Source organism: Akebia trifoliata, chromosome 13, assembly GCF_017979445.1.
Source record: "Akebia trifoliata isolate Shusen 1 chromosome 13, ASM1797944v1, whole genome shotgun sequence".
Classification (NCBI taxonomy): Eukaryota; Viridiplantae; Streptophyta; class Magnoliopsida; order Ranunculales; family Lardizabalaceae; genus Akebia; species Akebia trifoliata.
In genome coordinates this window covers 25,733,327-25,877,505 of record NC_141387.1, presented here as the reverse complement: position 1 = coordinate 25,877,505, position 144,179 = coordinate 25,733,327, and the positions used below count along the sequence as shown (strand labels likewise).

Sequence of the window (144,179 nt, the reverse complement as noted above, 5' to 3'; positions counted from 1 at the left end):
GTTCAACTAACGGTGAGGTCGACCGTTTGACGACTACAGACTAATAGTGATCACTAACTAGCCCAGGAGACCCCTCGCGTCGAAGCCTATCAAGAGGCAATGCATGTGAACCCCGCCTATCTCTACACTATACAGAGACCGCCTTTACACACAACGTTCCCCAGAAAATAAGTAGGAGAAATTCCCGGATTTCATAAGCTGTAATATGCTCTAAGGTATCCCATACTACCGAAGAGCATATGACATCTAGTGTTATCCTAGATTGACTCGCCGCTTCCGGATACACAGCAACGCGTCACTCTTTATGGGTTTTCTACAAACCTTTACTGGTAAACAAAATAATTTATTTTGTATATAATATATCATTTCTTTTTAATCGAAAATACAAACAAAGTCTGGTAGTGCCCTCCAGTGACAGTTATCTGTCATATCCATCCATCAACCATCTCATCCCTCTATCTATCTATCACGTTTTACGTGGCATGGCCACTACGTAGAACTGGAGGCACTGTCCCATCAATCAGTCGAGAACATACGTTCTCTCTATCCATCCATCGATTAAATCGATCAATCTATCATCTAATTTCCTACATATCTATTAAAGTAATTTTACTTTTAAAGTAATTCGAAATCCATAAAGCATCAACCAATTCCATTCGATGGTTTTGGTTGAGTCGAGAGACTCGAAAACAAAGATAAAACCATAAGACATAAAAGCTGAAATCTATGAAAATTTAACTAAGTGTTGAAAAAATAATTTTTTCAAAGTCGAAATTGAAAACGAACTATTTATTTATTTATTAAAGAACTTAAAGTAATACTTAATTGTTTTTAATGAAATAAATGTAGGAAATGGGTATACATACTATATGGAAGCAACACAAAACAAATTAGAACCAAACTCAACATTCGGATACTTTTCCGAATTGCTGATTTTTCGTCGAAACTCGACCAAAATCGATCCAAATATCATATTAACTATAAAATGATTATATTACATCAAATGAACTAAAACCAATCATAAATAAGCATGCAAACATGATTCAAATCGTTCAAATATGTATAAACTTAATGAAATAATCGATTTATCAACAATCATATGGATTTTCTATGAAATTATCGCATAACTAGAAGGTAGAAGGGAAGGCAACCTACCTCAAGCTATTTTCAACGGTTGAACGAACTTTAAAATCGCCTCTGGCCAATCTCTAAAATTTTCTTCCGGCGAAAATCGGATTTCTTTGCGTCCACGCGTAACCCTCGGCGAGAGGAACAACTTTCCTTCTTGCGCCTAAGCTCGGATCGTTCTCGTTTAGTGTAGATCTGAGTTTCAAATATTGAAGGAAAAGGGTTGAGATTTGTTTGGAGAGGAGAATAAGAAAAATCTGATTTTTCTAATAGAATTTAGATATTTATATCACTTAAGTTGGGACATACTTGTCATTTTGGGAATTATTTTTCCCGAATGCCGAATTGGACAAACTTATACTCTATTTCGGATGATTTTTCGACACGAATCTAATGGTATGATCGGTTTCCTCAAATTACGTCTCTAAGGTGTCGTTTACCTATTGGGAAAATATCAAATGCGAAACTCGAGGATTTGATAACTTTTAAATCAATGCACGGATCTAAAATTCTTTCCTCGAGATACATTTTAGGATTTCAGGTCATTACAACAATAGCTATTATATCAACCTTGATAATAGTCCAAACCTTATGGAAGAAGATGGCAGTATAGCCATCTGGCCCAGGGGCCTTGTCTCCATCCATAGAGAATAGAGCCAGCTTGATCTTCTCCTCCTCAACAGGGAGACTAACTAAGCTTGTTGGCTTCAGTAGTTTCTAACTTCATAAGGTGCATTTCTTGCTCCATGATATCAGTCCTAGTGCTTGTTCCATACAGCTTCCTATAGAACCCCAGGATTTCATTTTCGAGGTCTTCTTCCTTGCTTAGCTAGGCTCCATTGTTGTTTTGAAGGGAGGTAAACCTATTGTGGAAAAATGGGGTGTTGGAGTTCCCAAGCTTCAACCAATTAATTCTCGACTATTTTGTGGAGGCTTCTTGTCTCCTAACAACCTCATGGTATTCATTTGCAATTCTCTTTTCCTTAGTAGCAAGGTTCCTATTGAGGGGTTGCTCTTGGATGGCTCGTTGAATTTCTTCCAGTTGTTGAAAAGTGTGTTTGCTCTTCCTTTTGTCCTCTCCAAAGTGTTACACACTCCAAGCTCTCAAGGTGATTTTGAGTCTTTTAAACTTCAAGAAAACCTTGTACATTGGATTTCCTCTTAATAGTTCATTCCAGTTGGTCTCCACCAAGTCTAGGAACCTCTTATCAGCTGTCCAAAAATTGAAGAACCTAAAAGGCCTCAATTTTCTATTGTTGTCCTCACCTGTGGTCAGAAATCCCCTAAGGATGAAATTCAGCTTTGGAGAAATTAAAGGTCTCTAGCCAACAGAAGTTGGATAGAACTCTTATCACGTTTGGATAGGATTCTTCTGTCATCCTGTTGATTGCACCAAGTAAGATAGCATCCTCTAGCCTTTAGGTCCGTGAGACTTGCCTTTTATAAGCTTTCCATTAGGTTTTTGACATCAACATTAGTTACTCTTTTTCCTCCCACCTTCTCACCAGCCTTAGTTATGGCATTGAAATTTCCCATCACTAGCCAAAGAATATTGGTGTTGGTAGCTATACATTTCATCTCCATCCAAGCTCTTTTTCTTTCCTACCTCTCGTTGAGCCCATAGATGATGGTCAACAAGAATTTAGGACCTCCTGTGAAATTCCCTTGCATGGTTATCAACAGGTCAGATTTGGCCACAAGGTCCATATTGACTCAGTTTCTGTTTCATTCCACCCAAATCCTGCTCCTCAAAACATAGTTGTAGTTATCCTCCATCTCCTAATCAGGCCACACATGCATAGCTATCCCATACTTGTTAAATTCTCTAACTCAGTCTCCATAATGCCCATGATGTCAATGTGGTTCTTATTGATGAATCTTATGACCTCATGTTGCTTGAAAGAGTCATTCAACCCCTTGATGTTCCAGGATGCGCACTCCATTGGGAAAAGTGATGTCCACCTCTTCCTTCCATTCTTCCTCCTTTAGAACCTCTGAATGCCTATCCTGTTCCTGAACAACTCTCATTTCTCGCTTGATATGTTAGAGAGTAGGAAGGTTTTTGGTGTGCTTCATGGCAATTTCATCCACTTTTAAGTTGTTGAAGTCCTTATCTCCCCATTTCTGCATTTTGACACTTTTATTGTCTTCTTCATCTTGGAGAGCTTGGAATCTATTTCTGTAAGGGGTGTGGTTGTTTACTGGGGGGTTGTCTCTGATGGGAATGGTCCCCCTTCCTTCCGAGTTGGGCTTCTCAATTTGGGGTTCCTTGCCTTTGTCCCTTGGTGCAATTGTCCTCTTATTGGATTCACATACTTCCTTGGTAATTCTTTCACCATTGGTTGGCTCCTCTCATTATGTTCTTTGCTGGTAAGATTTGGAGTCCCCATCAGTTGGCTGTTGTTTTTCCTTTCTTCTTCTTGTCTGTTTTTTGTTACTTGGACCTTTATGTTAGGTATTATTGGTGGGTTTATAGGCGACCAAGGTCCATTCTACTTCATCTCTCCGGTTCCCCTCTTTCTCCCTTATGTTGTTATGTATTTGACTTTGTTCATAGTCATCCTCCTTAGTCTTGTTGTCCTGTGGGAGGCAATTCCCTTTAGGGTGCCCAAAGGTACAACAGGTTGAGCATCTTGGGGGCATCCAATCATACTCAACAGATACCTCCGCATGAGCTCCCTTTTCCACTTCGATGAAGAGCTTGTTTAGGGGTCCCTTGAGGCATCTATTTCCACACAGACTTTAGCATAAGACATTCTACGAAGTTCTTCCGTGGCATTATCCATGAACAAAGGTCTGCCTATTGAGCTAGTTATGAAGCCCAGAGTTTCTGGATGCCAAAATTGATTTGGGAGGTCATGAAGTTTGATTCAGATGCGAATGGTTGTTGTTTCCAACTTTTTTAGTTCAATTTTTGCCTTTCATTCGTTTAGAACCATTAGTCTTCTTGTTATGTGCCATGGGCCTTCTTGCAAAACTTTCCTTCTATCCTCTTCGTCCCCGAACTTGAAGAAGTATAACTTGTTTCCTTTGGAGAAGATTTCGAAGCTACCTTTAGGTCTCCATAGTCTTTCAATTGCTTTCTTGACTACTACATAACTGAATTGGTGCCCTAGGAAGTGGCCCACTAGGCTTCCTTCCTATTTTTCCTCTCCATTCTTAATCATTTCCTTCAGGCAAACGATGTATTTATTGTTTCCTTCTAGAACATGTGGATGAAAAGCCAGTTTGCCTTGTCCCCTTGCAGAGGCTTTGCTATTGGCCATCACCAAAGCTGCCCAATAGTAGGTGTTAGTTACTGAATCAGTTGCTTTTGCCCTTGCCTCCACATCTCTCTTGTAGTGCTCTATGTGGGCCCCTTCGGTCCCCCTATCCACAATCTTCAAGGTGACCCTTGTGTTGGAACTTCCCTTTGCTGTCTATGTGGGTGTTCCTGTCTCCTACCTATTGGTATCCATTGTCCCCTTCCCTTGTCTCGTTCCTATTCTCCCATTCTGTTGTAGGGATGGGATTATCTTGTGGTTCTACATCAATATGAGTTGGCATGGTGGAATTATTACTTATGTCCGACTCATCAACGTCAGTTAAGAGTCTCTTTCGTTCTGGCATTTCATCAAATATCCTATGAGACATCCTTGTCATAGCAGCAAGCCCCTCTTCAATAGGGGTGAAAATTTTCCTCCTCTCGAGGAGGTCCATTGGGCTACTAGGCAATAACATGCCCCCTCCCCCTCGGTTGCAGGTTAATTCCTTTAAAGCTTGTCCACCTTTGCCCATAATCCCTTGGTCCAGCTTCCTCTTCCGTTCCTAATAAACTTCTGTCATAGCGTTGTTCCGTTGCCTTCTCTAACTGATTCCGTTTGCTAAGGCCTCCCATCTTTGTCACTCACTGTTTCAGAGAACTAAATTTGATGCAGGCATTCATACCTTTGTTCAAGTCAAGTTTGTTTTAGTTATATATAACTTAAGAAAAATGACTACTTACATTGTGAGATATAACTTGTACAATAAGTACATTTATTATGTCATTAATAAATGTATTTATTATGTTGGCATTGATGGCCAAAGCATTTACTACAACAAAGACATTTAATTTAAAATACTTAAATGCTTATAGCATTTAATATGTAAACAAGTATTTATTGTATAAAAAACTAACATAACCTTGCCTTTATCATTAAAAGACAAAAACGAAGAATTAGACATTAGCATTCCCCTTATCTAAAAGGTTATTTGTAATTTAAAAATTAATTAAATGATGATTTTAAAGATTACACAGATGAATTCATAATTTCCAAAACTAAATAATATGATCTAGGGACATATGATTGCAATTTTTAGGTTTTTTTTTTTTTTTTAATACCAAAATACCGGTTATATTAAATATAAATGTTAAAGTGAAGGCAATTTTGGTGTCGAACCACCATTTACTCTACCTTCTTCCATTATAATAGTAAAGATAATGAGAGAACGTGGAGTAGAAGTGGTCTGACGACAAAATTTGAGTGATCTTAAATGCCTTCATTTATATATTTAAATTTAAATTAATCAAGGTTATTTTAAGCAAAATCCGGAAAATTGGAACTCACAACCCTAGAATTACATAGCTTGATTTTCAAAATTACAAAAATATAATTTTTTTCCTACCTAATCTATGAAAACCCTTGAATCAATATTTTAATTTACAAATAAACCCGTTTGATACATGCCCATTGCACATGCCACCTTCTATTTTTTCTTTAATAAAAAATGGAAAATGTTGAAGTAACATTACAACTGACATTGATTCGCACATTGTTGACGTGGATGTATGTACGGAATCATAGATACTTTTCGTCAAGATACAAGTGAAAAAAATCTATGGCTATGTGTGCACCTCCACACAGCAATGTGAGGATGAATGTCAATTGTAGTGTGAGCATGGCTCAAAAAATTATAATCAACTCAAGGGCATAGAAGTAAAATCATCAAATTCTCCATGCAACAACCCATTGCTTTTGTAATTTCCCTATTGACAAATGTTATTAAAAGTAGGGGTTTCAAAGGGTAGGTTCCAGTTTGATTCTTACCATATTTAGAATCAGGATCATTATATTTTTTTGATTATGGTTGTTGGTTCTGGTTCTAATTTAAAAATAAGTGGAACCAGAACCACCAAGAAATACGTGTACCTGTCAATTTTGGTTTTAAAGAATTAAATGAGAAAAAAAAAAAATCTTTTGAATAATTGTGAAATTTTTATCCTTTCAAAAAATTTAATATATATCTAAAAAAATATTAACTTAATTATAATTTGTTCTATTAAAGATAGGAGTTAATGATTTTTTTTCAAAACTTAAAAGTTGATCTTCTTTATAAGTAATAAACTTTTTGGAAGAAATGACCCATTTTAAGTTATAATGCATAGATGCTATGGAAAATTAATTACTTTTACGTAAAATGTATTAATTTTAAAATATTAGCAAACCTTAAATATCTATGATATAAAAATAGATGATCGGAAAAAAAAAATGTTCTGAATACATGATAGTACCCATCGGATGGAACATAACGGTTCTAGTACTTATCGGCTCGGTTCCATTTTAGATTGGATTATACTTAGTTCCAATAAAAAAAAGAACCGTAATCAGGAGAAATTAAGGGGACTTTAGAAGACATAAGATGCATTAAATAGTTTTTCCTTATTTAAGATTGTAGAACCAAGCTTTATTGGATAGACATACTGATTGGTAATGCATTCCACACACCCCCATAGTAATGGAATTATAAGTCTCAGAAGACTTTTGATAAGATCGAGGAGTTGTTACATGAATCCGGAAAAGGGAATAACACTCGACTTTGAGCAGAAATACACAATAATACAAAAACTACATGACTTTGACCTTAGTATATGGAAAGCGGATACTTTTTGTCTTCCACTCCTTCCCAAATTTGACATTCACCCACATTACACATAACTTTATCAAAGGTCCAGCCATCACAAATTACCTAGACGCACATCAAGTCCAAAAGGTCATAGACAAGACAAGGTTTCTTGTGCCCAATGAATCCTACAATTGTAATCATTATTTCAATTATTCATTCATAAACTTACATGTACCATACAATGATTTTCATAGAATTTACGGGAAATTAATCGTTAATCTAACCATGAATGAATCCAATATCTATTAATGATTGGTTGCTATTAACAAACATATAAGTGTTAGAGATTTATGTGTAATCGTTACGTACTTGAATTAGTAGCCATAGCCATTAATGTGATTAGAATGACCCAAAATAGTGATTGTAATGACATAAAATAAATTCTTAACCATAATAACCGGGGAAGGAAAATTTATGGGTAGTTGACAGGAGATAAGCACCCTCGTTAACTTATCAGACCGAATACACTTGGTAAAAAGACGTGAGTGAGATGGCAATCTAACACTTATAACGTGTTAACTTATAACGTCAACTGATAATTTCCTAAATTGGCGGATGATTTCGAATTTGTAGGGATTGATGGATTGAGGGAAAAGGTACACAATTTTTTATTACCAATCCTGTTACTCTACTGGATTGGTTACTGTCTTTGGCATTGGAGAAATTTCTTGACAGTGTGTCTAGAACACTCAAGATTTACTCAAATTTATTCTGTTGAATTCTCATACTCCCTTGTGAAAATCAGTGAAAGAATGCATGGCTAGACGCAGAGCGAGAACATTAAAGATCTGAGACAATAACAACACCAATGATTCCCCTCAAGGGAGCCATGCATAAGAGAGAAATTCCTTGAGAGGGGAAACCCACCTCCTACAATGAACCAACATGCGAATGGAGTTAATCCGCTCCCTAAAATAGATTTGCAAACATTACATCGACAATTGAAACAAATGAGGATTGACGCAGATAGGAGGGATAAAGAACGAAGAGATTTAATGTAAATGCTTTTAAAAGAAAACCAAAACACACTAAAATCAAGTGGAGGAATCCTTGAGGGGGGCCAACACTGTTCCCAATGAATAAAATCAGAGGTGAGGAACAACTAGTCTCATGTTAATAACTACCAGAATCTTAATGAGATGATACATATGATATCTCAAATAAAGGGAGGGAGGTAGTCATGAAATTAGCAAATCGAGAGGCTAAAGGCGTACTTTACTCATAATAAATTTAACCCCATTTAAATGATTCGACTCCCTTAACTTCGTGGACTAAAATGATTCAACTCGGTATTGTTTGGAGGATATACCAGATTTAAAAATGAAAAATAGCATCTCATGTGCAGTTCATAACTCTTACTCCACCTGCCCATTAGTATTTTTGGGAAAAAAAAAAACAACTACAATTCTATATATTATCGGTTTCTTTAATTTTTCTTGCGATGAAAGAGTGGAGCGGACGTCATCTTCAATTTTGTTTTCTATATTGTTTTGGACTGACAACATGACATGATTTTCAAAACCTTAATAGAATTTTGACATGAAAATTAAACTAAATTGCTCTGAGCAATAATAAATCCTATTTACCAAACTAACTCTACCCTTATGGAAAATATCTTTTACACTGTGTTTGGATTGAGAGAAATGGAGAGAAGATAAGAGAAGAGAAGAGAAGAAAAAATAAATGAGTTTTTCTCCATTTCTCTTGTTTGGATTGTCAAGCGGGGATAGAAGAGAGAAAAATAGGTGAGTTTTTCTCTCTCCAAAAGAGGAGAGAAATAGAGAGAGAGCCTTTTAAAATATTTTAGAATTCCAACTCTTCCCCTAGATCTCTTTTAAGATATTTTAAAATTCCAAAGTTTTCGTAAGTTCTCTTCAGTCAATCCAAACATGGTGGAGAGAAATTGAATTTCTCTCCTCTTATCTTCTCTTCCCTTCTTTTCTCTTCTCTTCTCCTAATGAGTTTCTCTTCTCTTCACTTCTCTCAATCTAAACACAACCTTAAGGTTGAACGCATTCCATAGTGATTCTATTGAATCCCCGACCATTGTCTTTAAGTAATACGCCCCTGCTTGTTTGAGCTTATCTATTACGTACGGTCCTTCACAATTCTCTCCGAACTTTCCACTATTTAGCACTTGCATGTTCTGGAAGACTTTCCTCAACACAAGATCTCCCAGCCTAAACACCCTCCTCCACATCTTCCGATCATAGGAACTCTTCAACTCTTGGTGATACCTTCCAAGCCTTTATAGTATTCTCTTTTTTGTTTCATCCATCCAGTCCAAGTTTCGAGCCCACAGTTCCTCATTTACTATGTCCCCAACTACCCGAGTTCAACCATTATGTACTTGAACCTCTATTGGGATCATTGCTTCAGTCCTATAAGTCAAAGTGAATGGGGACGCTTTCATACCTCTTCACGCCGTAGTTCGATATGCCATAGCACACTATGTAATTCGTTCGTCCACCAGTTTTTTCTGTTCATCCGACCTCTTCTTCAAGTTCTCGAGTATTGTTTTATTGGATGTCTCTGCTCGCCCGTTCCCCTGGGGATATCTCGGAGTCAAATTTAATATTTGAATTTCCTACTCTTGATAGTTAGCTAGGGCATGCTTACCCTTGAACTACTTCCCATTGTTAGTTATGACAACATATGGTATTTCGAACCTGGTTATGATGTACTCCCAAAGGAATTTTACCACTTCTTCCTGAATTCGAGCTAATGGGATAGCTTCTATCCATTTGGTGAAATAATGTGTTTCAACAAGCAAGAATTCCCTTCTCCCAATCGCTTGGGGAAACGGTCTCATGATATCCAGTCCCCATATGGCAAAAGGCCAGGGACTTTGGATCGAGTAGAGCTCTTCTAAGGGTTTTCGTATCATTTGAGCATGTCTTTGGCACTTCTCACATTTTTTAATATACTACTTAGAATTCTCTTATATGTAGGGCCAGTAATATCTCTGTGAAAGAGCCTTATGAGCCAACGATCTTCCTCCTGAGTGGTTTTCACAGACCTCTTCGTATATTTCTCTGAGAATTAATTGCACTTCTTTTGAACTCAAACACTTTAAGTATGGGCTCTACAGGACATCTGAAAGAGCTCCCCCTCTATGATAATGCATTGTTCCGACTTCCTTTTCAATTTCCAAGCTATTTTTTTGTCTTTCGATAGCACTCCCGACTCAAGATAACTTATTATTTCATCTTTCCAACTTGGACCTAAATCTACTTGCATGCACTCTTCTCCCTTATCAGGATCAATGCTCGCTCGAGTCTAAAATTCTACGAGAATGGTTCAGACCTCCGTATCTCCGAGCATTGAGGCTACGTACGCTAATGAGTCTGCATGGCGACTATTGTCTCTGAATATCCTCAACGTTTTCAACTTTTCGAGTTTAGCCATTTCTTCTCGGATAAGCTCCACGTACTTGGCCATCTTCCCGTCATTTGTTTGGTATTTTCCTCTGTCCTGTCCAACAACGAGTCGAGAATCTGAGTAGACCTGTAACTCCTGAATATTTAATTCCTAAGTCATCCTTAATCCACCAAGCACTGCCTCATATTCGACTTTGATATTTGATGCCCCAAAACCAAGTTTTACTATCGTTTAAAGGTGATCGTTGCTAGGAACCAATACCATGCCTGCACTCGACCCATGGAAATTAGCCAACCCATCTGCAAATAGCCTCTAGCCTATTTCAGGGCTCATTGGGTCGGGTATATCTTCTTCTAGTTGGTCCACCTCTTCCTCTTCCTCTCAGTAGGGGTCTTTTACAAGGAAATCCGCCAGAAGATTAACAACTACTTAACCCATTTGCACATTTCTTGACTCAAAAATGAGGTCAAGCTCCCCCAGTATGACTGCCCATTTTGTTATCCTCAAGGATTTTTCGACTCTGTACAATATTTCTCTTGGTGGATAGTCTGTAATGACTCTGACCTTGTGAGCTTCGAAATATGATCTGAGCTTCTAAGTTGAATACACCAGAGCGAGCCCGATTTTTTTTTGTTCGATTGTACCTCGTTTTCGAGGTTCCTAACATTTTGCTTACGAAATAGACAAGTAACTCATTTTTCTCTTTCGTCCTAAACAAGATGGATCTAATCGTCGTTGGGGTAGCTACCAAGTAGATGCCCAAAGTTTCCTTGTCCACTGGTGTACTCGAAATGGGGGGTGTTCCAAGATATGCCTTTAGATTCAAGAATGCTTTCTCACATTCTTCCTACCATATGAGTCACGTTCCCTTCTTCATCAAAGTAAACAAGAGTCAGAACTTATTTGAAGACCTCAACACGAATCTGTTGAGTGCGGTTACCCAACCTATCAACTTCTGCACTTGCTCACACTGGTTGGTGAAGGCATTTCTGTGAACACCCTTATCTAGTCTGGATTGGCTTATATTCCCCTTCTTACCACCATGTACCCCAAGAACTTTCTCAAGGATACCCCGAATGTACACTTCTTAGGGTTGAGACGCATCTTGTATTCCATCAACCGAACGAAAGTGTTTTCCTGGTAGGTCATATGATCTCCCGATCGTTTACTCTTTACTAGCATGTCGTCGATGTATACCTCCATAGTATCCCCGACCTTATCTTCAAACATCTTCGTGACCAACATTTGGTACGTGTCCCCTATGTTATTTAATCTGAACGGTGTCACTGTATAGTAAAAAAAGGCATTATTTTGTGATGAAAACGGTTTTCCCCTGATTTTCGGGAGTCAATGAGATCTGGTTATAACCCGAATACCCATCCATGAAGGAGAGCCTTTCATGCCTTGTCGTAGCATCAACCAATCGATCGATCCTAGGAAGAGGGAATCCGTCCTTTGGGCATGCTCGGTTGACGTTGGTGAAATCAATTCTAACTCGAACCTGACCATCCTTCTTCGGTACAACCACAATGTTCGCTATCCATGTTGGAAACTGTATTTTTCTTATCAATCCAACCTTCAATAACTTGGCCATTTTTTTTATTAACTACCTGTCTTAACCTTAGTGCCAGTTTTCGAGGCTTCTGCTGAACAGGTTAGAACGTGGGATCCACGTGCAGTTGATGGCTTGTTACTTGAGGATAGATGTCAAACATATCTTCTAATGACAAGGCAAAAACGTCTTTGTTTTAACTCAAGAATTAGACCATCTTATCTAACTCCTCTTTACCCATTTTCGACCCTATGAAGGTTTGGTATATGTTCTCTTTTCCTAAATCCACCCATTCTACTACTGACACTTGGCCTAGTAGTGAAACGTCCAGTAAGTGTTATTGTTTTATCGCACCGAAAGGGTTGGTCCTTACTTCCTTGATTTTCCCTTGATGTTCCATTTTTTTCTCTCATTCATCGTACAGGAAAAATATTGTTGAGCCACTGCTTGATCCCCTCTTATCTCCATGGGACCTTGTTGGGTTGGGAAACACATGATCCAATGGAATGTCGAGGGCACAACTTACATAGAATGGATCCACCTGTTTCCCAGAATGGCGTTATTATACATTTGGGTGTGACCTTTTCTTCTATTTATAGAGTAGGAGTTTCAACCTTCCACGTTTCTAATCTTATCTCCTTCTATTTTTGCATAAGAAGCGTGGGAATCCTTGAGACTAGAACATTTCCTAGCATATCACCCTGAAAGCCCAAGACTCTAGGGATCTGCGCGCCTCTTTTTCCAGGATTTCCTTTTCCTTAATCGTTTCTCGAGCTATGATGACTAGATGGGAACTTGAATTACCCGAGCAATATATTTCATAGGTCAAAACTAAAAATCGGATAATGCTTCTAATAGTTTACTGACCCATGTAGTTACTTTTGTGGCTTGCGAATTTATTCCAATCTTTCTCGCGATGGTCTTCATTTTAGAAAACTAAAATAGAGAGATAGATCCGATCGAAGTATCCAAATCTTTGTGCAAAACAAGAAATCTCAAATTCTTTACCAACAACGATAAATAAAAATAGAAAAGAGGAAGAAAGAAAAAAAGAGGTAAAAGAAGCGTACACCTCTTGCAAAAAAAAAAAAAATTTCCCACAGTGGTCTTCATGCTAGAGATTTGACACAAAGATGGCACAAAAACAAAGTCTTGGCTTTCTTTTATAAGTTGAGGAAGTCAAAATAGTGAAGTATTCCATCTCCTAGATTTGTAAATTTCATCAGGATTAAGAGACCTAATCTAACCAGATTTTTTGCTTGACAAACCAACGAACCAAAAAGGGTTTTCTTCTTGAAAAAGGATATTTTCGTGAAATTCCAACAAAAAATCAACTCGGTCTTCAATGACCAACAACACCACCACTTAAGTAATCCTCTCTTTCTCATTCTCTTTTGTATCGTGTTTGCCGCCCGTAGGAGTCAATAGTCAAGCTAGCTTGAATAATATAATAAGATTTGAAATCTTATTAAGAGTCATTGGGTCTCACATTAAGGTAGCAACCTGGGCAGGCTAGCCTGAATTCAACCTGATTGATGGGCGAGCCTAAGTTGAGTTATGTAGAAAATGAGTTGAGCCTAGGTTAGAAGATCTCAACTTGACCTCAATTCAAGTTGAGGTTTGGGCAACCCGAACCCGAAGCTCCATACTAATATATATATAAATTATATTAGTTATATAATTTATTTACTTTTTAAAGTAGTTTTTAATTATTTCTTCTTATAACTAAGGGATTTTTCTATTTGAGTCCATTGCGATATATAGAACATATAAATTTCTTGAAGATGAAAAATAATTTAATTAATGGTATTGACATTTAAGACTAAGAGAGGGAAGCATCATCCTAAAATTCTCAAAATTACCTAACTCGAGCTAACCGAGTTCAAGCCGATTTTAGAAGTTCAAACTTGAATTGAGTTTGGGTTGAGGGTTTTGTCACTTGGGTTGAGCCCAAGTTTACCCTCCAACCCGTCCAAGTTGCAGCCTTATCCCAAATGGATTACACATTGACAATCCAATGCCACAGCTCTTTAGATTTCATGAAAAAAAAAAAAAGTTGAGTAAGGAAAAAAATCTGTTTTTTGACTTCTCAATATATTGAATATGGACGATCACCAAACTCTTCAATCTAAAATTAAAATTTTGGAAACTAACATCTTTTAGATGTTTCTTTTTTTCAAATTTAATAGAATTTTGTCCTCTACTTCATGTTGCATTGGATCACGTTTTGTATGCCATAAGGTTATGTGATCAACAAACTTTCCTCAATAAGTTAGGAAAATGTTTTTAAAAAAAATGGTGTAAATATATTTTTATAAAATACTTCATTAGAAAAAACAATCCAGAAAACATTTTTATTAAGAAGAAGTTTTCCCAAAAATTCTTCAAAAAGAAAATAAGCTTTTGGAAAACATGTTCAAATAAGTTTTCTCGTAATTTAAAAAAAATAAAAAATTTGAATTAAGAAAAGATGTTTTTGAAAATATTGTAAAATATAAATAAAATCCTCACATCAATGAGCTCAATGACACGTTTCATCACATGCACTCTTGATAACATGTCATTGATGGGAGGATTTGTAAGAACGAAAGAAATTACATTGATCCCTAAACTTGCTCAAAATTACAAATAATCTATTATTTTCATATAAACAAAAAAAAATTTCCTTTGGGCCCATTTGTTAAAATAGTCTTTTATGGCATGGATTTGGATTTTCGCAGATGAAATCTAATGGTCATTGCTTTTCCGGGTGATAAATATCAAGTCCTGGTTTTATACATCCATAGCTCAGGTTAACCCATGATCAAGCCATCAAAACCCACCAAATGAGTTGGTGAAACCACTAAGCAACTTGATCTTAGGCCCTATTATAAACACTCCAATTTGATCAGGCCCCACTCGAAAATAGTTCAAAAAAGATGAATTTTATCAAAAAAATCATCAATGGGTCTAAGGGCCTAAATTTTCAAAATTCAATTATTTTTGTTTAAATCAAAAGCCTTAGGACTTCCAATAGTCCAATGACCCATCGTAAGATTGATTCATCATTTAAATCCTACCACTTTCTCAATCCCCATCATCTTCTTAAACTGTTACCCCTCTAACCCCGAATCGTTTATCAAGTCTCGAGCCTATTTCTAAGCTCATTTAGAGTCCATCAATCCTGCACATACCCTAAACTAATCAAATTCAACCCAATTCTAAGCCCAAGTCCCCTACTCAAGCCTAATGTCATACCATGATCACCACCAGTTACGACAAAGATCAATGATTATCAAAATGTGACATTTGTCATCACCACCACTCACCTCCCAAATCCTTCTACTCAACCTCATCATCATTTTCAAAAAGTTAACCAACACATACCTCAACCCACACCCAAGTCATAACCTACCCCCATCATTCTCTCCAAAACAAACCAACCTACACTCCTCCTTAATCAACTCACTTAACACACACCTCGTACCCCTTCAGACACTTTTCACCATATCTTCTACCCACCCAAACTATCCACAACTACCCTCTTATATAATTATTCTTCTAACCAACTCCCACACCCCTTAACCTCACTTAACACACAACCCATATGGGTTGAAAAACCAAACCCACTTGGACAAAAAATAAAATGCCCCATTTACACTACTTTCCACATATACCCCTCCCCAACATCAAAATAACAAAAATCTCATGCCTAAATCTCATGTCATTCTCCATTAATCTTCTATTTTGACATTTCTAACTCTAAAAATCATCATCAAAACCTAGAAAAACCATTCTCCCTTTCAAAAAAGTCATACTTGAATATCCCCCACCCCTCAAGTCATTTCTCTCAACTTTCTCATCACTCAACTCTCATCTCTCTCAATTTCAAAAAAGGAACTCCTCAATTCACTACCTCAACCCACTCGACTTTCAACATAAAAAATCCATCAACTTTCAAGTTTTATTCTGTAAGCTACTCAGGTCAAGACAAAAAAAAATTATTCCAAAAATACAAAGAAGAATAAATAAATAAAAAAATAAGGAAGAATAAGGTAAAGTAATAACAAAAAAGGAAAGGAATTAATCCACGTTCTCCCCCTTCCATTTTCCCTTCTTCTACCCCTCCCCTTTCCTCTTTTATTTTGTTTTTAAAATAATCTTAGGATGAAGTGAACACCCTCATCCACACCAAGTAGATTGGACTTTGACTCGGTCAAAAGAGTAGGAGTTGAAAACTATTTTAAAAAACCTTCTTAAAAAATTCCTACACAATTTGCACCTACCACAAAACATTTTCAAGACTAAGGCATTGGACCCCTTTCTTATGAAAGTTGACTCTTGATTGATAAGTCCACAAGTTTTTAAAATGAACAAAGGTATGGATCATAGAAGGGTCCCTTTGTCAATAAGGAAGCCCTCAATGTTTTAAATCGAAATTGAAGTCTCTCACACTCGAGGGCACAAACCGATTTGTTTCCGACTTTTACTTTCATTTTCCAAAAATGACCGAACCTAAAGTTGCCACCTATGACGAAGGGAATAGTATGCCTAATACCTTCCATATTCCCTAACATGGGCCCCTTACCTAGATCTTAGGTGGACCAACATATCTTATCCGTACGAGTTACTACAAACAAAAATAATTTTTCAAAACTATTTTTTAGATATCCATTCATACCATTTTCTAAAAAAAATGGTGACAACTCTAAATCCTAGTAGTAAAGATCTATGGACTAAAAAAATCTCATAGCTGCACCTATAATAAAAAAAGATCAGCTAAACCCATTAATAAGTTTCTATAACTACGTAAATTGAAAAAATATTGTTTTGACTTTAGACCAAGTTACTAAAGTCCTTTAAGTTGGGGGTAAAATTGAAAAATTGCTCTAACCTAATTCTATAAATATCAAAACTAAGTTAATCAGAAAATGCCTAAATCATTTTATTCAAAGAAGGTAACTTGAAATCACTTGCTCCCAAAGAAAAAAAACAGATCATTTTCTCTAAAAAAAGAAGTTCTCTTTCCAGAGAAGAAGAAGCTCACAAATCCCCCTTTAGAAAAATAACAAAGATTTATAAGAATTGGACTCTAGCATTTAGAGAAGATCAAGTTTGAAGTCCTTCTCCAAAGATAAAAATCATCATTTTCAACCAATAAAGCACGAAGGCCAGAGAGAAGAAAATCACACATCATCTTCAAAGATCTAAATGTTAATCAGAGAAAAACTCTCTATTTAACGAGTATACTAAGAATTGCATCACATCTTTTTCATCAAATTAATCAAATCATTTGTTCATCTCTTATTTTGTGCATTTCGAGGAAAGATTATGAAATTTGTTTTCAACAATATATATATATATATAGTTATCGAAAACTTCTAGCCCATAAAAGACAAAACATGTTGGCTATGTTATTTGATCTTGAACCTAACCTATATATAGGATCAGGTTCAATAGCCAATAACATAGCCAATTTGTTTTGTCCTATATGCGTTAGAAGTTTTAGAATGGATTTATTTTTTGTGAAGATAATCTCTATGGTTAGGAGATCGTCCTCACATAAAATAATCCAATTTTTGAAATTTCTAATGCCATTCTGAAACTTCTAACTCCCTTAACCCCTAAGAGGATGCCTATGTCGACATTCACGGGAAAAATCTAATATATATATAACAAAAAAAAAAAAAAAAAAACACAACAATGGACCCCATCCCTTTATCCCCCACATATAAAATGGATTGGGAGATAATTTTGTAATGAAACTCGAGGAAATTTTTTAACTTTATTATTCTCCTCCCCCCTTTTTGAAGAATACCCATATTTCTTATTGTCTTTCCTCTACTACTCCTCTAACTTTATTAGCTTTCCTTTTCTACCCCTTAACCCCAAAAAGGATGCCCTTATGATAAGAATAGGTAAAATCTAGTTTATATAAAATAAATTAAATTAATGAAAAGTGGAATGAAATTTTTTTTACGTCCACCAGAGATAATGATATTCTCACACCTCCAAAATCTAACACTAATCCCCATTATTTTGTGTTTATTTTCAAGGCATGAGACACACATCCCAATATATGAAATATGATATTATATAAATAGAATGATAACATAATATAAACTCCAACTAAACAATTAATCAATAACAACATCTCATATAAACTAAAATCACTATCTACGTAAAGTGACATTGAAACTGAATACATATATATATATATATATATATATATTCCGTTTGGCACCCAACAATTTGCCCAACATGTCTTGTCCTACATGGGCTAGAAGTTTTTGAATTGGCTGATTTTTGGTGAGGATGATCTCCTCACCATCACAAATGGTTTACAAAAAATGGACGGTCCACGATTTTTCAACTTGTAAACATGGGGTTAGAAGTTTTGAAATGTGATTTTTATTGAGGATGATTTTCTAACCGTAGAGATAATCCTCACCAAAAATCAGCCCATTCCAAAACTTCTAACCCATGTAGGACAGAACATGTTGGGCAAATTGTTGGGTAAATGGTTGGGTGCTGAATATTTCCCATATATATATATATATATAGAAAACTACACAAGTTGAAATAAACATATCACTTAAAACTGTGTATAGACTCCTGACTCACTACTCTCAAACATCAAGATTTATAAGCATGTCCCCTTACTCATCGACAACATCTACATACTCCATTGTCCTAGGTTTGCCTGCAAATATGTTTGTGTGGTAAGGTGAGTAACAAGGAGTTACCTAGTAGATAACAAACATTTCTAATAAATACTCATAGTATGAAATGAGAAATCACATTAAAACAGTTTAATCATGTAGGTTAATAAGAAAATTTCAAACATAACGATAGATAATACAAATAGTGATAGTATAGACGATAAGAGCATTGAGGAATAACAATTGATCTTATTGCCTCAGTTATGGCAAGTGAATGTCCCAATACTTGTGGAATCCCATCGATATATCTGGATTTTTTGGCTAGGCTAACAAACTACGCTTGGGTGACTATTTTTTCTATTCAAGTTGGCCTAGTGACCAAAGCCTTAAGACATGGTCCATTATTTATAGTGATCAATCGTTCGACGATTGAAGAATATCTAATGCGCACTAAATAATCTATAAGTAGTACCTCTAGAGCCTATATACAAGTGATCCTCAAAAATCTGTAGTTTTCCACAACAACTACTTTTACAATACAATTGTTTGCTATTAAAGATAGAAAAGAATATCTCTGATTTTAGGAAGGACACTGATTTTAGGGCATCACATACTACCAAGGAGATTATAAATCTCTACAATTATCCTAAATAACTTGCCACTCTAACAAAAAATTTCAAACAAACAATCAATCGCAAAACTAAAATTAAAAAAAAATCAAATCAAATTAGAATTAAATCCCAAAACCATATCTATACTTTGGTTTAAAACTTATCAAATTTCTATTTTTTTTCTTGTTCCAACTAAACTTCATACTTGATACTCAACATTTATAAAAATAAAAAATAAAAAATAAAATAAAAAAAAGATTATGGATGAATTTTGGAACTAATATAACTAGAAATAAATTATACAATTTAAAAAAAAAAAAATTTGAAGGAAAAAAAAGAACAAAACAAAACTCAAATATTCTTGTTATTCAAAAGAAGTGTAAACTATCTACCTGGAATGGCTTCAAGTTTCTATAATTCTCTTAAGACCTTGCAGAAGGTAATCTTCATAATGTATTCTTTCTTTTTCTGTGTCTTCTAGCTTTCTTCACAAATAACCTCCCAAGTTATTTTTTTTTCCATTAACTCTTGAAATTCGGACTTTATGCCAAGTCTTAACTTATGGAAAATGAAGTTCTCCAAGTTGACTTCTCCACTTAAGATTTGAACTAATAAAAAGATACAAAGTGAGGTTGAAAACAATTGGATAGTAAAGTTGAAGGTTAAAGAAAAAGAATTTGATTTGAAGAAGATTGAAGTAAGTCTAAAATGAAGATCTACCTTATAAAATTGATGTTGGTTTTCCTTCTCTAAAACCCACTAGAGTTGAAACTACACTTAAACAATTTCTCAACCAATGTATACGTTCCCTCTACTTCTTGATATATATAGATATTTTTCTGTATTAACATGTCCTCAAACTTTCACTCCATGGTTTAAAATTCAGTTATTGATGGTTGGTTCGGGTTGTAAAAAGTTGAAGATAGAAGTGAATATGGTGGAGATTTTCTTACTTGAAGAGGTTGAAGAAGGTGAAGATATGAGTTCTCATATGGGAGGGTTGAAGACAATGGGCCTGGGATTTTGTTTGGAAGACTTGAAATCAAAAGAATGTTATTAGTTTAATTTTTTTCTTAGACTTGTGTTACTAATCTTAACATCAATTCATTTTACATTCATACAAGGAGCTCTCACAAAAGAAGTTTACATGCACCAACCACCTAGTTTTGTTGATCCTCATCGTCCTCATCATTTTTCTTGGTAACATAAAGTAGTATATGTCATCATTATTTCTCCTTGAGTTTGGCTTTTCGTGTAGTCATTTTGATAGTTCCATGTTTATTCGTCGTAGTTCTTGGGTATGATTATTCAACTTCTTTTTGTTGATAACATTATAATTATTGAGGATTTTGCTACTAATACTACTTCACTTATTCTCAGATTAGGTCTAGTTTTGACATGAAAAACTTGGGTGATTTACATTTCTGCTTGGCACAAAGGTGTCTCATCATGATAAAATTTTTGGAGCATACGCAACCAAAATATACTCTTGACCTTTTATATCGCACAACTATTTGAGGCTAAGCCTCTTTTTGCCTCTGTCACTTTTGGCTCCAAATTATTATCTTACGAGGGAAAATCGATTCTTGATATTCATGAGTATCGGAGTATAGTTGGCGTTCTCTAATATTTTACAATGACTCGTCCAGACATTATGTACGCAATCGATTAAGCTTGACAATCCATCTATGCTTCCACTCCTCATGTTGCGGTTAAACGAATCTTACAATACCTTTAAAGCTTTTTAGGACATGGCTTTCGCTTCTCCTCATCTCCCAATTATTCTATTAATACGTACATCTTATGTTGATTGGATTTGTTGCTCTTATGATAGGCACTCTATCTAGTTCGTGCATTTTTATTAGTCTTAATTAGAGTTGGAACTCGGACGAGGTTGGGTCGGGTTGGGGATCAACCTGTGTCCGACCCACACTTGACAAACATCAACTAGTGCCCGTGCCCAACCTGACCTCAAGTGTAAAATGCTCAACCCAAGCCCAACCCAAGTCAGATTGATCGGGTAGGTCAAGTTCATTCATTCCTCATTAATACTAGATAACTTAAAAGATAAGTAGTATGGTAAAAAAATATAAAATTTACAATTATTTGTCCTAAAAAGATGATGATAATTAACTAAAGTTTGAATCGTGAATGAGAAAGAAACAAAGATATATAAAAATACTTTTAAATTATAACCATATTAAGTTTGGGTATGGACAAATCGGGCAAAATTCAGGATTGGACAATCTGTGACTATGCCGAAATCCAACCAGATTTCATTGAGTCAAATTTCTTTTTTACCCGTACCCAACCTAAGTATGCCCAATCTTGACCCAAGGTCGGGTTGAACCCATCGGATTTAGGTTTGGCCCACCCAAGTTGTAGTTCAAGTCTTAATCCCATTTCATAATATTCAAGAAGCAACCAACTATCTCTATGTCTAGTGTAGAAACTGAATAAAATGCTTGACATTATTGTTGAATTAACTTTAATTTAACATCTTTTTCATGTTCAAGGTATCTCTTCTCGCTTTCCTTTAGTTTTTTATTGTGACAATGTTAGTGTCACATATGTTGCCTTCAATCCGATTTTCCATGCTTGCACCAAGCATTTAGAAATTGATAAATACATTATACATGGACAAGTTGCTTGCGGCTCTTTCATGTTCTATTTGTCCCAAGCCATGGCCAACTTGGTGATCTATTCACCAAAGGCCTAGCACGTGGCGTTTCTTTCTTTTTTTTTTTTTTTTTGGGGGGGGGGGGGGGGGGGGGGCAAGATATTCATTTGCATGTCTTTATAAAGAGAAATATAAAAGCCTTAGTTGTGTAAGAGAGGGACCAATTCTTCAAACTTCTTCAACATTAAATATCACTCAAAGATATATTTTATGGTTCACAAAGCAATATAAGCCCTTATTTTCTCTTTTATGTTCAGCTAATAGATTCATTATGACTTTCATATATAAAATACAAATAAGAGAAAAAATTGAATGATTCAAAACGAAGAAAAGAGAATACAATAATCATACATAAAAGATACTAAGAAGCTCAAATTATCTATATATAAAAAAACCTCAAAATTTGATGTGTTAATAATTAACAACCTATATATATGGATCACAATATATTACCTTAAACAATGACCTTACCTTTGTTTGAAATGAGTAAGTGAACCCATACACCCCCTCCTCCACATACACACCATATGCCCCTTGACGTGGCATGTGTTAGAAGAATAGATTATTTTCCTCGGGATACAGAACTGCACACATTTATGGGGATGTATACTTTGTGTATCCCAAGGGGAAAAATCCATGGTTCTAACCCATGCCAAGTCAAGGGGCATGTGTCAGAAGAGGGCCCTGATCTAAGATCAAAACAATATGAGATTAATTTTTGTTTTGCAAATTTTTTTACTTCTCTTTTCAAATGAGGGTGGTTGATGATGACGAGATTTGTGGAAAAAAAAATTGGGTTTTGATTGTTTCTTACCTTGAATACAACATCCATTATTTATGTTATTCAATATCCTTTTAAAATGGGCAAATATCTCTTTCTAAAATACTAGTCTCCAATCTAGTTGCATGACCTGTGAAGTATTTGTACCTTTCAAAAATGGGTGATTTATGTCTCTAAAATGATGGCATGCTCCTTGACCTTGGTCTACTTTAAAAGATTAATAATAAAATAATTGAAACACCCACAACTTTCAAACCTTAAGAACAAAATATGATTTTTTTTTTTGTTTTGTTTGATAAATGAAGATCTTTTATTAAGAAGAGGGCATGGTTTGGGATGACAAACAAATATATAAAGAAAGAAAAATATAAAATTAAACAAGCCCAAGCCTAATACAAAGATAATTACATGAAAATATTAATACCCAATCTATAGGTGCTAACTAGCTTAGTCAGTAAAGACTTTGGGTTATGATATCAGAGACTTAGTTCATATCCTGCCAACACCGAATTATTGAATTCTATAAAAATATGTTTATCGATAAAAAAATAAATCCCATTTTCAAAGAAGTCTTCAAAGGAAATCTCTTTTGACTCCTACAATTTTTGGTTTTGAAGAAAGACAAGTCCAAAGATTGAAAAGAAAATCTCTTAAAATAAACTTTCCTTGCCTTCAAATATTCAAGCATTTCTTTCTTTATAAATCTCCCCAACGAATAGCAAGGTTAAGAGGTTGTAAAATTTTCAATTAGTGCTCATAAACCATAATCAAGTAGGGGCCATCTCCCAAGCAACCCACAAATGGAGGGAATGCATTGCGAGATGCCATATGACTTTTGGAGGAGTAAAAGATGATCGAATCTCGGGTAGAATTTGTACTTGTTTAAATTGAAATTGAAAATGAGAGATTGAAAATGACTTGCTTTTCAAAGAATAATCATGGGTTTTCGTCTAGAAGTTGAAGATTACAGCATTTAGGTCATTTTAATAAGTCTATAATAAAGACTTACGTCAAGGAAGTATGTCATCAATTGGAAAAGCAAAGGCGGGTATTTCAAATATTCACCAAAACATGAAGGTGTCTATCTAAATCACCCATTTTTAAGTTTTATTTTCTTTTCTAACTTGTTAGAAGCAGTCCATAGTTTTGAGTCTTTTGACCCCTTTCTCTTGTATTTTTAGTCGTTTCGAATTTCGATTGTCTTCGAAATTGGTTCCATTTTTTTTTAAAATACCGAAAACCCAAATCTTGTTTTCGACTTTGCGGTTCAAAAGCTGCAATTTTCCCGATCGGTTCAAGGATTGGTTCTAGTTTCTGTTTATAAAAAGGTAAATTTTTGTACCATTTATGCTACTTCTCTTTTTTGGTCTGATTAATTTCCCATTCCTGTCATCACTCCATTGAAAATGTTAATGCTGCTTTGATGCTTTTGGTCGATTAATTTTTATCTGTATGTGTTATATCATGAGGTTGATTTTGAGTAATTTCCCATTTCAGTTTAATCATGGATAATTGCTAATCACTTCATTTAAATGTTTATGCTGTTTTGGTAGGGTAGATTAATTTTAATCTTCATGTGTTACAAGATGTTTGGATTCTTATTCTGTTTTTATATATTTATCATGATTAAGTGAAGGGTCGATTTTGACTGATTTTCCATTCCAGTTTAATCACTCCATTCAAATATTAATGCCTGTTTGGGATTCCGGGTGGACTAATTTTATTTTCATGATGTTTGAATTTTTATTCCATATTTAATATACATCATGTATGTGTGAGGGGCTGATTTTGACTAATTTCTTGTTCCAGTTTTATTATCGATAATCACCGATCAAGCTATTCAAATATTAATGCATGCTTGATATCTGGGTGTGGATTAATTTTTTATCTGCGTGCATTAAGTGATGTTAGGATTTTGTTCTATGTTTATATATTTTTTCATTTATATTTGAAGTGTTAATCACACCATTCAAATGTTATGCCTGTCTGGATTAAAATATGTGAGAGATTTTTCTTGGTAAACTAAAAGAATATCTTTTCTTTCAGACACAAAATGATGATCCTAATCTTTGATGTGTTTATACTTGTCTGAAACGGAGTAAGAGGAAAAAAAAAAAGTGATATTGCATTTATCATGTTCTCATCTCTAAGTTTATGTTACAGCCCACTATGTAGCGCATTACATTTCTTATTTATAATATAATGAGTCGTGCTTGAGTGACCTCAATTCACACTTTGCTGATGTGGAGGTGTGTATGGAACCATGGACGCTTTTCATCGAGTTACATGAGTGACAAGCATCTATGGTTATGTGCACACCTCCACATCGGCAAAGTGTGAATTGAGGTCACTCCAGCATTATTCTAACATAAACACCCAGTTATAACCTTGTTATTATCTAACATAAATATTAGTTTGCTATATTAAGTTATAATCTCTACCGTCTGTTTTGTGTCATTAATGCAGGTTCCAAGTAGACTTAGATTGGTCTTTTGTAATAAACAGAACCAATTATTAGATTACCAAATGGAAATATAAGGTAAATTTGCAAGGAAAGTACTCCTCAAAGGCTTTATCCTATCTTAGATGGGCTTAAAGCACTGGCAGAGTCTCTGGGTTTTAAGACAAGCTTTAATGGAATCAGACCTCTTAGTGGGCTTAAAAGTCTTACTAGAAATGAGTCTTATAAGTCTCAAACTTGGATCTTAAATACTTATGGCCCTCAAGTCATGTGGAACTTGAGACTTCTAGATAGATGGGTCATACCTGCCTCTTCAAGGTGTTTGGATTACCATGCCTAAGTAAGGAGGCCTCATGTGTCTTTATGCATTTAAACCTTATAGGACTTTGGATCTTAGGTCATGTGGATCTAAGAGTCGTCCTCATCACATGTGGACCTTATTGATCTTTGTTGAGTACTTGAATAAATAGGCCTCTAGGCCTTTAAGTGTATGGCTCTGACACATGTTGCTAATTGTTAGAATGGTGCTTTAGATTAGGCATTTATGTAAATGTACTATATTTGTCAGATTTATAATAGGATGCGATTTTTTATTTTTCGACATTGTTTGGGGATTGGTTAAGGATTAAAGATTTGAAATTGAGTTAGGATAGAGTAAACCCAAAAGGTAAGATGAAAATTTTATTTCACTTATTGTAGGATAGAGAAAAGGGTTGAAGCTTTGTAGGTCTCAAGAATCAAGGATCAAGAATCAAGAATCAAGAAAAGAGTTTCCGGAATCCAAGACTTCAAGATTTCTTTAAAAAAATCAAGAAAACAAAATTTATGGGTTGGGTTCTTGAAAGGATTAAAGGTTTCTTGATCTCTCACAAATAATAATAAATAAAAAAATAGAAAAAGATGGATTTAAGAAGAGATAGGGGATAAAAAGAAAATTAAATAAATAAAAAAAATGATATTTAACTTGGAATCACTCCCAATGATTTTCATGACAACAACCATGTTGAATGCACAAACATTCAAAGAAAACAAAAACTTCTTATTTATTCCATTCATTCTCCATAAATAAACCCTAATACAATCTATAAATAAAAAAATAAACCAAGAGTCCTAATAAAACTAAAATACCTAATTTTCATCACTTTCTCTCTCCTAATTTTCTAACCGTAATAAACTTAAATAAAAGATAAAGTAAAGTTATTAAAGTGACCATAAATATTATATTAAGACCATGGGCTAATAAAACAAGAAAATAAGCCCTAAAAACATAACATAAATATCCTAAAACAAACATCTAAATAAGGACTAGAATATACTCTTCAAGAGTTAATGTCCCCATCAATCTGAGGTAAGAATGTCACTTGTGGTGAAATGGTCATCCTCGGTCAAAAAATATGTGATGAACAATTTCCAATATGGATAGAAGGCTTAGCTGAAACTTTAATCACATGACACAAGAAGGAACCTTTGCATGAAAGCAAATTAAATCTATCTGAACCATTGGCGCTTAAAAACCCAAATGATTTTAAGGAAGTAGAAACACTATTAAAATGTATTGGGTTTGAACTTTTTTATTTATTTTATGGAAAATTATGCAGGATAACTGTGTCCCACAACTGATGGCACATGGAGGGGTCTCCAAAATTGAAAGTCAAAAATAGAAAACTAACATAGCACATTAACAACTTGAACTTAAGAAGTAGGAATTTCACAAAAATCACTCCTTGGAGAGTCCACCTATGGGGTTTGCAGAGTACGAATTGATCAACAACTTATCAATGGAATTTCGGCCGTTTAAATAGGTTGGCCATGGGTCTTCAAAAGGCATGTAGTTGAACTGGAAAACACTCTAGGCTTTCCAGGTTAACTTTTTTTTTTATCTTACCTAGTTGCTCCATGAAGAGCATTTTGATGGGAAACTTGTGGATTGTCCAATCCGTTTAAACACCAATTGATTACTCATTAATCCATTTACACTTACCTCTTGTGATTTCTACTTAACAAGTCAATTACTTCGATTGACATTAAGCCATATACCTTCATTTTGTGGTTTATGTTTAACATGTAGTATCTGGGCCAACAACCATTAAAGACGATTAGTGGTGATTTACTTTTCCATTACTGAGGGAACCCTTTTATTACTCTGTTCTTTAAACAGGTTTAATGGAGATATCATTGTTAAAGGCTTTCCTCGACAATCTCTCTCAGTTCAACCAGCCATCTTCCTGCAACAACATAAAATTTGAACCAATTCAGAAGTATTATGAAAAGATAGATGAGATATTAAAGCTATTGAGGCCGATGCTTGAAGCAGTTTTTGAGTCACAGTTAGCTCCAAATGAACAACTTAACAAAGAGCTCGAAGAACTGGACGGGCTTTTTAGTCAAGCCAGGAAGCTTATTGAAGGCTGGCATCCAATCACAAGTAAATTTTATTTTGTATGTTACACAATTTACATTTGCAGTGATGTTTTATCTTCTTTAAATGACATGTAAATGTTTTGTTTGCTGGAATTATGTTTTTTATAACTTATGTCACACGAAAAGATTTTTGAATTCATTTTTTTAATAGAAAAAATGGAAGCTTTTCGACAAGTCAATAATATGCCATTTTTGCACTTTACCTGTCAAAAATAAAATAAAATAATGGTATTGCCTGTCCAAGGAAACAACAGTACATCTTTTTGGCCTTTTACCTATCAAAAATGAAAATAATAATAATGATTCACTTGTCCAAAAAAATCCTATGAAATTCTTAAGATCATATCATGAGAGTGATTTGGGGATACTCCTATCAAAATGATGATCCTTTAATTGGAAGATCTTAATCTGTATCTTTTGGGTTGGATGGCAGTATAGAATTCAGTACTGCTTTTTTGCATGAAACTGGGCTCATTCTTTTCTTGCAGTGCATAGGGCTATATTTATTATATTTTATAAAATGTGCTCCGACGTGTTGGGACATGCTAAGACACAAATGCTATTCAGTTTTGGTTAAACATTAATTTTCTTACTACTTTAAATCATGGATTAATTGTAGAACAGTAGAAGGTTTATCATCTCAGGTGATTCTCTTATGATAATTCATTTAAGTTCACCCCCCCCCCCTGTTTTTAACTTTATTTTCCATTTTTCTGATGCTGGACAGGCATTAGGGAAATTAAAAGAAGAAAAAACACGTTACAAATATAATGTGAAGCATCATAGCATATCACCATGCAATTGAACATCACATTTAGTTGTTTTGTTTTCTCTCTATGCTTTTTTTTTTTTTTTGCTTTCTTTTTGGGTCTTGGCCTTTGTTTCCTTTTGAGCACTCCTTGTCCTCCCATTAATAAGATCTTTGATTATAAAAAATAATAAAGAAGAACCATTCTTCTTTTGAAAAAGAAGAAAAAACTCGACTTTTAATGGTCATGTTGTTTCCTCTTACACATATATTCAAGATTTTATTGGATTTATTTTCCATATTTTAGAGTTTTCCAAAGACCTATAAAAAAAAAGAAGTTTTCCAAAGACTCCCCTAACATTATTCCCACTACGTGGAAGATGCTCCTATTTCCCTTCTTAATATCATCCTATATGACAGGCCTTCCCTTTTATCCTTTCTTTCTCTTTGGTGATATGATTCAATAACAACCCCTTAAAATTTATAAGATGCATAGTAAGAGATTGAACAATCAAGACCAAACCTTGATCATCTTTAGTTGATGAGGTGTCTATATGGGTAGTTTGGACATTGCAAATAACAGTGGGCAGCTGTATTAATTGGGATATCTAATTATTATTTTCCATTGTATTTGTTTTCTTTCTCTTTTATACTCGGGGTATTTTTGATTCACATGACAATAGTAGGGTTGGAGTGTGGGACACTATAACTATTATTTTGATCCCATACCTTTCATTGATATAAGATGCTTTATTGTCTCCAACTATAAGGTCCCCTGTGTTGGTGAATCTATCTTATGATAGTAAGTGTGACCCACATAGGATGCACTTATCTTTGAGGCGTTCTTTTTAACACATCATTTTAAACTGGAGATTCTTTTAAAAAGTTGTGAGCCTTGTGTATTTGAGGGCCTCAACTGAAACCCTACTCTTTTAAGTCTTAGAGTTAAAAGAGTTCAATGTGTTCCTGCTTCATTACGGGAATTTTTGGATACAACTAGGATGAGCTCATGAATTGAGTCTTACTGGATTGGGTCAGTCTCATATTGAAAAGTATAGATAGTAGTACCATGTCCATGATATGTGTTATTTAAAATATCTTCTATGTATCTTAAAAATGCATGATAATGATTCTGAGGCTTACCCTGTACACCTGTGAATCCCCTTACCCCACTCTTACATATTTTAAGACATTACCCAACAATATGAAGTTATGCTTACCATGATAGATTTCCTTCGTCATTCCTATTCTATGGTAAGATTCTTGTTAACCAACCAACTATTCCAAAAGACCAATCTGTTGGAGAAGGGGAGAACTATGACTATTAGAGGGTCACGGGGCTTAGCTGGGGTATGACACACCTGAGATTTGAGGAAAATATACACTCAACACCCCCCCTCACACCTAAGGGTGGAAAAATTTGAACCCATGACCTATACGAATCTAGTGTTCTAATGCCATGTTAACAACCAATCACTCCAAAAGACCGATCTATTGGAGAAGTGCAGAACTTTGAATAAAAGAGGGTCACGGTGCTTAACTGGGGTATGACACACCCGGGAGTGGAGGAAAATATACACTCAATAATTCTATATTCCTTTCGTGAAAGTTCTTTGATGCTCATGATAGTAGCTTATGTATTATTGCTTCATATAATGGGGTTTCTTGCTTTTCCTGAGATATATTGGATGTGCAATTTGAGAAGTTTTAATAATCGGACATGTACTGCAGATAGCACTCTTTTCGTTTCAAGATGAGTTCCTAACTCCATTTGACATTATGACTAGGTTATGCAAATTGAATCATTTATAACAAGGATTCAAGCATCCTGCCTGGATGTTTTCCGGCTACTGGCCACTTGGCATCAGTCTCTCTCTGCTGATTTGAATTCATCTGTTGAGGTACAAAAAGAAGTTGTTGAAGTATTTATCTAAAGTCTGTTTAACATGGAAAAAACTTGCATCTGCCATTCAGTCGATGCTTCATCTTCGTTTTAACCGTCCATCACTAACCATGTTTTTCTGAAGATTCTAACCATTTTGGACTATTTGGCTTGATATGATGGCTACCGATTGAATGTCGTAAGCTGAATTGTTAAATAGCTTTCCTTTCTGACATTAGGCCGTTTTACATGATCAACTGCAGCTATATACACAGAAACTTCAATATATCAAAAACGAGCAAACATCATCCATCATCAAAGAAGCTATAAGAGATCAAATTGAGAATTCCATACCAAGTTTGGAGAGCATGGCGAAGATTGCAGACTCCCTTAGCTTGACTTCTAACCTAGAAGTTCTAATGGAGGTTGTGGCCCTTGAAACGGTTAAATTGCACGCCGAGCAAGACGAGAAGGATGGAGAAGTCAAGTACATTGACCACATAATTGATTTTGTCACCCATATGCATGACCTCCTTGTTAAAATTAAAGAATCACAGATCACAACCGCGCGCCCAATTCCAGATGATTTCTGTTGCCCTCTCTCTCTAGAGCTAATGAGCGATCCGGTAATAGTTGCGTCTGGGAAAACTTATGAGCGGGCTTTCATAAGAAAATGGCTTGATCTTGGTTTCTCGACTTGCCCTAAAACCCATCAATTTCTGGGCCACAAACATCTAATCCCTAATTACACTATCAAAGCTCTAATAGCAAACTGGTGTGAGTCGAACAATGTGAAGATTCCTGATCCTTTGAAGCCTATGAACTTTAACCACACCTCAGCTCTTCTTACCCATTGTTCCAGCCATTCTCCTACTATAACCAATTTTCCAAGGTCTCCTGAGTCCACTACGTCTAAATGTTCACCATATAAGAGGTTATCGTCTAGTGGAAACCACAAAGAGAAAATGTCTCTTTCTTATGCTCTTTCGGTCTCAGATGGTGCAGAAGGAATTTCTAATGCTAGAGGGGCTGATGAACAGTTTCAGGGCCATAATCAAAGCACTTCTGTTTCCAATATTGATCATCTCAAAGGAACACCGGGAGATGTGAATGTGGTCTCACAGGTGTCGAGCGGATTAACCCACTATAGCAGCGATGCTTCAGGTGAAGTGACTTCAGAGCCTCCCATTTTGGCTTCTGACACCCCACATAGAGAATCCGAGTTTCCATCTCAATTGGTCGAAGCACGGTCTAGAAGCCATACCATCTGGCACCACCCAACTGAGAGGTTTGTCCCAAGGATAGTTTCTTCTTCGGCTATTGACATGCAGGCAGGTCTTTTTGGTATTGAAAGCCGAGTTCGGAAGTTAGTCGAGGACTTGCAAAGTACTTCGATGGATTTACAAAGAACTTCCACTGCTGAACTCCGCCTACTCGCCAAGCACAACATGGATAATAGGGTTGCAATAGCAAACTGTGGGGCCATAAGTTTGTTGGTCGGTTTGCTTCACTCGACAGACACAAAGATCCAAGAAAATGCTGTCACATCACTTCTCAATTTATCAATGAATGATAACAACAAGTTTGTGATTGCAAATGCTGATGCTATTGAACCCCTCATTCACGTTCTTGAGACAGGGAGTGCTGCTGCAAGGGAGAACTCTGCAGCAACTCTTTTTAGCCTATCAATTATTGAGGAGAACAATGTCAGGATTGGGAGGTCTGGGGTAATCAAGCCTCTTGTAGAGTTATTGGGCAACGGGACGACTCAGGGAAGGACAGAGGCAACAATGGCTTTGTTTAATTTGTCTATGTTTCAAGAGAATAAAACCCGAATTGTGCAGGCTGGTGCTGTGAAATACCTTGTCAAGCTAATGGACCCATTGATTGGAATGGTTGATAAAGCAGTTGCGGTTTTGGCGAACCTTGCAACAATAGCTGAGGGATGGCATGCAATTGGTCAGGGTGGAGGGATTCCCATTCTTGTTAAGGTTGTTGAATTGGGTTCAGCGAGGGGGAAGGAAAATGCAGCTGATGTGCTTCTACAACTTTGCACAAACAGCAGTAGATTCTGTAGTATTGTGCTTCTAGAAGGAGTTGTCCCTCCATTGGTGGCACTTTCACAGTCAGGGACCCCACGAGCTAAAGAAAAGGTATGTTCCTTATAACAAGGTGTGCAACTTGGTTTGATTTACGGCCAAATTGGAACCAAACCGACATAAGTTGGTTCCATTAAATAAGAACCTGAACCGAACCAAAATGCCAATAGAACCTAACCAAACTGTACTAAGGTCGGTTTTGTTCGGTTCTATGGGTTGCCAACATCCTATCAACCTCCTTGGAAGGAATATATTTTTAATGAAAAAAAAAAACAAATAAATAATAATCAATATATCATTAATCTATCCATAAAAAAGTCATTTATCTATGTCCTTACTCCTAAAAATAATTCATAATAAGTTTTTATATATATGGGTAGCGTTCGGCAGCCAACGATGATCTCTATGGTGAGGAGATCATCCTCACAAAAAATCAGCCCAATTTGAAACTTCTAATCCCATCAAAAGTGGTCTACAAATTAACAGTAAAAAATCGACGATCCACATTTCTCAACCACTTTTGATAGGGTTAGAAGTTTTAGATTGGGATGATTTTTTGTGAGGATGATCTCCTCACAAAAAATCAGTCCATTGCGAAACTTCTAACCCATATAGGACAAAGGCATTGGCTCCCTAACTTTGGTTGCCGAACGTCAAACTCAAAAACAGAATTAAAACCGATGCAAAAGAGCCATTGGATGTCGAGCGGTTAGACGGCTAAATCGTGTTTAAAACATTAAACATGCGAGACAGCTATTTTCACGTTTCACTGTTGAATTTCATTTTTAAGTTTGGGAGTTATGTGGAAGTTCGGTAGGCATGCATTTCCGAAACCTTGGATCTAGGTCAATTTTTTTCACTGTAATTATCCAATGAATGAGTATTGAATCTGAAGAACAATTTGAACCAGTCAAGACAACTCAATCCAGCTGATTGTGTATGTTTTTAATATATATTAATTAATTAATTTATTTATTTTATCAATGATAGTGATTTTCTTATAAAAAAGAACCAGATGCCTACCAATTTCATCGGAGAGAACACAAACGCTAACTCTCTAGCCTTATACATTTAACTCCCACCTAAACCCAAAAAAATAAAAAAAATCCTCAAAGAAAGGGAGTGTTTCCTAATTCTATATGTGGGTTGTTCCGAACTTAGCATAATTTTGTTTTCTGTTATAGAGTGTTGAGGAATCTAATCAACTTAGCAGTTTGTTGGAGAATTTGGAAAGAGAATAAATAGAGTGTTTTCAAAGATAGTATAAACATTTTAGCTCTCATTTTCTTTTGGCATATGCCTCTCAAGGAATTTAAGGCTTTTTTTTTTTTTAGGATTGTTTTTGTTTTTTTATTGTTTTTGGGGTCAGTAGGGAGAAGAAATCTTTGTTTTTGTTCTATTTCTACTCTCTTTCTCTACAGGAGGAAAAAAGACAGTTTTTGTTTCTTCTTATATAATCTCATAGGATCTGCCAATCCAAGCTCTAAAATCTTAGATTAGGTACTTACAACCTAATTTGTTTATTTTTATCATTATTTAGGACCTAAAGTTTAGAAACTCCTTCCTTGTAGGCACTAGCACTTCTTAGCTACTTCAGAAACCAGCGACATGGTAACGCTGGAAGGCAGTGATCTTGACCATACAATCCATCTAAGTGTTCAGAAACTAGGGGTGGTGAGCCAACATTCGAAGGTAAGTTTTAAAATAGTTTGTGAATTTCCAATGACACATTTATGTATTGATGGATACCGTTGAGGTGTTGCATTTTTGTAAAAGAACAAAAAATGAAAAACAAACAATACAAAACAAAAGAATAAAGAATAAAGAATAAAAGAAAAGAAAAACAAATATCTGATTTGTAGATGGGATGATTGGGGTCCACTCAGATTTGTATGCATCCAAACGACACTTGGGTATTAGGCTGATTTCATAGTGAAGGAACCTTTGGGCACTGGCATCTAGACGACCTTGTCCTTTTCAGTGACATCAAGGTTCAGAGATCTGATCTAGTCCCACATTCCCCCCAAGCTGGTGGCAAGGTGCAGTGGAAGATTCCAAGTGTTTTGCCTTATTAGGTCACTCGCTTTAGCCTCTCTATGAAGTCTTGACTCGAGGTTAACTTCTTGATACAAGTTGTTCAACAGAACTCCTTTAGGTGTCTGTGAGTCATGCCATTTATGGGAGTCTCTTCTATCTCGAATTTTGTGGATCACGAGATGTTGGATAGTTCTCTTGGCTTGAAGGATCTTCCACATCCAAGAGGCATTTTTGGGGTTTGGATTGTCCAAAAATGGCCTCCCTTTATCTTATTGTTTTGGATCCAATTGACCCAAGACACTAAGTCCTAAACTTGTCTTGCAATGCCAGCTCTATTCTGGATTTTCAGGTCTCTTATCCCCAAACCTCCTTCCTTCCTGTCTTTAGCAATTCTGCCTCAATTGATGCAATGCATCTTTTTCCCTATATCTGGGCCTGCCCATAGGAACTTTGCACAGATGTTTTGGATCACTTTTAACACTTTTCTAGGAAGCATAATAACACTTGTCTGAAAGTTTTGCATGCTGCTAAGGACTGATTTGATCAGCTCCATCCCCCCAGCTATAGATAAGAATCTTTTCTTCCATGATTGGATCTTGTTGGTGAGTTTGGTAATGAGAATCTGACAATCTACAAATTTCAGTCGAGATGAGAAGTGTGATTCGCAGGTATCTTATAGGTAGAACTACTTCAGTTATGTGCAAGATTCTGAAAATATTCCTTTTTTCGTTGTCTTTAATCCCTAAGCAGTAAATGTTGCTTTTTCTAACATTCATTTAAAGCCTTCTGACCCTTTCAAACCAATCCAGAGCTCCTTTAACAGCTTCGACAGAAGTTTGGTTTCCTTTATAAAAAATTATGAGGTCATCAACAAACACCAGGTGGTTGATTTGGGGATTATTGCAGTTAGACATCAGGTCCAGTTTTCCCTCCTTGGTGAGCTCCATGAGCTTAGTAGATAACAATTCCATGGCTAGCACGAGCAAGTAGGGAGAGATAGGGTCTCCTTGGCGGATACCTCTTCTGCCAGCAAAATATCCCTTGAGGCTTCCATTAATGGAGATGGAGTACATTGGAGAGAAAATGCAGCCTCATACCCAAGCAATGAAGGTTTTCGAAAAATTCATATTTTCCATGCAATAAGCAATGGCTTCCCAAGATATGGAGTCATACGCCTTTCTATGGTCTATCTTAGCAATGCATTTGGGAGGACCTCTATCTCTGTGGAAGTTTCTCACTAGCTCATGGGACAACATGATGTTTTCCCTAATGGATTTACCTTTGATGAAGGCTGATTGGAAGGGGTTGATTAGAAGGTTTAAGGTGTCCTTTTGCCTGTTGGCTAAGATCTTCAAGATACACTTATAGAGAACATTGCAGCAAGCTATGAGTCTATCTGTTTTGGGGATAATGGTAATGGTAATGGCATTAATCTCCTTGACCACCTTTCCTTTCTGAAAGTAGTACTTGACAACAACTACTATATCAGCCTTCATAATAGTCCAAGCCTTCTTGAAGAAGGTGGCAGCATAGCCATCTGGCCCAAGGGCCTTGTCTCCATCCATAGAGAATAGAGCCAGCCTGATCTCCTCCTCCTCAACATGGAGACTAAGCTTGTTGGCTTCAGTAGCTTATAACTCCTTGAGGTGCATTTCTTTCTCCATGATATTAGTCCTAGTGCTTGTTCCATACAGCTTCCTATAGAACCTCAGGATTTCATTTTCGATCTTTTTCCTTGTCTAGCCAGGCTTCATTGCTGTTTTAAAGGGAGGTAATCCTATTCCTTGCTCTTCTAGCAATCAAGGACCTGTGAAAAAAACAGGGTGTTGGAGTACCCAAGCTTCAACCAGTTAATTCTCGACTGCTGTCTCGTGGAGGCTTCTTGTTTCCTAGCTACTCTGTGTTATTTATGAGCAATTCTTTTTTCCTCAGTAGTAAGGTTCCTATTCAGGGGTTGCTCTTGGATGGCTCGTTGAATTTCTTCCAGCTGTTGAAAGGCGTGTTTCGTGTTTGGCCTTCATCTTGTCCTCTTCAAAGTGCTGCACACTCCAAGCTCTCAAAGTGGTTTTGAGTCTTTTAAGCTTTAGGACAACCTTGTACATTGGATTTCCTCTTAGTAGTTCATTCCAGTTGGTCTTCACCAGTTCTAGGAACCTCTTATCAGCTGCCCAAAAATTGAAGAACCTAAAAGGCAATCTACTATTGTTGTCCTCACCCAGGGTGACAGGCATGGGACTGTGGTCAGAAATCCCTTGAGGATGGAATTTAGCTTTGGAGCAATTAGAGGTCTCTAGACAATAGATGTTGCTTAAAACTCTATCAAGTTTGGATAGGATTCTTCTGTCATCTTCTTGATTGCACCAAGTGAGATGGTATCCTCTAGCTTTTAGGTCCATGAGACTCGCCTTCTCTAAGCTTTCCACTAGATCTTTGACATCAACATTAGTTACTCTTCTTCCTCCCACCTTTTCACCAATTTTAGTTGTGGCATTGAAATCTCCCATCACTAGCCAAAGAATGTTAGTGTTGGCAGCAATACATTCCATCTCCATCCAAGCTCTTTTTCTTTATTGCCTCTCATTAAGCCCATAGATGATGGTCAATAAGAATTTAGGACCTCTTGTGAAATTCCCTTGCATGGTTATCAACTCGTCAGATTTGGCCACAAAGTCCATATTGACTTGGTTTCTGTTCCATCCCACCCAAATCCTGCTCCTTAAAACATAGTTATACTTATCCTCCATCTCCCAATCAGGTCACACATGCTTAGCTATCCCATATTTGTTAACTTCTCTAACTCTAGTCTCCATAATGCCCATGATGTCAATGTGGTTCTTATTGATGAATCTTCTAACCTCATGTTGCTTGAGAGGGTCATTCAACCCCCTGATGTTACAGGCTGCACACTTCATTGGGAAACATTAATGCCCCCTCTTCTTCCCCCTTGCCTTCCTCTAGAACCTTTGATGCCTATCTTGCTCTTGCATAGCTCTCATTGCCAACTTGATATGTTGGAGACTAGGAAGGTGGTTGGTGTGCTTCATGGCAACTTCATCCACTCTTAAGTTGTTGAAGTCATTGTCTCCCTATTTGTGAATTTCGACACTTTTATTATCTTCTTCATCTTGGAGAGTTTGGAATCATTTCTGTAGGGTGTGGTTGTTTACTAGGGGGTTGTCTCTGCAGGGAATGGTCCCCCTTCCTTTCGAGTTGGGCTTCTTAATTTGGGGGTCCTTACCTTTATCCCTTGGTGCAGTTGTCTTCTTACTGGATTCACTTACTTCCTTGGTAATTCTCTCACCATTGGTTGGATCCTCCCATTCCATTCTTTGTTAGTGAGATCTAGAGTCTCCATCGGTTGGTTGTCGTTTTTCTTTTATTCTTCCTGTCTGTTTTAGATTACTTGGACCTCTATGTTGGGTATTGTTGGTGAGTTTATAGGACCAAGGTCCAATCTGCTCCATCTCTCTAATACCCCTTTTTCTCCTTTGTGTTGTTATGTCTTTGGCTTTGTTCACAGTCATCCTCCTTAGTGTTATTGTCCTGTGGGAGGCAGTTCCCATTAGGGTGCCCAAAGGTATAACAGGCTGAGCATCTTTGGGGCATCTAGTCATACTCAACTGACACCTCTGCATGAGCTCATTTTTTCATTTTGATGAAGAGCTTGTTTGGGGGGCTCCTTGAGGCGTTTATTTCCACGCAGACTCTGGCATAAGACATTCTACGAAGTTCTTCCGTGGAACTATCCATGAACAAAGGTCTACCTATTGAGCTAGTTATGAAGCCCAAAGCTTCTGGATGCCAAAACCAATTGGGGAGGTCATGGAGTTTGATCCAGATAGGAATGGCTGCTGTTTCCTGCTTTTCTAGTTCATTTTTTGCCTTTCACTCCTTTAGAACCATTAGACTTTCTGTTATGTGCCTTGAGCACAAAGCTTTCCTTCTATCCTCTTTGTCCCGGAACTTGAAGAAGTATAACTTGTTTCCTTTGGAGAAGATTTCGAAGCTACCTTTAGGTCTCTTAGTCTTTCAACTACTTTCTTGACCACTGCATAGCTGAATTAGTGCCATAGGAATTGGCCCACTAGGCTTCCTTGCCCTTCTTCCTCCCCCTTCTTAATTATTTCCTTCGGGCAGGCAATGTATTTATTGTTTCCTTCCAAAACAACTGGATGAAAAGCTAGCTTGCCTTGTCCCCTTGCAGAGGCTTCGGTATTGGCCCCACCAAAGTTGCCCAAGAGTGGGTGTTGGTTACTAAGTCAGTAGCTTTTTCCCTTGCCCCCACATCTCTCTTGTATTGTTCTATGTAGGCCCCTTGGGGTCCCCCTATCCACAATCTTCATGGTGGCCTTTGTGTTGGGGCTTCCCTTTGTTGTCTCTGTAGGTACTCCTATCTCCTGCCTATTGGTATCCATTGTTCCCTTAGGCCCTTCCCTTGTCTCTTTCCTATTCTCATCCCCCCTTTCTGTCGTAGGGATGGGATTATCTTGTGCTTCTACATCAATATGAGTTGGTATGGTGGAGTTATTGCTTCTGTCCGAGTACTCAACGTCAGTTAAGAGTCTCTGTCGTTCTGGCATTTCATCAAAATATCATACGCGACATTCCTGTCATAGCAGCAGGCCCCTCTCCAGTAGGGGTGAAAAAGTTCCTCCTCTCGAGGAGGTCCATTAGGCTACCAAGCGATAACATACCCCTTTCCCCTCTGCTCCCATAAGTACCCCTGCCACGATAGGTCACTATCCCCCCCCCCCCCCCCCCCCCCCCCCCCCCTCTCCTTCCTCCTCCTCAATCACAGGCTAATTCTTTCAAAGCTTGTCCACCTTTGCCCATAATCCCCTGGTCTAGCTTCCTCTTCCGTTCCTAATAAACTTAAGTCATAGCCTTGCCCCTCTACCTTCTCTAACTGATTCAGTTTGCTAAGCTCCCCCATCTTCGTCACTCACTGTTTCAGAGAACTAAATTTGGTACAGGCATTCATCCCTTTCTTCAAGTCAAGTTTGCTTAGTTGTATATAACTCAACTTAATAAAAAGGACAGCTTGCATTGTGAGATATAACTTGCACAATAAGTACATTTATTATCTTTTTTGAAACTTGGAGAGGGTACTGTCAGACACAATTGTTTTCTCTCTTAGAATCACTGTTTTCCATGATCTCACAATTTTAAATGTATTTATTATGTTGGCATTGATTGCCAAATCATTTATTACAACAAAGATATTTAATTTAAAATACTTAAATGCTCATAGCATTTATTATGTAAACAAGCATTTATTGTATAAAAGACTAACACAATCTTATCTTTTTCATTAAAAGACAAAACGATGATGGATATTATTGAAAAAAAAAGTGTTGGACAATGCTAACATCCCCATAAAGTATTTGGACAATAGCATTCCCTTTATCTAAAAAGCTTATTTGTAATTTAAAAATTAATAAAATGATGATTTTGAAGATTATATAGATGTATTCGTAATTTCGAAAACTAAATAATATGATCTAGGGACATATGATTGTAATTTCTAGGTTTTTTTTTATAACCAAAATACCGTTATATTAAGTTTAAACGTCAAAGTGAAGGCAATTTTGGAATCTAAATTTTGGTGTCGAACCACCATCTACTCCTCGTTATAATAGTAAAGATAATGAGAGAACACAGAGTAGAAATGGTCCGACAACAAAATTTGAGTGATCTTAAATGCCCCAACTGATATATTTTAATTTTAATTTAAATTAATGAAGGTTATTTTAAGCAAAATCTGGAAAATTGGAACTCACAACCCTAGAATTACGTTGCTTGGTTTTCAAAATTACAAAAATATCATTTTTTTACAAACTGATCTATGAAAACCTTGAATCAATATTTTAATTTACAAATAAGCCCATTTGATACATGTCTGCTTGCGCATGCCACCTAGTTTACCTTTAATAAAATGTTGAAGCAACATTAAAATTGATATTGATTCTCACATTGCTGATGTAGATGTATGTACAGAGCCACAGATACTTTTCATCCAGATACAAGTGAAAAAAAACTTTGGCTATGTGTGCACATCCACATCAGCAATGTGAGAATCAATGTCAATGTTAGTGTTACTTGAGCACGACTCATAAAAAACTGTAATAAACTTAAGGGCATAGAAGTAAAATCATCAAATTCCCCATGCAACGACACCTTGCTTTTGTAATTTCCCCATGACAATGTTATTAAAAGTAGGGGTGTCAATGGGTAGGTTTTAGTTCGATTCTTAAGATATTTAGAATCAGGATCATTATATTTTTTTAATTGTGGTAGTTGTCGGTTCCGGTTCTAATTCAAAAATAAGTGAAACCAGAACCACCAAGAAATGTGTGTACCTATCAGTTTTGATTTTCAAGAATTAAATGAGAAAAAAAATCTTTCAAACAATTGTGAAGCTTTTATCATTACAAAAAATTTAATATATATCTAAAAAAAATATTAACTTAGTTACAATTTGTTCTATTAAAGGTAGGAGTTAATGATTTTTTTTTTCAAAAATTAAAGTTCATCTTCTTTATAAGTAATAACTTTTTTAGAAGAAATGACCCATTTTAGACCGGATAGAACATAATGGTTCTTGTACTTATCGGTTCGGTTCCATTTTAAATTGGATTATAATTGGTTCCAATAAAAAAAGAACCAGAATCAAGATTTTTCATTTCGGTTCTGATTAAATTGGTACCCATTAACACTCCTAGTTAAAAGGGAAAATTACTTAATGGACACAACGGGAGGGACATGTTTCTAAATGTGCTATAAGTTTTTAGTGTCGTATTTTAATAACTCAGTTCGTATACTCTTTCTTTCTTATGCTTTCTCACCCCAGTAAAATGGCAAACTCTAATAATTGAAATTGATGATTCAAATCAGTCAGATTGACATTCAAATTGTCTAGTGGCAACTCAAGAAGCTCCTCAAGAAGTGTAGGTCAAGTGTTCAAAACCCCACGAAGCAATGAATTCCTTTGGGCCACCCTCTAGGGTCTGAGTGATCGTCTACTCAACTAGTTGCACAAGACTTTCAAAGGGGGTGGTGCATGTGACCATGGGATTAGTCTCACCTGAAAGGGTGGGGATACAAATGATAAACAAAAAATAAAAAATAAAAATAATCTCGACGATTCATTTTGAAACATTGAGATTGACAATTGTAACAAAGTCAATCTTAACAATTCGAATGTTGATCTCAATGATTCATGCTCAAACATCAAGGGCGATTGAAAGAGAGGTCAATCTCAATGATTTGGATTGTCAAACTCATGAGACATTAAGAAAGAAAAAGTTCACTAATTGGACCATCGAGTCAGTTCGGAAAAATTAAGGGAACTTTGAAAGATATAAGATGCATTAAATAATTTTTCCTTATTCAAGATCGTAGAACCATTCATTTTTTATAGACATACAGATTGGTAATGCATTCCACACACCCCTATAGTAATGGAATCATAAGTCTCAGAAGACCTTTGATAAGATCGAGGAGTTGTTACATGAATCCGGAAAAGGGAATAACACTCGACCTTGAGCAGAAATACACAATAATACAAAAACTACATGACTTTGACCTTAGTATATGGAAAGCGGATACTTTTTGTCTTCCACTCCTTCCCAAATTTGACATTCACCCACATTACACATAACTTTATCAAAGGTCGAGCCATCACAAATTACCTAGACGCACATCAAACCCAAAAGGTCATAGACAAGACAAGGTTTCTTATGCCCAATGAATCCTACAATTGTAATCATTATTTCAATTATTCATTCATAAACTTACATGTCCATACAATGATTTTCATAGAATTTAAGCGGGAATTAATCGTTGATCTAACTATGAATGAATCCGAGATCTATTAATGATTGATTGCTATTAACAAACATATAAGTGTTAGAGATTTATGTGTAATCGTTACGTACTTGAAATAGTAGCCATAGCCATTAATGTGATTGGAATGACCCAAAATATGATTGTAATGACATAAAATAAATTCTCAACCATAACAGCCAGGGAAGGAAAATTTATGGGTAGTTGACAGGAGATAAGCACCCTCGTTAACAATACAATTGGTAAAAAGACGTGAGTGGAGATGACAATCTAAATTGGGAAGGATGTAAGCCAACGTGTCAAGATAAGAAAGGATCCCTCTCATTTAGGTAAGAAGATCGTCAACTGATAATTTCCTAAATTTATGGACGATTTCGAATCTGTTGGGATTGAGAGGTCAAAGCCTATAAATATAGGATCTCAGTGGAGGGAAAAGGTACACAATTTTTTATTACCAGTCTTGTTACTCTACTGGATTGGTTATTGTCTTGGGCATCAGAGAAATTAGAACACTCTAAGATTGACTCAAATTTATTTTGTGGAATCCTCATACCCCCTTGTGAAAATCGGTGAAAGAAGCATGGCAAGACGCAGAGCGAGAACATTAAAGATCTAAGACAATAACAACACCAATGATTTCCCTCAGGGGAGCCATGCATAAGAGAGAAATTCCCAGAGAGGGGAAACCCACCTCCTACAATGAACCAACATGCGAATGGAGTTAATCCGCTCCCTAAAATAGATTTGCAAACATTACATCGACAATTGAAACAAACGAGGATTGACGCAGATAGGAGGGATAAAGAACGAAGAGATTTAATGTAAATGCTTTTAAAAGAAAACCAAATACACTAAAATCAAGTGGAGTAATCCTTGAGGGGGGCCAACAGTGTTCCCAACGAATAAAATCTGAGGTGGGAGGAACAGTTAGTCTAATGTTAATAACTACCAGCATCTTAGTGAGATGATACATATGATATCCCAAATAAAGGGAGGGAGGTTGTCATGAAATTAGCAAATCGAGAGGGTAAAGGTGTACTTTACCCATAATAAATTGAACCCCATTTAAATGATTTGACTCCCTTGATTGAGTGGACTCAAACGACTCAATTCGGTTTCATTTGGAGGATATACCAGATTTAAAAATGAAAAATAGCATCTCATGTGCAGTTCATAACTCTTACTCCACCAACCCATTAATATTTTTGAAAAAAAAAACAACTACAATTCTATATATTATTGATTTCTTTAATTTTTCTTGCGATGAAAGACTGGAGCGGAAGTCATCTTCAATTTTGTTTTTTATGTTGTTTGCTGACAACATGACATGATTTTCAAAACCTTAATAGAATTTTGACATGGAAATTAAACTAAATTGCTCTAAGCGATAATAAATTCTATTTACCAAACTAACTTTACTCCTATTGAAAATATCTTTTACACTGTGTTTGGATTGAGAGAAATGGAGAGAAGAGAAAATAAATGAGTTTCTCTCCATTTTTCCTATTTGAATTGTTAAGTGGGGAGAGAAGAGAGAAAAATAGGTGAGTTTTTCTCTCTCCAAAAGAGGAGAGAAATGGAGAGAGAGCTTTTTAAAATATTTTATAATTCCAACTCTTCCCCTAGATCTCTTTAAGATATTTTAAAATTCCAAAGTTATCCTAAATTCTCTCTAGTCAATCCAAACATGGTGGAGAGAAATTGAGTTTCTCTTCTCTTCTCTTCTCCTAATGAGTTTCTCTTCTCTCCACTTCTCTCAATCCAAACACAACCTTAAGGTTGAATGCATTCCATGGTGATTCTATTGAATCCCAGGCTATTGTCTTTAAGTAATACGCCCTTGCTTATCCGAGCTTATCTATTATGTACGGTCCTTCCCAATTCTCTCCGAACTTTCCATTGTTTAGCACTTGCATGTTCTGGAAGACTTTCCTAGCACATGATCTCCCAATCTAAACACGCTCCTGCGCATCTTCCGATCATAGGAACCCTTCATCTCCTGGTGATACCTTCCAAGCCTTTATAGTATTCTCTATTTTGTTTTATCCATCCAGTCCAAGTTTTGAGCCAACAGTTCCTCATTTGTTATGTCCCCAACTACCCGAGTTCGACCAGTATGTACTTGAACCTCTATTGGAATCACAGCCTCAGTCCTGTAAGTCAAAGCGAATGGGGATGCTCCCATACCTCTTCACATCGTAGTTCGATATGCCATAGCACACTATGTAATTCGTCCATCCACCAGTTTTTCTATTCACCAAACCTCTTCTTCAAGTTGTCGAGTATTGTTTTATTGGATGCCTCTGCTCGCCCATTCCCCGGGGGATATCTCGAAGTCGAATTTAATCTTCGAATTTCGTACTCTTGATATTAAGCGAGGGCATGCTTACCCTTGAACTGCTTCCCATTGTTAGTATTGACGGCGTATGGTATTTCGAACCTGGTTATGATGTACTCCCAAAGGAATTTTACCACTTCTTCCTCAATTCAAGCTAACATGATAGCTTCTATCCACTTGATGAAATAATGTGTTTCAACAAGCAAGAATTTCCTTCTCCCAATCGCTTGGGGAAACGGTCTCATGATATCCAGTCCCCAAATGGCGTAAGGCCAGGGACTTTGGATCTGGTAAGCTCTTTCAAGGGTTTTCGTATCATTTGAGCATGTCTTTAGCACTTCTCACATTTTTTTAACGTACTTCTTAGCATCCTCTTACATGTAGGGCCAATAATATCCCTATGAAAGAGCCTTGTGAGCCAACAACCTTCCTCCTAAATGGTTTTCACAGACCTCTTAGTGTATTTCTCTAAGAATTAATTGCGCTTCTTCTGAACTCAAACACTTTAAGTGTAGGCTCTATAGGACATCCGGAAGAACTCCCCCTCTATGATAATGTATTGTTTCCGACTTCCTTTTCAATTTTCAAGCTATTTTTTTTCTTCCGATAGCACTTCCAACTCAAGATAACTTATTATTTCATATTTCCAACTTGGACCTGAAACTACTTGCATGCATTCTTCTCCCTTATCAGGATTAATGCTCGCTCGAGCCTAAAATTCTACAAGAATGGTTCAGACCTTCGTATCTCCGAGTATTGAGGCTATGTACGTCAATGAGTCTGCGTGGCGATTATCGTCTCTAAATATCCTCAATATTTTCACCTTTTCGAGTTTAGCCATTTCTTCTCGGATAAGCTCCACGTACTTGGCCATCCTCCCATCATTTGCTTGGTATTTCCTCCGTACTGTCCAACAACGAATCGAGAGTCTAAGTAAACCTGCAACTCTCGAATATTTAGTTCCTAGGTCATCCTTTATCCACCAAGCACTGCATCATATTCTGCTTTGTTATTTGATGCCCCGAAACCAAGTTTTACTATCTTTTATAGGCGATCGTTGCTAGGAATAACCAATACCATGACTGCACTCAATCCATCTACAAATAGCTTCCAGCCTATTTTAGGGCTCATAGGGTCGGGTATATCTTCTTCTGGTGGGTCCACCTCTTCCTCTCAGTAGGGGTCTTTTACAAGGAAGTCCGCCAGAAGATTAACAACTACATGACCCATTTGAGCATTTCTTGACTCAAAAATGAGGTCGAACTCCCCCAGTGTGACTACCCATTTTGCCATCCTCTAGGATTTTTCAACTCTGTACAATATTTCTCTTAGTGGATAGTCTGTAATTACTCTGACCTTGTGAGCTTCAAGATATGGTATGAGCTTTTGAGTTGAATGCACCAGAGCGAGCCCGATTTTTTTATTCGATTGTACCTCGCTTTCGATGTTCCCAATGTTTGGCTTACGAAATAGACAAGTAGCTCATTTTTCTCTTCTGTCCTAAACAAGATAGAACTAATCGTCATTGGGGTAGCTACCAAGCAGATGCCGAAAGTTTTCTCGTCCACTTGTTTACTCAAATGGGGATGTTCTAAGATATGCCTTTAATTCAGGAATGCTTTCTCACAGTCTTCCAACCATATGAATCACATTCCCTTCTTCATCAAAGTAAACAAGGGTCGGAACTTATCTGAAAGACCTCAACTCGAACCTGTTGAATGCGGTTATTCGACCTACCAACTTCTTCACTTGCTCACACTAGTTGGTGAAGGCATTTATGTCAACGCCCTTATCTGGTCTAAATTGGTTTCTATTCCCTTCTTATCACCATGTACCTCAGGAACTTTCCTGAGTATACCCCGAATGTGTACTTCTTAGGGTTGAGGCGCATCTTGTATTCCATCAACCAAACAAAAATGTCTTCCAAGTAGGTCATATGTTTAAGGAATTCAACCCGAAATTCCCTAATTGTGAGAAACAAAAATAGAGAAAAAACACACGTCAAAAAAAGAAAATAATCACACGCACAAGACAATATTTACGTGGTTCGACAATTTGCCTATGTCCACGGAGTTGCAAGGATTTCACTATATCAAGAAGAATTACAGAGTGCGGCTCAAGTCCCATAAACCACAATCAAAACCTTGAAAAAACCCTAATCACCGAAATAGTTTTTATATACTACGCACAGGATTCACAATGGGTTACAAAACGGGCCCAAAGCCTTTACTCCCTGGACCAAGCCTCAGAAAATATCCCATCAAAATACCATGCAAACATTATTCGGGTCAGGTCAGATCGTCAACAGGATCAAACATAACTAGGCTTCACAAAGCCCAACAATGTGATCTCCCGATCATTTGATCTTTACCAACATGTTGTCAATGTATACCTTCATAATATCTCCAAGCTTATCTTCAACATCTTCGTGACCAACCTTTGGTATGTGTCCCCTGCGTTCTTTAATCCAAACAACATCACTGTGTAGTAGAAAATGTAGTATTTTGTGATGAAAACGGTTTTCCCTTGGTCTTCAGGAGCCAATGAGATCTGTTATAACCCGAATACCCATCCGTGAAAGAGAGCCTTTCATGCCCGGTCATATCATCAACTAATCGATCGATCCTAGGAAGAGGGAAACTGTCATTTGGGCGCACTCAGGTTGAGGTTGGTGAAATCAATACAGACTCAAACCCGACCATCCTTCGATACAACCACAATATTTGCTATCCATGTTGGAAACTATACTTCTCTTATAAATCCAACCTTCAGTAACTTGGCCACTTCTTTATTTACTACCTCTTTTAACCTTAGTGACAACCTCCAAGGCTTCTACTGAACAGGTCAGAACGTAGGATCCACATGCAGTTGATAGCTCGTTACTTGAGGATCGATGTCGAGCATATCTTCTAATGACAAGGCAAAAACATCTTTGTTTTTCCTCAAGAACTAGACCATCTTATCTAACTCTTCTCTGCCCATTTTCGACCCTATGAAGGTTCAGTGTATGCTCTCTTATCCTAAACCCACCTCTACCACCCATCCTACAACTAGCATTCGGCCTAGCAATGGTACGTCCTATAATTGTTATTGTTACATAGCATCGAAAAGGTTAGTCCTTACTTCCTCGATTTTCCCATGATGTTCATTTTTTCTTCTCTCACTCATTGCATAGGAAAAATACTGCCGAGCCACTGCTTGATCCCCTCTTATCTTTACGGGACCTTGTCTGGTTGGGAAACACACAATCTAATGGAACGTCAAGGGCACGACTTACATAGAATGGATCCACTTTTTTCCCAAAATGGAATTATATGTTGAGTTTGCATTAACCACAAAGAACCTCAAGACCTGCTACCACTGGCAAGGTGATCTCTCTTGCGGGTGCTACTGGACTTCCGTTAAACCTATAGATGCTGGCATCTAATCGTTCTAACCCCCCGAGCACACCCATACGCTCGACAGTTGATAGAAACAAGATGTCCACTACACTTCCAGCGTCAATAAATATCCTTCATAGATCTATCGGGCTTACCTCCAAGGTAACAACAAGAACATTGTTATGGGGGCTGGACACCCCTGTCATGTCCTAGGGAATGAAAATCGTCACCTTGCTCCCCCAAACTAACTCCGGTACTCGAGCCACTACTACTTCTTCTGTGACCTGATAGACTGCTCTTTCATGCTGCGACTTCCTGACCTTAGCGTGGTGTGAGACCCCAAACACTTTATTAGATCCTAATTTAGCGATGATCGTGTTTACCACTTTTTGACTTCTACCCTCTTGAACTAGAAGGTCTCATGGGGGTAGAGGTGGCAAGTCCCATCTCCTTGGCTCTTTTATCGTGGATGCCACATATCTCCTAAGCTTGCTTGATCAATCATATCCTGAATGACATGCTTCAATCTCCAACAGTTATTTTTTGGGTAGTCATTTGCTTTGTGATAATCATATTAGGGCATCCCTTGCCGTCCCCTATAGTTTGGTGGGGCTTGCTGGAAGCTTGGATCGTTTTTGATATGTTTCAATATCTCGGAAGGTCTTTCAGTCAACGGTGTAAAGATTCTCTTCGAATTCTAAGAACCCCAACTTACTGTCTCCTTTGTCATTTTTCCTGTCTGACCCCTTGCCCACTTCCTTTCTCTTGCTCCCTGGACTTGCACTACTCGGGACAGCAATGTTCACCATAAACACCCTTTCCCGGGACCTACTCTTCAAAGTTTCTTCTAAGGTAATAAACTTTTTAACTACCAAGTAAAAGTCCTCTATTCTTTCTATAGGATTTGTCATCAGCCCTTCATGTAGTCTACTACATGGTATGATCGCGTTGACGTATGCCAGAATCACCAGGCCATCATTCAGATTTTCGATCGAGAGTAGTTGTGATCGGAAACGAGACGTGAAATCTCTGATACTCTCATTTTCCTCCGGTTCCAGATAAAACAAGACATTGACTCTGACCTTCCTCCGCCTATTATGGATGTACTGGGCCACAAACAACTTTTCTAACTATTGGAAATTTTCGACCGACCCTGTCGAAAGACCCTTGAACCAAGAAAGGGCTACTGATTTAAGGGTGGACAGAAATAGCTTGCAAATCAGCGCGTCATCTCTTTGGTACAAGATCATCATGTCTCGATAGTGCATGACGTGCTCTACATGATCTTTTATTTCATTAAAGGAGTCAAACTTTAACATGTGGAACTTCTTTAGTGGCTTCGCATTCCGAAATCCTGTAGTGAACGGAGAGGTCCTCAAATCTCTGATGACCGATCGTACAAGTTGGCCAACCAAACCACCTTCGGTAGCATTTTCCTCCCTTCACCTCTCCACCACCCTTATAGTGAGGGGATTCAACGGCACATACTGCTCTGTGCTGGCTCGATTTCCTTCATCCTTCCCTCGAGGTCATGATTTTTAGAATGTTGACCTCCATCTCAATCAGTTACTCCCCAATTCTCCAATTCTTCTCATCTTTGCTGCCTCAAAAGCTCGTTTTCCCTCGTAAGTGTTCCAATTTCTTTCAACTGATACTCCAAGTTTCATTGCAGATCTGTTCTAATTTGTGCCAATAAATATTGAATGCCCAAAATAAGTTGGTTCACTTTCTTGCCTTGGGATACTTGGGCTTGCCCCTCTACTGCTGCTCCTACTGCTTCCGCTCATGCTACGATCCTCCGACCAATATTCCTGGTATTTTCCATGTGTATGTCATATTTTTTCTGTTTAGGTTCCCACGGACAGTGCCAATTGTAGAGGTCGATTTTATGAGCACCTCGAAATCTCCGTTCACTCATATGCAAAATCTTCTTTAGATTGTCCTTATTCCCTGATACACAGAGCCTCCTAAGTTAGATTCCACAAAAAAATTTGACAAAGCTTTTGTAAGTCAAAATTACATACCTTTGGGTGTGACATTCTCTTTTATTTATAGAGTAAGACTTTCTACCTTCCACGTTTCTAATCTTATCTCCTTCTAATTTTGGATAAGAAGCGTGGGAATTTTTGAGACTAGAACATTTCCTAGCATATCGCCCTGAAATCCCAAGAAAAAAAAAAAGGTAAAAGAAGCGTACACCTCTTGCAAAAAAAAATTTTATTTTCCCACAGTGGTCTTCATGTTAGAGATTTGACATAGAAATAGCACAAGAACAAAGTCTTGGCTTTCTTTTATAAGTTGAGGAAGTCAAAATAGTGAAGTGTTCCATCTCCTAGATTTGTAAATTTCATCAGGATTAAGAGACCTAGTGTAACTAGATTCTTTGCTTGACAAAACCACCAAACCAAAAGGGGTTTTCTTCTTGAAAAAGGATATTTCCGTGAAATTCCAACAAAAAATCAACTCGGTCTTCAACGACCAACGACACCACCACTTAAGTAATCCTCTCTTTCTCACTCTCTTTTGTATCGTGTTTGCCGCCCGTAGGAGTCAATAGTCAAGCTACTTTGAATAATATAGTAAGATTTGAAATCTTATTAAGACTCATTGGGTCCCACATTAAGGTTGAAACCTAGGCAAGCTAGCCTGAATTCAACCTAATTGATGGGCGAGCCTAAGTTGAGTTATGTAGAAAATGAGTTGAGCCTAGGTTAGAAGATCTCAACTTAACTTCAATTCAAGTTGAGGATTTGGGCAACCTGAACCAGAAGCTCCATACTAATATACATAAAAAATTATATTAGTTATATATTTTATTTATTTTTTTAAAGTAGTTTTAAATTATTTCTTCTTATAACTAAGTGATTTTTTTTATATACTTTTCTTTCTATTTGAGTCCATTGTGATATATAGAACATATAAATTTCTTGAAGATGAAAAGTAATTTAATTAATAGTACTGACATTAAAGACTAAGAAAGGGAAGCATCATCCTAAAATTCTCAAAATTACCTAACTCGAGCTAACCCGTGCTCAAGTCGATTTTAGAAGCTCAAACTGGAATTGAATTTGGGTTGAGGGTTTTGTCACTTGGGTTGAGCTCAGGTTTACCCTCCAACCCGTCCAGGTTGTAGCCTTATCCCAAATGGATTATACATTGACAATCCAATGTCACAACTCTTTAGATTTCATGAGAAAATTTTAATAGAATTTTGTCCTCTACTTCATGTTGCATTGGATCACGTTTTGGATGCCATAAGGTTATGTGATCAACAAACTTTCCTCAATAAGTTGGGAAAATGTTTTTAAAAAAAATGTTGGAAATATATTTTTATAAAATACTTCATTAGAAAAAAAAAATCCAGAAAACATTTTTATTACAAAGATGTTTTCCCAAAAATTCTTAAAAAAGAAAATAAGCTTTTGGAAAGCATGTTCAAATAAGTTTTCTCATAATTAAAAAAATAAAGTATTTGAATTAAGAAAATATGTTATTGAAAACATTCTAAAATACAAATAAAATCCTCACATCAATGAGTTCAATGACACGTTTCATCACATGCACTCTTGATAACTTGTCATTGATGGGAGGATTTGCAGGAACAAAAAAAATTACATTGATCCCTAAACTTGCTCAAAATTACAAATAATCTATTATCTTTATATAAACAAAAAAAAAAAAAAGGCTATGTTGGGCCCATTTGTTAAAATAGTCTTTTATGGCATGGATTTGGATTTTCGCAGATGAAATCTAATGGTCATTGCTTTTCCGAGTAATAGATATTTAGTCCTATGTTCATACACATCCATAGCTCGAGTTAATCCACGATCAAGCCATCAAAACAACCAAATGGGTTGGTGAAACCACTAGGCAACTTTATCTTAAGCCTTATTATAGACACTTCAATTTGATCAGACCCACTCAAAAAGAGCATAAAAAACATGTATTTTATCAAAAAATCACCAATGGGTCTAAGGGCCCAAAATTTTAAAATTCGATTATCTTTATTCAAATCAAAAGCCTTAGGACTTCCAATAATCCAGTGGCCCATCGTAGGACTAATTCATCATCTAAATCCTACCACTTACTCAATCCCCATCAACTTCTTAAACCCTCACCCCTCTAATCCCGAATCGTCTATCAAGTCTCGAGTCCATTTCTAAGCTCCTCTAGAGTCCACCAATCTTGCACATGCCCTAAACTAATCAAATCCAATCCAATCCTAAGTCCAAGTCCCCTACTCAAGCCTAATGTCATACCCATGATAACCACAAATCACCACAAAGACCAATAATTATCAAAATACGACACTTGTCATCACCATTACTCACCTCCCAAATCCTTCTACTCAACCCATCATCATTTTCAAAAAGTTAACCAACCCATACCTCAACCCACACCCAAGTCATAACCTACCCCCATCATTCCTTCCAAAACAAACCAACATATACTCCTTCTCCTTAATCAACTCACCTAACATACTCCCTCGTACTCCTTTGGACACTTTTCACCATATCTTCTACCCTCCCAAACTATCCACAACTACACCCTTACATAATTATTCTTCTAACCAACACCCACACCCCTAAATCGCACCTAACATTCAACCCATATGGGTTGAAAAACCCAACCCACTTGGATAAAAAATACCCCATTTACACTACTTTCCACATATACCCCTTCCCAACATCAAAATAACAAAATCTCATGCCTAAATCTCATGTCATTCTCCTTTAATCTTTTATTTTGAGATTTCTAACCCCAAAAGTCATCGTCAAAACCTACAAAAACCCTTCTCCCTTTCAAAAAACTCATATTTAATATCCCCCAACCCTCAAGTCATTTCTCTCTACTCTCTCATCACTCAACTCTCATATCTCCCAATTTCAAAAAAGGAACTCCTCACTACCACAACCCACTTAACTTTCAACATAAAAAGTCCATCAACCTTCAAGGTCTACACTATAAGCTACTCAAGTCAAGACAAAGAAAAATACTCCAAAAATACAACGACGAATAAGGTAGAGTAATAACAAAAAAGGAAAGGAATTAATACACATTCTCTCCTTTCCATCTTCCCTCCTTCTACTCCTCCTCTTTCTTTTTTTATTTTGTTTTTAGAATAATCTTAGGATGTAGTGAACACCCTCATCCACACCCAGTAGATTGGGCTTCGACTCGATCAATAGAGTAAGTGTTGAAAATTATTTTCAAAAACCTTCTTAAAAAACTCCTACACAATTTACACCTACCACAAAATATTTTCAAGACTAAGGCATTAGGCCCCTTTCTAATGAAATATGGCTCTTGATTGATAAAACCACAAGTTTTTAAAATAAACAAACGTATGGATCATAGAAGGGCCCCTTCTGTCAATAAGGAAGCCCTCAATGTTTTAAATCAAAATCGAAGTCCCTCGCACTCGAGGGCACAAACCGATTTGTTTTCGACTTTTATCTTAATTTTTCAAAAATGATCGAACCTAAAGTTGCCACCTATGACGAAGGGAATAGTATGCCTAACACCTTTCCTATTTCCTAACATGGGCTTCTTACCTAGATCTTAAGTAGACCAACATATCTTATCCGTACGAGAGTCACTACGAAATAAAATGATTTTTCAAAACTATTTTTTGGATATCCATTCATACCCTATTCTAAAAAGATGGTGACAACTCCAAATCCAAATAGTAAAGATCTTTGAAGTTAAAAATCTCATGTCCACACCTATAATAAAAAAGATGGGCTAAACCCATTAATAAGTTTCTATAACTATGTAAATTAGAAAGATACCGTTTTGACCTTAAACCAATTTACTAAAGTCCTTTAAGTTGGGGGTAAAATTGAAAAATTACTCTAACATAATTCTATAAATACAAAAAATTAGATAATCAGAAAAGGCCTAGATCATTTTCTTCAAAGAAGGTAACTTGAATCATTTGTTCCCAAGAAGAAAAGTAGATCATCTTTTCTCAAAAAAGAAATTTCCTTTCCAGAGAAGAAGAAACTCACAAGTCCTCATTTAGAAAAATAACAAAGATCCATAAGAATTGGACTTTAATATTTATAGAAGATCAAGTTTGAAGTCCTTCTTCAAAGATAAAAATCATCATTTTCAAACAATAAAACACAAAGGTCGGAGAGAAGAAAATCACACTTAATCTTAAAGATTCGATTGTTAATAAATAAAATAAAAAACTCTCTATCTAGCAAGTGTACTAAGAATTGCAACACCATCATTTTCATCAAATTAATCAAATCATTATGTCATATCTTATTTTGTGCATCTCGAGGAATGATTATGAAATTTGTTTTCAATAATATATATATATCAAAAACTTCTAGCCCATATAAGACAAAACACGTTGGCTATGTTATTAGATCTTGAACCTGACCTATATATAGGATCAGGTTCAATAGCCAATATTATAGCCAATTTGTATTGTCCTATATGGGTTAGAAGTTTTAGAATGGGTTGATTTTTTGTAAGGATAATCTCTATGGTTAGGAGATTGGCCTCACATAAAATAATCCCATTTTTGAAATTTCTAATGCCATTCTAAAACTTCTAACTCCCTTGACCCCAAATTGGATGCCTATGTTGACATTCACTGGCAAAATCTAATATATATATTAAAAAAAAACACAACAATGGACCCCATCCATTTATCCCCCATATATAAAAGGGATTGAGAGATAATTTTGTTATCGAATAAATTTTTAACTTTATTATTCTCCTACCCCCTTTTCCAAGAATACACTTATCCCTTATTGTCTTTCCTCTACTACTCCTTCAACTTTATTATCTTTCCTTTTTTACCCCCTTAACCCCAAAAGGGATGCCCTTACGGTAGGCATAGGTAAAATCTAGTTTATATAAAATAAATCAAATTAATGAAAAATGGAATAGAAAATTTCTTACGCCCATCAGAGATAATGATATTCTCATGCCCCCAAAATCTAACACTAATCCCCATTATTTTGTGTTAGTTTTCAAGGCATGAGACACACATTCCAATATATGAAATTTGATATTATATAAATGGAATGACAACAGAATATAAACTCCAACTAAACAATTAATCAATAATAGTATCTCCTATAAACTAAAATCACTATCTATGTAAAGTGACATTGACACTGAATATATATATATATATATATATAGGAAACTAAACATATCACTTAAAACAGTGCATGGATTCCTGACTCACTACTCTCAGACATCAGGATTCATAAGCGATCTCCCCTTACTCATCGACAACATCTACATACTCCATTGTCGTAGATTTGCTTACAAATATTTTGTTTGGTAAGGTGAGTAACAGGGAGTTACCTAGTAGATAACAAACATTTCTAATAAATACTCATAGTATGAAAAGAGAAATCACATTAAAACAACTTAATCATGCAAGTTTATAAGAAAATTTAGAATATAACGATAGATAATACAAATAGTGATAATGTAAAATCCCAAGTTTTATATTCGTATCTCGAGAAAAAATAAATAGTGAAATTTTGAGAAAATTGTAAAAGGACTAAGGATAAAATTATAGAATTTTATTCTTATCATTTTTAATGAAATCTGACCTCACCATTGGATTTAAAATGATCGAAAAACATACTTTAGCCTGTAAGCACGCTCAAATGCAAGTCCGAACAGAAAAGTTGTAAAATCATCGATTATCGAGTCGGACCAGGTTAAAATAATGACTTTTTGATAGAGCAAGAATTTTTAAGATTTGATCATACCATTGGATTCGTAACAAAAAATTATAGAAAATGGACTATTTACACTACAAAATATGAGGTATGTAGAGGCGGTTTTAAACTGCCTCCAATTTTGACTTAACTGCCTCCAATATATATAAAGGCAGTTTAGTAAAAATACCCTCTATAGTGGCGTCGCTAATTACCTGTAGTGGCCAACTAAGGATGGTTTTAAAATTGCCTCTAAATGTGATTTAAGGACAGTTTTTATATTTTTAGAGATTGTTTTAAAACCACCTCTAATAATAATAATTTAAAGGTAGTTTAAAAACCGCCTCTAAAGAATATAATTTAAGGGCGATTTTTATATTATTAGTGGCTAATTGAAAATCACCTCTAATAATAATACTTTCAGGGCAGTTTTAAAACCACCTCTAAATAATGTTATTTAAAGGCGGTTTTTATATTTTAGAGACAATTTGAAAATTGCCCCTAATAACAAATTTAGTTTTTTTTTTTTTTTATAAAACATTAGAGGTAGTTCAAAATCGCCTCTAATGTTGTAAAAAAAATTAATAAAAATATTCATTCCAAAATAAAACCTACAATTATATAAAGAAAAATAGTTGTTATTGGCACCCCACATTTCACTTATCTCATGTTTATAAAAAGATGCCACAACCTGTAAATGTTGTGTGGAGGTCTACACTACATAAACTACAATCTACCAAACATGCATCTGTGAAATCCAAAAACAAAGTATGCAGTCACTAATATTTTCATTGTGAAAAAAGAGGCAACTGTATGAATTATAAACAAAATAACTAACTCAAACATTGATCGATAGTATTTTAAAACCTAAAATTTGTACATGAATATCATCTCTTATAGTTCATCCTTTATACCTTTGCTCCATTTCAAGTTGTTAAGTGGATTGTTCATGCTTTAAAGAGTACTCAGTGAAAATTCATTAATACATTACCTATAGTCATAAAAACAAATTTGGTAACGGTAATTTAATTTTTTTAAGAAAAAAAAAAAAATTGCAGGTTACCTTGTAGATTTGCACTCTGAATATTAGCTCCAGCTAAATTCACTCCACGAAGATTTACACCAGTAAATTCACACCTTCCCTAAGTAAGAAACAAATATTAAGGAAAAACAAAATCCATAACGGGTATAACCTTACAAGTTACAACATAGAACAAACAATGGTACCACAAAGAAATTCACCCTGAAAACCACAACAATTGATGAACCCATGTGCCAAAATTTGATAATTCCTTACTATTAGCAAAGCACAAGGTACTAGCTAATGGTGAAGAAATAATATTCAGTTAGAACTCGTTAAGAAATAATATTCATTAAGGTCTATAATCTTAATATACATACACATAAACTAACCACCGCATCAGCTAAGCATTTGGCTTCCTTTTCATTCAAAAAGAAGGATAATTTTGTCAAAGGGAAACAACAAAAATTACTAGGGAAAATAACAATGAGAGAAATTCATTGAAAAAACAAAGCCAAACAATGTTGCAAACCATGAAGTTATCATTTAAAAAGGAAAACAAAGTATATTATGGGAGGTTGAAACAATGAGTACTTCTCTTCCCTTCTCCAGAAAAATACAGCAGTTGTCCTAGCTAGGGCTGGCATGGTGTAGACACCCCATTTTTGCATCCGCCTGATTAATCAAGTCGTCGACCCGATCGCAAAGGTTCCCAATGATGGATGTCTATTCCAATGCTTTATTTTGTTACCAGATATGTTTCAGAAATCCAGATGAGGTATCTCGAACTGACAAAACTTAGAAACCACGCTACGCTAGGAAAATACGACCCCAGAAACATAGAAATCATCATCTTGCAAATAAAAAAAGAAGCTTCACGATAAAAATCACTAAATTATCAAAATACCCCTAACATCAAAACAACTCTAGAGCCTGCATTACGCTTAGGAAAACCCACTCAAACACATAAAACAATAAATCGAAACCAAGTAAACCACTTGGCCAATTTTCACAAAATTTGACAAAATTACGAAAATACCCCTCATAAAGTTCACGATCATTTCATACAAAAAACTTCATAAATGACAAAAACCAACATTCCCATTGAATTCCTTACGAAAAACTGATTCCAAAACATCTTGGAACATTGAAAAACGACTTAAAACGTAAAAAATCCTCTCCGAGGGCAAAACGGTAATTTCACAATTTTCATAATTAAAAAATTCGAAATTAATAAATAAAACATTAAATAATTAAAGTGAAACATTAATGAAATTAATTTAAAAAGTTGAACCTAAAAAATCGATTAATTGGACTCTCAGGCAAAATTGTTGAGGGTTCGTGGGATATTTCTTTAAGGACCCCTCCATTTGGGGGTCCAAAGAATTAAAGATATAATAGAAAGGGGTTCTCCAAAAATTTAAAATCAATCAAGCAAGACTAAAGTCAAGATATTAAAGTCAATCAAATAAGACCAAAGTCAAAATAAAAGTAAATCAAGCAAGACTGAAGTCAAGGTCAATCAAGTGAGACTGAAGTCAAAATTAAAGTCAATCAAGCAAGACTGAAGTCAAAATTAAAGTCAATCTCATAAGACTAAAGTCAAAACCCTAAATTAAAACCCTAATCTAAACTAATCAAGTCAATCTCATAAGACTAAGGTCAAAACCCTAAATCCTAACCCTAATCTAAAACTAATCAAGTCAATCTCATAAGACTAAAGTCAAAACCCTAAAACCCTAAAGACTAAGTCAAAACCCAAATTGAAACCCTAAAAGAAACCCTAATCAAACCCTAATGCTTCTAAAAACTTTATAAATAGGAGCCTCCACACCCTATTTTCGTATCAAAGAAAAAACCCTAGGAAAAGTAGGTAAAGAAGCCTCTATAGCCTCCCCAAAACCCTAATTTTGGAGCCCCAACTCCTTCCCTAACATCCCTACTCCGATTTTAGCCTAAAAAACACTCAAAAATCTCTCAAAAACATCTTTAAAATCCACAAAAAATTCGAAGTACCCAGATCCAAGAAGGAGATACCTTACCTCGGAGATCAAGAATCAAATCCGGAGATAGAACGAAGTAAGGAATACGGTACAAGGAGCCATTCTCACAAGATCTGAGGGAATAACACTTTTGCAGATCAAAGGTAAATTTTTTTTTATTTTTTTTTAATCTAGGTTTATCATTAGCAATGTAGATCTATTTGGGATAAGTAGAGACCGGCATTGGCCGGGCGGGGTTGGTGCCTAACACCTTCCAACCCCGTAACATGATCCCCGGATTCAGATTTCTGTAGTAGATTAGTTCTTTTTATCCATTGTAGGGTCAATTTGGTTCCTAGACCGTAATAACTAGGTGGCGACTCCCAAACCTCAAGGGTCAAAAGCGGATCCGCGCACCCCGCGGATCGAGGGCGCTTTCACATGGCATCTACATTCCTTTACAGATTTTCAATTTATGACACCTAATGCAATCAACTTGAACATAACTAAAAGTTTGAAACTTTTTCAAGCTAATACAATGATTTCTCTTCTGTTAGGTTCTCAAAGTTGTGTATCACTTTCAATAGATATGTTTGATAGCCTAAGCAACTTAAGATAAAATAAGAAAGGCGAATCTAAACTAACTCTATTCCATAATTTCTAATAAAGCTAATATAATTAGAACTCCCAAACTAAATTGTAATTTCAATTAATATTCTAACATTGTTAATATTTTTTACTTAGACAAGTATGATAGGTTTTTTTTTTCCCGATATCGTCTGTATGACTATGAAGGAAGTGCTTATAGAACTTCTAATCAAGGACCTTGACAAAGGGTGCAAGGCAGCTTGTGGTGCAAGATGCATTGCTAATGATGGGCTCATTGGGGCTGTAAGTATGGTTGAGATGATCCAAAGAGTGGTGGATCATAGGTTCATGGTTCCATCACTGTTTAATTATCTTATACGGAGTATAATTCTCTCATGCACGTTTATGACACTTGAAACATACCAGGTGTGGTAGTAGTAGCATACATTGGTGTCAAATTACACAATTAATAAGCTTAGCTTGGTAGATGAAGAGATTTGCAGGGAGAAGTAGTAAAGAAAGAGGAAAATGCCAACAGTCAATGAACAAATTCAATTATCAAATTAAATTAATATGAATATGTAACATTTTGTGGAAGTAGTACTATAACTATAACTTTATATAAAAGACAGTCAAAGTAGTGAACAAACTCACTGTAGAGGTAGAGGTCTGGAAGGCAATGATAGATTGGAAATCATTGGAGATTTTTCTGGACAAGGAATTTTTTGCAAATTGGTTAATGATCAAACAATGATATTAAATATGTTGCATGTAACATTAATGGGACAATAGGAAAAATAATAAATTTCTAAGTTGTAGGCAGGGAAGGAAAAAAAAATTAAGGTAGATACAATAGCTATACACGTAGGAAATTCTTTCTCCATGTCCTCAAGACTCCCTGGATTCAGAAATCTTGGATTATTGATCTTCATCTTCATATTCTGCCAAATAATTTCAAATTTTCATGTACAACTGAGAACAACACTAGTAAGAAGAAGCGTGCAGCTTAAAGGTTCTAAAACAGATAATGCAAGCAAAATGAATGTTGGCTGTAGTATTGGAAGATGTGATGATACTTGCATTAATGGAAGATATGGATTTCGATGAAAAGAAAAAAAAAATGAAAGAACAAGAGGCATGGTTGCAATTTTTTAAAAATCAGAGGACAATAGTTGAAATTGGTGACAGATACCTTCAGATTAAAATTGTAAGCAACAGAGGTTCAATCTTAGCAATTATACAGAATATGGATGCAAAACAGATGAAGGGCAATGCTCCAACAAAATCTTATATAAAGGCCACCTTTGCCTCTTTTCCTTATTTAAGTTTAATAAAATTTTATACTTAACAATAAATAAATAAGATGCCCCAACAAAAATCCATAAACAGCCAAAGTATTGTGTACGAACATGGTACTCTGATACCATGTGAACCAACCAACTACTCCAAAAGTCCAATCTATTGGAGAGGTGGAGAACCATGAATATAAGAGGGTGATGGGGCTTAACTGGGGTATGGCACACCTACAAGTGGAAGAAAATAATATACACCCAACACATAGACTATACTAACTTGTTACAAATAAAGCTGGGGAAAGCACACTCCCACCAAGTTTAACTCTTCCACTATTGTCTTCCAAAACAACGTGATCATCAGGATGCATGAAATTATGAGGTTTCACAATAGGAACAACATATCTCTACAAGAACAGAAAAATAAATTAATAAATACTTTACTTAACCATGTCGAATTTTAATTTTGGCAAATAACTCTTTGCTTAATGATCTAATTACCTCCTTAGAGTACTCATCAAGAATACAAGGCTTGAGCTTCATGGGTTTGTATAGTGTTCCAACAATTATGCACTATTTGCCTTCTTCAAGCTCCAAAACAGTACAAATTGCAAGAACAATAAAAATCATAAAGTATTCAATAAGACTCAAAACAAGTGGTTTTGTAAAGATATCAGCAAGTTGTGCATGAGAGGGTACAGATCGAGTAATTAAAGCCCCCAGAACAACTTTTTCTTGCACAAAATGATAATTCAGTTCAATATGTTTAGTTCGTGCATCAAAGACTAGATTAATGGATAAATAGAGTGCGTTAATATTATCACAAAACAATGTAGGTGGAGAAGATAAGTAAGGGGAAATCCAAGTGATTTCAGCAGTAGCAGAAATACCGCGTCACCATTAAGTATTGTAAAGCTCCAACTATAATACCTTTGGCATGCTTTGATTGAGGTAAAAATAGTCCTCCTTGAAGAGACTTTACCTTAATTCCTAAGATGAAGTGAATAAGACCAAGATCTTTTAATGCAAACTCTGAACTGAATTGTTGAATTAAGCGAAGAAGAAAAGTTTCATCATTACTAGTAAAAATTATATCAACATAAATAAGTAATAAGATAACCATTCTAGAATAATGAAGAACAAATAGTGACGAATCAGCCCTACTACACAAAAATCCCAACTTTGCTTCTCATGTACTCTATTTGTGACATATCAAATAGTTCATATGTTAATAACAATGCTCAGCCACACAACACAAACCAATATATGCACAAGTCATAAAGCATAATCTCCTAAAAAACTAATCTTTATAATTGTATCATTGCAGAGCCCCCCATACAATAAGAAAATCCTACTCCACATAATAGAGACTTCACAATCTTTTTCTTGTAATTTTGGCATTGGAGAGTGTCTAAAAAATTGAGATAGGGATATCTTTACTCTGGAAATGAAATAAGAATGTTTCAATCAAAATGGAAGAAAGTGAGAAGAAAAAGCAACTGTCCAAGTTGCTGGGTTGAATTCTCTTGGAGAGAATCTAATCAGGCTGCAGATTTTCTTACAAAGAGAGGAGCAAGTTCAGAGAGAATCTAGTTCATAGATGACCCCATGAATTGAATCTAATCCTTACAAAGGATTTTTTATCGATCTACACTTACTAATTGTTAACTTCGAATGGACATAACCTGAAATGAAACCCAAAAGAAACACCAAATTTGTAGATGCTACAATACTTAGTCTCTATCCAAATATTCATTAGAAAGAAATAAATTCCAATTTCAATGTCAATCATCCATATGCATTCAATTTCAAACATCCAACACAACTAGTTTAACTTGGTATTGATCTAATAAGAATTTAATTAGAACTGGACCCTATTGGACCTGTTGCCACACTAAGTTTTGGATCCAATGCAATTTCAATTATCCATATGGATTCAATTTCAAACATCCAACATTATTAATTTAACTTGCTATCGACCCAATAATAACTTAATTAGATCTGGGCCCTATTGAACTTATTGCCACATTAAATTTTGGATCCAACGCAATCTGATCCATAAAGTACTATTAAATTATTCATAAAACCAACTTGCAAGTAAAACGTTGACATGTGACACAGGTGCTATATGTCTTAATGTCCAAATGTAAGACAATACAACCGCTAAACATGGCTTCCTAAAAGTAGCATGAGCACAGATTGCAAACATTAATTGAATGTCTCAAACACACTAGCTATCTTATCTGCAATATCAATTAAATTGATACAACAAGCATGCATCACAAGCAATTCAAAACTTTTCAAAATGTGTTAAATAAAGTCATCATACCTTCCCATATAGGTTCTTTTTAAAATGTGAGGTCTTCGCATCGCAAGATACCAAAATCAATAACACAGGTATACTCATTAGATAACTTACCATTTTATGGGTAGCCTTCATATGAACTAACTTTCCTTCATCCGTAACAGACCACGAGAGTAGACTCAATATGCAATAATTCATATGAATGAACTTGTGTAGATTGCCATCCGTGAACAAATGGTCTTTTGTTTGTCTCATGATGCATTGATGCACCATTGGATCAAAAAATCCAATTGGCCTTCTGAAGATGTATGGGCAATAATTCTTCGATTAAGTAGCTACAAGCAAGACATCACGGAACTAACAGTTATGAAAAATCCCAATTGCTTTCAACATTCTCCCCTTCATGCAATGATGGTTAATGCCAAAGTATCAGGGTTGCATTTTTTTCCTCCATTTCTACCACATTAACATTAGAACCCGATGTGATCGATGTGAAGTTAACAACATCCAAAAAATGATCATTTTTCAATTTAATTTCTTTCAACAATTCATACCCTTTGCCTACCTCATTAACTCTACACAATCCACTAATAAGACTATTATAGGTAACGATGGAATCTTATTTGACAGGGGAATTCAACTAGAAAATGATAAGTGTTGAACAAATGATTTATCTAACATTGTAATCTACTAAATTCAAAGAATTTCAAAGTCAATTTCAGATTTTTCAAGTAATGACCTCAAAAGCAAACGAAGGATACAAATTCTTACTTAAATAATTAGAACAAGTAGTGAAAGATTGTGAATGAACATAGAAAGTACAAATAACGTTAACAATCCAAACATTAGGCTTTTAATTACCACAAATTCTTTCTAGCTCACACGTGTGTTGAGCAAAAATTCTTCAAAAAAGTGACAAATTTCTTTTCAGAAGCCCAACTTAGGTCACAAATTCAATTAGAAACTCTAATTAGAAGAAAAAAACAATTCTCTAATTTACCCTAAAATCCATCAAACAATTACAAAATCATTGGAAATAGAAACTACAAACAACTAGATATTATTATTTCCAAATCAGGAGAGAAAACCTAGAATGATAAACAAAGATGACAAGAGAAATAAAAGATAAAAAAAAAACCCTAGAAAAGAATCCAGACAACAAAACAAGATTGAACAAATCAAGGAATCAAATAAAAGACTATGGAGAGAAAAAATCACCAGAAAAATTCTCTTATTCTCTCAGAAGGCTTTGTTTGACGAGCGAAGTGAAAACAAGCCCCCCTATTATTATAGAAGATCGGATAAATACTTTGGAGGGAGATGTGACCCGATTGGGAACCTTTGAGGTTTGAAACATCCAATCCAAAACTAAAACTAAAAACTCTAAAAACAAAATAAGAGAAAAATCAAAGATGTTTCAGAAAAATACTTGTAGTCATTAATCATATTTAAAGATTTAAAGAAAAATCCAAGAATAGGAGAAGAGGGACTTACAGGAAAGATAATTAAAGGGTTGGAGAGGGAAATGGGTTGAAAAAAAAAGAGTGAGAGAGAGAACATGAGACAGAGGAAGATAAGGAGATTCACCCAAGAAAATAGCGCCAAAATATATCAAGAGTGGCTGGCATTTTAGAAAAATCCCGCTACTATATGCATCCATTTGGAGGGTTTTTTCTCACAATCGTCGTTGCTTGTGTCTCTTTGGAGGCGTATTTAAAAAAATGACGTTGTTTGAAACTCTATAGTGACCCTTTTTTTAAAGGCACCCCTAATACTGTTTTATCGTCGACAGTTCACAAAACTGTCGAATAAAATCACCTTAAAAGCCTATTATTTTTGTAGTGTTACATGTCATCTTTGGAGTCCAAAAAATTGAATTATCGTCAAAAATGAAAATAATGTCAATTTTAGGGTCCCACTAGGTAAAAAAAAAAAAAAATTTTACTAGAGACAAAATTTATAGAAATTGACCATACCATTATATCCAAAACAAAAAATTAGATAAAATAGAGTATTCACTCGTTACTTTTGAAGCCTGGACGGTCAAGTTATCGTCAAACAAAACAATAGGCAAAATACCGAAATTATTCCAAAATTTTATATAAATAAATTTTTAAAAAAATTTTACTATTCATTTTCATTTTAAATAACCCAAAACCAGCCAAGACGTTTTTTTTTTTTTAAATCTTTTTTTCTCTGATTTTCAAACTCAGATCTGTCGCGAAGAGATCGTTGTTAACTTTCGTTGTAGAAGGGAAAAAGGTTCGTAGCCTTGACATCTACAAACCCACCTAACTTCTTTTCATTCCATCTTCTCTTTCACCTCGTATCATCAAAAATAAGCCGTATATATATACGAGGGTTTCATAATTTCGACCTTAGATTTCATCTATTTTAGGGTCAAACCGTCCTCCATTGTAGAAGAAAGAAAGGACGACGGCATCGAGATCTTTGAAATCACCGAGCCAGACTCAAAAATTAGCCATCTCAAAATTCAATCCGTCTTAATTTTCGTGTCAATCATCTCGATTTCCATGCACGTGCTTCTATTATCTAGTATAGAGATAGTAAGGAACTCTCAATTTCTATTCATAATCGTAGATTGTGAAAATTGCATTTAGGATTTTATCAAAAACTTGTGATATGTTTTCAAAAATTTAGAATTTAATTGGTTATTTTAAATTCGCGTCAGAACTTGCATCTTTGATATGTTTAATTATATTTTACAATAAATTATATGTGGGTAGGATATTTCACTAGGTTATTTTCGTTTGTTTGGTCCTGTGCACCATTCAGACCCTGTTTTGATCTAAATTTTATACTTTTTTAATGTTATTGATAAAAATGAATTTCATATTTGGAAAATGATTTAATATTCAATAAACTCATATTGAGTTGATGAATATCAGAAATTGGATATTTTGTTTTAGATATTAAAAACTGTAAAAATCATAAAAAATATATGAAACGGTAAAATGTTAGAGTCACACCCGAGGGGTGATGTCTACATTTTACATTGTTGTGTTGTGTAGGTTAGTGAACGGATATCCAGGGATAATGTTACTGGTTGCATGTTTATTTACTTTCTATTAACGCGAGGCGCTGTTTACTTTTCTATTCTATTATTTATTTTAGGCCGGGTGGACACAATTGCATGGTAGGAAACTGGATATCCATTCTCAACTTTGTATTGTTAATTTCTCTTTTATTTTCAAATGAAAGTAATATATATATATATATATATATATATATATATATATATATATATATATATATGTAGTTATTTTGTGAGCTGTTAAAGAGTTTGTGAATGCTTGAAGAGATAGTACGTCATATCATCCGAAGTGGTGTACTATCCTGGGATGTACGGTAATGACAATCAAACTCATACGTGGTACAGAAAGTGTATGATAGTGAAGTCACAACTAGAATCCAGGTTTATTCCTCTCTATCTTTACTAGTGAACTTGTAATGTAAAGGTGGTTGTATATGAATGGTTTATATATTTTGGAATCATATGCACGCCTGATAGGCATAGACGAAGATGATTAGTCAATGATCACTAACAATCTATAGTAGTCAAACATTTTAACACATCGAAAAGAGACTCATTGCTTACGGTCACGTCAAACGGCCAACTTGAGACGGATATATAACTCCACAAGTGTGATAAATAGCGACCAACCACAAAATCAGGAACTACTACTTTATTATAAAACATCATGTCCCTACTAGGAGCGATCCAATCGTGAATTCTAACTCTCTAATTCCACTACTTCACTATTGTGTATTATGTATCTGTTACCTTATTTTAATATATAAAATAAAATGCATGTTTAATGTTTTCATTTGATCAATTAGATTTGTATAAAAAGAGAATGTTATAGTAAGTAATACTGATCAATATAATGTGAGTTTTAAAATGTTTAGTTGCTCATCCCTTACTATATGTATCAGTTAATCGTAGTTTCTTCTGTAAAATTTTACATATTTTAAAAGAATTCAGTATGTTTATTCGTTCATATTAGGAGAGGTTATTGGCAGAAATTGTTTACTTCCCTACTTGGTAACCATTGTTACTCACCCTTTCCTTCTCTATTTTTTTTGTTTCAGATCCAGAACTTTGCGAGGTAGGTGTAGAACACGAATGAGGACTATCTGGTAGGTCAAATACATGACCAAGTCCCTTACTTGGTAAGTATTGGGGTTATACCCCTCTAGTGGTGTTAATTTGTATAGGTAGTATTATGGATTTTGTACTGAGCGTTAGGACTTTTGTTAGAGTGAGGAGTTTTGTAAAATCTTGTGTTTTAGTTATCCTTCCGCACTCTCATCTATCGTACGTTATTAGATGTATTTAGGCTTACGCTAGTTATTATATTTTGTATGTATATACAGAATAATATATGTCGTCTATCAAATGCAGGTTGATTGCCTTGGAGTGATAACATAAACAGAGGAGACCATGCAGAAATTTCGAGGCGCCACCTTATGCCTCGAGATCTGACATGGGATTTTGTGTTAGCATTTGGAGGGGCGCCACAAATAGTATAAACGATAAGAGCATTGAGGAATAACAATTAATCTTATTGCCTCAGTTATGGCAAGTGAATGTCCCAATACTTGTGGAATCCCACCGATATATCCAAATTTTTTGGCTAGGCTAATAAGCTATACTGGGGTGACTATTTTTACTATTCAGGTTGGTTTAGTGACCAAAGCCTTAAGACATGGTCCATTATTTATGGTGATCAATCGTTCGACGATTGAAGAATATCTAATGCCCACTAAATAATCTATAAGTAGTACCTCTCGAGCATATATACCACTTTGGTAATCAAGTGATCCTCAAACATCTATAGTCTTTCACAACAACTACTATTGCAATACAATTGTTTGCTATTAAATATAGAAAAGAATATCTCTGATTTCAGGAAGGACACTGATTTCAGGGCATCACATACTACCAAGGAGATCGTAAATCTCTAAAATTATCCAAAATAACTTGTCACTCCAACAAAAATTTTCAAACCAACAATCAGTCGCAAAACTAGAATAATAAAAAAAAATCAAATTAGAATTAAATTCCAAAGCCAGATTTATACTTTGGTTTAAAACTTATCAAATTTCTATTTTTTTTCTTGTTCCAACTAAACTTCATACTTGATACTCAACATTCATAAATAAAAAATACAAAATAAAAGATTATGGATGAATTTTGGAACTAATATAACTAGAAATAAATTAGACAATTAAAAAAAAATTGAAGGAAAAAAAAAAAAAAAAACTCAAATATTCTTGTTATTCAAAAGAAATGTAAACTGTCTATCTAGAATGACTACAAGTTTCTATAATTCTCTTAAGACCTTGCAGAAGGTAATCTTCATAATGTATTCTTTCTTTTTTTTTTGTCTTCTAGCTTTCTTCACAAATAACCTCCAAAGTTATTTTTTTCATTAACTCTCGAAATTTGGACTTTATTCCAAGTCTTAACTTATGGAAAATTTCCAAATTGACTTCTCTACTTAAGATTTGAACTAATAAAAAGATACAAAGTGAGTTTGAAAACAATTGGATTGAAGGTTAAAGAAAATGAATTTGATTTGAAAAAGATTGAAGTAAGTCCAAAATGAAGATCTACCTTATAAAATTGATGTTGGTTTTCCTTCTCTAAAAGCCTTTGCAATTGAAACTACACTTAACCAATTTCTCAACCAATGTATACGTTCCCTCTTCTTCTTGATATATATATATATCTTTTCTGTGTTAACATGTCTCAAACTTTCACTCCATTGTTTAAAATTTAGCTACCAATGGTTGGTTCAGGTTGTAAAAAGTTGAAGATAGAGGTGAATATGGTAGAGATTTTCTTCAGTGAAGAGGTTGAAGAAAGTGAAGATATGAGTTCTTATATGGGAGGGTTGAAGAAAATGTGTTTGGGATTTTGTTTGGAAGACTTGAAATCAAAAGAGTGTTATGATTTTATTTTTTTTCTTAGATTTGTGTTACTAATCTTAACATCAATTCATTTTACATTCATACAAGGAGCTCTCATAGAAGAAGGTTGCATGCACCAACCACCTAGTTTTGTTGATCCTCATTGTCCTTATCATTTGTCTAGGTAACATAAATTATTATATGTCATCATTATTTCTCCTTGAGTTTGGTTTTTCGTGCAGTCATTTTGATAATTCCATGTTTATTAGTCGTAATTCTTGGGGTATGATTATTTTACTTCTTTTTGTTGATAACATTATAATTACTGAGGATTTTGCTGCTAATACTGCTTCACTTATTCTCAGCTTAGGTCTAGTTTTGACATGAAAAACTTGGGTGATTTACATTTCTTCTTGGCACAAAGGTGTCTCATCATGATAAAAAATTTGGAGCTTAAGCAACCAAAATATATTCTTGGCCTTTTATATCGTACAACTATTTGAGGCTAAGCCTCTTTTTGCCTCTATAGATACGTGATTCTTGATTACAAAGGATTGGAGTCACCGCCATTCATATTGTAGGAAGGTGTGAATGGTCACCCGATATACATTTTTTGAAAAAGTGATACTTTGGCGTTTAGTGACTCACGATGGATAAGATACCGATTTAACCTTGAGATCGGGGTAAGCGGTTCGATTGGAGAAAAGGAAAGGTGTTAGGCACCATTTTCTTCTTGTCAAGTGGCGGTAACCTCAACTCAACTCGATCAATTTTTTGGATAAAAAAGTACATAAAATGAAATGTCACGTGTCGACAATTTGTACATTAAGTAGGGATTTATTTTTAGTTTGATTATATGATCATTTCATTGAGGGAAATGATCCTTATAAACATTTGCCTTGAGGACTACATATGATTTGGAAAAATATTGGCCAAGGTTGAGGGTCCATTCTCATGAGTTGAGAAACAACCACATATATATTGCCTCAAAACAATTTAAAGATTAAAATTGATTTTGTTTTGAATGTGATTACAACCCTTATACTTTCGACCGAACTGAAGTCCGATCTACCGTAGATAAGAGAGGGGTAGCATCACATCCTAAGTCTTTCTAAAATAAAATTAAAGAGAATGAGGGAGATAATAGAAGAAGAAGGAGGTGGAAAGGGTAAAGAGAGAGAGAAGGGGGGTTTTGAACCCACCTTGAAGCTTCAATCTTCTTATCTTCTTCTTCTTAGATTCTTCTTCTTTATGTCCTTAGTGGTTTATCAGAATGTCAATTTTTTGTGTGATTGAAGAAGTAGAGAAGAGATGATGAGATAATTGAGTTGAGTGAAGTATTTTTTATGTAAGACTTGGGAAAGAGAATTGGTAACCATTTTTTAAAGGGGATGGGAGTATTTATAGGTGTTGGGAAGATATTTTAGGGTTATAATGGGATGAATTGTTGGGAGAGTATATAATGACATAGGTTTTGAAGGTGAAAGGTATGAAATTTAGAGTAGAGGGGAGGGTAATTGTGTAATAAGTAAAAATGAGTAATGTTTGGATCCAAATAATTTGGATCTTACCTAATCTATTTGGGTGGAGTGTTTGGTGAGGTGAGATGAGTGATGTGTGATAGAGAGAATGAAGGTGTAAGGTGTTTGGTATTTGATTGAGTGTTAGGTTGATTGAAGAGGTAATGTGTTCAGATTTAGGAGAATGGGTTGTGTAAGGGATTGGTTGATTGGATTTTGAGAGAGTTGAAGAGATGATGACATGTGTCAAAAAGAATGAGAGATGGGTTGATTAGATAAGTTGATTGGTAAGAAGGAGTGTTAGATTGGATATGAGGGGTGTGGGTTTGGTGTGTAAAAAATGGATTTGTAAGTGATGATAAGGGGGGTGTGAGTTGGTGGAGTGTTTAGAAAAAGGTGATGGGTTAGGGTATAGGAGGTATGGGTAGTGATGTGGGTGGTTGGTTGTGTTAGAGAAGGGTGAGGTGGGTACGTTAGGGAAGAATATGGGTTGAGATGATTTTTAGAGAGAAGTGATGTAAGTAGATAGATTCTTAGAGAAAAATAATGGGGGTGGGTAGTTGGATGAGGGAGGTGAGATGGGATGATGACATATGTCATTTTTTATGATTAAAATGGTGATTGGTTGATATGAATAATGGTTGGTGGGTTAGGGTTATGGGTATGAAGGTGGATTGGATATGGATAATGGTTTGTGGGCTTTTAATGTATTGGACTTGGGTTATGAAAGGTTGTATGTTATTTGGGATTGGTTAGGGTCATTTTGGAAATGGATTTTTGAAGGTGGGTAGGTTGTATGATTTTAGTTGATGCGAGATTAGATTTAGGTAAGATGAGAAATGCATTTTAGTAAATCGAGGGTTTGTGGGCCTTAGACAGGCTAAGGATATTTTAATTCGGGAGCGGAGCGATGAAGGTTATGGAGGGTGGTGGGTATCCTAAGTATCATTTTGCATTTCTTTATCTTTTTAGGGATTTTGTGAATCATCGAATCGATCAAAATGCCACGTGTTAACGAATTGGGCTTTTTAGGTCCATTGGCAAGTTTTATTAGAAATTTGGCATTTTTTAATTTTGAAAGTGGAGCGGTGAAGGTACGTCAAATCTTTTTAGGTGGGCCCACTAGACCCTTAGGGGTCTTAGGATCTTCCAAATCGATCAAAATGTCGCATTTCATTGATTTGGGCCTTTGATGCCCATTGGCAAATTTTGTTAAAAAAACGGTATTTTTTTGTCCTTTCGAGTAGGGGCCCGTTCAAATTGAGGTGTCGACAACTTCTGTCACTTTTGGCTCCAAATTATCATCTTACGAGGGAAAATCGATTCTTGATATTCAAGAGTATCGGAGTATAGTTGGCGTCCTCCAATATTTTACAATGACTCGTCCAGACATTATGTACGCAATCGATTAAGCTTGACAATCCATCTATGCTTCCATTTTTGCTTCTCACATTGCAGTTAAATGAATCTTACAATACCTTTAAAGCTTTTTAGGACATGGCCTTCCCTTCTCCTCATCTTCCAATTATTCCATTAATACGTACATCTTATATTGATTGGGTTGGTTGCTCTCATGATAGGCACTCTTTATCTAGTTCGTGCATTTTTATTAGTCTTAATTAGGGTTGGAACTTGAACGAGGTTGGGTTGGGTTAGGGATCAACCCGTGTCCGACTCACACTTGATAAACATCCACTCGTGCCCGTGCCTAACCTGATCTCAAGTATAAAATGCTCAACCCAAGCCCAACACAAGTCGGATTGGTCGGGTAAGTCAAGTTCGTTCATTCCTCATTAATACTAGATAACTTAAAAGATAAGTAGTATGGTAAAAAAATATAAAATTTACAATTATTTATCCTAAAAAGATGATGATAATTAACTAAAGTTAGAATTGTGAATGAGAAAGAAACAACGATATATAAAAATATTTTTAAATTATAACCATATTAAGTTTGGGTATGGACAAATCGGGCAAAGTTCGGGATTGGACAATCTATGACTATGCTGAAATCCAACCAGATTTCATTCAATCAAATTTCTTTTTTACCTGAACCCTACCTAATTATATCCAATCCTGACCCAAGGTCGGGTTGAACCCATCGGATTTAGGTTTGACCCACCCAAGTTGTAGTCCGAGTCTTAATCTCATTTCATGATTTTTCAAGAAGCAACCAACTATCTCCATGTCTAGTGTAAAAATTGAATAAAATGATTGACATTGTTGTCGAATTAACTTTAATTTAACATCTTTTCCATGTTCAAGGTATCTCTTCTCGCTTTCCTTTAGTTTTTTATTGTGACAATGTTAGTGCCACATATATTGCCTTCAATCCGATTTTCCATGCTTGCACCAAGCATTTAGAAATTGATAAACACATTGTACGTGGACAATTCGTGTTCTATTTGTCCCAAGCCATGGCCAACTTGGTGATCTATTCACCAAAGGCCTAGCATCGAGGCGTTTTGTTTTTTTTCGGCAAGACATTCATTTGCATGTCTTTATAAAGAGAAATATAGAAGCCTTAGTTGTGTAAGAGAGGGACCAATTCTTCAAACTTCTTCAACATTAAATATCACTCAAAGATTTATTTTATGGCTCACAAAGCAATATAAGCCCTTATTTTCTCTTTTATGTTCAGCTAATAGATTCATCATGACTTTCATATATTAAATATAAATAACAGAAAAAATTGAATGAATCAAAACAAAAGGAAAGAGAATACAATAATCATACATAAAAGAAACTAAGAAGTCCAAATTATCTATCTATATATATATATATATATATATATATATATATATATATATGGGAAATGTTCAGCAACAAACATTTTGGCAAAACATTTTTCAAAACATGGGTTAGAGGTTTTGGAATGGGCTGATTTTTGGTGAGGATGATCTCTACGGTGAGGAGATCATCATCACCAAAAATCAGCCCATTCCAAAACTTCTAACCCCATCAAAAATGGTTTGCAAAAAATGGACGGTCCACGATTTTTCAACTTGTAAACTGGGACTAGAAGTTTTGGAATGGGCTGATTTTTGGTGATGATGATCTCCTCACCGTAGAGATCATCGTCACCAAAAATCAGCCCATTCCAAAATCTCTAACTCATGTTTTGAAAAATGTTTTGCCAAAAAGTTGGCCATTGAACGCCCCCCATATATATATATGGGAAATGTTCAACAACAAACATTTTGGCAAAACATTTTTCAAAATATGGGTTAGAGGTTTTGGAATGGGCTGATTTTTGGTGAGGATGATCTCTACGGTGAGGAGATCATCATCTCCAAAAATCAGCCCATTCCAAAACTTCTAACCCATCAAAAATGGTTCACAAAAAATGGACGGTCCACAATTTTTCAACTTGTAAACATGGGGCTAGAAGTTTTGGAATGGGCTGATTTTTGGTGAGGATGATCTCCTCACCGTAGAGATCATCCTCACCAAAAATCAGCCCATTCCAAAAAGAGATCATCCTCACCAAAAATCAGCCCATTCCAAAACCTCTAACCCATGTTTTGAAAAATGTTTTGCCAAAATGTTTGTCAAAATGTGTGTTGCTGAAAGGGACCCTATATATATATATATATATATATATATATATATATATATATATATATATATATATATATATATATATATATATATATATATATATATATATATATGGGAAATGTTCAGCAACAAACATTTTGACAAACATTTTGGCAAAACATTTTTGAAAATATGGGTTACAGGTTTTGGAATGGGCTGATTTTTGGTGAGGATGATCTCTACAGGGAATAGATCATCATCACCAAAAATCAGCCCATTCCAAAACTTCTAACCCATCAAAAATGGTTTACAAAAAATGGACGGTCCACGATTTTTCAACCTGTTAACATGGGGCTAGAAGTTTTGGAATGGGCTGATTTTTGATGAGGATGATCTCCTCACCGTAGAGATCATCCTCACCAAAAATCAGCCCATTCCAAAACCTCTAACCCATGTTTTGAAAAATGTTTTGCCAAAATGTTTGTCAAAATGTTTGTTGCTGAAAGGGACCCTATATATATATATATATATATATATAAACTCAAAATTTTATGTGTTAACAAACTACATATATGGATCACAATCCCCACACACACACCATATGCCCCCTGACGTGGCATGTGTTAGAAGAATAGATTCTTTTCCTCGGGTTACAGAACTGCACACATTTATGGGGATGTACACTTTGTGTATCCCAAGGGGAAAAATCTATGGTTCTAACCCATGCCATGTCAGGGGGCATGTGTCAGAAGTGGGGGCCCTGATCTAAGATCAAAACAATACGAGATTAATTTTTATTTGAATTTTTTTTACTTCTCTTTTCAAATGAGGGTGGTTGATGATGACAGGAGTTGTGGAAACAAATTGGGTTTTGATTGTTTCTTGCCTTGAATACATGGTCCATTATTTATGTTATTTCACTATCCTTTCAAAATGGGCAAATATCTCTTTCTAAAATGCTAGTCTTCAATCTAGTTGCATGAACTATCAAGTATTCATACCTTTCAAAAATGGGTGATTTAGACATGCCCATCAACCTTTTGGTGAATATATGAGATGCCCACTATGTCTCTAAAATGATGGCATGCTCCTTGACCTTGGTCTACTTTAAAAGATTAATAATAAAATAATTGAAATACCCCCAACTTTCTAACCCTAAGTACAAAATATGATTTTTTTTTTGTTTTGTTTTTGTTTTTGTTTCTTTTTATAAATGAAGATCTTTTATTAAGAAGAGGGCATGGTTGGGATGACTAAACAAATATACAAAGAAAGAAAAAAATAAAACTAAACACGCCCAAGCCTAACACAAAGATAATTACATGAAAATATTAATAACCCAATCTATAGGTGCTAACTAGCTTAGTCAGTAAAGACTTTGGGTTATGATATCAGAGACTTGGTTCATATCCTGCCAACACCGAATTATTGAATTCTATAAAAATATGTTTATCGATAAAAAAATAAATCTCATTTTCCAAAGAAGTCTTCAAAGGAAATCCCTTTTGACTCCTACAATTTTTTGTTTTGAAGAAAGACAAGATCAAAGATTGAAAAGAAAATCTCTTAAAACAAACTTTCCTTGCCTTCAAATATTCAAGCATTTCTTTCTTTCCAAATCTCCCCAATGAAAAGCAAAGGGTAAAAGGGTTGTAAAGTTTTTTATTAGTGCTCATAAGCCATAATCAAGCAGGGGCCATCTCTCAAGCAGCCCACAAATGGAAGGAATGCATTGAGAGATGCCATATGACTTTTGGAGGAGTAAAAGATGATCGAATCTTGCGTAGAATTTGTATGTTGTTTAAATTGAAATTGAAAATGAGAGCTTGAAAATGACATGCTTTTTGAAGAATAATCAAGTGTTTTCGTCTAAAAGTTGAAGACGACGGCATTTAGGTCATTTTAATAAGTCTTTTTTTTTTTTTGTAGAAGACTTAGGTCAAGGGAGTATGTCATCAATTTGAAAAGCATGGGCGGTATTTCAAATATTCACCAAAACATGAAGGTGTCTATCTAAATCACCCATTTTTTTAATTTTTACTCTTCTTTTCTAACTTGTTGGCAGGAGTCTAGAGTTTTGAGTCTTTTGACCCATTTCTCTTATATTTTTAGTCGTTTCGAATTTTGATTCTCTTCGAAATTGGCTCAATTTTTTTGAAAATATCAAAAACCCAAATCTTGTTTTCAACTTTGCGGTTCAAAAAGTACAATTTTCCCAATCGGTTCAAGGGTTAGTAGAGGTAGAGAGATTTGGAGGAAAAATATGAAGAGGATTGGTTCTAGTTTCTGTTTTCAAAATGGTAAATTTTTGTACCATTTATGTTTGTTCTCTTTTTTGGTCTGATTAATTTCCCATTCCAGTTTAATTATCAGTCATCACTCCATTGAAAATGTTAACGCTGCTTTGATGCTTTTGGTCGATTATTCTAATTTTTATTTGTATGTGTTACATCATGATGAGGTTGATTTTGAGTAATTTCCCATTTCAGTTTAATCATGGATAATTGCTAATCACTCCATTCAAATGTTTATGCTGTTTTGGTAGGGTAGATTAATTTTAATCTGCATGTGTTACAAGATGTTTGGATTCTTATTCTGTTTTTATAAATTTATCATGAATAAGTGAGGGGTCGATTTTGACTGATTTTCCATTCCATTTTAGTCACTCCATTCAAATAGTAATGCATGTTTGGGATTCTAGGTGGAGTAATTTTATTTTCATGATGTTTGAATTTTTATTCCATATTTATATATATAGATATGTGTGTGTGAGGAGCTGATTTTGACTAATTTCTTGTTCCAATTGAAGTCAATGAACTTTAACCACACCTCTGCTCTTCTTGCCCGAGTTGACTACGTCGAAATGTTCACCACATAAGTGGTTATACTTAGATTATCTAGAATAGACGTAGTCTATCCCCTTCGTATAGTAGGGTACAGCGAGGCAAGATCTCGCTTAGGCACTTGTTTTGACCAAGAAGTGCAATTGATATACTTAGATACCTCTCGTCTAGAATAGACGTAGTCTATCCCCCTCGTACAGTAGGGTACAGCGGGGCAAGATCTCGCTTAGGCACTGGTTTTGACCAAGAAGTGCAATTGGTATACTTAGATTATCTTTTACATACCTATGGGTACGAGTCAAGAGTTGTAGCTTTCATAAATGGTTTGGCATCCCACGAGGGGACCGACCACGTATTAGTACTACGTTGGCAATCAGGACATGTGACTGTGTGCCTCACAATAGGTCAAAGGCTCAGCTCGCTCCAGCCTAGGTGCATCAATATACCTCTCAGAATCACTTGATCAGACAGTATTGATGTCCCAGTTTGATATACCCTAAGGTATGTGACTGGAGTTGTGGTATTCATGAATGATGTTGCATCTCCGAAGAGACCGGGCCACGCACTAGTGGCACGTTGGCTATATAGGACGTGTAAGTACGCAAAACAGTAAACGTGCATATAGGTGTGCAACACAGGGTGAGGTGTGCCCGGGGCCTTTTTCAAACAAATGGGCCCATGGGTCCAATCAAATCAATCATTATAACATGAATCACATGAATATTTAATCAACACCATTCTAATCACATAGATATTTAATCAAGATTAACAGCATTCTAAACACATGATTAAAGATAAGCATATCAAGCATATATCCATGTTAGAAGTAAACATTTAATCCAACATATTTCTTTATGTGTTTCAATCAAGGGTTACTTGAGTGACCTTAAATAAATTGAGATTTAAGAGAATATCGAATTAAGGATAGAGTGGTAATTGTTGGAACACATAAGGATTTTACAAGACTCGACCAATTGATTTTACTATTTTTTTTTAATTTTTTAAATTAAAACAAAAAAAAAAATCCCAATTTAAAATGGCCAAAAAAAATCCAGCCTCTAAACCGATTTTTTATTAAAGAGAGAGGAAAAAAAAAAAAAACCAACACACCCCAAATCGACTTTCACATGGAAATTCCTTAATTAAAAATCAACAAATGGTGTAGAAAATCTAATTTTAAACTTTGATTGCGAAAATCCCCATTTTTTATTTTGATGTTTGATCGAACACATGTTCTAATTAGTGCCAATGATGGAATAAAGATTCCACGTGTTCAATAGGATTTGGAGTCCATGCTAAGAATTTCGTGAAATGTATTCTTGATAATTTAAGCGGACTGATTTCAGTTTAAAAATAAAATAGAACAAAAATCAACACCCCCAATTTTTCACTACTAAGTAATAAGAAAAATGGCCAAAAACATGTATTATTTTGATTTTTTTTTTATATAAAAATGTCCCCACATTTAAATCTTGTGAATTAGAATTGCAACTTCATCGGATGGTTCCAATTTTGCAAGCAGCACCATCGGATTTCAATCCAAACCATCAATGAAGTATAAATCCTAATAACTTCATAAGCATCGATGAACATTAAAAAATACACAAAAATTCCAGCAAATTCAATTTGGGGAAGAAAATTCGTAGATCGATCATCAATTTGGATCAAACAATCTTGTGGTTTGGCCGAACAAACCATATTCAAACGAACACAATAATTAGATCAAGGTTCGAACTATTCTAAGGTACGAAAAAGAAAGCAAACTCGAACATCTTTATGTTCGATTTCATTCTCTCTTCCTGTCCAACTCCCCAAACACATAGAAACCGGCAAAAAAAAAAAAATTCAAATCAACACAGAATTCTTTGGTCGAAGCATCAACCAGTTTTTTTTGTTTGTTTTCTTTAAAAAAAAAAAAAAAAAAAAAAGAAAAACAGCAAAGATAACAGCACATCGTTCTCTTCGGCAAGGAATAAACGATCAAGCTTGAGTGAATCTCCAGAGGAGCCGTCGATTTGAAGCTATGTGCCTCTCCATTGGAGGAACTGATCGGCTGATCTAAACTGATTTCAATCGACTGATTCAAGCTGATTTCAATCGGCCTATGTTAGTAACACTGAAACAGCGTTTTTAAGAAGATGCTGTGGGTTTAAAAAAAATCAATTTTTTATATTGATCTTCACTAATTTCAATCGGCCGAACAGAGAGACCGAATTGGTCTCTTTTAATAACGAAGAAACCATATGAACCAGCGTTGAAAGAAGATGATGTGGCTAAAAAAAATCGATTTTTCTTTGTTGATCTTCGCTGGTTTCAAACGGCTGAAAAAAGAGACCGAATCGGTCTTTGTTAATAACGAAGAAACCATATGAACCAGCGTTGTAAGAAGATGATGTGGTTAAAAATCGATTTTTCTTTGTTGATCTTTGTTGATTTCAATCGGTTGAACAGAGAGACCGAATCGGTCTCTATATGAACTAGCATTTTCTCTTGGAGAAGACGATGTGGAAATAGAAAAAAAAATTTATTTATTACACACCATTCCACATTCTCAAACGATGTTGTTAAGTTGGTGTGTAAACCAAAAGTTAATATCATTATTTATGACGCACCAACTCAAACACCTTGTTGACAGAACCTCAAAACGAAAAAATTTCCTCTCTTTTTTTGTTAAATTTTTTTTTTTTAAATTCCCTCTTGATGTCAATGAACAGCACTACTTTCCTAACCCAAAAAGAATTATTTTATTTACAAAAACTAATTACACACTTTTTTTTAAACTAAAAAAAAATAAAACAATGTCCAATGGTCAATGGCACGCACCCTAAAAAAAATTAAAAAATAAAAATCTACACACGTAAAAATTAAATGCCAATGGTCCACCAATCATCTTATTATCTTCAATAAAACCCACCATTCTGCAATCCTTCATTATTTAGGATCACGTTAGATGACCTTTGATTAACTCACAAGAATAGTATGACGAAGCCAAATATTTAAAATCAAAACACATGCTCAATAATGAAATAAAATAAAAATAAAAGGTAACCAAAAACAAAAATGCAAATAATGAAAAAAATAAACAAAGAATAAATAAATAAATAAATCTAGGTTATTTTAGTGATACTCCCATACTTGGGATTTTTTAACTTTGATCCTCAACGTCCCTAGCGGAGTCGCCACTGAAAGTGCCCTCGATCCGCGGGGTGCGCAGATCCGCTTTTGGCCCTTCAGGTTTGGGAGTCGCCACCTAATTATTACGGTCTAGGAACCGATCAATGACTCTAAACAGATAAAGAACTAATCTAGAATAGGAAAAAAAAAACTAAATTCGGGGATCATGTTACGGGTTGGAAGGTGTTAAGCACCAACCCCGCCCAGCCAAAGCCGGTCTCTACTAATTTCCCAAATAAGTTACATTGCTAAAAAAATCAAGATAATAAAAAAAAGTAAGAAATTATACCTTTCCGATAGTAAAGACCTTGTTCCCTCAGATCCGACAAAAACTGTTCCTTGTACTGTATTTCTTGCTTCGTTCTGTCTCCGAATTTGATTTCTGATCTCCGAGGCAAGGTATCTCCTTTTTTGATCTAGATTCTTCGAGTTTGTTATGGATTTTGGGGTGTTTTTGAAGGGCTTTTAGGTGTTTTTTGGCTAAAATCGAAGGAGGGATGTTAGGTAAGAAGTTAGGACTCCAAAACTATGGCTTATGGGAGGCTATGGGACTTTTAGACCTACTTCTCTTAGGGTTTATGATTTGATACGAAAATAGGGTGTGAGGACTTCTATTTATAGATTTTTTTAGGGGTTGATTTAAATAGAATTAGTGTTTGATTGTAATTCTTTTAGTTAGAGTTGTGTTTTAGTTAGAATTGTTTTAGGTAGAATTATATTTTAATTAGAATTATTTTAGGTAGAGTTGTATTTTAGTTAGAATTCTTTTAGATAGAGTTATTATTTAATAAGAACTCTATTAGGGTTTTGACTTTTAGTCTTATTTGATTGACTTTAGGATTTTGACTTTAGTCTTAATTGATTGACTTTAAGATTTTGACTTTAGTCTTACTTAATTGACTTTAATACCTTGAATTTAGTCTAACTTGATTGACTTTAATTTTTTTGGGGAACCCCTCTCTATTATATTTTTAATTCTTTAGGCCCCCAAATGGAAGGGTCGTTAAAGAAATATCTTGTGAACCCTCAACAATTTTGCTTGAGAGTCCGATTGATCGATTTCTTTGATTCAAAATTTTAAATTAATTTCATTAATATTTCAGTTTAATTATTTAATATTTTATTTATTAATTTCGAAAATTTTAATTATATATTTTGTTAAATTACCGTTTTACCCTCGAAGATGACGTTTTGCATTTTAAGTTGGTTTTTAATGTTCTAGGATGTTTTAGAATCGATTTTTTATAAGGAATTCAATGAAAATATTAGTTTGTGTCATTTATAAAAAAATTTGTGTGAAATGATCGTGAACTCTATGAGGGGCATTTTCGTAATTTTGTCAAATTCTGTGAAAATTGGCGAAATGATTTATTTGATTTTGATTTGGTGTTTTACGTGTTTGAATGAGTTTTCCTAATCGTAACGTAGGCTCTAGGGTTGTTTTGATGTTCGGGGTATTTTGGTAATTTGATCATTTTTAGTAATTTTTATCATGAAGCTTCTTTTTTATCTGCAAGATTATGATTTCTATGGTTTCGAGATTGTATTTTTCTAGCGTAGCATGGTTTCTAAGGTTTTGTCAGTTCGAGATACCTTATCCGAATTTCTGAAACATATCTGGTAACAAAATAAAGCATTGGAATAAACATCCATCATTGGGAATCGTTGTGATTGGGTTGACGAGTTGATTAATCAGGCGGATGCAAAAATGAGGTGTCTACAGATGCCCCTCTTTGGCAGAGGGTTGAAGCAAACTAGATAGCAAATCTATTTTGGTAGATAGTGCGATATCCGAATGCCAAAGCTAGTGACAGTTCATTTTGTAGCCTGATTTAGCAATTCGTCGAGGTGTTCGGATCCTTGAGGGTAAACTCTCCTCGAACTAAAAGATTGTCAAGTCCTTGAGCGCAAACTCTCACTGACGGTGTCAGATCCTTGAATTTTAGAAAATTCTCCTTGACTGATATAACAACTGTGCAAGTGTGTGATTTAAAATATAAGAGATTAAGTTGGAATTGAGTAAAATCTAAGCATAATTTGAATATAAACTGAGCATAATTCCAAGAAAACCTTCGGCAACATCTGAGCATAGTTTCGAGAACACCCTCGGCGGTAACTGAGCATAATGTTGAGAAAACCCTCGGTGGTAACTGAACATAATTCCGAGAAAACCCTCGGCGGCAACTTAGCATAATTTCGAGAAAACCCTCGGCGGTAACTGAGCATAATTCTGAGAAAACCCTCGGTGGCATCTGAGCATAATTTCGAGAAAACCCTCGACGGTAACTGAGCATAATTCCGAGAAAGCCCTCGGTGGTAACTGAGCATAGTTTCGAGAAAACCCTCGGCAGCATCTGAGCATAATTCGGAGAAAACCCTCGGCGGTAACTGAGCATAGTTCCAAGAAAACCCTCGGCGGCATCTGAGCATAATTAACCCTCGGCGGCAACTAAGCATAATTCCGAGAAAACCCTCGGCGGTAATTGAGCATAATTTCGAGAAAACCCTTGGCGATAACTGAGCATAATTCCAAGAAAACCCTCGGCGGTAACTGAGCATAGTTCCGAGAAAACCCTCGGCGACATCTAAGCATAATTCCGAGAAAACCTTCGGCGGTAACTGACAATAATTCCGAGAAAACCCTCGGCGCATCTGAGCAAAATTCCGAGAAAGCCCTCGGCAGCATATGACTGAGTAAAACTAAGACTAAAGGAATAAATCTGGGAAAGAACGATTGAAAATGAATCTGGAAAAGAGGGCTTGGATCTGGAAATGAAGAGATCTGAGACAAAATGAATGTCCTACCTCCTATGTGAGATCCAAAATGCTTTTGTTTGAACCTCGAGGTTTTATCCAAAAGTTTTATGAATTTAAAACCCAAGTTTTTATTTCTTTTGAACCTTAAAAGTTTTTCGAAAAACTGTTATCAAGAGAGTAACCTTAAGTTTGGGGTTCTCATTATCATTACTCAAAAATAAAATGCCCCTAGTTTGACAATGAACATGGCACATCATGCAAAAATTTAAAAAAAAAATGCTCCTAGTATAAGAGGGAAAAGTTATATTAAAGAAGAAAGAAAATGCCTCTTGTATGAAAGTTTGAAATATTTGATTACCACAAGCGCAATAAAGATCCAACTTTTAATTTTGATTAATTTTTTGAAGATTTTGAGTCAGGCTCAAAAGAACAAAATATTTCCTTTTGGGATTCATCATAGAATTCACCATTTTCTCCATTGGTTCACTCGGGGAAGTAAACATTTTCAGATCGATCGTAGACAAGATATTTGTGGCTTCTAAGTCTATGCCTGGTTTAAGCTAAGTATTGAACTTGATTATTCGGACTTCTAATGTTTCAACTCGGACCGCTCTCAGCTTGGGATCTTCTACTATTTTTCTTTGTTGCTCTAACTTTTGCCTAGATCTCCTTTTTCAGGTTTTCAATCTATCGAGCTTGCTCTAGCATTTGCCTAGATCGCATTTTAAGGTTTTCGATCTAGCGAGCTTTTCTTTTTTTTCTTGGCTCTGATTGTTGCCAAAGTTGTCCTTTCAGATTTTCAACCTTGCGAGCTTGCCTTAATTTTTGCTAAGTTACCCTTTTTAGGTTTTCAACTTAGCAGGCTTCATCATTTTTTTATCTTTTTCTTCTCCTCTGAACTTCTAGAGTTACTGTCTAATCATACTTTACTATCTTCCTTGACTTTTCGTACGGTACTCGGGAGGACTTTTATAGGTAAGCTTAGGACTGGATATAAAAAGAAAGAAATTTTGAGGCTCAAAAACCCAAATGCCCCTTGTGTGGCATTTCCTTTTAAATTGCTTTGAATTTTCTTCCCCATTTTGAAGGTATTTTCCTTTTCTTTTGAATTTTTTTCTTGATTTTTTATTGTGTCACTACAACATTTTTCATCTACAATGGCGGTTTATAACAGCGGATCATTTTATCCGTCGTTATATAAGGATTTTTTTACAGCGGATCATATTATTCGCTTCTATAGATAGAGTTTTTTGCAGCGAAAAATTATATCCACCGCTATAGGGACCCCAACATATCCGCACTCTATAGGGTCGTGCTTATTGAGTACATATAGTAGCGGAAAAATGTATCCGCCACTAAAAAATTAAAATTTTGTATATAAAAAGTTCGGTTTAATATGTTCTTTTTGTTAATTTTTTGTAAATGGAATATAGTAGCGGATTTATATGTCCGCCACTACAAAATCAATGTTTTTTTAATATAAAAAGTTTTGATCAGGGAGTTGTTCTCTTTAACAATTTTTTTAAAATTAAATCTAGCAGCGGATTAAGAAATCCGTCACTAAAAAATCAATTCTTTTAATATGAAATAGTCTGTTTAGTCAGTTCTTATTAGCAATTTGTTTTTTAATTTAATATCACAGCGGATAAGTATATCCGCCCCTAAAAAAGTCAAAAAAAATTTTATATGTTCTGTTAAGTGAGTTCTTCTTATATCATTTTTTTTAATTGAATATAGCAGCGGATTTAAATATCCGCCACTAAAAATCATTTTATTTATATAAAAAACTCGGTTTAGTAGGTTCTATCTATCAATTTTGTTAAATTTAAGATAGCAGCGGAATGTATTTTCCGCCACTACAGCTCAATATTTTTATGCTAAAAGCCCTCATTATTATCAAATTATTTTTTAAACTAAATATAGCAGCGGAATATAGTTTCCGCAACTATAGATACAAGATTTCCTATTTAATATGTCGATTTATAACAGCGGTTTCTAATTTCTGCTGCTATAGGGTGAGTTTATTGTAGCGGATACATATATCCACTGCGATAAGTACCATATTAAACGATTTATCTACATATGTTGCTGGAAAACTCTCTAAACGAGAAGTACCCGTGAACTTGTTTTCCCTCTTCTTTCCATTTTCTTCCTCGTTCATTCGCCTATCACTCTCTCTCGTTCTCTCATCTATTGGTTCGTCTGTCACTCTCCCTCGTTCTCTCATCTGCTGGTGCACTACAAGAAAACAACGAATTAGGAACAGTAGTGTGAGACGGATTTTAGCCGTTTTAAATCGAAAACGATTTAAAGCCGTTTCTCCATTGAAGACTGTTTCTTAGTATCGAGTTTAGATCAGCAACCTCGGGAGAAACCTTTAGATCTCACATTTGAACTGGAACGAACAGTGAGACGGATACCCTAACGAAGCTCCATCCTCTATTTCCATCAAGTGTTGATCGACTTCTCACATCTGGTTCTTGTTTCTCACACTCTAACGAAGCTCCATTTTTTATTTCCATTAAGGGATCTTCGACTTCTCACATCTGATATCTGTTTTTCAAACCCTAATAAAGCTCTATTTTCGATTTACATCAAGTGTTCTTCTATTTCTCAAATCCTCAAACCCTACGATGCTCCATCTTCATCTCGACCAGCCTCAATGCATAAGTGTAGAGGGAACTTTTTCTAGGGTTTCGTTGCAGAGCTTTTATCAAATTGGTTTCCTTTTTATCAAATTGGTTTCCTTTTGAGATTTCAAAGTTCTATTTGAGGATTTCTACAAATCTTCAAGGTACAATTCTCTAATTGTGAAAATCTTTCATATAGTTTTTTATTTTTTAAAATTTTTAAACTTTTTTTATAGAATTTCAAGTTTCAGCTGTTGTTCTTACTTGATCATTGGCAGTGGAAAGTCCAATCTAAGCAGAATTCATTAAATTTTTTTACAAAATTCAAGCTCGTCAAAGGATTCCTATCGATTTTCGATGTATGATCCTAATTTCAAGCATTCTGCCTTTTATTCTCTATCTTTTGTGGTTTATATCTGAAAATCTAACATTTCTAGTTGTTTTGTTCTAAATGAAACATAAATTTATCTATTGTGGTTTCCTTTGTATGTATGGTCCTTTAAACTAGTGTGTGAGGATGGATTTTTGGGAAGAAGATGACAAAAAAAACTTATCATTTTCTAGATTTCCATGCGACAAAGATTTCATTCAGTGGACGAAAAAGTTCTTTGAAGAAAATGGAAAGTGGTGAAGTCTATGCAAATAGCTACTATGTTTACTTTTCAAAATAATTCAGGAAATAAATGAATATATTTAAATTTGGATTTTGGATTGGGTATGTGTGCTTTCCAATGTGTTCTTCAATGAACACACCAAGTTCTTAGGACACTAAAATGAACCAATCAGCAGACCTGGGATGTAGGACTCAATCTATGACCAACTCAAGGAGATACTTTTGTCCTAAAATGGTATTTGAGAATGTCTTCCTTTCTCTTTCAATAAGAAAAACAAAATTCTCTTTATTTAGGACCTTTAGGGGTAGCTGGAAAATATTACTGATCAAATAGTCCTCTATAATTTTTACAGGGTCAGACTATATGCAAAGATTATGGCATCGTCTACATTTGTAGGGAAGGCAAAAACGTTGAGAAAATCATATCTGCTGATGAAATTTTTAATGAATATAAGGTAAAAATAAGAATCTCTGGTGGTTCCATAATTTTTATTTTTTTTATTTTTTTTAAAGTTTACTATGATGGACTCCCAAATTTCATGATGGATATGGGTGTCTATGATCTGTATGCAACACTCAGTGTACGTATGTATGCCCTTGTCAATATGGCTAGTTATCATGTTGATATGGCTATGGTCCCAAAAGTGTTGTCAATAACTATATCTGAATTCATGAACATGTTTTAGCAGTTGTAAATATTTTCATTTCCAACTGTTCGAAAGCAAAACTCGCAGCAATTAGGATTGTCTGGTCAATGCAATTAAGGGACATACATGACTATATCCAAGAGATGCTCCATTTATTATTGGATCTTACTTGATGTGTGATGAGCGGCACATGTCCATTGATTTCAGGTAGAGCCAAAGAACCAGCTTTCAATATTTTACTTCCTTGAGAACTAATACCATTCTAAATTTCATGTCTATTTATTTCATCAGAGTAACATCAAGGCTTTTTGTTTTTTAAATTCTGCAATCAGTTAGATACATAGTTTGCATTCTGTTGTAGACATTCAAGCTGTTATTGCTTGGATGCCTCCATGTTCTCCCCGTGTGTGCTGGCAACAAAGTAAGTGTGTGAGATGGAGTTGTTGTGAACAGTCATATGACATGATCAGGGGAAAAAAACAATGTCATTTGCTATTGTGGACGTGAAATGGCAACAACTGCTACTATTGCATGTGAAAGAAGGTGGTAGTGATGTGGGCTGAGCATATGTGATTTTGGGTACTCCAAGGTATATGTTGTCCTTAACATTATTTTATCGTTTTGGTGTTAGTATTTATGAGTCTTATATGATACTTAACTTTGGGAGTTGAGATTACAAATTTTACGTTTAAGACTTGATGATGATTTTTACAGGGATAGTGTATTTCTAAACTCCGAACAATTTCTTATTTGTAGTAATGTACAAACAGCGTGTTGTAACAAACTTTACAGCAAGCAACTTTGCAAGACTTAGAAGTTTCATTATATTTGGGGGGATTTGAAGGTCAAAGACAATACTAAACATTATAGCAGAGTATCAATGTATTGGATGTGATACTCAATTTTGTATCATTGTCTTGTAGGAAATGAAGAGTTGCATATGTTTCTTGTACTAGTGTCCCAGCCCATTGAGTAGAGAAATCGGACAAAGAGGGCTCAAAATGAGTGGAGGACAGAAACAAAGGCTTCAACTCGCTCGAGCCGTCTACAATGATGCAGACATCTACCTCCTTGATGATCCTTTTAGTGCAGTTGATGCACATATGGCTGCTACCCTTTTCAATGTGAGTAAAGAAGATTAAATTTCATTAGAATGTTGATGCATACATATGTGTATACCTATCTATAAGACAATGAAGCCCGATTGAACACTGCATATTCTCTAAATTAACATTTCTATAGATAAGACAATGAGTAAAACATTTTTTTCCCTTTCTGAAGCCCCAATATATACATTCTTTGCAGGGATTTCCATGATGAAAGACACATTGGACGTGTGATAGATTGTCTATAGTCTAGGTGTATCATTTTTTTTTTATAGAAAGCAGGTGTGTCTGCTACTCTATTTTATGCTATGGGGGATGAAGAATCGTGCACTAAGGCCCTCGGAAGATGTTTTGTGTTTTACTATGGAGTGGGCCACATGCTCAATGACATTACATCTGCATGTTGGTTTACTTATCTTTTAGTGTTCTTGACAGATATCGGACTGTCCCCAAGGTACTGTGCTCATTAACCATTGCACATATTGGCATTCATGCCTCTGTTTTTTTAATTTTCCAGTTAAGAGTTTACATAGAACACAAGCCCATTAGCGTTTCGTACAAAAAGAAAAAAATTATCAATTATTTGATGAAGGTAAGTGAGGTTTGTATTTTGAAATCCCTGTGTTATTCTATAGGGATGCAGCAACTGTTATGCTTTCGGGTCAAATTGCTGATGCATTCGCAACCATATTTGCTGGAGAATTGGTACATTTAAAACTTAATATATCACATAGATGCACACCTATCAATATTGATTTACTTTTATGTATTCCCTTACTGTCGCATACGCATACATGATGTGTGCATCATTTTTTATTTGTTTGATAACTATAGTGATAGTAGCGACCCACCAGGGGACAGTGGAGTTAGCACAAGGCTTTGGACTTTTTGTCCAAGGTCGTGAGTTCAATACCACTCCCTGAATGAAATTGATGTGAGGGGTCTGTTGGCGGTCAATGTGCATCCTCAGGGAATAGTCCCGCTTCGTAAGGGGTGGGGACACCCTGAGTTACCCAAAAAACATAAAATAGTTAGTGATAGTAGCCTTCTTTGAGGCATTTAGACTTTCCTCTGTGGTAAAATATAGATTACTTACTACCTATGACCCAAGATAGTTGCTTTCTTCATTGTATACCTCAAATTCATTTTCCGTGATGTAACCTAGGGTGTGTTGATTCCTATCAACTATACTTTAAAGATTATCTTTAATTTGCTTCCATTTCTACGCATTGCTAAGGTTATCCTAGAGCGAAAGGAATAATGAACCATATAAAAAAAATATCTAATCGGGTGTTAATTTAAGCTCACCAAAAAGTTCTCAAGGGACCTAAGTATGAACATTTCTGATTTTATGCAGAGCCTGGAACCGGTACCGGACGAGAGATTGTGGTTAGTATTTATCTCAACATTTTTGAAATTTCAGAGGGATCGATGCTTATACTACTATTAATGCAACATGTGGATTGAATATCAGAAATTTAGCTATTGTGGTGTAGGTTCATAGTCAAAAATATTGATGGATATCTGTATTGTTCTGCGCATTTACAATAGGATGCATTGTTAAGTGTAGACTAGGATTTTATGATCTTACCCCTTATTACAGAGTGCCTGATAAGCACTTAAAGTTGTGAATAATTAATACTAGAATTTATGTTTCCATTGTTGGAAGTGTGGCAAAGACTTGTCTCTTGCATGTTATAGCTTTACATGCAAGAGACATATCTGCATTTTATGTGTCAAGGCAAAGAGTCCCTGATGGTGGTTGGTTCCTGGACCCCATGCCTAATGTGACAAAACGTGATCCTGCGGACAGTAGGTTGGTTAACATGTTTGTACCATGTTTCTGCTATCTTCAGTTGGTTGTTGCAAGTAATAGTTGGAATATATTGTTTGTGAGACTAATTTATGGAGGTATTTAAGTGTATGCATGCAATTTTTTTTCAGGACACACTTGGATTACGATCGTTTTCTACTGGTAGGAACTAATTGCAGGTAATTTAATCTTCTTAATAGTATTGCCCTTTATTAATCTGACATTCTTTTCCATCGAATCTACGAGTGTTAAGTGCTTCTATAATTTGAGTGAGTTTTCTATGGTATTTGTACTCAGTTCATGAAAGGTGTTAACTAATACTAGAAGTTGAAATTCATCATCAATTACCCATTGTGGTTTTATCCCTAAAGTAGTACCTTGAAAACTTGTATTTTCTCAATGGAAGACAGTTTTAATCGTTTTAACTTAAGATTTTTATATTTGGTTGAATTTGAGAAAATCTATGGGGAAAATGTGATTTGAGATCAATTTAATGTACATGATAACAATGTTCGTGATGAGTCTGGGGTCCATAGTTGGCGAACCACACTGCAAAAAGTGGGCATGGTTTTGATTTCACATGCCCAGGAAAAAATTTAAATTTTTTTTTGCCGGAGTAACACGCCCATTCATGTCTAAAACAAAAGTAGGGCATATGAACTAAGTGATTATAGATATGTTTATAATCTTAGCAAATTTTTATTACTAGGGCTAGGAGCATATTGAAGGGTGCATTTACCTGGGGAAGTCTTGGTCTCATATTTTGTTCTTGTTCTTCATAATTTTCTTTTGTGACTTGTAGATGACTAAAAAGGATTTTTGGACCAAATATTGTAGAGCAAAAAATATCCATAGAATGAATAATTATGTTGCTGCAGCAGCAGAAGCTGCTGAAGATGAGGAGCTTGCTGTTTTTCTTAAGCATGATGCTATTTTGGCTAGTGAAGCTCGGCGGAAGGTTCACTTTCTCTTTCTCGTAACATTGGAACTTCCGTTTGTTTATGTTGATAATATCTTGAAGGAAATGGTCCATTTTTGCTGCGTTTCTCTGTTGTTTTTCATAGTTTAAACATTTCTCTTGTACTTTCTATGTTGAAGAATTTTCCATTTGCAAATTAGAAGGGTTGATCCAACTTTAGACATGGAAGCTAATCAAGGGGATGACTACATACATCTTCCTGTACGTTAAGTATGCACTCTATATTCAATTCTATCATCCATTTTTTTATCAGTTTTTTTTAACTATTAAAGTTTCTAGTTGTATACCAATCGAAGGTGAAACAACTAGCCATTTTGTATAGCTGCAAGTACTACTAGAAGATAATCTACATCGGTTTCTTCTCTAATTTTTTACCATTATGAAAATTTGTATGTATTATATGATATTAATTTGGAATGCTATAAGTTCTTCACAGGTTTCTGTATAATCAGGAGGAAATTTACCCCTGTTCGACATTATGTACACTAATTTTCAACTGCATATAAAATCTATGAGTGAGTATGGAGTAATCCCCAAATGTACTTACTTAAAGCCGCGTTTACTATTAATTCTAGTGTGTTTGTACCCTCTCATCCTACCTTCATCCACATCATTTTTTATATGCCTATTGTTTTACATGGCATTCTATAAACGCTACTTCACTTTAGCCATCCAATTTAATTTTGTGGCAGTTGTCGCATGGTTATTGCTCTTTGTGGTGCTTGGATTCATTTTGCATGTGCTGGATAATGTGATCGAAATAGTGTATGTGTGCTTCGCAATTGATACAGACAAGGGGGAGGACATAGGTTAAATGTATATATATATATATATATATATGAAAAATTACAGCAATGGATACAAATTCCGTCTTTATATATTGTTTTTGAAGGATATATAATAATTTTTATTCTTTTTTTAAAAAACGTATAGCAGCGGATTTTAATATCCGCCTCTATATGTGTTATATATATATTTTTTTAAATTGACCTATTGCAGCGGATCTTAATATCCGCCGCTATATGTGTTATATTTTTTTTTTTTAATTTGACCTATTGTAGCAGATTTTAATATCCGCCGCTATATGTATTATATTCTATTTATTAAAAATTGACCTATTGCAGCGGATCTTAATATCCGCTGCTATATGTACTATATTCTATTTGTTAAAAATTCGACCTATTGCAGCGGATATTAATATCCGCCGCTAAAAGTACTACCTGCAACAGCGGAATACATTATCTGCTGCTATAGTTAGCGACGAAGGAAACAACGTCGGATCTTTAGTTCCACTGCTCATCGCCGCAATAACTTTTACCGGAGGAAAAATTACCTTGTAGCGGCGGAAAAATCCACCGTTGTAAATAAAAAATGTTGTAGTGTATGGGGAAATAGATTTTTTATTTTGATGTGGTCAGGCCTGAAGTAACTTCTTAGGTTGCCTACGTACCCCAAATTTTTGGGATCAGACCAAAACATAGTTCAGATATTTTCCCTCCCCTAGGGTAGGTCAACGGGCTGAGAAAGAAAAATGCATCATTTTTTTTTTGAAAAGACTACAAAGGGCTGAGAAAGGAGATATTGAACTGCATAGCATGAAAATTGATTCAGCCAAAGATGGCCTCCTTAAATGTAATACCGTTTGATCTGGTCAAGGTTGGTTGACTCTGGTAATTCGATTCCATCATGATCTTGAAGTCTGACAGTTTTTCCTGGTAATATTTCTTTGATGATGAACGGACCTCTCCAATTTGGTTTGAACTTCCCTCTAGGGTTAAAGATAGGTGTCCGATTTTCTTTAAGTATTAAATCCTCAACTTGCAAGTGACGGGCCTTGATCTTTTTATCAAATGCACGGGCGATTCTTCTTTGATAAGTTTGCAAGTGGTACAAAGCTCTTAGTCATTTTTCTCCGATCAAGTTTAATTATTTATACCACTGACTAACCCAATCTATTTTTAACAATTGACTTTCCTTAAAGGCCTTGAAATACGGGATTTCCATTTCAACTGATAAGATTGCTTCCATATCATATACTAGAAAGGAGGGAATAGCTTCAGTAGAAGACTGTATTGAAGTATGATATGCCCCTAATATGAATTTTTTTGAGATATTTTATTAGTCGTTTCAACCTTTCCATTAAGCCGAGGATGGTAGAGAGACAATGTGATGTTGAATCTCAAATTTTGAACACAGAGTGATAATCTAAGCTTTGATGTACGACCCATTATCAGAGATCAATACCGTTTCAACTGTTTCATTAATCTGATAATGGTAATCTATTCTGGGAGCTCTACCATGTTGAGAAGTCTAGGACTGATACCTCTGAAAGCGCCCTAGATCCGCGGGGTGCGCGGATCCGCTTGTGACACTTGAGGTTTGGGAGTCGCCACCTAGTTATTATGGTCTAGGAACCAAACTGACTCTAAATCGGATAAAAAATTAATCTACTATAGAAAAACTGAATCTTGGGATCATATTACGGGGTTGGCAGGTGTTAGGCACCAACCCCGTCCAGACAATGCCAATCTCTACTTATCCCAAATAAGATTACATTGCTAATGACAAAACCTAGATATAAAATAACGAAAATCTTACCTTCGATCTGCAAAGGTTTTATTCCCTCAAATCTAGTAAAAATGCTCTTTGTACCGTACTCCTTATTTCGTTCTATCTCCAGATCTGATTTCTGATCTCCGAGACAAGTATCTCCTTCTTGGATCTGGGTGCTTCGAATTTGTTGTGGATTTTGGGGTATTTTTGAAAGGTTTCAAGGTATTTTTTAGGCTAAAATCCAAGTAGGGGTGTTAGGTAAGGAGTTGGGACTCCAAAATTAGGGTTTTGGAGAGGTTGTAAATGCTTCTTCACCTACTTTTTCTAGGATTTTTTCTTTGATACGAAAATAGGGTGTGGAAGCTCCTATTTATAAAGTTTTTTAGAAGTATTAGGGTTTGATTAGGATTTCTTTTAGAGTTTTAACTAAGGTTTTGACTTTGGTCTTATGAGATTGACTTAGTCTTTAAGGTTTTAATTTAGGGTTTTGACTTTAGTATTATGAGATTAACTTGATTAGTTTAGATTAGGGTTTTGACTTTAGTCTTTTGAGATTGACCTTAGTCTTTCTTGGTTGGGTTTTAATATCTTGACTTTAATCTTACTTGATTGACTTTAAGGTTGACTTTAGTCTTACTTGATTGACTTTGATTTTTGGAGATCCCCCTTTTATTATATCTTTAATTCTTTGGGTCCCTAGATGGAGGGGTCCTTGAATAAATATCCTGGCAACCATCAACAATTTTGCCTGAAAGCCTGATTAATCGATTTTTTAGTTTAAATTATTCTATTAATGTTTCACTTTACATTATTTAATGTTTTATTTATTAATTTCAAAATTTTTAATTATTAAATTTGTGAAATTTGCATTTTACCCTCGAAGAGGATTTTTTACGTTTTAAGTCATTTTTCAATGTTCCAAGATGTTTTGGAATCAATTTTTCATAAAGAACTCAATAGGAATGTTGGTTGTTATCATTTATGAAATTTTTTGTATGAAATGGTCATGAACTTTATGAGAGGCATTTTCGTAATTTTGTCAAATTTTGTGAAAATTGGTGAAATAACTTATCTGATTTCAATTTGTTATTTTATGTGTTTGAATGAGTTTTCCTAATCGTAACGTAGGCTCTAGGGTTGTTTTGATGTTAGGGGTATTTTGATAATTTGATCATTTTTAGTGATTTTTATCGGAAGCTTCTTTTTGTCTGCAAAATGAGGATTTCTATGTTTTTGGGGTCATATTTTCTTAGCGTAGCGTGGTTTCTAAGTTTTGTCTGTTCGAGATACCTCATCCGGATTTTTAAAACATATTTGGTAACAAAATAAAGCATTGGAATAGATATCCATCATTGGGAACCGTTGCGATCGGGTTGACGAGTTGATTAATCAGGCGAGTGCAAAAATGGGGTGTCTACAGATGCCCCTCTTTGGTAGAGGGTTGAATCAAATTAGATGGCAAATCTATTTTGGTAGATAATGCGATATCCGAATGCCAAAGCTAGTGACAGTTCATTTTGCAGGCTGATTTAGCAATTCGTCGGGGTGTTCGGATCTTTAAGGGTAAAACTCTCCCTGAACTAGAAAAATGTCAAGTCTTTAAGCGCGAGCTCTTACTAGTTCCAAGAAAACCTTCGGCGGTATCTGAGCATAGTTTCGAGAAAACCCTCGCTGGCATCTGAGTATAATTTCAAGAAAACCCTTGACGACATCTGAGCATAGTTCCGAGAAAACCTTCGGCGGCGTCTGAGTATAATTCCAAGAAAACCCTTGGCGACATCTGAGCATAGTTCCTAGAAAACCCTCGACGGCATCTGAGCATAATTCCAAGAAAACTCTTGGCGGCATCTGAGCATAGTTCCGAGAAAACCCTCGGTGACATCTAAGCATAATTCTAAGAAAACCCTTAGCGGCATCTGAGCATAGTTCCGAGAAAATCCTCGACGGCATCTAAGCATAATTCTGAGAAAACCCTCGGCGATAACTGAGCATAGTTCTGAGAAAACCCTCGACGGCATCTGAACATAGTTCCGAGAAAACCCTCGGCAGCATCTGAGCATAATTCCAAGAAAACCCTTGGCGGCATCTGAGCATAGTTCCGAAAAAACCCTCGGCGGCATCTGGGCATAATTCCAAGAAAATCCTTAGCGGCATCTGAACATAATTCCAGAAAAAAACCCTTGACGGTATTTGAGCAAAGTTCCGAGAAAACCCTCGGCAGCATCTGAGCATAATTCCAAGAAAACCCTTGGCGGCATCTGAGCATAATTCCGAGAAAACCCTCGGCGGCATCTGAGCATAGTTCCGAGAAAACCATCGGCGGCATCTGAGCATAATTCCAAGAAAACCCTTGACGGCATCTGAGCATAGTTCCGAGAAAACCCTCGGCAGCATTTGAGCATAATTCTAAGAAAATCCTTGGCGGCATCTGAGCATAGTTCCGAGAAAACCATCGGCGGCATCTGAGCATAATTCCAAGAAAATCATTGGCGGCATCTGATCATAATTCCAAGAAAACCCTTTGCGGTATCTGAGCGTAATTCCGAGAAAACCCTCGGCGGCATCTGAGCATAATTCCAAGAAAACCCTTGGCGGCATCTGAGCATAGTTCTGAGAAAACCCTCGGCGGCATCTGAGCATAATTCAAAAAAAACCCTTGGCGGCATCTAAGCATAGTTCCGAGAAAACCCTCGGCGGCATCTAAGTATAGTTCCAAGAAAATCCTCGGCGGCATCTGAGCATAATTCCAAGAAAACCCTTGGCAGCATCTGAATATAGTTTCGAGAAAACCCTCGGTGGCATCTGAGCATAATTCCAAGAAAACCTATGGCAGCATTTGAGCATAATTCCGAGAAAACCTTCGATGGTATCTTAGCGTAATTCCGATAAAACCCTCGGTGATAACTGAATATAGTTCCGAGAAAGCCCTCAGCGGCAACTGAGCATAATTCAAAGAAAGTCCTCGGCGGCATCTGGCTGAGTAAAACTGAGAATGAAGGAATAAATCTAGGAAATAACGATTGAAAATGAAATCTGGAAAAGAGGGGTTGAATCTGGGAATGAATAGATCTAGGACAGAATGAATGGCTTATCTCTTATGTGAGATCCAAAATGCATTTGTTTAAACCTCAAGGTTTTATCCAAAAGTTTTATGAATTTAAAACCTGAGTTTGAACCTCACGAGTTTTTCGAAAAATTGTTATCAAGAGGGTAACCTTAAGTTTGGGGTTATCATTATCTTTTAGACAAATGTAATTTGACAATAAACATGGCATTGAAAATAATTGAATTCATCATGCAAAAATAAAAAATTCCCCTAGTATAAGGGAAAACTACATATTAGAAGAAAAAGAAAAATGCCCCTTGTATGAAGGTTTAAAATATTTGATTACCACAAGCGCAATAAAGATCTAACTTTTAATTTTGATTAATTTTATTGAAGGTTTTGAGTCAGGCTCAAGAGAACAAAATTATTTTCCTTTTGAGACTCATCATAGAATTTATTCTTCTCTCTCTTGGTTAATTTGGGGAAGTAAGAATTTTCAGATCAATCGTAGTCAAGATACTTGTGGCTTCCGAGTCTATGCCTGGTTTAAGCTAAGTATTGACCTTGATTTTTTGGACTTCGGATGTTTCAGCTCGGACTATTATCAGTTTGGGATTTTCTTCTGTTTTTCTTTGTTGTTCTAACTTTTGCCTAGATCGCCTTTTAAGGTTTATAATCTATCGAGCTTACTCTAGCTTTTGCCTAGATCGTCTTTTTATGTTCTCAATCTAGCGAGCTTTTTCTTTTTTTTTCTCGGCTCTGATTGTTGTCAAAGTTGTCCTTTCAGATTTTCAACCTTGCGAGCTTACCTTAATTTTTGTCTAAGTTGCTCTTTTCGGATTTTTAACTTAGCAGGCTTCATCATTCATTTTTTTATCTTTTTCTTCTCTTCTGATCTTCTACAGTTACTGTCTGATCATGTTTTGCTATCTTCCTTGACTTTTCGTACGGTACTTAGGAGGACTTTTATAGGTGGGCTTAGAACTGGGTATAAAAAAAAGGAATTTTGATGCTCAAAAACCCAAATGCGCCTTGTGTGACATTTCATTTAAAATTTTTTCTTGAATTTTCTTCCCAATTTTGGATGATAATTCTTTTTCTTTCAAATTTTTTCTTTTTAGATTTTTTCTTTGTCGGGGAATCTATTTTTTTATTTTGATGTGGTCGGGCCTGAAGTAATTTCTCAGGTTACCTACGTATCCCAGAATTTTGGGATCAGACCTAAACATAGTTCGAATTTTTCCCTCCCCTAGGTTAGGTGAACGAGCTAAGAAAGAAAAAGGCATCATTTTTTTTTAAAAGACTGCAAAGGGCTGAGACAGGAGATATTGAACTGGGTAGCAGAAAAATTGATTCGGCCAAAAATGGCCTCCTTAAATGTAGTACCCGTTTGATCTAGTCAAGGTTGGTTGACTCTGGTAATTCGATTCCATCATGATCTTGAAGTCTGACAGCTTTTCCTGGTAATATTTTCTTGATGATGAATGAACCTCTCCAATTTGGTTTGAACTTCCCTCTAGGGTTAAAGATAGGTGTCTGATTTTCTTTAAGTATTAAATTCTCGACTTGCAAGTGGCGGACCTTGATCTTTTTGTCGAACGCACGGGCGATTCTTCGTTGATAAGCTTGCAAGTGGTACAAAGCTCTTAGTCATTTTTCTCCGATCAAGTTTAATTCTTTATACCACTGACTAACTCAATCAGTTTCTAACAATTGACTTTCCTTGAAGGCCTTGAGATACGGGATTTCCATTTCAACTAGTAAGATTGATTCCATATCATACACTAGAAAGTAGGGAAAAGCTCCAGTAGAAACCTGCATTGAAGTATGATGTGCCCCTAGTGTGAATGGTAACTTCTCCAACTAATCCTGGTGTGATTAACACATTTTCTTGATGATTGTTTTGAGATATTTTATTGGCTGCTTCAACTTTCCATTAATCTGAGGACGGTAGAGAGATAATGTGATGTCGAACCTCGAACTTTGAACACAGAGTGATAACCTAAGCTTTGATATACGACCCATTATCAGATATCAATACTGCTTCAACTGTTTCATTAGTCTGAAAATGTAATCTATTCTGGGAGCTCTACCATGTTGAGAAGTCTAGCACTGTAACATCTTCATTGATCTCATTTTATCAAGTCAATATCTAATTTGTGTCAGACAACACCCAATCTTGCACCTAACATATCCTCATAGGCCCACACGAACAAGTCTTTTGAAATTTTTGAGAAAATTCATTATCCCCTTGTGTTCCTCCAGGGATAGAATGATTTCTATTTGAATCTCTTTAGGAAATTATTTCTGTTCTGAGGTCAATGACCTTTGCTTTCTTGAACCCGACTCTTATCTTCTTGTTTAGGAGAAAAATACAATACCCAAAATCATTATTAGTTTCTAGATTATTAGTTAATTCGTTAATGCGTTCGAGGTATTCAAAAATTTTCTTTATCCAATCAAATTCACAAGGGGCGACAGACACCTTGACAAACTCAATAAACTAACTTGACTCAACAGGAAAAGAGTAGACTCAATTTAAAGAAAACATGACTTTGCTGAAAAAAGGACTCGAGCTAATCCAACTGACTCATGAAAACTCAAGACAACTACCCATACCGAGCTTGATTAGGACTGAGGACTGAGACATTGCTTACAACCGACATGGTTGAGGCACTGTGATCTTCAGGGAACAACTGAAAAATGTTGAGATATTCTAAATGATTGATTTGGCGTTAACGTTCGTTCCAACTGACCGGACTAGTAACCCTAGCTAGACGATGGACGATTGAGCTTAGGTACAATGAGTTACCCTTAAACCTCATTGAAGGTGAATCTGATCAATTTCAGTGTTACCCCCTTGATAACGTTTTAAATGAACCCTAAGATTTTATCGAATTCTGTGCACCAATCCATTAAACAATTCATCAATTCAATGATTATTCAGAAGGAAAATAATTTTATTGCACTCTTGAAAATTATTGAAAAATAATGTTTTTATTGAATAATTTTCTCAAATATGATTATTTTTTGCAATCATTTTCTTTTTAGAAAAACATATTTTGGTAATTTTCCAAAGTCCATGCAAAAAATTGATTTTTGGCAAAAAACATGTTTCAAAATTTTTCATGCAAAAATAGATCTTTTGTAAATCATATTTCCTTCTTTTTCATTTCTTTTGGAAAGTATTTTCTTTTGAAAAATATTTTTCCCAGAAAATGTTTTCCTTTTGTAAATCATTTTCCTTATTTGAAAATGGGTTGAAACCCGAATTTAGCAAAGAATTTGATTTTTATTTTGATTTAAATGGCTCGGCACATCATGATTGTTGGATCGAGATGGACTGGGTCATTACGAATTATTGCCAAAAATGGATTCTTTATTGGGTCGGTGCACTTATTTTAATTTCCAAAATAAAATTTTTGGTCCTTGAGGACAACCATACATTCTTGATCTCATCATTCACATACATCCATTTCATCATTCACATGCATTCTGATCTCATCATTCACATACATTCATATCAATCACAAAGTCTTATAAGATTCCATTCAATAAACAACCCTAGAACACCCACGATAAGTTCGAGTCGTGACCTACAGGGAAGGTTTCTAGACTCTAAGCTTACTACATGCAATACATTTTTATCTGGCCACCCTTACCCAAATACACCTATATACCTCTCGATATGTGGTGACTTGGTTTGATATACTGTATAGGTGATAATCTAAAACCTCAACTCACTTCTCTAAAGTCAAAAACAGCCAGTTTGATTTCCAGTTGAGAGGTGGCACACAATGCTGAGCAAGGGCCCACTTAAATACCTCTCGTCTAGAATAGACGTAGTCTATTCCCCTCGTACAGTAGGGTACAGTGGGGCAAAATCTCACTTAGGCACCGATTTTGACCAAGAAATGCAATTGATAAACTTAGATTATCTTTTACATACATATGGGTACGAGTCCAGAGTTGTAGCTTTCATAAATGGTTTGGCATCCCACGAGAGGACCGACCACGTACTAGTACTATGTTGGCAATCGGGACATGTGACTATGTGTCTCACAATAGGTCAAAGGCTCAGGTTGCTCCAGCCTGAGTGCATCAATATACCTCTCAGAATCACTTGATCAGACAAATATTGATGTCCCAGTTTGATATACCCTAAGGTACGTGACTGAAGTTATGGTTTTCATGAATGGCGTCGCATCTCCGAAGAGACCGGGCCACGCACTAGTGCCATATTGGCTATATAGGACGTGTAAGTGTGCAAAACAGTAAACGTGCATGTGGTGTGTGCAAAACAAGGTGGGGTGTGCCCGGAGCCTTTTTTTAAACAGGTTAAGTCATGGGTCCAATTAAACCATACAAGAGAGGATATTAAATCATACAAGTGCAGACATACATTGATCAAAAACATATTCATATAGTTCAATTTAAGATTTAAACATGCACATCTCCTGCATACATCAATTATGGCAGATCAATCAATAAGTACAGCATATAATAATCAATTAGATCCAATCATTGCCATAGGCATAATTTTCATAATTTTTATGGTTCAATCAATAATCACTTTTGGGTGATCCAAAATAAATCGAAATTCCAATAGATGTTACATTGATGATAGAATGATAATTGTTGAGATGAGAAGCGATGAACCCTCTTTTTTTTAAATTATAAAAAAATTAGAAACACATCCCAAAAGAAAATCAAAGAGAAAGATCCTAGTGTCAAATGAGCTCGCTCTTAGAAACATTAACTGTATTAACATTAAATAAATTCGGATTTTCTGTGAATTAGGAAAACACAATTTGAATTTGCATCGATGATATCTAAAGCTCCCGATAACGAAATCAAGTGAATTTAGATTCTAAATTAATCTACTCGATGGGATATATGTTTTATTAAATATGCCTAGACTTAATTCTGACTAGAATGTTCTGTAAAAACATTTAAACATTGCTGTCCCAACCTTCATTCAGCAATAATTCCAGATTTACATATTGAACTTGCATCGATGATATCTAAGGCTCCCGATAACGAAATTGAGTGAATTCAAGTTCTAAATTAATTTAATCAATGAGATCTACATTTTATTAATAGGTGCCCAGACTTAATTCTTACTAAAATATTCTGTAAAAACGTTTTAATATTGCTGTCCCAACATTCATTCAGCAACAATTTCAGATTTATATATTGAACTTGCATCGATGATATCTAAGGCTCCCGATAACGAAATTGAGTCAATTCAAGTTCTAAATTAATCTACTTGATAAGATCTACGTTTTATTAATAGGTGCCCAGACTTAATTCTCACTAGAATATTCTGTAAAAATGTTTTAACATTGTTGTCCCAACAATCATTCAGCAACAATTCCAGATTTACATATTGAACTCGCATCGATGATATCTAAGGCTCCTGATAACGAAATTGAGTGAATTTCAGTTCTAAATCAATCTACTTGATGAGATCTACGTATTATTAACAGGTGCCCAGACCTAATTCTAACTAGAATATTCTGTAAAAGTATTTTAACATTGTTGTCCCAACATTCATCATTCCATCATTTTCATATGTCAATTTGAATCTTTCATAATTTAGGGATCATCAAAAAGTGACCCTTAATGGGACAAAAATATAATACCCAAAATCATCCACAATTAAGCCACAAAAATAAATAGATAAATAAAATAAATCGAACTAAATAAAAAAAACTAGGTCATCTTGGCAATGCTCCCATACTTGGGGTTTTTCAAGTATGATCCTCAATAGTCCCCAGTAGAGTTGCCACTGAAAGCGCCCTCGATCCGCGGGGTGCGCGGATCCACTTTTGACCCTTGAGGTTTGGGAGTCGCCACCTACTTATTATGGTCTAGAAACCAAACTGACTCTAAAATGGATAAAAAATTAATCTACTATAGAAAAATTGAATCCGGTGATCATATTACGGGGTTGGCAGGTGTTAGGCACCAACCCCATCCGGACAATGCCGATCTCTACTTATCCCAAATAAGATTACATCGCTAATGAAAAAACCTAGATATAAAAATAACGAAAATCTTACCTTCAATCTACAAAGGTTTTATTCCCTCACATCTAGTGAAAATGCTCCTTGTACAGTACTTCTTACTTCGTTCTATCTCCGGATCTGATTTCTGATCTCCGAGAAAAGGTATTTCCTTCTTGGATCTGGGTGTTTCAAATTTATTATGGATTTTGGGGTATTTTTAAAAGGTTTCTAGGTGTTTTTTAGGCTAAAATCGAAGTAGGAGTGTTAGGTAAGGAGTTGGGACTCCAAAATTAGGGTTTTGGAGAGGTTGTAGAGGCTTCTTCACCTACTTTTTCTAGGATTTTGTCTTTGATACGAAAATAGGGTGTGGAGGCTCTTATTTATAAAGTTTTTTAGAAGCATTAGGGTTTGATTAGGGTTTTAATTAGGGTTTTGACTTTGGTCTTATGAGATTGACTTAGTCTTTAAGGTTTTAATTTAGGATTTTGACTTTAGTCTTATGAGATTGACTTGATTAGTTTAGATTAGGGTTTTGATTTAGGATTTTGACTTTAGTCTTATGAGATTGACTTGATTAGTTTAGATTAGGGTTTTCATTTAGGATTTTGACTTTAGTCTTATGAGATTGACTTTAGTCTTTCTTGGTTAACTTTTAATATCTTGACTTTAGTCTTACTTGATTAACTTTAAGGTTCACTTTAGTCTTACTTGATTGACTTTGATTTTTGGAGAATCCCATTTTATTATATCTTTAATTCTTTGGGCCCTCAGATGGAGGAATCCTTGAATAAATATCCTAGGAACCATCAACAATTTTGCCTGAAAGCCTGATTGATCGATTTTTTAGTTTAAATTTTTAAATTAATTTTATTAATGTTTCACATTACATTATTTAATGTTTTATTTATTAATTTTAAAAATTTTAATTATTAAATTTGTGAAATTACCGTTTTGCCCTCGGAGAGGATTTTTTACGTTTTAAGTCGTTTTTCAATGTTCCAGGATGTTTTGAAATCAGTTTTTCATAAGGAATTCAATGGGATGTTAGTTTTTATCATTTATAAAGTTTTTTGTATGAAATAGTCCTGAACTTTATGAGGGACATTTTCGTAATTTTGTCAAATTTTGTGAAAATTGGCGAAATAATATATCTGATTTTGATTTGTTATTTTATGTGTTTGAATGAGTTTTCCTAATCGTAACGTAGGCTCTAGGGTTATTTTAATGTTAGGGGTATTTTGGTAATTTGGTCATTTTTAGTGATTTTTATCGTGGAGCTTCTTTTTGTCTGCAAGATGATGATTTCTATGTTTCTTAGGGTCGTATTTTCCTAGCGTAGCGTGGTTTCTAAGTTTTGTTTGTTCGAGATACCTCATCCGGATTCCTGAAACATATTTGGTAACAAAATAAAGCATTGGAATAGACATCCATCATTGGGAACTGTTGCGATCGGGTTGATGAGTTGATTAATCAGGCGAGTGCAAAAATGGGGTGTCTACAACCACATAAGTGGTTATCGTGTAGTGGAAACCACGAAGAGAAAAGTCTCTTTCTCATGCTCTTTTGGTCTCAGAGGGTGCAGAAGAAATTTTGGATGCTAGAAGGGCTGGTGAACAGTTTCAGGGCCATAATCAAAGTAGAGATGTGAATGAGGTCTCACAAGTGTCGAGCGATCTAACCCACTATAGCAGTGATGCTTCAAGTGAAGTAACTTCAGAGCCTCCAGTTTTGCTTCTAAAACCCCACATAGGGAACCCAAGTTTCCATCTTGATTAATTGAAGCATGATGTAGAAGCCATACCATCTGGCACCACCCAATTGAGAGGTTTGTCCCAAGGATAGTTTCTTCTTCGGCCATTAACACGCAAGCAGATCTTTTTGGTATTGAAACCTGAATTCGGAAGTTAGTCGAGGACTTGCAAAGTACTTCGATGGATTTACAAAGAACTTCCACTGCTGAACTCCACCTACTCGCCAAGCACAACATGGATAATAGGGTTGTAATTGCAAACTGTGGGGCCATAAGTTTGTTGGTCGGTTGCTTCACTCAACAGACACAAAGATCCAAGAAAATGCTATCATATCACTTCTCAACTTATCAATGAACGATAACAACAAGTCTACGATTGCAAATGCTGATGCTATTGAACCCCTCATTCTCGTTCTTGAGATGGGGAGTGTTGCGGCAAGGGAGAACTCAGCGGCAACTTTTTTTAGCCTATCAATTATTGAGGAGAACAATGTCAGGATTGGGAGGTCTGGGGTAATCGGGCCTCTTGTAGAGTTATTGGGCAGCGGGATGCCTAGGGGAAGGACAGAGGCAACAACGGCTTTGTTTAATTTGTCTATGTTTCAAGAGAACAAAACCCAAATCGTGCAGGGCGGTGCGGTGAAATACCTTGTCGAGCTAATGGACCCATTGATTGGAATGGTTGATAAAGCAGTTGTGGTTTTGGCGAACCTTGCAACAATATATGAGGGATGGAGTGCGATTGGTCAGGGTGGAGGAATTCCCATTCTTGTTGAGGTTGTTGAATTGGGTTCAGCGAGGGGGAAGGAATATGCAGCTGATGTGCTTCTAGAACTTTGCACAAACAGCAATAGATTATGTATTTTAGTGCTTCTTGGAGTTGTCCCTCCATTGGTGGCACTTTCACAGTCGGGGACCCCAGGAGCTAAAGAAAAGGTATGTTCCTTATAACAAGGTGTGCAATTTGGTTTGATTTGCGGCCAAATTGGAACCAAACCGACATAAGTTGGTTCCACTAAATAAGAACCTGAACCGAACCAAAATGCCAACAGAACCTAACCAAACTAAACTAAGGTCGGTTTTGTTCAGTTTGGGTCGGTTCTATGGGTTGCCAACATCCTATCAACCTCCTTGGAAGGAATATATTTTTAATAAATAAAAAAAACAAATAAATAATAATAATGAAATATATAATATATCATTAATATATCCATTTATCTATATCCTTACTCCTAAAAATAATTCATAATAAGTTTTATATATATATGGGTAGCATTCAGCAGCCAGCGATGATCTCTATGAGGAGGAGTTCATCCTCACAAAAAATCAGCCCAATCTGAAACTTCTAATCCCATCAAAAGTGGTTTACAAATTAACAGTAAAAAATCAATGATCCACAATTCTCAACCACTTTTGTCCTCACAAAAAATCAGCCCATTCCGAAACTTCTAACCCATATAGGATAACGACATTGGCTCTCTAACTTTGGTTGCCGAACGTCACCCTATATATATAGGAGCGGTTCTATGGACAAACTCAAAAACAAAATTAGAACTGATGCAAAAGAGTCATTGGATGTCGAGCGGTTGGACGGCTAAATCATGCTTAAAACATAAAACGTGCAAGACAACTATTTTCAAGTTTTACTGTTGAATTTCATTTTTAAGTTTGGGAGTTATGTGGAAGTTCGGTAGGCATGCATTTCCGAAACCTTGGATCTAGGTCAACTTTTTTCACTGTAATTATCCAATGAATGAGTATTGAATCTGAAGAACAATTTGAACTAGTCAAGACAACTCAATCCAGCTGATTGTGTATGTTTTTTTTTATATTAATTAATTTATTTATTTATTTTATCAATGATAGTGATTCTCTTATAAAAAAGAACCAGATGCCTACCAATTTCATCAGAGAGAACACAAACGCTTACTCTCTAGCCTTATACATTTAACTCCCACCTAAACCCAAAAAAATAAAAAAAATCCTATAAGAAAGGGAGTGTTTCCTAATTCTGTCTGTTGGTTTTTTCGAAGTCAGCATAATTTTGTTTTCTGTTATAGAGTGTTGAGGAATCTAATCCACTTGGCAGTTTGTTGGAGAATTTGGAAAGAGAAGAAATAGAGTGTTTTCAAAGATAGTATAAATTAAGGAGGCCAATGAGGTTGTCTTCAACATTTTAGCTCTCATTTTCTTTTGGCACATGCGTCTCTAGGAATTTTAGGCTTTTATTTTAAGGATTTTTTTATTTTTTTTGGGTCAGTAGGGAGAAGAAATCTTTGTTTTTGTTCTATTTCTACTCTCTTTCTTTAAAGGAGGAAAAAAAGAGGTTTTGTTTTTTCTTATATAATCTCATAGGATCTGCCAATCCAAGCTCTAAAATCTTGGATTAGGTACTTCCAACCTAATTTATTTATTTTTATAATTATTCAGGACCTAAAGTTTAGAAACTCTGGTCCCTTACAGGCACTAGCGCTTCTTAGCTACTTCAGAAACCAGCGACATGGTAATGTTGGAAGGCGGTGATCTTGACTATACAATCTATCTAAGTATTCAGAACCTAGGGGTGATGAGCCAACATTTGAAGGTAAGTTTTAAAATAGTTTGTGAATTTCCAATGACACATTTGTGTACTAATGGATACCGTTGTGGTGTTGCATTTTTGTAAAAGAACAAAAAATGAAAAACAAACAATACAAAACAAAAGAATAAAAAAAGAAAAGAAGAAAAACAAATATCTAATTTGTAGATGGGATGATTGGGGTCTACTCAAGTTTGTATGCATCCAGATGACACTGGGTGTTAGGTTGTCGCATAGCCTCATAAGCTAATTTCATAGTGAAGGAACCTTTGGGCACTAGCATCCAGACAACCTTGTCATTTTCAGTGACATCAAGGTCCAAAGATCTAATCTAGTCCCACATTCCCCCCAAGCTGGTGGCAAGGTGCAACGAAAGATTCCAAGTGTTTTACCTTATTAGGTCACTTACTTTAGCTGCTCTATGAAGTCTTGACTCGAGGTTAGCTTCCTGATGCAACTTGTTCATCAGAACTCCTTCAGGTGTCAATGGGTAATGCCATATATGGGAGTCTCTCTCCCATCTCCAATTCTGTGGATCACAAGATGTTGGATAGTTCTCCTAGCTTGAAGGATCTCCCACATCTTAAGACATCTTTGGGGGTGGGATTACTCAGAAATGGCCTCCCTTTATCTTATTATTTTCGATCCAATTGACTCAAATGCTCTTTCTATTAGACACTAAGTCCTAAACTTGTCTTGCAATGCCAACTCTATTATGGATTTCCAAGTGTCTTATCCCCAAACCTCATTCCTTCCTGTCTTTAACAATTCTGCCCCAATTGATGCAATGCATCTTTTTCCCTATATCTGGACCTACCCATAGGAACTTTGCATAGATGCTTTGGATCACCTTTAACACTTTTCTAGGAAGCATAAGAACACCAGTCCAGATGCTTTGCATGTTGCTGACGATTGATTTGATCAACTCCATCCCCCCAACTGTAGATAAGAATCGTGTATTCCATGATTGGATCTTGTTGGTGAGCTTGGTAATGAGAAGTCTGACAATCTACAAATTTCAACCGAGATGAGAAGTGGGATTCCCAAGTATCTTACAAGTAGAGCTTCTTTAGTTAGGTGCAAAATTCTAATAATGTCTTTTTTTCGTTGTCTTTAATCCCTAAGCAGTAAATGTTACTTTTTCAAACGTTCATTTGAAGCCCTGTGACCCTTTCAAACCAATCCAGAGCTCCTTTAATAGCTTCAATAAAAGTTTGGTTTCCTTTGAAGAAGATCATGAGGTCATCAACAAACACCAGGTGGTTGATTTGGGGGTTCTTTTAGTTGGACATTAGCTCCAATTTGCCCTCCTTGGTGAGCTCCATGAGCTTAGTAGATAACAATTCCATTACTAGCACGAACAAGTAGGGAGAGATGGAGTCTCCTTAGCGGATACCTCTTCTGCCAGCAAAATATCCCTTGAGGCTTTCAGTAATGGAGATGGAGTACATTGGAGAGGAAATGTAGCCTCATACCCAAGCAATGAAGGTTTTCGAAAAATTTATATTTTCCATGCAATAAGCAATGGCTTCCCAAGATATGGAGTCATATGCCTTTCTGAGGTTTATCTTGGCAATGCATTTTGGAAATTTTGGAGGACAACATGATGTTTTCCCTAATGGATCTACCTCTGATGAAGGCTGATTGGAAGGGACTGATCAAAAGGTTTAACGTGTCATTTAGCCTGTTGGCTAAGATCTTCAAGATACACATATAGAAAACATTCCAACAAACTATGGGTCTATCTGTTTTGGGGATAATGGTAATGGTAATGGCATTAATATCCTTGACTAGTTTTCCTTTCTGAAAGTAGTACTTAACAATAGCTACTATATCAGCCTTGATAATAATCCAAGCCTTCTGGAAAATGGTGGCAGTATAGCCATCTGGCCTAGGGGCTTTGTCTCCATCCATAAAGAATAAAGCCAGCCTAATTTTCTCTTCCTCAACATGGAGATTAAGCTTGTTGGCTTCAGTAGCTTCTAAGTCTTTGAGGTGCACTTCTTGCTCCATGATATCAGTCCTAGTGCTTGTTCCATACAACTTTGTATAAAACCCCAGGATTTCATTTTCAAGGTCATCTTCCTTGTCTAGCCAGGTTTTATTATTATTTTGAAGGGAGGTAATCATGTTCCTTGTTTTTCTAGCAATCAAGGACTTGTGAAAAAAATGGGATGTTAGAGTCCCCAAGCTTCAACCAGTTAATTCTCGACTGCTGTCTCGTAGAGGCTTCTCGTCTCCTAGCTACCTCGTGGTATTTATGAGAAATTTATTTTTCCTCAGTAGCAAGGTTCCTATTCAGGGGTTGCTCTTGGATGGTTTATTGAAATTCTTCCAACTGTTGAAAGGCTTGTTTGGCCTTCCTCTTGTACTCTCCAAAGTGCTGCACACTCCAAGCTCTCAAGGTGGTTTTCAGTCTTTTAAGCTTCAAGACAATCTTGTACATTGGATTTCCTCTTACTAGGTCATTCCAGCTGGTCTTCTCCAATTCTAGGAACCTCTTATCAGCTACCCAAAAAATTGAAGAACCTAAAAGGCCTCAATCTACTATTGTTGTCCTCACTCAGGGTGACAGACATGGGGCTGTGGTCAGAAATCCCCTGAAGATGGAATTCAGCTTCAGAGCAATTAAAGGTCTCTAGACAATAGATGTTGGTTTAAACTCTGTCAAATTTGGACAGGATTCTTCTGTCATCTTGTTGATTGCACCAAATAAGATGGCATCCTCCAGCTTTTAGTTCCATGAGACTTGCCTTCTCTAAGCTTTCCACTAAGTTTTTGATATTAACATTAGTTACTCTTCTTCCTCCCACCTTCTCACCAGTCTTAGCTATGGCATTGAAATCTCCCATCACTAGCCAAATAATGTTGGTGTTGGCAGCAATACATTCCATCTCCGTCCAAGCTCTTTTTCTTTTCTGCCACTCGTTAAGCCCATAGATGATGGTCAATAAGAATTCAGGACCTCTTGTGAAATTCCCTTGCATGGTTATCAACTGGCCAGAGTTGGCCACAAGGTCCATATTTACTTGGTTTCTGATCCATCCCACCCAAATACAACTCCTTAAAACACAGTTGTAGTTATCCTCCATCTCCCAATCAAGCCACACATGCTTAGCTATCCCATATTTGTTAACTTCTCTAACTCTAGTCTCCATAATGCCCTTGTTGTTAATGTGGTTCTTATTGATGAATTTTCTAACTTCATGTTGCTTGAGAGGGTCATTCAACCCCATGATGTTCTATGCTGCGCACTTCATTGTTAGTCCTAATGCTTGTTCCATATAGCTTCCTATAGAACCCTAGGATTTCATTTTCGAGGTCTTCTTCCTTGTCTAGCCAGGCTTCATTATTGTTTTAAAGGGAGGTAATCATATTCCTTGCTCTTCTAAAAATCAAGGACTTGTGAAAAAAACAGGGTGTTAGAGTCCCCATGCTTCAATCAGTTAATTCTCGATTTCTGTCTCATGGAGTCTTCTTGTTTTCTAGCTACCTCGTGGTATTTATGAGCAATTCTTTTTTCCTCAGTAGCACGGTTCCTATTCAGGGGTTGCTCTTGGATGGCTCGTTGAATTTCTTCCAGCTGTTGAAAGGCGTGTTTGGCCTTTCTCTTGTCCTCTCCAAAGTGATGCATACTCCAAGCTCTCAAGGTGGTTTTGAGTCTTTTAAGCTTTAGGACAACCTTGTACATTGGATTTCCTCTTAGTAGTTCATTCCAGTTGGTCTTCACCAATTCTAGGAACCTCTTATTAGTTGCCCAAAAATTGAAGAGCCTAAAAGGCCTCAATCTGCTATTGTTGTCCTCACCTAGGGTGACGGACATGGGGCTGTGGTCAAAAATCCCTTGAGGATGGAATTTAGCTTCGGAGTAATTAAAGGTCTCTAGACAATAGATGTTGGTTAAAACTCTGTTAAGTTTGGACATGATTCTTCTGTCGTCTTCTTGATTGCATCAAGTGAGATGGTATCCTCTAGCTTTTAGGTCCATGAGACTTGCCTTCTCTAAGCTTTCCACTAGGTCTTAGACATCAACATTAGTAACTCTTTTTCCTCCCACCTTCTCACCAGTTTTAGTTATGGCATTGAAATCTCCCATCACTAGCCAAATAATGTTGGTGTTGGCAGCAATACATTCCATCTCCATCCAAACTCTTTTTCTTTCTTGCCTCTCGTTAAGCCTATAGATGATGGTCAATAAGAATTTAGGACCTCTTGTGAAATTCCCTTGCATGGTTATCAACTCGTCACATTTGGCCACAAGGTCCATATTGACTCGGTTTCTATTCCATCCCACCCAAATCCTACTCCTTAAAATACAGTTGTAGTTATCCTCCATCTCCCAATCAAGACACACATGGTTAGCTATCCCATACTTGTTAACTTCTCTAACTCTAGTCTTCATAATGCCCATGATGTCAATGTGGTTCTTATTGATGAATCTTCTAACCTCATGTTGCTTAAGAGGGTCATTCAACCCCCTAATGTTCCAGGCTGCGCACTTAATTGGGAAACATTGATGTCCCTTCCTCTTCCCCTTCTCCCTCCTCTAGAACCTCTGAATGCCTATCTTACTCTTGCATAGCTCTCATTACCAACTTGATATGTTGGAGAGTAGGAAAGTTGTTGGTGTGCTTCATGGCAACTTCATCCACTCTTAGTTGTTGAAGTCCTTGTCTTCCTATTTATGAATTTCGACACTTTTATTATCTTCTTCATCTTGGAAAGTTTGGAATCATTTCTGTAAGGGTGTGGTTATTTACTGGGGGATTGTCTCTATTGAGAATGGTCTGCCTTCCTTTCGAGGTGGGCTTCTTAATTTGGGGGTCCTTACCTTTTTCCCTTGGTGCAGTTGTCTTCTTACTGGATTTTCCTACTTCCTTGGTAATTCTCTCACCATTGGTTGGATCTTCCCATTCCATTCTTTGTTGGTGAGATTTAGAGTCCCCATCAGGTGGTTGTTGTTTTTCTTTTCTTCTTCCTGTATGTTTTAGATTACTTAGACCTCTATGTTGGGTATTGTTGGTGGGTTTATAGATGACCAAGGTCCAATCTGCTCCATCTCTCTAGTTCCCTTCTTTCTCCATTGTGTTGTTACGTCTTTGACTTTGTTCACAGTCATCCTCTTTAGTCTTGTTGTCCTATGGGAGGTAGTTCCCTTTAGGGTGCCCAAAGGTATAACAGGCTGAGCATTTTGGGGGCATCCTAGTCATACTCAATTGACACCTCCGCATAAGCTCCCTTTTCCATTTCAATGAAGAGCTTGTTTGGGGGGTTCTTTGAGGCATTTATTTTCATGCAGACTCTGGTGTAAGACATTCTACGAAGTTCGTCCGTGGAACTACCCTGTGAACAAAGGTCTACCTATTGAGCTAGTTATGAAGCCCAGAGCTTTTAGATGCCAAAATCAATTGGGGAGGTCATGGAGTTTGATCCAGACAGGAATGACTACTGTTTCCAACTTTTCTAGTTCATTTTTTGTCTTTCACTCCTTTAGAACCATTAGACTTCCTGTCATGTGCCATGGGCCTTCTCACAAAGCTTTCCTTCTATGTTTTCAGATAACTTGTTTCTTTGGAGAAGATTTCAAAGCTACCTTTAGGTCTCCATAGTCTTTCAACTACTTTCTTGACCACTGCATAGCTGAATTAGTGCTATGGGAAGTAGCCCACTAGGCTTCCTTCCAATTCTTCCTCCCCTTTCTTAATTATTTCCTTCGGGCAAGTGATGTATTTATTGTTTCCTTCCAAAGCATGTGGATGAAAAGCTAGCTTGCCTTGTCCCATTGTAGAGGCTTTGGTATTGCCCCCACCAAAGCTGTCCAAGAGTGGGTGTTAGTTTCTTTGTCAGTAGCTTTTGTTCTTGCCTCCACATCTCTCTTGTATTGCTCTATGTGGGCCCCTTGGGGTCCCCCTATCCACAATCTTCATGGTGGCCTTTGTGTTAGAGCTTCCCTTTGTTGCCTTTTTAGGTGCTCTTGTTTCTTACCTATTGGTATCTATTGTTCCCTTGGGCCCTTCCCTTATCTCGTTCCTATTCTCATTCCCCCCTTCTATCGTAGGGATGGGATTATCCTGTGGTTCTACATTAGTATGAGTTGGCATGGTGGAGTTATTAGTTCTATTTGAGTCCTCAACGTTAGTTAAGAGTGTTTTCGTTCTGGCATTTCATCAAAATATCCTACGAGACATTCCTGCCATAGCAGCAGGCCCCTCTCCAGTGAAAAAGTTCATCCTCTCGAGGAGGTCTATTGGGCTACTAGGCGATAACATACCCCATTCCCTTCTACTCCCATAAGTACCCCTGCCACGATAGGTCACTATCTTTCATCCACACCCCCTCAGTTGTAGGCTAATTCCTTCAAAGCTTGTCTACCTTTTCCCATAATCCCCTGGCCCAGCTTGTCTTGTCTCACTACCTTCTCTAATTGATTTAGTTTGCTAAGGTCCCCCATCTTCGTCACTCACTATTTCAGAGAACTAGATTTGATATAGGCATTCATCCCTTTGTTTCAAGTCAAGTTTGTTTAGTTGTATATAACTTAACTTAATAAAAATGACAGTTTACATTGTGAGATATAACTTGTACAATAAGTACATTTATTATGTAATTAAAAATGTATTTATTATGTTGACATTGATTGCCAAAGCATTTACTACAACAAAGATATTTAATTGAAAATACTTAAATGCTAATACTATTTATTATATAAACAAGCATTTATTATGTAAAAAACTAACATAACCTTGTCTTTTTCATTAAAGAACAAAACGATGATGGATATTATTGAAAAAAAAAAAAGTGTTGGGCAATGCTAACATCCCCATGAAATATTGGACATTAGCATTCCCCTTATCTAAAAGGCTTATTTGTAATTTAAAAATTAATTAAAGGGAAAAATGTTCAACACCTTATACTTTAACAAACGTGTTTTGTCCTACATGGGTTAAAAGTTTTGGAATGGGCTAATTTTTGGTGAGGATGATCTTCTAATGAGATTATCCTCACCAAAAATCAGCCCATTCCGAAATTTTTAGCCCCATGTTTACAAGTTGAAAAATCGTGGACCGTCCATTTTTGTAAATCATTTTTTATGAGGTTAGAAGTTTTGGAATGGGCTGATTTTTGGTGAGGATGATCTCTAAGGTTTAGAGATCATCCTCACCAAAAATCAGCCCATTCCAAAACTTCTAACCCATGTAGGATTAAACATGTTTGTTAAAGTGTAGGGTAAAGCTTAGGGTGGCGAACGGGACCCTTAATGAAATATTGATTTTGAAGATTACATGGATGTATTCATAATTTGAAAACTAAATAATATGATCTAGGGACGTATGATTGTAATTTCTAGGTTTTTTTTATTAATTAAATACCGGTTATATTAAGTTTAAATGTTAAAGTGAAGGTAATTTTGGAATATAAATTTTGGTGTCGAACCACCATCTACTCTCCGCCTTCCCTCATTATAATAGTAAAAATAATGAGAGAATGCAGAGTAGAAGTGGTCTAACGACAAAATTTGAGTGATCTTAAATGTCCTTACTTGTATATTTTAATTTAAATTTAAATTAATCAAGGTTATTTTAAGCAAAATCCAGAAAATTGGAACTCACAAGCTTCGAATTACATTGCTTGGTTTCCAAAATTACAAAAATATCATTTTTTTTTACTATCTAATCTATGAAAACCCTTGAATCAATATTTTAATTTACAAATAAGCCCGTTTGATGCATGTCCGTTTGCACATGCCACCTTCTAGTTTATCTTTAATTAAAAGTGGAAAATGTTGAAGTAACATTAAAATTGACATTGCTTCTCACATTGTTGACGTTGATGTATGTACGGAGCCATAGATACTTTTCATCAAGATACGAGTGAAAAAAATCTATGGCTATGTGGGCACCTCCACATTAGCAATGTGAGAATCAATGTCAATTTTAGGCGGTGTTTGTTTGCGCTATTTTTCAGCGTTTATTGCTGAAAAAAATTAAATTCAGTACTTTTGTCAAAATAGCGCGTTTGTTTACTCTATATTTTCAATGCTTATTGCTGAAAATAAGTGAAAAAAATTCAGCACTATTTTGATGCTGAAAAAAAGTGCTGAAACGGTAAGCACTTCGCTTTTTTCAACACGGACAAGTATGCCCTTTATTTTTTTGAGCATGGACAAGTATGCCTTTATTCTTAAAAGGATATTACTTCTTATATCCCATGGATAAGTATATACACACCCCACAAATTAATAAAGCCACACCATAGCTAAATTATTTTGTCTTATATGGGTTAAAAGTTTTGGCATGAGTTGATTTTTGGTAATGATGACCTCTACAATGAGGAGATCATCCTCACAAAAAATCAGCATATCTTGAAACTTCTAACCCTATTAAAACAAGTTCAAGAACCGTAAATTGTTTCTTTTTTTTTTTTTTAATTATTTTTGATGAGTTAGAAGTTTCAAAATAGACTGATTTTGGTGAGGATGATCTCTAGACCATATAAACCATCCTCACTAAAAATTTGCTCATTCCAAAAACTTTAACCCATATAAAACAAAACAAAAAATGGCCATAGTATGGGTTGCCCTTATTAATTCATATAGTGCTTTTATAATTACACATCCTTCATTTCCATCGAAAATTATTCATCCTAAATTAAGTTATTTCAATGTTGATTTCAAATTTTGGTGATTTGTATGACATTATTATTTTTCATTTGAAATTTGTGGGCTTTTATAAATAGATATTATTATTTATAAATTGAAGATTTGAGTATTATTTATTATTTAAAAATAAATTATATTTTAATTTTATAAGAAATAATATATTTTATTGTGTTTGATAATAAATAAGCATTTGAAACATGCAAACAATGTATAATATGATTGTAAGGGTAACAAAAACAATTTACCAGTTTCAGCAATGTGTAACAAACATGATTCAATATCTAAACAAACAACTTTTTCAACACTTAAGTTCAGTGCTTATAAGTTTCAGCACTTAATGCTATTCAGCACTTATTTTTTTCAGTTTAACAAACAGCACCTTAGTGTTACAAGCACGACTCATAAAGGGCATAGAAGTAAAATCATCAAATTCTCAATGCAACGACCCCTTGCTTTTGTAATTTCCCTAATGACAAATGTTATTAAAAGTAGGGGTGTCAATGAATAGGTTCGAGTTCGATTCTTAAGATATTTAGAATCAGGATCATTATATTTTTTTGATTATGGTTGTTGTCGGTTCCGATTCTAATTCAAAAATAAGTGGAACCAGAACCACCAAGAAATGTGTGTACTTGTCAATTTTGATTTTGAAGAATTAAATGACAAAAAAAGTTTCAAATAATTGTGAAGCTTTTATCCTTTCAAAATTTTAATATATATCTCAAAAAATATTAACTTAATTGTAATTTATTCTACTAAAGATAGGAGTTAATGATTTTTTTTTTTTCAAAAATTAAAGTTGATCTTCTTTATAAGTAATAAACTTTTTCAAAAGAAATGAGCCATTTTAGACTAGATAGGACATAATGATTTTGGTACTTATCAGTTCAGTTCCATTTTAGATTGGATTATAATTGATTCCAATACAAAAAGAACCAGAATCGGGATTTTTGGTTTTGGTTCCGATTAAATTGGTACCCATTAACATTCCTAATTGAAAGGGAAAATTACTTAATGGTTACAACGGGAGGGACATGTTTCTAAATGTGCCCTAAGTTTTGGGTATCGTATTTTAATAACTTAGTTCATAAACTCTTTCTTTCTTAATGCTCTCTCACCCCAGTAAAATGGCAAACTCTAATAACTGAGATTGATTATACAAATCATTCTGATCAACATTCAAATTGTTGATCTAGTGGTTATTTGAATCATTTAAACCCCAATGGGTTTGCTTAGTGGCAACTCAAGAAGCTCATCAGGAAGGGTAGGTCAAGTATTCAAAACCCCATGAAGCAATGAAATCTTTTGGGCCACCCTCTAGGGTTTGAGTGATCCTTAACTCAACTAGTTGCACATAGGACTTTCCATGTGGGTAGTGCATGTGAGCATGGGATTAGTCTCACCTGAAAGGGTGGGGATACTCATGATAAACAAATATATAAAAAATCTCAATAATTCATTTTGAAACAAAAAAATCGACGATTGTAACAAACTCAATCTTGACAATTCAAATGTTGATCTCAATGATTCATGTTCAAACATCAAAGGCGATGATTTACAATCTTTGATCTCAACGATTGAAAGAGAGGTTAATCTCAATGATTTGGATTGTTAGACTCAAGAGGCATTAAAAAAGAAAAAGTTCACTAATTGGAAAAATTAAGGGGACCGTAAAGGACACAAGATGCATTAAATAATTTTTCCTTATTCAAGATTATAGAACCATTCTTATTTAATAGCCATACTGATTGGTAATGAAATCACAAGTGTCAGAAGATCTTTAATAAGATCAAGGAATTGTTATGTGAATCCGGAAAAGGGAATAACACTCGACTATGAGTAGAAATACACAATAATACAAAAAACTACATGACTTTGACCTTAGTATATGGAAAGCGGATACTTTTTGTCTTCCACTCCTTCCCAAATTTGACATTCACCTACATTACACATAACTTTATCAAAGGTCCAGCCATCACAAATTACCTAGACGCATATCTAGTCTCCAAAATAAATCCGATCTTAATTGCACATTGCAAACCCAAAAAGTCATAGACAAGGCACGATTTCTTGGGCCGAATGAATCCCACTATTGTAATCATTATTTAAATTATTCATTCATAAAATTACATATACCATACATCGATTTTCATAGAATTTAAGTAGAATAAATCGTTAATCTAACCATGAATAAATCTAGGATTTATTTATGATTGATTGCTATTAACAAACATATACCTGTTAGAGATTTTTTTTTTGTAATTATTATGTACTTGGACTAATAGTCATAGCCATTAATGCGATTGGAATGATCCCAAATAGTGATTGTAACGACATAAAATAAATTCCCAACCATAACAAACAGGAAGGAAAATTTATGGGTAGTTGACAAGGAGATAGGCATCCTCATTAACTTATTAAACCGAATACACTTGGTAAAAAAACGTGAGTAGAGATGGCAATCCAAATTGGGAAGGATGCAAGCCAACGAATCATAATGTGTCAAAGATAAGGATGGATCTCTCTCATTTCTGAAAGAAGATCGTCGACTGATTATTTCCTAAATTGACGAAGGATTTCAAATTTGTAGGAATTGAGGGTCAAAGCCTATAAATATAAGATCTCAATGGAGGGAAAAGGTACACAATTTTTTATTATTACCAACCCTTTTACTTTACTGGATTGGTTACTATCGTTGGCATCGAAGAAATTTCTTGACAGGGTGTCCAGAACACTCAAGATTGACTCAAATTTATTATATGGAATCCTCATACCCCTTTGTGAAAATCGATGAAAGGAGCATGGCAAGAAGCAGAGTTCGAATACTAAAGATTTGAGAAAAAAACACCACCACCACCACCACCACCACCACCTATGGTTCCCCTTAGTGGAGCCATACATAAAGGAGAAAATCCCAGAGACCGAGTGGACTTGTGGAGGGATAAATTCTTTGGAGAGGGTAAAGGTGTAATTTACCTATAAATGATTTGACTCATTTGACTGAGTGGAGTCGAACGATTCAATTCGGTATCCTTTGGAGGATATACCGGCTTTAAAAATTAAAAAAAAAAGCATCTCATGTGCAGTTCATAACTCTTACTCCACCGGCCCATTAATACTTTTGAAAAAAAAGAAAACAACTACAATTCTATATATATTTATATATATACCTGATTTTAAAAATTCACTGACGTGTCATGCACAAAAAACCGTAGATTCTTTTGTTCGGGATACACAACCACAGATGGCAAGTCGATTGTTTATCCCGAGGGACAGAATCTACGGTTTTTTTCGTATAACACGTCAATGAGTTTGTTGAGTCCGGCTGTCCGGTTGAGTGTAGAAATCAGCACTCTTTTATTAACAATACGGACACGAAAACACTCACTCGATCTGTACGTAGATGACGTGTTAAGGGGAAATAATCGTTGATCTTTTTCGTTGACAATCCCGGAGAAAAAGGTTTACGGTTATATGTCCTTGCCACGTAGGCTGCGTACAAAACGAGTGAGTCTTTACAAGTCCGTATATCACGACTTAATAAAATCTCTCCATCTCTCCACCTCTCCACCTCTCTTAGGGTTATTTTGTGCTCTGCTGCACTTTTGGAGCTAAAGCTTCTTTCTCTGTTTTCAGTGCTAAGGGAACCCTTTTTTTTTTCCCCATTAATTTCTGTTTCATTCTTTCTTCAGATCTCTCTCTCTTTCTCTCTTTTAAAGTTTCCGAGGAAACACTATAAATGTCAACTCCCAAGCTTCTCTACTTCCGTCTTTTTCATTCCATGATCTTCTTTTAGGTTTTTTTTAATAAATTTTTTATAAATACTTTATCTAGGGTTATAGGAGAAGTTTTAGATGGAGGGATTTGGTGGTGGGGATAGTATTCATGAAATCCCCAATTCAAAGGGTTTTAAGGAATTCGCAGAGAGTTCTTCAGGTCAGCTCTGATTACCAACTCGATCTTTGCCTTTTCTCCCTGAAATTCTGCTTTCTTTCGCTTTTATCTGTGTTCTAACATTCTTTCTTGATCAGTTTTTTTTTTTTTTCGCTCATGTGGAATTTCTTTTCTTTTCTTTGATTTTTTTTTTTTTAACTGTTTGATCGAGCTATCTCTTGTTTGGGATCTGCTTGAGCTCAATTTTTTTTTTCCCAATTTTTTATTAATTTTTTATTTTAGGGCTTTCGTGGTGCTTAGAATTTTATTGTTCTTATTAGAGAATAGGTTTTTGTGGGGTTTTACGAATCTTTTTCTAAGATTTTAAAGTATTTTATGTGGTTAATTGTATCAATTCTACAGTCAGGTCTTTGCTTTGTGTATGTTAAAGCTGATAAAAGGGTACAAAAGTTTCATCTGATAATGGATGTCGATGATTTGGACATCGTGAGACGAAGCTACTCGAATGATGGATTGATTTTTATTTATTTTTTTGGTTTTATTAAGTTATATTATCGGTTTCTTTAATTTTTTTTGCAATGGAAGAGTGGAGAGGAAGTCACCGTCAATTTTGTTTTTTTTTAATGTTGTTTTGGACTGGCAACATTACGTGATTTTCACTTTAATGCAGGAAATGCCCTTTTTGATGCATCACAATATGCATTCTTTGGTAAGGATGCTTTGGAGGAAGTTGACTTAGGGGGATTAGAAGATGACTATGATGGTGTTCCATTAGTTGGGTTTGACCACGACGAGTTCCCGTTGATGGAATTAGAAGAGGTGATTTTTTTTAGTTGAAACTATGGGATTGCAATTTTATTAGTAACATTCTATTTACACTAGTTTATTCGTTTAATTGTGTAAATGTATGGTGGGTTTTTGTATGATGAAGATTTATGTGTTCATTGATATTCAATTTATATTTATGCTTCGGATTTACCCTTATGAAAATCACTTCTATTTTAGTTTAACTGGTTTGGTCAACCTTCTGTGATGCAAAAAACTATTGGTCTTACTGCTCTTCTAAATAAAAAAATGCTGCTTGGGTCCCTTTTTATAGCTTTAATGTGTTCGTTTTTGGTATTACTTTACTCTTTATTATTGGTGACTACTGATCCAGTTTCTCTTACATTTCCTGGTTTTATTCGGGTTGAATTTTTGTGTGGAATTGTTTAAAAATTTACTGTACTTGGCTCATTTTCTTGAAAAATTGCTTGGGTTTACTTGCATGACATGCTTATATGAGCCCAGGAAAAAAAATCATTGAGAAACCAACATGCCTTTGTTTTTTTGTAATATATAGCTTGATTTTATTGTAAATTGGTAGCCTGAATTGGTCTCATAATTTATAAAAAAGTTTGAATCTTTCTTTTACAATGTCATTCTTGATACTTTTTAATTAAATATCTCAAGAAATACTTCTCATTAGTACATATTTCCACATGGCATGTAAATTATTTGGCATCTTTTATAGCTGTGCTAATTAATGCTCTGGAGTTCTCTTTGTGAGGTCACTCTTGGGAAATATTCCTCTATGCCATATGCAGAAGACATCGTCCTTGTTAAGTTAGATCACATTCTGATGCAGACTGTGCAAACTTAACCTAATATGATGATTCTGAAATTAAGAATAATTTCCAAGAAATGTTGATAAAATAAACTAATTCTATCATCGATTATTAAATAAAATCTAATTAAGTAATTAAAAATGATTCCAAGGCTAAGTTACATACCTTTAGTGCTACTCCAAAATATTAAAATGAGGGATTCTAAGGAAGATGGAACTTCCAAACTAACTTAAGGTCTCAATTCAATAGTCAATTTGAATTTTCTTGAACCTTTCAAGAATTTCAAAAATCAATTTAAGCCCAAAGAGTTTTATTGGCGATTGTGGATGTTTCAACCAATTGAATATATGTTGAAAGGCTAAGTTTTACAATTATAGATATGTTTTAATAACGTTAAAGATTTGGTATGGGACTGTATTTAGTGGGGGTAATAAGGTAGGAAGGTGGGATGGGTTATTTTTTTTATGGGGTTGGAGGATTCTTGATGGGTTAGGAAGGTTGTAGAGGGTTAAGGTAAGGTTTAGAATAATTGATCAGTAAGAAGTAGATATAAAATTAGGTTCTAGGGGCAAATGTATGGATCGGGTAGCCCTGTGTGTGTTTTAGATTATCACGCCCCAAAAATTTGACACTGTGTTGGCTCGGCAACATTACTAGGGGATGCTTGACCCCGCCCCAAGTCTCAAGACCTAAGCATAAATCTTGAGATATTTGGGGGGGGGGGGGGGGGATCCGCCAACACCTACAACTTGTTAGTCTAGGTACTACACCTTGGGACTTCCGTGATTCCCAAGGTATTAATCGAGAGTCACTATGACTCGAAGACCTTTCTACCTAGGGAAATTCCATTTACTTAATAGAGGGTAATGTAAAGAATTATTTTTTGGTTAAATTACACTTTGACCCCCTGTAGTTTTGGCATGATTCCATGTTGGCCCCCTAACATTTTGACAATTGTACTTACCTCCCCTTTCGCAGACGGTGTTAAAGTTCAAATGTTATTTTACTATTCTATCCTCTCATTTTATCTTTTCTTATACAAAAAAATTAAAAATTAAAACTATAAAATTGTTCCCGTCTAAGCATTTTCACTCTTACACTTGAATCCATTTTTTCATAGGGATGTTTTTGTCAAAAAAAAAAAAATCTTGAGGAGGGTAAAATAGTCTTTACAAGAAGTAAAAGAGCAATCATTTTTTAACTATTTAGTCACAATAAGTAGATTGGAGTGGGGGGGGGGGGGGGGTGGTAAGTGAATCCATTACATAACTATAGGGGAGGTAAGTGCAATTGTCAAAATGTTAGGGGGTCAACATAGAATTATGCCAAACCATAGTGGGTGAATGTGTAATTTGCCTGTATTTTTTTAATGGGTTAGTTGGACATGAATCCTCAACCTCAAAGTTGCTTTGCAAACTGAGTTACGGGTCTAAGCCCGAAAGAATTAGTTATTTTACGAGCTAACAAGTCATATCGTAAGAATCTTAACTTAAGGATAATTGATACTATGATATTTGGATGATCAATGTCATATCATATCATAATGATAACAAAAAATGTCATAAACAAAGTACAACGAAAATAATAAACCGAGTACATACCGAAGGACCATATACATATAACGAAAAACATCTCAACATCAAACAAGATGACACATTCAGGGAATGAAGATTACATTAATGACAAACAAGTGGGTCCCAATGCATGACCTCTGAATCTAGGTCTAGCTCCTAGTACGGTTCTGGCTCCCAGCACAACTTCTCCACAACGTGCTCAATTAAGATGGTGTTCTCCACTAGGAGTTCTTAAAGGTGGGAGAAAAACAGTATGAGAGACAGATTCGCCCAACATGTACTGACTAACCTTAAGCTAGTCACTCGGGAGTTAGGAAACAAGCTAGTTTATAACTTTTGTAACATTCAAAGATAGTGTGTGACATGACTTTTATTATAAAATTATGATGCACAAATTGAGAAATATATTTAACTATTTAACTATGCTACAATGCATCTACTGTCATTTACTAATAAAAGAAAACATGTGAATCTCATGGTAACCTCATATCTAAAGCATCGTATTGATAAACGGTTGATTATTACTCACTTATAGTCAGTCATATAAAGATGCAATAACTATGCATGCAACATTATATAATAACACATGAGGTGAGGGGTGTATCTTTACAGGGTCCAATCTTGTGACTGATTTCTCGATCAAAATCGGTCTGTCCAATCTTGTAGAGTTCTATTTTGTACCTGGCCGAGCGTCTTCACCTGTCTTGATTTTTTGGTTGACAGTGTTGACTGTTGGCTTGCATACAGAGCACGGGTTGTTTGTAATGTCATTTTTTCTGTCTTAGGTCGCCGTTTGACAATTGGGTTGGCGACCCAACTAAACTAAATGACAATCAATCATTCAACGACTAAAATTTAGTATGGAGTTATGTCTAAACCAGGTGTGAACTTCACGTTTAATGCCTATCAGGCGTCTGTGCAATCTAAAATCCCTCTAGCTACTGATCTAAACCTCTTTACAACCAAGGTTTATCAGAAAGTACAATTGGTACTTCACAAACTTCGTTGGGAGTGATGGTCTCCAAGGCATTTCATACCACCAGGGAACAAGTCAAACCCATTGACATATTAAGTAATTTCTTTTTTTCAGAAGGACAAATAGATTACCCGAAAGGTAATTTCACAACCATATTCTAGGTCACCAATGGTATTAAAATAGTATAAGTGTCTCAATTAAAAGCAAACCAAAAACACAACATTACAACTCATTCCATGGAGACCTAGGTTTGTCAATTCCACTCGTTGTGTTTCCTCCCTAGGTACACTCTGAATAACCCATCCATAATCATAAACAAGTTCACCATCCATATCCAAGATTGATCATCAACCGTATATCTCCTAACCTACACTATCGTGTATTTATGCGACGGGTACACACCACAAATCTGATCCAATCCCGAACAATCATGATTAAAGGACAAGACGACATCCGACTTATTTGAAAGAAAGCCATCAACTCATGTATTCAACAAATTCAAAACTTATCTATACATATATAGTAAATGTACATACATGATTTTGAAAGTAGAGAGTTTTATGTTACATAATAGAAATATTCCATAGCATAACTAAGTGGTTTTTATGTTATAAAACAAGAATATTTCATGGAAAATTATGACAGCTTTCTATGTTATAAACAGAAACATTTCTTGCGAAAAATGAGTTGTTTCTATGTTGTCAAACAGAAATTTTCATGACAAATATTAGAGCTTTCTATGTCATAAAACATAAACATTTCATGGTAAAAATGAGGTGTTTCTATGTAAAAGCAGAAATATTTCATGATAAATATGAGAGCTTTCTATGTAATAAAATAGAAACATTAGAACTATTTCATGGTAAAAAAAGAGGTGTTTCTTTGTTGTGAAACATAAATATTTCATGATAAATATGAGAGCTTTCTATGTTATAAGACAGAAACATTTTATGGTAAAAATAAGATGTTTCTATGGTGTAAAACAGAAATATTTCATGACAAATCTTTTAGAGCTTTCTATGTTATAAAATAAAAATATTCCATGGTAAAAAAAAATGAGTTGTTTCTAATATTTTATGATAAATATGAGAACTTTCTATGATATAAAATAGAGACATTTCATAGTATAAATATTTCGGACCGGGATGGTGCTTATTTTTGTTTTTCTCTCTCTCTCTCTCTCTTTTTTTTCTCTTTGCCCTTGTTTGTTGTTTTCTTTGTTTTATTCTTTCCCCACTGAGGACTTCTTGTGCTCCCTTAATAAAATTTAGGTTATAAAAAAACGAAGTAAAAAATGAGAGTTTCTATGTTGTAAAATAGAAATATTTCATGATAAATACTAGAGTTTTCTATGTTATTAAAAAAGAAACAATTTATGGTAAAAAATGAGGTGTTTCTATGTTGTAAAACAGAAATATTTCATGAAAAATATGAGAGCTTTTTATGTTATAAAACATAAACATTTTATGGTAAAAATGAGATGTTTCTATGTTCTAAAATAGAAATATTCAGGATAAAATGTGAGCTTTCTATGTTATAAAACAGAAATATTTTATTACAATTACGGGAGGTATTTGGTAGAATTTCTATCAATGCTCTTCCGTATAATAATTATGATCTTAGGATCTAATATGATAGTGAAAACAGTCTATAACTTAAAGCATATAAATTTAAGGATGGAGCTTTCTTCCTGTATGGTTTATGTTAAATAACTAAATTATGCATAACTAACTCATGAAAATTAACCTAAAGTTTGACCAGTGAAGTATGGAACACATTAGCCTATTCCTGTTGTTATTGAGTTCTGGTTTTTGTACTGTTTTGATGCACCTGTACTATGCAAGCTAGTACCTTTCAGTGGATGCTGAAGTATTATTTCAAACTTCTTTTCTAATGTGTTTATATCTTAAAATGCTCCGCAGATACTATGGAGTTTGTTTTTGTTTTTTTTCTTTTATTATGAGCATGATCTACCTTACGGCTTTTTGTATGGGTTTCATCACATTTTGAACTTATGTTTCTGATAGATACTGATATAGAGCCTAATATGCAAGTTTTTTCGATAGAGCATGGACTGCTACTTTGAATATTGACTGTTTGCATTTTCAGGGTGAAGGTTTAGAATCTTTATCTGATATTGATGATCTTGCAACTACGTTTTCAAAGGTCAGTTTTCTTAACACTTGCATGATCAAGGTACTAAAGAATGCCAAATATGATTACTGGCATAAGTTAGTGTGCCTTAGTACTTATTGTTCATCTCCTAGTTTTGACATGACTATGATATCCTTGATCCCAAAAACCATCTTTCCCAGATAGCTTGTCTTTTCATGGAAGATTTTAGCCATTTCATGTCGGTTTGGAAGTTTTCATGAAGAGAGGTTCTATTGCCACACCAACTTTTGCTAATGCACCCCCATTCATATGTAAATTGCCAAAGAATTAGCACACATCTCAGGGTGGTGTTAGCAAAAGTTGGTGGGGACAATAGAAGCTCTCTTTCATAAAATATGACTCAGCTACTCTCACCTTCAAATTTAAATGATTTATTGGGATTTTCCATAGTCCAAAATTTACAATGTAGCTTTGATCACTTTTATTTGAGCAGTAAATTGTCCTCGTGTGTTGTGAATTTTGATCTTATGAATGGGTTGTGGCAAACATTGCTATTATTGTAGATATTGACTGGTTGTTTTGTTGTGTACGTGGGATACTACCTTTTGATAGAATGGGTCACCAGTTGGACAAAAATAGTAGACAGGAACATGGGTTTAGCCTCTAGGGACAATTTAATGACCCCTTTTAAACATTTTTTCTTCTATATTATGGTTGGGCAAGGGGGAGTAATTAATGCCGAAATCACCACTAACACGTTTGAACTTTGTATTGTAAATTCGAATTAAAGTAGTGTTGCAGGCTTGCAACTCCCTTGTCAGAGCTTAAAGTATACTCTAAGATACAATGATGGCCACAATTACCTTCACTAATGAGGATCTTCAATTATTTATTTATTTTTTGATTAGTGTTTTAAAGTACCTAAGGCTTACTTGAGGCATTTTGGGTTATTGAGGCAAGGCGTAAACCTCAATTAATTTAAAAAAAGATCCTAAATAATATATAAAATTCAGAAAAAATATAAAAACAAGTAAACAACCTTCAAGCATCAAGTAAAAAATTAAACATTAAAAATGTAGGGAGGTAGCAATGTAATGTAATAGCAAAATAACAATGTATCATCATTCATAGAGTATCAAACATCAAATAAACAATTATTCTAAGCCTAGGAATGAAGTTTTAGACCCTATTATAAACTAGAGAAGAATTAAAACAACTAAACATCATCTCCATCATCTTCAGTAGTAGGATCTTCCAAAGAATCATCATGATATTAGATTACTCTATCATCTTCTGGATCTGTTGCTATGCTTTCATAATCCTTTTCATCTATCAAATGCAATAGGTACATAGTTCAAGAATGTACATAGAAAAATCACATACCTCAAAAACTTAGAAAATCTTTGATTTCTTGATTCTATTTTATCACACTCTTTGTAAGAAAGTTGTAAGAATTGACGGATTCGGATGAATATTGGAGTCTATAGGAAGAAATCTTGGCGTAGGGAGATTTTAGGGTTTCAAAGAGAGATTTTGAGAGTATCTCCTGATAATCTAAGTTTAGAAGACAAAGCACATTTATTTAGTAACGTTATGTAAATAAGAGACATTTGGGGGTATTTGTGTAAAATAAAGCAAGAATTAAAAAAAAACAAATTGATTTTTTTGACCTACGATATTAAGTTTTGCCGAACCTATTGAGGCATAAGCCTTAGTGCATATTGAGGCGTGAGGCATAAGCTTTTCTAATGTTTGATGACGCTTAAACCTCAACGCATGAAGCCTACGCCTCGCCTTGAGGCGTAGGTTTTTTAAAACACTATTTTTAATAGGTAAAAATTTCATTAATAGGCTGGTTGTGGTAACCTGCAAAAGAGCAATACAACAACATATTAGAGTAGACAACACCAATTAATACCCTTACGTCCAAGAGATACAGTACACCCATTCCCACCAGACGAGGAAATCCTTAAATAACACTCCCTTGAACTCCTTTTAAAGATCTTACACCAGAACAATAAAAGCGGAAATTACCTTGATATATGGAAAGCGGATGCTTTTTGTTTTCCGGTCCTTCCCAAATTTGACATTCACCTACATTACACAACTTTATTAAAGGTCACGCCATCACAAATTACCTAGGCGCACATCTAGTCTCCAAAATAAATCCGTCTTAGACGAACATTGCAAACTCAAAAGGTCATAGACAAGGCAAGGTTTCTTGTACTGAATGAATCCCACACTTATAATCATTATTTCAATTATTACCATACAATGATTTTCATAGAATTTAAGCGGAATAAATCGTTAATCTAACCATGAATGAATCCAGGATCTATTTATGATTGATTGCCATTAACAAACATATAACTGTTAGAGATTTATGTGTAACCGTTACGTACTTGAAATAGTAGTCATAGCCATCAATGTGATTGGAATGATCCCAAATAGTGATTGTAATGACATAAAATAAATTCCCAACCATAACAACCAGGGAAGGAAAACTTACGGGTAGTTGACAGGAGATTGGCACCCCCATTAACTTATCGAACTGAATACACTTTGTAAAAAGACGTGAGTGGAGATGGCAATCCAAATCGGGAAAGAAGATTGTCGACTGATTATTTCCTAAATTGGCAAAGGATTTCAAATTTGTAGGGATTGAGGGGTGGGTCAAAGCCTATAAATATAGGACCACAGTGGAGGGAAAAGGTACACAATCTTTTATTACCAACCCTGTTATTCTATTGGATCGGTTACTATCTTTGGCATTAGAGAATTTTCTTGACAAGGCGGCCAGAACACTCAAGATTGACTCAAATTTATTCTGTGGAATCCTCATACCCCTTTGTGAAAATTGGTGAAAGGAGCATGGCAAGATGTGGAGCAAGAACATCAAAGATCTGAGATAACAACACCAACGGTTCCCCTCAAGGGAGCCATGCATAAGGGAAAAAATCCCAGAGAAGGGAAACCCACCTCCTACAGTGGATCAATAGGTGAATGGAGTTACTGCCAATCATTGGTGGTAATTCTCAAAAACTCTCCCCATGTTTTTGCAGGGCATACCATGTTATTCAAAAAATTGATTTGGTGGCCTATAAGCTTGAATTGCGAATGGGATCTCGCATCCACCCAATTTTTCATGTGTGTTGCTTGAAAAAGAGTATTTGGCATAATATTACATTTCAAGGTGACCTTCCCATTACTAATGATGATGGCGTTGTGAGCTGTGAACCCTTAGCTATTTTGAATCATTGGATGGTGAAACATAACACAAAGTTGTAACTAAAGTATTTCTACAATGGACAATTCTACATCAGAGAATGCGACTTGGGAGGTGAGGCATAAACTTTCTAAGAAGTTTTCTAATTTTCATCCTTGAGGACAAGGTTGTCTTTAAGGAGGGTGGAATGTTACAAGTACTTCTGTAATTTTTTTTGTAAGGGTATTTTGGGTATAGTAATTTTCTGAGTCCCTATTTATTTGGTATTCGGTGGTAAGAAGGGGTCCAATTTTTCTTGTATTCTGAAACTTTGAAGTATGTGGAGAGGGGAAACCCATCTCCTTTTAAACAACCCCCTCCTACTTGACTTTCGCGACTATAGCCAATGATTGTAAATCAATAAGCTTTAAGAATTTTTCAAAAAATTTCAAACCAACCATCCCAATAAGTTCTCCACGTTTTTTCAAGATTTGGGAATTTTATCCTTTCCTAAAATTACTCCATCAATTTTCACGTTTTTTTTTTTTACTTAGCCAAAGAAAATTGGGCAAAAAAAATAAAAATAAATAAAAGACTGAACATTGACTTGACTTTGATCCCCTCTCAAAAACCTAATTCTCACAAAATTGAAATGGCCAAAATACCTTTTTTGGTGTCAACTCCTATAGAAAACCAAATATATCCTTTTCTTGGCAATTAGATTTGACATGTGGTTTGAGAAATTTGGATAAACTCGAAAACTATGAAGGGTAAAATTGTCAAACGTAGAGAACCATTGCTTCTTTAGGAAAATCTCTTCTACAAGACTGCCAATAAATTAGTTGAAGAATTTTGAACCCAAAAACCTACTCGAAGCTTCGTCGGTTGAAACCGAGCTGTAAGAATAAAATGCTTAGAGTTTTGAAATTTTTGACATAGATTTCACAAGTTTTCAGGTAGGTTCAGTTACCTTACGGATCTTATGAGTAGTGAGTATGCTCTTAATATTGTATGTGATTGATTTAATATTATGCAATGTTATTTTTACCATGTTCATGTTTGTTGATTGATATGATGATGTTATCAAGAGATGGTTGGATTGGAAGTATAACAAGACGGAAGTTCTTGGGTGGAGCCTCTGGAGAAGATCTCAGAATGAGATTGGCCTTGTGCTTGAAGGTTTGAGTTAGGCCGTGAATGTCAATACTAGATGTTAATTGTTGACAATTGATACATGACGAACACAAGATTTTGTTATTCTATATGATATTACATGCATTATACTAATGTGATATTCGTGTAGGAATAATGATTCCTTCCTAGTAAGCGTTATAGCTTACGTTTCATATCAAACATTTAGATTTGTAGCAGACTTGGTTAAGGAAGATGATAACTAATGATCTAGTTGTTTCACAATATATATTTTTTTAGATTAAGATTTGTCTTTATTTTATTTTCTATTTAGAACTCTTAATTGGATTACAGGTTGCTATCCTGGATAAATAGGAATAATATTGGATCATCATGTGAATTTTAGATTTCATTGAAATCACGGACATATTGTCCTTATTTTAAATTTTGACCCATGATTTTTTGTAAAGGGTTTCAAATATGTTGTCCATTGGGTAGAGGTCAAAAATGTGAAATCCAAAATGATATGGTTTGTGAAAATCAGATCTATGGTTTAAAGGTTAAGAATTTTCAAATACGATTACTAAAATCTGGTTTTACAGAAATTTTACAGTTGACCCGATTTTCACCCAGTTAAAGTTCGACTCAAAACTTCTATAAAACATGAATGTTTTAGGTTTTTAAGTCAACTGTTCGACCCTTTTAGCCATTTTTAAAAAGGCCATGTGTGTTGTCTGCAACAATCTTACATATAAAAAGTGACAGTTTTGCCCCTAGGTGGATAACATGCATTAGTCCAATAAATTTTTAATTTTCTTCTAAAGTGCATTTTTATTATATTTTATTAGAAAAAATGGTTAAATTATGACTCTTAACAATATATGATACATACCATTCCGAGTTGTTTTGATGACCCAACAAAATTATTTTTTGCCAACTATTGAATTTCAATATGAAATTCTTGTGTAAAGGACCTTCCAATACAACTATGAGACGAGATAGGTGCTGTCATAACTTACTCTTCGACGTTCTGATTTATAAGAAATCGAGCCTAATGAAATGGTTTTCTTCATTTTTACTATTCCCTATAGCCTCGTAACTTGGTAAGAGAAGATCTCTGTAGTTTTTTTTGAGGATACACCTTGCTGTGGCAATTGTAGTATAATGAGTTCTTTTTTCTTTGTACTCTATTATCAGATGATGATTAAAAGTTTTTTTGGCCTTTGTATAATCAAGCCACTTTGTCTTATTTGATCAATCCCGAATTAAAAGCTGGTAAGGTGTGTGTATATATATGCCTTGAATAAGTACTAAGGAGAAATCGAAATCCTTGTAACACTATTAGAACCCTTGGTTCATCAAAATTGGAATCATCTCTTTGTAATACTCACCCAAGATGAAAAATCCAGATATCTTCTCCATTTTTTTTTACACGAAATGTCACCTTCAACACTATTCATTACAAAAGTGTTGGTCTCAGAGCACAAAACCCCGCACAAACCCTTATAAGGATTGTCCTCTTCCTAACTGCATTTATTGATGTTTTTGCGGGGTTTGGTGCCTTGAAACCAACATTTTTGTGATGAGTCGTGGTGAAGGCATTTCTTTGTCGAAATACATTGATTTCTGGACTCTCCATCTTGGGTGTGCACTATAAGCGGTAATGTCCAATTTTGATGAACTCATAGGTTCTAACGATGTGTTAGGGCTTCGATTTCTTACTATATTCAAGGCATACCCCTTGCTGACTTTTAATAAGAGAATTGATCGAATAAGGCACAATGAATGGTTTGAAATGTATACAAAGACTGAAAGAATTTCTAATCCTTGTCTAGAAATGGAGTAAAAAAGAAATAAGGACCTCATTTTACTTCGATTTACACGACAAGAAGGCCCTTTATACCCGTGTTACTGGGGTTGGAAGGAATGTACATGAAAAACAAAATCCTTTTATCAGACTTGACTTTCTTACAAATCAGAATACCAAAGAGGTGGTTATGACAACCGCATATCTTGTTGAATGGTTATGTCATTTCATTTTCTCTTGCAAGGCAGTTACATCTTCGTCCAAAACCTTAAAAGAAGTAGTGTAATGGCTCGAAGGACTACATCTAGCTTAGTAATGCGTCTTATTTTATGTTACTTATACAAAGGTCTGACTCAAGACTTACAGGGACAAGATAGCATAGACGATTGTTGGTTCTTAATCGACTTATTATGCCCCTTCACTATTTGTTTGCTTTGGTCAGATTTCATTTTTTTAAAAAGTGTATTTAGTAATCTTGATGTTGAATACGAACCTCCGTATTTGTTGTGAACAGTTGGTGTTTGCAACTCATATTTTAGATGGGAAGATAGTGCCAAGAATAGAAGAGCCAATTCGTGACGTGCCCCAATGATTGCAAATGACATCTTGAGCATGTTTGGACCTTCTAGAAGTAATAATAGAATGCGAATGGACTGCGTTGCCAACCCATATGAGATTTTAGCTTTAAAGACAAGTTTTCAAGTTGGTTGTACTTCCATCATGAGGACATTTGTAAGTTAGAAATGTATAGTCAACATATGTTTTCTCATCAACGGATGCCCTGGACTCAATTTTTTTGTGTGGTTGAACCTGAAATAATTTTCTCGGCTGTCTACGTAGCCAAATGGGTTCAAATCATAATGTAGTTCAAATAGATAATGCTAATATAGTTCAAATTGATAATGCTTTGAATTTAGTGTAGACCACATTCGGGTTTTTATTCTAGCGAGCTTTTTTAAAACTATACTAAGTGTTGCTTAGAGAACGCTCTTTCAGATTTTAAACCTAGCGAGCACTTCTTTTTTATTTTGACCATTTGCAGATTCTTTTGTCTATAAGAACTGCAAGGATTGCACGGTCGTTGTGAAGAAGGAGATCATTATCTTGATAACAATGAGCCAAGCTAGTATTTGTAGTGAATCTTCTTGTTAAGTAGTCATGCACTAAGATAGGAACTCCAACTTATTTGGCAATACAGCCCTTTTTATCATTTCTTTGCATGTACCTGCAACAACATTCAAGTAATGTCCTACTTATCATTATTGTTTGTTGGATATCAGATACAGTGGTCAGCCTTTGTTTTATTTTTTTTACCCTGTGTGTGCTTTGCGTTTTATATATATTCTTTAGCCAGTAATTGAGAAAATTGATGTGCAGGGTTCAACATCTTGTTGCTATTTGGTTTGAGCATTCATTGCACAATTACATCTTTCCTGACACTGTTATTCCTGCTTCCCTCCCATAATCATACATGTTCATTGTTCTTTCAATGGATGTCTAAGATATACTTTTTGTTTGTAATCCTAAAGTGAATTATTCTGCCTCGTAGTTGAACAAGGTTGTCTATGAGCCAAGAAGTGCGGGTGTTATTGGTGATAGAGGATCTTTCTCTAGGGAAAGTGAGTAAAGCCATCTTGTTTGTTCTCCCATTAATATATTGATAAGAATTTTAGCTTTTGTTTTTCAAATATGATCATTACATATTAATATTTTCACCTCTCTCTCTCTCTCTCACACACACACACACACACACACACACACACACACACACTAAAAGCACTTTTATTTGGTTTATAAGAATGCTATTCGCCTATTTTGATTTTCGGAATTTGTTATGAGCTATTTTGGGCGCATTAATGATGATACGAAATGTTTACATTAGTTTGTGTGGAGTGTAACACACTTCGATGCTAAGTGGTTATAACCAGAATAACCTTTATGCAAAAATTTAATAATCCTTGTGGTATAATGCACAAATTATCAGTACTTTGTTACCCTTGTCTATTGACATTGTTTGTTGACAATCAGAAACTGATATTTTTTTTATCTATCATGGTACTAAGACTTGGACTCGGGTTTCGATTGTCTACCATTGATACCAAGTCAATTCAGATGAGATGGACAATGTAGACCGCGCCAAAAGGTCAAGTCATGACCTTACGAAAGAAAATAATAAATCCTAGCTAGAGTAAGGTTGAGTTAGGGTAATTCAAGCCAAGCCATGCGTCACGAAGGTTTTTGACCCACCTCGTGCCTAGATCAGGATGATTCAAGTGAAGAAATGCTCTTGATAGAGTTTTAAAGCCATATTCTATATATGATTTTGATCGATTTTACTTTTGCAAACTCTATCCTTTGAATTACATTTTTGTTATGTCATATAAAATGATAAATAATGGGATTCACCTAGTTAAGGAAATCATACTTTATTTCTTTATGCCCCTTGCTTGATTTTTTTTAATGAAATGTATTATTTGTTGCTCTCTTCAGGTTCATCTGCTGCAGAATGGTCACAAGAATTGGATTTTTCTAACTGCTTAGATCCGCATATCTTTGATACCGAAAATGCTCTGGAAGGAAAACGATGGTCATCACTGCCACATCCTTCAGCCCGTCTCACAGAATCGAAACCCCTATATAGAACATCTTCATACCCTGAGCCGCCACAACAGCAGCAACACTTCTCTAGCGAGCCAATTCTAGCATCCAAATCACCTTTCACATCCTATCCTCCTGGTGGGCATTCTCAGCAGGCTTCACCGAACCATCATTCACGCCATATGAATATTCCATCTCACTCTGGAGGAGGACCTCAGCTCCCATTCTCTGCACCAAACTTCTCTCCTTTCTCCAATCCTCAGCTTCATTTGGTTGGGTTACATCAAGGATTACATTATGGTGGAAATGTCCCTCAGTTCGCTCATCCGGGCCTCTCTAATAGCAACAACCGGCCACAAAACCATTGGGTCAACCAGGCCAACCTATTTCCTGGGAATCAGTCTACTCTTTTAAACAATTTTTTGCAACAACAATTACCTCATCCAAGTGGGTTAATGCCGCCACAGCTAATGATGCAGCAGCAACAACAACAGCAGAGATTGCATCATCCGGTCCAACCCTCTTTGGCCCATTTTTCAGCTCTTCAGTCTACACCATTTAATGTTCATCCTTCACCCTCACATGTAATAAGCAAGTATGAAGCAATGCTTGGGATGGCTGATATGAGAGATCAGAGGCCAAAATCAGCACATAGGGGTAAACAGATTCCGCGTTTTCCTCAACAAAGCTTCGATTCCAGTAGCCAAAAGAGCGAGAATGGGTGGCCACAGTTCCGATCCAAGTATATGACTGCAGAGGAGATAGAGAGTATACTGAGAATGCAGCATGCTGCAACGCACAGCAATGACCCATACGTAGATGATTACTACCACCAAGCTTGTCTCGCAAAGAAGTCTGCTGGGTCGAGGTTGAAACATCATTTTTGCCCTAATCATCTAAGGGACCTTCCGTCTCGAGCCCGTTCTAATACCGAGCCACATGCGTATCTCCAGGTTGACGCTCTTGGAAGGGTTCCATTCTCCTCCATACGTAGGCCTCGTCCTCTACTTGAAGTTGATCCACCGTCTTCGTCCACCGATGAACAAAAAGCTTCTGAGAAGCCCCTTGAAGAAGAGCCGATGCTTGCTGCGAGAATCACCATCGAGGATGGCCTCTGTCTTCTTCTTGACGTAGACGATATCGACAGGTTTCTACAATTCAGTCAACCCCAAGATGGTGGGACTCAACTGAGGCGAAGGCGACACGTCCTTTTAGAGGGTCTTGCAGCCTCGCTTCAATTGGTTGACCCACTTGGGAAAGGTGGCCACACAGTTGGGCTAGCCTCTAAGGATGACCTTGTCTTCTTACGGCTCGTCTCTCTTCCAAAAGGCAGAAAACTCCTTTCAAGGTACCTTCAGCTTCTCTTTCCAGGCAGTGAGCTTACCCGGATAGTATGCATGGCTATTTTCCGTCATCTAAGGTTCTTATTTGGTGGGCTACCATCGGATCAAGGAGCCGCAGAGACAACTAATAATCTATCGAGGACAGTTTCTGCATGCGTGTACGGCATGGATCTTAGTGCTCTTAGTGCTTGTCTTGCCGCCGTGGTTTGTTCCTCGGAACAGCCTCCGCTCCGCCCACTTGGAAGCTCTGCTGGAGATGGGGCCTCTGTCATCTTAAAATCTGTTCTCGAGAGGGCAACCGTCCTCTTAACGGATCCTCATGGTTCAAGCAGCTATAGTATGTCTAATCGGGCCTTGTGGCAGGCATCGTTTGATGCGTTCTTCGGTTTACTCACCAAATATTGCATGGGTAAGTATGATAGTATCATGCAATCGTTACTCATGCAGGCCCCACAAAATACGGCAATTATTGGGTCAGAGGCAGCCAGAGCTATTAGTAAAGAGATGCCCGTAGAGCTACTTCGTGCAAGTCTTCCTCATACCGATGATCAGCAACGTAAACTATTACTGGATTTCGCTCAACGCTCCATGCCAATCACGGGATTTAACGGCAATGGTGGGGGCAGTGGAGGAGGTCATTTAAATTCTGAATTGGTTCGGGGTTGAGGCAAAGCTAGAGAAGAAAATGATACAGACGTCTTAGAAGCAAAAGAGCATTGGGTGCACCAAGACTGCTCGCGGACTGTATAGGCCTGATCGGAATTGGAATGTGGCACTAATTGCAAAAGGACCATGGGATGTAAGGGCCTACTGTTGTTGACAATCTCTCTCCCTCTCTCTTTTTCTCTCCAAAGGTTAAACTTCTTTTTCGTTTCTTTTCTTGTTTTTATTTTAAATGGGTAAATGAACTTGTAGTTCTGTGTATTATGATGAATCTCTTTGGAGTCTGCAAGTTTTTTTTTTTCCTTCTTGTGGAGCAATTTGGTGCTATGTTGGATTTCACAAACGAAAGTGGAACTCTATGTGGAATACTATGTACAGATCAGTAAACAAAATATCTTATCCTATCTTTCTTTCTTTGCTTTTGTTTTCTTAACTTGTTTCAAGTGGTTGGATTGTGATCAACATATTTTGTGTTGAGTGTGAGAGTTAACTATTTTCAATCTTTATTTTGATCATGCTCAAAACAGGTTAGATTTTCTGACAGCTGTTCTTCGTGGTCAATGACCATTGAAATGTTTTTTTTTTTTGGCATATTTTAGATCTTGGGACAGAAACTAACTGGTTTTTCACGATAATCCGGAGAATGTTTTTTTTTTTTAAAAAAAAAAAAATTATGTTGGAAGGCAATTTGGAGAATGTTGATTTATTGCAACCCTTACGATTCGATAATGTTATTTAACTCTGAGTTATTAGTCTTTTTCATTAAAGCTCCCTATTCGACCAGCGATACCCCCAGGACTGGATTGAAAGGTCTGTCTGTAAATCATGTGGTTAGCTAGATTGATTTAAATGGGTCAGTTTGAACTTTGAATGGATTATATATTTCTTTATTTGCTTTCCAATTCCAATGTATGCATGCCCAAGACGACCAATGTAGCAGCACAGAAAAAAAAAAAAAAAAAAGGCAAGAAATCAAAGTTTCATTTCAAGCTCATAAGAAAAAAATAATATAATTTCTAAATATGTACAACTTTTATTCTTGATAGTTCTAAATTAGATTGTGATCATTGTAAAGTAAGATGGCGTTTGGATAGGATTCCTTGGCTACTTCTGACTCTTGCGGGGAGTTAGAAGTTGTTTGGATAATTTAGATAAACAACTCTTTCAAAGAATTATTCCGCGCAAGAGCAAAAAATTACTCTTTATGAAAAAGTCGCTAAAACCTACTTCTCAATTTCGCATCTTGTGGGGAGTAATATTCTAACGGCTCATTTTACCGAAATATCCCTAATTTTGTTAATTTTCTACGAAATACCCCTAACTTTACCGAAATACCATGTTTTATTAATTTTCTACGAAAATACCTCCGTTTTAAACACATTATATTAATATTTAATATTTAAAATATTATATTATATTATATTATATTATATTATATTAATATTTATAGTTAAAATGTCAAAAACAATATAATTTGAAGACATATTATGATACTAAAAAACAAAAAATAGTAACTAGTATAATATAAGGGTATTCTGATTTTTTTTTTAGAAGTCATGAGAAGTCAGTATGGTTTTCAAACAGACTTCCAGCATAAAAGTACTTCTGCTAGTACTTCACATAGTTGATTGCCAAACGCCCTTTCTACACATAATTACTTTTCCAGCTCCTCCACAGAATACTCGAACTCCTGCTCTTTGGAACAGTAGTTTTGCTCCTGGTATTCAAACACGCCCTACGTTATATTATCCGCCTCAATTCTTATATCATCCCTCATAATTTGTCATGAACCGGTACAAAGTGAATCACTTTGTAGTGCCAACCCAACTATTTGATGCTTGTAAAATTCCAAATATACTCCCAATCTTGTAAATTTTAAAGTTTTAAGATTAAATCATTTCAAAATCCAAATTCATTGAATTTAAATATGGTTAACCTTTTATTATTTGCAACTAGGAGGGTGATATGTTCAAACGCACATGTATCAAAAGGGTTTATTTATAATTAAAATATATATATATATATGGGGTCGGGTTCTTATGACCCCTATTACGACTCACATTGCGAGACACTATTTTGTCTTATATGGGCAAAAATGGTTGGAATGGGCTGATTTTTTGTGAGAATGATCGCTATGGTGAGGAGATCATCCTTGCCAAAAATCAGCTCATTATGAAACCTCTAGCCCCATGTTTACAAGTTGAAAAATTTTAGACCGTCCAATTTTTGTAAATCAATTTTGATGGGGTTAGAAGTTTTGGAAAGGGATGATTTTTTGCTAGGATGATCCCCTCATCACAGAGATCATCCTCACAAAAAATCAGCCCATTACAAACATTTTTGCCCTTATATATATGGACAGTGTTACTATGACCCCTATTACGACTCATATTACGACTCACCGTTTGTCTTATATGGGAAAAAATGTTTGGAATGGGCTGATTTTTTGTGAGGATGATCTCTGTGATGAGGGGATCATCCTGGCATAAAATCATCACATTCCAAAACTTCTAACCCCATCAAAATTGATTTACAAAAATTGGACGGTCTAAAATTTTTCAACTTGTAAACATGGGGCTAGAGGTTTCATAATGAGCTGATTTTTGGCAAGGATGATCTCCTCACTATAAAGATCATCCTCACAAAAAATCAGCCCATTCCAATCATTTTTTCCCATATAAGACAAAACGGTGTGTCGCAATGTGAGTCGTAATAGGGGTCGTAAGAACCCAACCCTATATATATATATATATGGGAAATGTTCAGCAACAAACATTTTGGCAAAACATTTTTCAAAACATGGGTTAGAGGATTTTGAATGGGCTGATTTTTGGTGAGGATGATCTCTACAGTGAAGAGATCATCATTACCAAAAATGAGCCCATTCCAAAACTTCTTACCCCATCAAAAATGATTTTCAAAAAATGGACGATCCACAATTTTTCAACGTGTAAACTGAGGCTAGAAGTTTTGGAATGGGTTGATTTTTGGTGAGGATGATCTCCTCACCGTAGAGATCATCCTCACCAAAAAATCAGCCCATTCCAAAATCTCTTACCCATGTTTTGAAAAATGTTTTGCCAAAATGTTTGTTGTTGAACGGGACTAATATATATAGCTATTCATAAAACTACAACGTTTTTGTCTTATATGATTAAAAAAGTTCGAAATAAATTGATTTTTTGTAAGGATGATCTCTATGGTGAGGGGATCATCCTTGCAAAAATCATCCCATTCCAAAACTTCTAATCCCATCAAAAATGATTTACAAAAATTGGACGGTCTAAAATTATATATATATATATATATATATATATTTTTTTTTCTGAATATATTACATAATAAGATTATGTACTGTAAATTTCTTAATTTTTTATCAAAATGATTTTTTGATTATATTAAGCTCAAATGTCAAGGTGGAAGCATTTTTTTTTTAAAATTTGAACAACTTGTATTCCGCCTCGCTCTCCCCCTCTCACTCTCTCTCTCTCATAATAATAATTGTAAAGAAATATCAACATTTTCAAATCTTTTCTTTTTCCGAAGGAAAATATATATTTTATTTTATGGTGGGATCCACGTACCCACTAGAGGTATGTGGACTCTTTTTTGATAATAATCGCATGCTATGCGACACCAAACAAATAATAATATATAATTCAACAATCCATCTAAAAAAGATGGCCTTGTGTTTGTTTACTTTCTTCTACTTCTTCTTCCCATTTCAGACCCATTTGTCTCTGCAACTTGAAATCCATCTAAAGATTTGAGGTGTTTTCTTTGGTTTAAGAAACAATAATTAGTTTCATGTCGAGAGCCTACGTGTTTGCCATCTTTTTATGGTCTGTTGTTCATCTCTTATGCCTACTTCAGAGATCTCAAGCTCAAACTACTACAGACCCATCACAAGGTACCTCTCTCTCTCTTTCAAGTGTTTTTCATGGACATCCGTCCGATTATGATGTTTTGGGCATGATTTTAATCTGGGAAGCAAATCTTGGCGGGCCCACAGAGAAGGGCTTGATCTTTGTTGGGCATACTTAGTTTTGTTAAACCACTGATGTCCTCGAGATTCACATACCATTTAGATGGATATTTTTATATGCATCTCCTCATATCTTGACTTTTGACCATCTTATCGATGGGGAATGGGATGCATAGACACATAATTTTTCTAATTATGGACCAATCGATTAAGTCAATGAAATGAAAGATTACCTTTCCATTTAAAAATAAAAAAATAAAAAAATTGCCACAACATTAAAAAAGAAAATGTGATTTATTGAATATTTTGGTATGTATACTGTCATGGTAAAATTTTCTAAAACTTAATTTTTTTTTTTTTTAACAATTCAAATTATTATTTGCAAAAGTCAATATTTAGAAAATTGGTTTAATTGGTGAACCACTTGTTTTTGTGAGTGATCACTTTTCATAAAATAAATAATGCCAATTCAATTTTTAAAACATGTTATGTGGAAAAGAAACAAGAGTTTGGTAGGATTAGATTTCCTAAGAATCCATTTCACATGGAGTCATTCTATTTTCAATTATGTATGATTAGTTTACTTTTGTAAAACTAGTGTGGACGCATAAACAAGTCAATGACCAATAAACTTGGGACATAGTTTGAATTCACAAAGTTTCTTCCTAAAAGTCAGTGTCAACTTTGTGGGCTTTCACATGCTACTTTCTTCTAATTTCCTTTTTATTGGAACCGATTAGAGTTGTGTTTCAAATGGAACCGAATCAATAGGAATTAGAGCTGTTAGGTTCTATTCAATGGGTACCCAGAACCAATTTATTTTGTCATTTTCATATTATGGATGCTTTAAGATTTTTTTTTGAACATTTTAAAATTAATACATTTTACATAAGAGCTCTTCAAAATTTTCATATAAACCATGTATTAGAGCTTAAAATGGGTAATCTCTTCTAAGAGTTTATTATTTATTTAAGAAAATAAATTTTAATTTGTGAAAAAATCAAATTGTAATTAAGTTGATTCGAAATATTTTTTTTTTCTCATTTGATTCTTAAGAATCAGAACTAACGGGTATCTACATCTTTTGGGGGTCTTGGTTCCACTTATTTTAGAATTGGAATCAAAATCGACAAGAACCGGAACTGAAAAATATATTGGTTTTGTTCTAAATACCTTTAGCAACTAAATCGGAACCGACCCCTTGGCAACCTTAGGCTTAAAATTCAAAGGATTTTGATTAGAGTTTCAAGAAAAAGTTGCATGGACCGAAAGATAATGTAAAGTCTGGACCGAGCTTTTCATAAAATTTTATGCTCTATGTGTGGTGTTAGATGGTATTTTGAGTATATATGAACCCATCTATATACATATATATGGGTTAGGTTCAACAGTCGACTTTGGGGAGCAAATTCTAACCACTGTTGATGGGGTTAGAAGTTTCAGATTGGGTTGATTTTTTGTGAGGATGATCTCCTCATCATAGAGATCATCCTCACAAAAAATCAGCCCAATTTGAAACTTTTAAGCCATATAGGACAAATGCGTTGGTTCCGTGTTGTCTCCCTAACGTTGGCTGCCGAACCTGACTCATAAATTAATATTTAGTTTTGTTAAAGATAAGTTATAATTTTTTTTCCATTATTAATTTAATACAATGAAGGAGTGACTAGAGATATCATTGTTTGTACATATTGGTATGGAATGGGACGTGCGCTTAATATATAATATGTAAATGTAGCGAGAGCTTTAAATAGGATATTTGAACATTGGGGAATTTCGGCTCCAAAACAGTGGAACATAAGCGGAGATTTGTGCAGTGGTAGCGCTACAGACACATCAAGCATCGACAGCAACGAAGTCAATCCTGCCATTAAATGCGATTGTTCTTTCAACAACACTTGCAACATTATCGAATTGTAAGAAAGAAATCTCCCCTTTTGATCTTTTCATATATCTATCTATCTATATATATATATATATATATATATATTTTAATCTTTCCCCCAAAATGTTCAATATTCTTTTTATTTTTTTTATCTCTCATCACTTGAATTGATTTAGTCATTTTTTTTTTGCTGCGGTTAGAGGCGGGCCCACCTTATATTAATAAGGGTGCCAACGAATTATTGAAAACTTAAGTTTTACCTTGATTAGAGCACCCCACCTAGGTCGACACATTCATGTAGACATTGAAGGAGGCATGTGGACATGCCTCCAAAAGATTTTTTGGCTTATGTTGACATTGACCAAACATTGAGTGTGCTCAAATCATAAAAATAAGTCCCGTGGGTGCCCTTACTAAGAATTGGGGTGCCTTTAACATGGGCTTTTTTTTTTTTTTTTTTTTTCTCTCTCTCATTTTTCAGTTGATCTTCTGCAGCCCTATTTTAATGTTAATGATATTTGATTGATTTTCGTGGGATGGGTAAACGAAGTTTTTTTACTGGGTAATTAAGAGACTCTTCCATGTTTTGTTTAATATTTGAGGTACCCTTGAGTGTTCAAACTGATGACATGCCACCTTGAACTTGATCTTCTTTGATGGACTAATAGGAAGTGATGTTAATGCCCCATCTTCAACCTTTAGTAACATACATCTTTCTTCTCAAAATCAGTCATCTTAAACCTCTAATTGCGTGATAATTTTTTTTGTTGGTTCCTCTTCAACCTTACAATTCTATCTGCTTCTGTTACAACCTATCTAACTTTATCGACTAAATTATCGAAAAAAGTAACATTCTTGATGAAATTCTCTTAGTATGTACATGTTTTATATAGAAAAAAGATTTGATCTAAAGAATCCTAACTCTGTCCATCCATAGGGTGGATTATTATTGTAAACTAAACTTATTGCAAAACAAAATCTGAAAACTAAACTCCTAAAAGATTGGAATCTAACTATAGTTATGAAAGGATTGTGACAATGTCGCCTGCTTCAATTCGACTTGTCCTCAAGTCACAAAGGATAGAAAGCGAATAGTAAATTCGTGATACGACTCCCATGTGGCATCCTCCTCTAATTGCCCTTTCTATTGAGCGAGTACTTTGGTGACAACTTGGTTATTGTGTTGAAAATTCTGCGATCCAAGATTTTGCTAGTTGACTAGATCGTAGATCCAAGATTAGAAACTGGGGGCAAGGTGGTAGAGGACGGTTCCAAATCACCAATTTTTCTCTTTCAAATGAAGTCAAGTTTGTAGGCCACCTTGGCTATATGAGCAAGAACTCGAAATGATCATAATAACGTGGAGCCAATTCGTGGGGACCCTTAACATCCAAGGACCTTTGACGATAGGGTTGTAACTTAAGGAAAACCCAATCACCAATATCAAATTCTCATTTAGTCTGATGCTTGGAGCTTCGTGCGAGATTGAGGCCAAATGTAGGTTATCTTCGAGAAACTTAAAATGTTTGTCACGATCACAAAGTGCCAAATTGTCTGTATGAACATTAGTTGATCCAAGAATATAAGCTTCAATACATGGAGGTGGTTGCCCATATGCAACTTGAAAAGGTGTCATCTTGAGAAAACCGTGTCATACCAAAACTCCGCCCAAGGAAGCCATTTCGTCTGTAATGAGGATGATGTCAAGCAAATCACCTAAGGTATTGTTCAAGTGACCTATTGACAACTTTTGTCTTTCCATCAGATTGCGGGTGATTAGCGGTGCTTCAACATAATTGAGTGCCTTTGAGATCAAAATAAGAATCACAAAATTGGCTTATAAATATTGGGTTCCTACCACTGACAATAGATCTAGGCACGCAATGTAATTTGACGAAGTCTCACACAAACAAAACTGTTACAACATAGGCTGTATAAGGATGAGAAAGTGGAGAAAAATGTGTGGCCTTACTAAAATGATCATCAACCTCCATTATTGAAGTTTTATGGCTTTCATGAGGAAGGCCATCTACAAAATATCAGTCCAAACTTCTGAGGGAGTGGGTAGGGCCTATAACAATTCAGGAGGGGCCACTGCTTCAGACTTAATGTGTTGGCAAACCTCACATTCTGCCACAAAATTTTTAATAGCATGCTTCATTCATCGCCAATAAAAATTCATAGAGATCCTATTCTATGTCGGTAAAAATCTGGAATGTCCACCTATTGGGGATGCATGAAACTCCTGTAAGATTTTTCGTATACCATGGAGAAGATGCCAGTAGCATGACCTGCCCCTTGTATTTGAGAATATCCTTATCAACGCATAAGAATGAACAAATGATGGATTGTTCTTTAACTTTTTAATAATGATACTAAAATCAAGATCTAGTAAACAAGACTTGGATATTACTAAAATTGCAGAGAAAATTGGAATAGATA

At 35.5% G+C, this 144,179-nt stretch overlaps 4 protein-coding genes and 1 pseudogene across 21 annotated transcripts in view; all 5 read left to right on the top strand.

Moving 5' to 3' along the window:
• Window positions 1-23,831: 23,831 nt before the first annotated feature.
• Window positions 23,832-106,255, top strand: LOC147388129 (U-box domain-containing protein 4-like). Of its 4 annotated transcripts, none has more exons than XM_086421517.1 (5): window positions 23,832-24,027; window positions 27,319-27,599; window positions 30,117-30,230; window positions 30,475-32,364; window positions 106,181-106,255. In XM_086421517.1, exons 2-5 carry the CDS (start codon window positions 27,324-27,326, stop codon window positions 106,238-106,240), a joined length of 2,340 nt encoding a protein of 779 aa, XP_086277643.1. In that variant the 5' UTR covers window positions 23,832-24,027; window positions 27,319-27,323; the 3' UTR covers window positions 106,241-106,255. The 4 variants fall into 4 exon arrangements, with proteins under 4 accessions (XP_086277643.1, XP_086277642.1, XP_086277645.1 ...); XM_086421516.1 differs by lacking the exon at window positions 106,181-106,255 and adding an exon at window positions 33,882-41,804 and having other exon boundaries at window positions 23,834-24,027; XM_086421519.1 differs by lacking the exons at window positions 27,319-27,599; window positions 106,181-106,255 and adding an exon at window positions 33,882-41,805 and having other exon boundaries at window positions 23,834-24,027.
• On the top strand, window positions 85,298-90,897 carry LOC147388131 (uncharacterized). 12 transcript variants are annotated; one of them, XM_086421414.1, is made up of 11 exons: window positions 85,298-85,363; window positions 85,764-85,826; window positions 85,964-86,047; window positions 86,166-86,267; window positions 86,578-87,048; window positions 87,383-87,583; window positions 87,765-88,019; window positions 88,201-88,270; window positions 88,923-88,954; window positions 89,510-89,557; window positions 90,216-90,870. In XM_086421414.1, exons 7-11 carry the CDS (start codon window positions 87,874-87,876, stop codon window positions 90,445-90,447), a joined length of 528 nt encoding a protein of 175 aa, XP_086277540.1. In that variant the 5' UTR covers window positions 85,298-85,363; window positions 85,764-85,826; window positions 85,964-86,047; window positions 86,166-86,267; window positions 86,578-87,048; window positions 87,383-87,583; window positions 87,765-87,873; the 3' UTR covers window positions 90,448-90,870. The 12 variants fall into 12 exon arrangements, with proteins under 12 accessions (XP_086277540.1, XP_086277541.1, XP_086277545.1 ...); XM_086421421.1 differs by having other exon boundaries at window positions 85,307-85,363; window positions 85,478-86,047; window positions 90,216-90,336; window positions 90,477-90,875; XM_086421417.1 differs by adding an exon at window positions 87,230-87,303 and having other exon boundaries at window positions 85,309-85,363; window positions 85,478-86,047.
• LOC147388130 (U-box domain-containing protein 4 pseudogene) lies at window positions 90,520-105,749 on the top strand (annotated as a pseudogene).
• A 12,268-nt stretch (window positions 106,256-118,523) lies between the features above and the next one.
• On the top strand, window positions 118,524-136,271 carry LOC147388128 (protein PAT1 homolog). 2 transcript variants are annotated; one of them, XM_086421286.1, is made up of 5 exons: window positions 118,524-118,890; window positions 119,519-119,667; window positions 125,115-125,171; window positions 132,813-132,882; window positions 133,754-136,271. In XM_086421286.1, exons 1-5 carry the CDS (start codon window positions 118,809-118,811, stop codon window positions 135,868-135,870), a joined length of 2,475 nt encoding a protein of 824 aa, XP_086277412.1. In that variant the 5' UTR covers window positions 118,524-118,808; the 3' UTR covers window positions 135,871-136,271. The 2 variants fall into 2 exon arrangements, with proteins under 2 accessions (XP_086277412.1, XP_086277413.1); XM_086421287.1 differs by lacking the exon at window positions 118,524-118,890 and adding an exon at window positions 129,414-129,504 and having other exon boundaries at window positions 119,528-119,667.
• Window positions 136,272-139,521: 3,250 nt separating this feature from the next.
• The window catches only part of LOC147388127 (putative LRR receptor-like serine/threonine-protein kinase At1g56140), a 78,561-nt gene continuing 73,903 nt past the window's right edge, over window positions 139,522-144,179 (top strand). Inside the window, exons 1-2 of one of the 3 annotated variants that reach the window (XM_086421785.1) lie at window positions 139,522-139,777; window positions 141,591-141,768. In XM_086421785.1, the coding sequence (XP_086277911.1) occupies window positions 139,675-139,777; window positions 141,591-141,768 (281 nt within the window). In that variant the 5' untranslated portion in view covers window positions 139,522-139,674. The remainder of the gene's footprint in view (window positions 139,778-141,590; window positions 141,769-144,179) is intronic. The other 2 variants (XM_086421786.1, XM_086421787.1) reach the window with 2 other exon arrangements.

Excerpts from the sequence above, each read along its gene's own strand:
- LOC147388128 (XM_086421286.1), top strand. The coding sequence starts at position 118,809 with ATGGAGGGATTTGGTGGTGGGGATAGTATTCATGAAATCCCCAATTCA. Across the intron at positions 119,668-125,114 it reads CGTTGATGGAATTAGAAGAG|GGTGAAGGTTTAGAATCTTT; the intron begins GTGATTTTTTTT and ends TTGCATTTTCAG. Across the intron at positions 132,883-133,753 it reads AGGATCTTTCTCTAGGGAAA|GTTCATCTGCTGCAGAATGG; the intron begins GTGAGTAAAGCC and ends TGCTCTCTTCAG.
- LOC147388131 (XM_086421419.1), top strand. The coding sequence starts at position 87,874 with ATGGGGGATGAAGAATCGTGCACTAAGGCCCTCGGAAGATGTTTTGTG. Across the intron at positions 88,020-88,200 it reads GATATCGGACTGTCCCCAAG|GGATGCAGCAACTGTTATGC; the intron begins GTACTGTGCTCA and ends GTTATTCTATAG. Across the intron at positions 88,271-88,922 it reads CCATATTTGCTGGAGAATTG|AGCCTGGAACCGGTACCGGA; the intron begins GTACATTTAAAA and ends GATTTTATGCAG.
- LOC147388129 (XM_086421517.1), top strand. The coding sequence starts at position 27,324 with ATGGAGATATCATTGTTAAAGGCTTTCCTCGACAATCTCTCTCAGTTC. Across the intron at positions 27,600-30,116 it reads TCACAAGTAAATTTTATTTT|GTTATGCAAATTGAATCATT; the intron begins GTATGTTACACA and ends CATTATGACTAG. Across the intron at positions 30,231-30,474 it reads ATTTGAATTCATCTGTTGAG|CTATATACACAGAAACTTCA; the intron begins GTACAAAAAGAA and ends GATCAACTGCAG.